Here is a 144,179-nt window from a genome sequence, read left to right as displayed (position 1 = left end):
TCCTCCGGGTCGTCCCCAAGGTCGGTGTCGACGCGCTACTGGAGCCGCATGTCAGGGGGGTACTACATTTATTTGGTAGTTTTGAGTAAAGTTACTTTTATTACTCATCTCTGCTGTCCTGTGCCTGACTCCCCTGCACCAGATACACCCAGACCTTTTACATATGGATACACTTAAGGAAAGTGATTCTGCCCTCTCGGTCTTCGCCTTTACCCAAGATGGGAATTTTGAGTTTCTTATGTATTGTTATGATTACATCTTTAGTTTTGTTTGGAGCTGATGAAAAGCACCCAGTTTGTACAAATGGTCCTCTATTCTATGCTAGTTATTTTGGAGCAGGTGTGTTTCTTGGAACATTGCTATATCAACATGGTTTCTTGCTAGGATATCAAGACAGCCGGACAGTTTAGAATTCTAATTCTAAGAGAGAATAGCTAGTGTTGCCATTGTGGTTTTATTATTTTTTATTATTAATAACGTAACTGTAGTCTTTAGTGTTAGTAAGCCCATGGATGTGAAACAAAAAGCAGGACCCACAGGGAAACCCACCGAAGGTCAAGATGAGCTTTGCCGGGTGGATAAATCCACAGCTTGTATAGCTCGGATCTCACCTCGTTGAAGGTCACCCTCTGTTTTAGCAGTTCGGCACTCATATCTGGGTAGATGCTTTTCTCCTCATAGATCACGCACCCGTGGGTCAATCTAATGAACAATATATTTTAAAATCCCCATCAAAACCTGTCAGTTGAAGCTAGAGATGTTTTTTTGCATGGACTGCGTCTCAATCCACCGCATCCGTCTATGTCGCTCTCCACATCCGGGGTTGGAAAATGACTGAAAGTGATAGTGCTTTTTGTCAGACGAGGAGATACCGAAAGTCTGTCTTCTTACGAAAGCGTGTGTAATGTCCAAACAGATTGACTTACTAACTAATATGACCACTCTATGGAAAGATGACTCTCACGAACACTTCATGTTCTCCGTTTTGGTCTACAACCCCCTGTAACGGCATTCATTAGAAGAAGGTGAAGACCAAGGTGCAGCGTGGTACATGATCATATTATTTATTCTGACTGAACACAACACAAAATAACAAAAAGAATAGCCGAAACAGTTCTGACAGGTGCAACAAACAGTAAACAGAAAATAACCACTCACAACAGTGGGAAAACAGACTACCTAAGTATGGTTCTCAATCAGAGACAACGAAAGACAGCTGTCTCTGATTGTGAACCATACCTGGCCAAAACATAGAAATACAAAACCTAGATATACAAACATAGAATGCCCACCCACATCACACCCTGACCAAACAAAAAAATAGAAACATACAAATGAATCTACGGTCAGGGCGTGACATCCCCACAAGTGCCAAGGGACCCATAAGAATTATTGGAATTATGGAGGTAGTTTTGCCAACACAAATAAGGGGTTAAATATGTGTCCAAAAAAACAAATATTTCCTGAGCCTTGTTCTTTATGATACTTTTTTTTACCGTCTTTTTAGCCATTTATGAATGTGTTATTCAATGCATTTCTATGGGCTATAGTAGTAAAGACCAAATTCTATATTTTATCAAAGGCTTAGACTTTTAGAGTTTAATGTGATGCAGTGTTGCAGTACTCGAGATGGGTCTGTTATACTCACAGACAATATTTTGACAGTTTTGGAAACTTTAGAGTGTTTTATATCCTTTTTTTCTTCTTTTTTAAATTTTTAATTTTACCCCCTTTTTCTCCCCAATTTCGTGGTATCCAATTGTTGTGGTAGCTACTATCTTGTCTCATCGCTACAACTCCCGTACGGGCTCGGGAGAGACGTTTTCCGCCATCTCATCAGGAGCATGCCCAGGCGTTGTAGGGAGGTCATACAGGCACGTGGAGGCCACACATTACTGAGCCCCATTTTGACTTGTTTTAAGGACATTACATCAAATTTGGATCAGCCTGTAGTGTGGTTTTCCACTTTAATTTTGAGTGTGACTCCAAATCCAGACCTCCATGGGTTAAATTTGATTTCCATTGATCATTTTTGTGTGATTTTGTTGTCAGCACATTCAACTATGTAAAGAAAAAAGTATTTAATAAGAATATTTCATTCATTCAGATCTAGAATGTGTTATTTTAGTGTTCCCTTTATTTTTTTGAGCAGTGTATGAACCAGACATGTGGAGGTCACCATTTGGAGGTCTTGGCTGATTTATTTGGATTTTCCCATGATGTCAAGCAAAGAGTCACTGAGTTTGAAAGTAGGCCTTGAAATACATCCACAGGTACACCTCCAATTGACTCAAATGATGGCAATTAGCCTATCAGAAGCTTCTAAAGCCATCATTTTCTGGAATTTTCCAAGCTGTTTAAAGGCACAGTCAACTTAATGTATGTAAACTTCTGACCCACTGGAATTGTGATACAGTGAATTATAAGTGAAATAATCTGTCTGTAAACAATTGTTGGAAAAATTACTTTTGTCATGCACAAGGTAGATGTCCTAACCGACTTGCCAAAACTATAGTGGTTGAAAAACAGGTTTTAATGACTCCAACCTAAGTATATGTAAACTTCCGACTTCAACTGTAAACTCCCAGTCATTTATTGGGTAAAACACCAATGTTTCGGCATCACATTCTTCAGGAAATATGAACACAGAAATAGTGGATATTTTGAACTCTTATTATGGTGGTGATTTGACAGAATTACAATCATAGTCCTGAATTGGACTCGCATTTTTCTGGTCTCGGTCTTGACTCATTCTCTGACCCCTTTTCTTTACTTTGTTCTTAGTCTTGAATCGGTCTCGCTTTAGGTGGTCTCAAACACAACGCTGATGTGATGTTGAATTTTTACAATCATTTGAAAATAAGTCAGTTTATTCATAGTTATTTTGCTAAAGAAATCCATGAGAAAGCCATACATATGACATTATGACTACATTTGTGTGTGTGTTTGTGTGTTTGCACATGCTTTGTGTGTGTGTGTGTGGGGGGGGGTATTAATGCATGTTATGCATACACACACATTAAGATTCACTGTTGGTTGGACATTTGATAGTATGCCAATCACAACTTCACAAAAATAACAACATATTCAAGAATATATACAGGACATAGCATGACATATACAATTGCAGGAATCATAGAGAGAACAATTGTTTTGGCAGAGAGTGGACGCCAATTTGCCATTCCCTGGGTGATGAGCAGGTTCATAATGCTTTGATAGCAGTATCATATTCATTGCACACAGATCACTCAGTCCATAGTTGTGCTGGAAGGAAGAAGAGTAAAGAAAAACAATAATGTTCCTGAGGTCTAAATTGTGTTTGCTGATAGCGCTATCGCCTCACTGGCTGTTGATGGATATTACTTTCCATGCCATTCCCTAGGCTGTCTTGGTGAATCACTACCTTTTGAAATGAGCGATTGTGTGATGCTCCTCTTAAACTAGTTCAGCATGGCCTCATTCATCATTCCCTGCTCTGCCAGTGGGGAGCCATGAAGTCCCTGAGTCTGCAAGTCACAATGGGGTTACATCAGGGGCGGATTGGCCATCTGGCAATTCTGGCAAATGCCAGATGGGCTGGACCACTTTATAGTTGGGTGAAAATAAAAATATTGTTTTTATATACAAATAAAACAATGAAAAAGATAACCTGGTCGGCAGTCCATGGGCCTGTTAATGTTATTATTATTTTCTTGCTCAATATCTCTGTTATACTAATCTATAATGAGCCTTTGGCTGATCAGTGGGCAGGGGCTGGCTGGCCTGGTATTCCGATAGGCTGAGCTAAGGTCACGCAAACTCACGTTCAAAGTCATGAGCAAAGAGACCTGCTCTGACTCTGTCATCAGTTAGACAGCCAAGGTCATGGATCGTAAAAATCGGACAGGATGCCTATGAACGTAGAATCAGCACATTCTACATTGTCACCTCAAAATGTCCTATTTGTTTTTTAACCAGGATTTGGTCAAGCAGTAAAGTGCATTATCTTCATGATTCCTGTAATGAAAGTGTCTGCCCTGCCGCTGTTCCTGTACCCTCACTGGGGACTGCTGCTGTGTTGAGCAAGCCACTCTCTTCTCCCCCAATGCACTTGAGTGAAAAATGTGTTCTGATCGTACAATAATTCACATTGCAGTTGCGGGAATAATACATCTTTAGAAGCTTCGTCCCCTTGTCCCTGTCACACAGCTTTCTGTAGGTATAATTGTTTTTTCTCAGCTCTCAATATTCAGCGCAATAGCAACTATTTTACGACCAAGATATGGAGTCTTCTCAGATCCTGAAATTGAGATCCGAACTGAATTGGATCTGGGAAATTCCCATCCGAGACAGACAGAACAGATTCATTTTTTTTTTTAAACGATACCCGATCTGATTTGGATCCGAAGTGTACCAGATAGAGGTGTACCAGAGAATCGGATCCAAATTGGGTCGTGTCTGTATCGGTCCCAAATGGATCCAGCAGATAAAAAATGCAAAAAAGGTTGACTTGTCTGGCAGTGAACGTTAATGTTTCACATACAATTTCAGGTGTACAGTGCCTTCAGAAAGTATTCACACCCCTTGACTTTTTCCACATTTTGTTTTGTTGCAGGCTGAATATAAATTTGATTACATTTAGTTTTTTTTGTCACTGGCCTACAATACCCCGTAATTTTACAGTTGAATTATGATAATTTAAATCTTTACAAATTAATAAAACATTTGTGCTGAAATGTCTTGCGTCAATAAGTATTCAACCCCTTTGTTATGGCAAGCCTAAATAAGTTCAGGGGTAAATATTTGCTTAACAAATCACATAATAAGTTTCATGGACTCACTCAGAGTGCAATAATAGTGGTTAACATGATTCTTTGTACCCCACACATACAATTATCTGTAAGGTCCCTCAGTGAATTTCAACCACAGATTCAACCACAAAGACTAGGGAGGTTTTCCAATGCCTCACAAAGAAGGGCACCTATTGGTAGATGGGTAAAAATGAACAAATGAGACACCGAATACATGGTGATAAATCAGACACCCTTTGAGCATGGTGAAGTTATGAATTACACTTTGGATGGTGTATCAATACACCCAGTCACTACAAATATTTCAGGCATCCTTCCAAACTGCTTTGGAATTTCACCATGAGGTGAAATAAAGAAGAAGAAAGAAGAAAACATTTAAAAATGTCAAAGCTTGTTTTCACTTTGTCATTATGGGGTATTGTATAGGGATGAGTGAGAGAAAAAAATCTATTTATCCCATTTTGAAATCAGGCTGTAAAACAATCAAATGTGGAATAGGTCAAGTCTTGATTTGTTGTCAACACTACAGCTTATCATTTTCATTAATTACATACAGCCTTATTCTAAAATTGATTAAATTGTTTTTGTCCATCATCAATCTACACAAAATACCTTCTAATGACAAAGTAAAGACAGGTTTTTAGATTTTTTTTGCAAATGCATTAAACTGAAATATCCCATTTACATCAGTATTCAGACCCTTTACTTAATACTTTGTTGAAGCACCTTTGGCAGCGATTACAGCCTCAAGTATTCTTGGGTATGACGCTACAAGTTTGGCACACCTGTATTTGGGGAGTTTCTCCCATTCTTCTCTGCAGATCCTCTCAAGCTCTGTCAGGTTGGAAGGTTGAACGTCGCTGCACAGCTATTTTCAGGTCTCTCCAGACATGTTTGATCGGGTTCAAGTCCGGGCTCTGACTGGGTCACTCAAGGACATTGTCCTGAAGCCACTCCTACGTTGTCTTGTATGTGTACTTAGGGTTGTTGTCCTGTTGGAAGGTAAACCTTCGCCCCAGTCTGAAGTCCAGGGATCTCTCTGTACTTTGCTCTGTTCGTCTTTCCCTCGATCCTGCCTACTCTCTCAGTCCCTGCCAGTGAGAAACAACCCCACAGCATAATGCTGCCACAACCATGCTTCACTGTAGGGATGGTGCCAGGTTTCCCCCAGACGTGACGCTTGGCATTCAGGCCAAAGAGTTCAATCTTGATTTCATCAGACCAGAGAATCTTGTTTCTCATAGTTAAGTCCTTTAGGTGCCTTTTGGCAAATTCCATGTGCCTTTTACTGAGGAGTGGTTTTCGTCTGGCCACTCTAGCATATTGGCCTGATTGGTGGAGTGCTGCAGAGATGGTTGTCCTTCTGGAAGGTTCTCCCATCTCCACAGAGGAACCCTGGAGCTCTGTCAGAGTGACCATTGGGTTCTTGGTCACCTCCCTGACGAAGGCCCTTCTCCCCCGATTGCTCAGTTTGGCCGAGCAGCCAACTTCTTCCATTTAAGAATGATGGAGGCCACTGTGTTCTTGGGGACCTTCAATGCTGCAGAAATGTTTTGGTACCCTTCCCCAGATTTGTGTTGAGACACAATCCTGTCTCAACGCTCTTTGGACAATTTCTTCGACCTCATGGCATGGTTTTTGCTCTGACATGCACTTTCAACTGTGTGGCCTCATATAAACAGGTGTGTTCCTTTCCAAATCAAGTCCAAGCAAATTAATTTACCCCAGGAGAACTTCAATCAAGTTGTAGAAACATCTCAAGGATGATCAATAGAAACAGGATTGTACCTGAGCTCAATTTCGAGTCTCATAGCAAATTATCTGAATACTTATGTAAATATCTGTTTTTTTATTCATTTGCAAACATTTCTAAAAACCTGTTTTCGCTTTGTCATTATGGGGTATTGTGTGTAGATTGATAAGGGAAGCAATTTATTTAATCTATTTTAGAATAAGGCTGCAATGGAACAAAATGTGGAAAACATTAAGAGGTCTGAATACTTTCTAAATACGCTGTATTTAGGCTATTTTTATCAGGATATTTTCTTCTTAAAATATCATTTAGGATCTGGAAGATTAGAGCATTCATCTGTCTCCTCCGGTTTCTAATCTTCTTCTTCATGGCATTTGGTATTGTCACGCCTTGGTCTTAGTATTTTGTGTTTTCTTTAATTATTTGTTCAGGCCAGGGTGTGACATGGGTTTATTGTGTTGTCGTATTGGGGTTTTTGTAGGCATTGGGATGGTGGCTGATTAGGGGTGTGTCTAGCATAGGCTTGGCTGCCTGAGGCGGTTCTCAATCAGAGTCAGGTGATTCTCGTTGTCTCTGATTGGGAACCATATTTAGGTAGCCTGGGTTTTACTGTGTATTTTGTGGGTGATTGTTCCTGTCTTTGTGTTTGCACCAGATAGGGCTGTTTCGGTTTTCACAGACTGGGAGGAAATAGACAGGTGGGCGGTCGACCCAGAGAGAGTGCCGGAGCCCGCCTGGGATTCGCTGGAGCAGTGCGAAGAGGGCTATAGGAGAATGGAGTCGAAGAGAAAGACACGGCGGCGCAGAAAGAAACCCGAAAAGCAGCCCCAAAAATGTATTGGGGGGGGGGGGCTCAGGGAGAGAGTGGCAGAGTCAGGAGTCAGACCTGAGCCAACTCTCCCTGTTAATCATGAGGGGCAGCGATCAAAGGACTTCTGGACTTGGGAAGAGATATTGGACGGAAAAGGACCCTGGGCACAGCCTGGTGAATATCGACGCCCCAAAGAAGAACTGGAGGCAGCGAGAGCGGAGAGGCGCTGGTATGAAGAGGCAGCACGGCAACGCGGATGGAAGCCTGAGAGTCACCTCCAAAAATGTATTGGGGGGGGCTCACAGGGAGTATGGCGATGCCAGGTAGGAGACCTGCGCAAACTCCCTGTGCTTACCGGGGGGCTAGAGAGACCGGGCAGGCACCGTGTTATGCTATGGAGCGCACGGTGTCTCCAGTGCGGGTGCATAGCCCGGTGCGGTACATACCAGCTCTTCGTATTGGCCGGGCTAGAGTGGGCATCGAGCCAGGTAAAGTTGGGCAGGCTTGGTGCTCAAGAGCTCCAGTGCGCCTGCACGGTCCGGTCTATCCAGAGCCACCTCCACACACCAGTCCTCCGTTGGCAGCTCCCCGCTCCAGGCTTCCTGTGCGCGTCCTCGATCCAGTACCACCAGTTCCAGCACCACGCACCAGGCCTTCAGTGCGCTGTCGGAGCCTCCCGCCTGTTCAGCGCAGCCAGCGTTTTCCTCCTCTCCTGCCGCCTGTTCAGCGCTTCCAGAGCCTTCCTCCTCTACAGTGCTGCCGGAGCCTCCTGCCTGTTCAACGCAGCCAGAGCTGCCAGTCTGCATGGAGCGGCCAGAGCTGTCAGTCTGCATGGAGCAGCCAGAGCTGCCAGGTTGCATGGAGCAGCCAGAGCTGCCAGTCTGCATAGAACTGCCAGTCTGCATAGAGCAGCCAGAGCTGCCAGTCTGCATGGAGCTGCCAGTCTGCATAGAGCAGCCAGAGCTGCCAGTCTGCATGGAGCAGCCAGAGCTGCCAGTCTACATGGAGCAGCCAGAGCTGTCAGCCTGCATGTAGCAGCCTGAGCTGTCAGTCTGCATGGAGCAGCCTGAGCTGTCAGTCTGCATGGAGCAGCCTGACCTGCCAGTCTGCATGGAGCAGCCTGAGCTGTCAGTCTGCATGGAGCAGCCAAAGCTGCCAGTCTGCATGGAGCAGCCAGAGCTGCCAGTTTGCATGGAGCAGCCAGAGCTGTCAGTCTGCATAGAGCTGCCAGTCTGCATGGAGCAGCCAAAGCTGTCAGTCTGCATGGAGCAGCGTGAACTGTCAATCTGCATAGAGATGCCAGTCAGCATGGAGCAGCCAAAGCTGCCAGTCTGCATGGAGCAGCCAGCGCTGCCAGTTTGCATGGAGCAGCCTGAGCTGTCAGTCTGCATTTAGCTGCCAGTCTGCATGGAGCAGCCAAAGCTGCCAGTCTGCATGGAGCAGCCAGAGCTGCCAGTCTGCATGGAGCAGCCAGAGCAGCTAGATCCGCCAGTCAGCCATGATCTTCCAGATCTGCCAGTCAACCAGATTCTTCCAGATCTGCCAGTCAGCCATGATCTTCCAGATCTGCCAGTCAACCAGACTCTTCCAGATCCGCCAGCCAGCCAGGATCTGCTGGAGCCAACTACCTGCCTGAGCTTCATCTCAGTACTGGGCTTCCTCTCAGTACTGGGCTTCCTCTCAGTACTGGGCTTCCCCTCAGTACTGGGCTTCCCCTCAGTCCCGGGCTTCCCCTCAGTCCCGGGCTGCCCCTCAGTCCCGAGCTTCCCCTCAGTCCCGAGCTTCCCCTCAGTCCCGAGCTTCCCCTCAGTCCCGAGCTGCCTGAGTCCCGAGCTGCCCCTCAGTCACGAGCTGCCCCTCAGTCCAGTGGGGTTCTGGGTGAGGACTACGAGGTCATGGTCGGCGGCGAGGGTGGACTATCCCAGGACGCAAGGGGGAGGAACTAAGACATTTATGGAGTGGGGTCCACGTCCCGAGCCGGAGCCGGAGCCACCACCATGGACAGACGCCCACCCGGACCCTCCCTATGGTTTTGAGGTGCGTCCGGGAGTCCGCACCTTGGGGGGGTTCTGTCACGCCTTGGTCTTAGTATTTTGTGTTTTCTTTAATTATTTGTTCAGGCCAGGGTGTGACATGGGTTTATTGTGTTGTCGTATTGGGGTTTTTGTAGGCATTGGGATGGTGGCTGATTAGGGGTGTGTCTAGCATAGGCTTGGCTGCCTGAGGCGGTTCTCAATCAGAGTCAGGTGATTCTCGTTGTCTCTGATTGGGAACCATATTTAGGTAGCCTGGGTTTTACTGTGTATTTTGTGGGTGATTGTTCCTGTCTTTGTGTTTGCACCAGATAGGGCTGTTTCGGTTTTCACATTACGTTTATTGTTTTTTTGTAAGTTTATTGTTTTCTTTATTATTTTAATAAACATGGATTGCAATAGCCACGCTGCATTTTGGTCCGATCCTTGCTACACCTCTTCGTCAGAGGAGGAGATAGAAGAAAGCCGTTACAGGTATCTAACATGTTGCATTACCTCCCCCAACTGAACTATGGTAATAATCCATTACACTTTATGAGACAACACAGGAAAAATCAAATAAAAATACCACTACCCCATTCCACTGCTTTAACCCTATCTGATTCTACCCCAGGCCAATGACCTGAGAGGACGGGACACTACCATTCAACTCTTCTGAAGTCAAATCTCCTACCCCCAAGTACTTCTCAGCAGCTGCCCCCACAACATCTATTTTCTGTGGTTTATGTTCCATCTCTGCGATACAGTGGATCACTTTTTCTATGAATGCTAAGCCAACCTTACTGAAACATATATCACTCAATGGCCTATCCCTCTGTTCTGGCAAAGATCTACTATTCACAGGGATCCTCTCAGAATCCCTGTACCACTCCGACCCTGGCCACCTCAACATGTCTCTCTTGCACCAGAAACCTCAGATCCCCAGACCGTTTCTAATCTGTCTAAATAAACCATTGAAAAAGGTGGAATTCCACCAAAAATATTCTTCACAGGCCCTTATCATCAATCAATATTTAGGCTATAAACTATTTGCATTTGATTGTATGTGTCACAAAAGTGTGTATAGGTGGCAGGGAAGTCAGGCGCAGGAGAATAAACTCGGTATATGGAGTAATTTAATAAAACAAAACATAACTCCAAAATCATAAAATACAAATGAAACAAATTGGGTACGAAGACCCGTCGCGCACCAAATACAAACAACACGAAACTGAAACAAGAAACAATCTCTGACAAAGACATGATGGGAAACAGAGGGTTAAATACACAACAGGTAATGAATGGGATTGAAACCAGGTGTGTAGAAAGACAAGACAAAACCAATGGAAAATGAAAAAATGTATTAATGATGGCTAGAAGACCGGTGACGTCGACCGCCGAGCACCAACCGAACAAGGAGAGGCATCAGTATGATAAACACAGTCTGTAAAATAAAGTGTTTTCATGCTGCCTTTTACAGTCTTCACATCTCTTAAAAGCACAAATATTCAGATTGAAGAACCGCTTTGGGTGTTTCAAAGTACTTCTATGCTGTTTTAAAACACTTTTTGTGTATCATAAGTTTACATAAAATAAAAACATCAACCACCAGATCTCTGGTTAGGTGCAGTACTTTTCATGGTTTCATTACACAATTGTGTTGTTTTGAGCCTTTCTATTTTTAGTAGTAGTCGAATTGTCAGCCCAAAATCCATCACAATTAGGTTGCGCATCAAAATATCTTGAATCATGCATTCCTGATTAGACGTGCTTGAGAAAACAATGTATTTGTTGAATTCCTCAGTAGTCTATTTATTATACTTCTAAATAAAGCACTATAAATTACTTTACTCGTGATTTTGGGTCCGACCAAATCATGGGCTGATGCCACCAACTGTAAACGTTAGTGGCGCCAGTGATACCAGGGGAAAACGTTAGCCAGGATCCCTGTAATGGTAATTAACACATATGGTAGGCTAGGTGTTGATTCAGAGGAAAACATGACAGGCACTAATTTGCAATATAGCCTAAGTCGTTAGCTTGGCTTTTATAATGTATAAGGTTAAGTAGACAGGTAGACAGGCAAACAGACAGAGAACAATAAAAAGCACAGAGTGACAGCAGAGAAGATGCTGTATGTGTGGGGATGGGGTGTGTGTGTATGCCTGGTGTTCAAATCAAATTTTATTGGTCACATACACATGGTTCGCAGATGTTAATGTGAGTGTAGCGAAATGCTTGTAGTGTAGCGAAATGCTTGTCGGCACCGTCGCGCGGCGTGATGTGGGCTGGTGTGGATAAAATGCCAGGGCTGAATTCTTGTCCCCGTCCGCCCCTTGGTTACAGAGAGAAAAGCCTGCAATCAGCTAAACCCATGGCTTGCATTCTCCTCCACTGAGGGAAATCTAGAATCTGATAGCAGTTCTCTCCCATCTATATACGCTATTGAAACTAAAGCCCAGCTGTATCAACTAGCCTGTTATTAATTACCATGTTATTGCCTTGGTGGCACAGCACCACCAAACATCCCTCTCACTTTGATGGTATGCCAGAGATAGGGAACCCCCTGATGAAAAACAAAGCTATTTTGAATGTGGGAATGAAGCTATGGTGGTTTAGACAGAGGAGAGTGTAATAATAAACTATCAATGAAACATTCCAATGCTCTGATGCAGGTACACCTCCTGGGCTATGAGTTCTTTATTCAATCACATCTTAGAGGGTTCCAAACCTCCATCACAATGCTCTGATGCAGGTACACCTCCTGGGCTATGAGTTCTTTATTCAATCACATCTTAGAGGGTTCCAAACCTCCATCACAATGCTCTGATGCAGGTACACCTCCTGGGCTATGAGTTCTTTATTCAATCACATCTTAGAGGGTTCCAAACCTCCATCACAATGCTCTGATGCAGGTACCAAACCTCCATCACAATGCTCTGATGCAGGTACACCTCCTGGGCTATGAGTTCTTTATTCAATCACATCTTAGGGGTTCTCCATCACAATGCTCTGATGCAGGTTCTTTAGTTCATTCAATCACATCTTAGAGGGTTCTATACCTCCATCACAATGCTCTGATGCAGGTACACCTCCTGGGCTATGAGTTCTTTATTCAATCACATCTTAGAGGGTTCCATACCTCCATCACAATGCTCTGATGCAGGTACACCTCCTGGGCTATGAGTTCTTTATTCAATCACATCTTAGAGGGTTCCAAACCTCCATCACAATGCTCTGATGCAGGTACACTTCCTGGGCTATGAGTTCTTTATTCAGTCACATCTTAGAGGGTTCTATACCTCCATCACAATGCTCTGATGCAGGTACACCTCCTGGGCTATGAGTTCTTTATTCAGTTACATCTTAGAGGGTTCCAAACCTCCATCACAATGCTATTTTCCTGGGCTTTGATTCTTTATTCAGTCATCTTAGAGGGTTTCAACATTGTTTCTATTTATTATTATCATCAGCCATCATCTTAAGTGTAACAAGCACAATAGCTACTGTATATAAGATTCATGATGCATTAAGCTCTTCGCTTTTTCAAGCTGCACAGCTAATCAGAACAAATAATTATCCATGTGAAGTAGCATCCATACATTTTCATTCAGGGCAGATGTTTTTGGAAAATGTGTCGACCAAAGCTCTTTTACCAGGCTAATAAAGAGTGCAGCCCACAAACACCTAAGTAGCATCCAACCTTTACTGCCATTTAGTCAGTTATTTAAATGTTGGGTATTTTTTCAGATGTTTAGACAATGATATGCCAACTTTGAAGCTTTGAAAAAAAAAAGTTTAGAATTTTTAGTTTAAGAGGTATATTTTTCACAGTTTTCCGTGCTGATAGTCTCTTGGCTTGTTAGTAGAAAAGTGAAGCTGGAGCTTTCTTTTCTCTGCAGGTGGTGAGGCTCCACTATGATTGTGTCTCTCTGGCAGAACTTTGATTCAGATGTCTCTGGGTTTTGTGGTAGGGGAGAAAATAATACAACTGAGAGATCAGTTTAATGCTGAAGTGGATTGCAATGCAAAACTGCCAAATCCATTATGAGTCACACAGCTGGTTTTCATGCAGAAGAAGTGAACATTTTTTTGTTTGCCTGCAGTGTGGGTCATGCCTGTCAGTTGTGCATCATTTGTTGTTTTATTCATGTACTGCAGTGTGTGACACAGCCTTTATGTGGTGCTTTATTACAAGACAGCTACACAAATGGTCTGATACGAACAATAAAGTGGTATTGAAATTAAATATGGAGAAATATAGGTAGCTTTGGGTAGATACAGATTGATTTGTGACTCCATGAGCCAACAAACTTCTACTTTTGTTACAGAGGATGAATAACCACCAATACATAAAACGTATGCACACATGACTAAATCGCTTTGGATGAAAGCATCTGCTAAATGGCATAGACATGTATTATTATATGCATGCATATTATCATGATGTGTGACTGAACCATCTGTACAACATGATCTTTTTATCTCTTTAATAGTAATCTCGAAGAATAAATCTGTCAACTCCTAAGGTTATTATTCCTTAGCAAACTCCATCTCCATTCTGTCTTAGTTGTCAAGGTCTCATCAATTTGTCTTGGTATCAAAACATTTCATATTTGCCTTGGTGACAAACTTCTGTCTGCCTGTAGTTTTTTCTCCAAATGAAGTAATGGAAATGCCATTGTTCTTGGTTGGCAGTGTACTGTAAGTGATTGAAGAGAGAGTGCACTGTATCAATGTGCAAATATATTTAATAGTCAAATGCACCTCTGTTCCAGTTCCATCTTTTCTCTTCTCTTTTCTAGTGGAGAGTAGCTTTTAAACGAGTGCAAAAGGATGATGTGACATCAACAGTGATCTTTTTTTGTCACCCCCCCCCCATTCCCAAAGTTCAATTGCTAATGAGCGTTAGCCTGTAAAAAGCGAAGCCATCGGAACATAGCAGAGAATAGGGAGCCTGACAGTTGACAGTGAGAGGGAGAGAGATAGAGAGATGAATGGAATGAAACATAACTGCAGTATGCTGAATAATTTAGCATGCAGTCCCCAGTACAGATCTGACTACTCCTTCATTTAGAAAGATTAACTGAGTCTACAAATCACTCTGGTGTCAATCTTTTGCACTTTTCTGTGAACTAAAACTATGAATAATTCTTCTTTCATATCTCCCACTGTAGTTACTCTTTTTATGGGTCCCCCTCTCTTCATCCCTATTCTTTTCATTTTTAAAGAGCGAGATGCATTTGTTATCTGTGCAGTCAGTACCTGTGGTTTAATGAATGTTATTTATGTGTGCTGCCCTTATCTTCCTTATTCAAGGCAGCAACTTTTGAAACAGATTGATTCAAAAAGCATAATTTGTACTGGCATCAGAACTACATGATGATAAAACATAGTGTGATACAGTGATACAGATAGGTGAGTCCTACTTTGTCAATGTTTAGGTCAACAGGAGACAACTCAGCCAACTCCTCTGTGGTAGTCAGAGACACTATACTCAAACAGGGTCTAACATCTAACATGTCACAAAAATAGCGTCCTAACATTTCATTAATCCAGAATCTTCAAAGAGGGAATGGGAATGCCACTGACAATGCCTCCATTTCTTTATTTATCATATTCACTTGCAGTATTCATTCCCTCCACTTGATTGAGACATTTCCCAAACTCTCCTGTTGCCTTAGTGATGAGCGTCATCCCTCTACCCTCAGTAACACACTGGTCTGCTTCACCGGTTTCATTAAATATTATTATCTTCCAAACTCTTAAATGCATTATTAAATTATTTTTAGATGTTGTATTGTTACATACAGCAGATAGGTGCAGTGAAATGTGTTGCTTTACAGCAGGGGTGTCCAACTCATTCCATTGACAGACTAGTGTGTGCTGGTTTTTGTTTTTTCCTTTCAATTAACCAGTTATTCCCAAACTGGGGTACGCACAATGCCGTCGGGGGTACACCAAATAAAAATGTGATTCACATTTTAATTTTTTTTTTTTTAATAAAAAAATAAAAAATCTTCACATTTTCAAATAGTACATTCATATTTTCCAACGGGGCTATACATTTGGGTGAGGTTTTTTTCTCGCCTGAGTAGCCTCGTTTCACTGCCAGAAATACAATTAAACCATCTAGTGTTCAGCAAAATAATAACACAATATCAAATACAGGTAGCCTAGTCAAATAATTAACATCCAATCACATTAATCGTTACTCTCTCGCGGGAAACCTTCACGCTTGCGCAGACATTTAGAAATGAAACAGGACAATTTGAAAAATAAAACACGGGAGTTTGAGCAAAAATAAAGATGACTTTCGTGTAGTAAGACATGTATAAAAGCAACAGATACAGTTGAAGTCGTAAGCTTACATACACTTAGGTTGGAGTCAATAAAACTCCCTTTCCAACCACTCCACAAATTCTTATTAACAAACTATAGTTTTGGCAAGTCGGTTAGGACATCTACTTTGTGCATGACACAAGTAATTTTTCCAGCAATTGTTTACAGACAGATTATTTACTTTTCAGAAGTTTACAGGCACTAAGTTGACTGTGCCTTTAAACAGCTTGGAAAATTCCAGAAAATTATGTCATGGCTTTAGAAGCTTCTGATAGGCTAATTGACATCATTTGAGTCCATTGGAGGTGGACCTGTGGATGTATTTCAAGGCCTACCTTCAAATTAGTGCCTCTTTGCTTGACATGGGAAATTCAAAAGAAATCAGCCAAGACCTCAGAAAAACAATTGTAGACCTCTAAAAGTCTGGTTCATCATTGGGAGCAATTTCCAAACGCCTGAAGGTACCACTTTCATCTGTACAAACAATAGTGCGCAAGTATAAACACCATGGGACCATGCAGCCGTCATACCACTCAGGAAGGAGACTCGTTCTGTCTCCTGGAGATGAACGTACTTTGGTGCGAAAAGTGCTAATCAATCCCAGAACAACAGCAAAGGACCTTGTGAAGATGCTGGAGGAAACAGGTTACAAAATGATCTATTTCCACAGTTAAACGAGTCCTACATCGACATAACCTGAAAGGCCGCTCAGCAAGGAAGAAGCCACTGCTCTAAAACCTCCATAAAAAAGCCAGACTACGGTTTGCAACTGCACATGGGGACAAAGATCGTACTTTTTGGAGAAATGTCCTCTGGTCTGATGAAACAAAATAGAACTGTTTGGCCATAATGACCATCGTTATGGAAGAAAGGGGGAGGCTTGCAAGCCGAAGAACACCATCCCAACCGTGAAGCCCGGGGGGGGCAGCATCATGTTGTGGGGGTGCTTTGCTGCAGGAGGGACTGATGCACTTCACAAAATGGATGGCATCATGAGGAGGAAAATTATGTGAATATATTGAAGCAACATCTCAAGAGATCACTCTGGAAGTTGAAGCTTGGTCGCAAATGGGTCTTCCAAATGGACAAGGACCCCAAGCATACTTCCAAAGTTGTGGCAAAATGGCTTAAGGACAACAAAGTCAAGGTATTGGAGTGGCCATCACAAAGCCCTGACCTCAATCCTATAGAAAATATGTGGCCCGAACTGAAAAAGTGTGTGCGAGCAAGGAGGCCTACAAAGGAGAAATGGGCCAAAAGTCACCCAATTTATTGTGGGAAGCTTGTGGAAGGATACCCGAAATGTTTGACCCAAGATAAACAATTTAAAGGCAATGCTACCAGGATTAAATGTCAGGAATTATGAAAAACTGAGTTTAAATGTATTTGACTAAGGTGTATGTAAACTTCCGACTTCAACTGTACCATTAATAAGAAGGTGCTAGAAGCATCTTATATGGTGAGCTACCGAGTGGCTGGCTAGGACAGGCAAGCCCCATACTATTGTGGAGAACTTAATTCTTCCTGCTGCCGCGGATATGGCTGGGACATTGCTTGGGGAAAAGGCCAAAAAAACAAACTAATTGGGTACACTGCAGCATTCGAGAGGCTCTTGCTGCCAAGGGAATGCCTGACAGCTTGAAAGACGTTTTGGACACTACAGTGAAAATGTGTATTTTCTGCACTATGCAATGATATGGGTAGCGGCCATGTAACACTTTTACAACATACAGTAGTGTGCTGGTTATCAAGGAGCAAAGTATTGACACATGTTTTTAAATTGAGAGATGAGCATAAAGTTTTCTTTACTGACCATCATTTTCAGTTGTTTGACCGCTTGCAGAATGACGAGTTTCTAACACGACTGGCCTACCTGATGTTTAAGATTACAGGGACTCTCCGCAACTATATTCAATGTGCATGACAAAATTTAGGCTATGATTAAGAAGTTGGATCTCTTTTCTGTCTGTATTAATAACGACAACACACAGGTCTTTCCATCATTGTTTGATTTTTTTGTGTGCAAATGAACTCCAGTTTATGGACAATGTCAAATAAGATGTAGCGAAGAACCTGAGTGAGCTGGGTACGGAATTACGCAAGTACTTTCCCGAAAGGGATGACACAAACAACTGGATTCGTTATCCTTTTCATGCCCTGCCTCCAGTCCACTTACCGAGCGAGCCTCTTCGAAAATGCAGTAAGCGATTCTGTGAAAATTGAATTTAATCAGAAGCCACTAACAGATTTCTGGATAGAGCTGCGCTCAGAGTTTCTTGCCTTGGTAAATCTCGCTGTTAAGACACTGATTCCCTTTTCTACCACGTACCTATGTGAGAGTGGATTCTGGGCCCTCACTAGCATGAAAAATAAATACAGGCACATACTGTGTGTGGAAAATTATTTAAGACTGAGACTCCAATACAATACAATGTGCATCCTTTCAAGCATACCCTTCTCATTAAACCTGTGTTGAGTTCTTCACAATTTTTGATGAACAAATATGGTTTTGTATGTAAGATGGCTAAATAAAGAGCAAAACTATTGATTATTATTATATTATTATTTGTGCCTTTGTCACTTCCCACGAGCCGGGTTGTGACAAAACTCACACTCATTCTTATGTTTAATAAATGTATCGTTGTCACGTCCTGACCATAGAAAGTCTTTATTTTCTATGGTGGAGTAGGTCAGGGCGTGACTGGGGGGTGTTCTAGTTTATTATTTCTATGTGTAGTCTAGTTTTTGTATTTCTATGTTGGCCTGGTATGGTTCCCAATTAGAGGCAGCTGTTTATCGTTGTCTCTGATTGGGGATCATATTTAGGTAGCCTTTTCCCACCTGTTGTTTGTGGTATCTTGTTTTGTATTGTTGATTTTGAGCCCTACAAGGCTGTACGTTCTCTTATTTGTTTTTGTTACTGGTTCTCATTCAAATAAATTATGATGAACCCAAATCACGCTGCGCCTTGTTCTACTCATTTCGACGAGCGTTACAGAAGATCCCACCACAAACGGACCAGGCAGCGTGGCCAGGAGAAGAAGAGATTCTGGACTTGGGAGGAGATAATGGCAGGAGACAAAAGCCTTCCATGGAAGCAGACGCAGGAGGATCCATCGTGACCACAACCATGACGGAAGCCCGAGAGGCAGCACCCCCCCAAAAAATTGGGGGTGCACATGGGTTGGTCGGCGAAGCGGAGGGGCGAATCTGAGAGCGAAGAGGAATATTGGGATAGACTGAGCGAGGAGTGTTGTGAGTTAGTTGAGGGGAGTGATGAGGTAGAGTGGATGGTTTGGTGTCTGGAGCAAGACAGTCGCCGTGAAGAGCGTGGGACCAATCAGGCACCATGTTTTGCGGAGATACGCAATGTGTCTCCAGTGCGCATCCACAGCCCGGTGCGTTCTGTGCCAGCTCCTCGCATTTACCGTGCGAAAGTGAGCATCCAGCCAGGAAGGGTTGTGCCGGCTCAGCGCTCCTGGTCTCCAGTACACCTCCTCGGTCCAGGATATCCTGTGCCGGCTCTACACACTGTGCTGCCAGTGCGCCTTCACAGCCCAATGTGTCCTGTGCCAGCGCCCCGCACTTGCCGGGCTAAAGTGAGCATGCAGCCAGGACACGTTGTGCCAGCTCTATGCTCCAGACCTCCAGTGCACCTCCACAGCCCAGTATATCCTGCGCCGGCCATACGTACTGTGTCTCCAGTGCGCCTCCACAGTCCAGAGCTTCCGGCGACAGTTCCCAGTCCAGAGCTTCCGGCGACAGTTCCCAGTCCAGAGCTTCCGGCAACGGTTCCCGGTCCGGAACCTCCAATGATGGTCCACGGTCCGGAACCTACAACGACGGTCCACAGTCCGGAACCTCCTGCGATGGTCCACGGTCCAGAACCTCCAGCTCCATGGCCGGAGCCTTCTCTTGCACCGATGCCCAGTCTAAGCATGGCGTCCAGTCCAGCTCCAAGGTCAGAGTCTTCTTCTGCGTTGGTGCCCAGTCCAGGCACAGTGTACAGTCCCACTCCATGGCGGGAGCCTTCCCCTGCGCCGATGCCCAGTCTAAGCACGGCGTCCAGTCCAGCTCAGCTGGAGGTTGAATGTTTGAAGGGGTATGGGACTATAGAAAGTTTGGAAACCACTGCCCTAGACAACCAGGTGAGGGGAGTGCCTTACTAATTAATTCATCAATCAAGTACAAGGGAAGAGCAAAAAACTGCAGACACTCGGCCCTCCGTGGAATGAGTTTGACACGTGTTTAACAGGGTCAGCCATAGTAGTAACAGTGCCCCTGGAGCAAATTAGGATTAAGTGCCTTGCTCAAGGGCACAGATGTTTCACTTTGTCAGCTCGGGTATTCGAACCAGCGACCTTTCGGTTACTAGCCCAACACTCAATGAATTATATAAGGTTAGAGTGTTGGGCCAGTAATAGTCATTCCAAAACTATGTTCTAAACTGCTAAAAGCTGTTCCATGGGATCGAAAATTAAGACACAACACTTGTTGATATTATTGCTTTAGATAAGTAAACTCAATTGTCAGTTTAATTCTTAATTTCTTTGAAAAACATAATTGTATTCACTGCAATTAGCCAAACACACGGGATCTTCTGGACACTCACAGTGATAGAAAAGCTCTGTCTGATTGAAGGAGACGGAATCCCAGTAAAAACACTTCCGCATGCTGCTGTACAGAAACACCAAAATCAAACTAATGAGCAATTAGCCCACCAATGAACTTATGTCAACATCTTTTTTTAGACCGCATCATAGACCGCATCACATAGATGGCCTTCACTTGCTCGGATGCTTTCTCCGGTGAGATTTAATTTTTACATTTATTTCACCTTTATTTAACCAGGTAAGCTAGTTGAGAACAAGTTCTCATTTACAACTGCGACCTGGCCAAGATAAAGCAAAGCAGTGCGACACAAACACAGAGTTACACATGGAATGAACAAGCGTACAGTCAATAACACAATAGAAAAAAAGAAAGTCTATATGCAGTGGGTGCAAATGGCGTGAGGAGGTAGGCAATAAATAGGCCATAGGAGCGAAGTTATTCACAATTTAGCAGATTAACACTGGAGTGATAAATGAGCAGATGATGATGTGCAAGTAGAGATACTGGTGTGCAAAAGAGCAGAAAAGTAAATAAAAACAATATGGGGATGAGGTGGGTAGATTGGGTGGGTGGGCTATTTACAGATGGACTATGTACAGCCGTAGCGATCGGTTAGCTGCTCAGATAGCTGATGTTTAAATTTAGTGATAGCTGATGTTTAAATCCAGCTTCAGCAATTTTTGCAATTTGTTCCAGTTACTGGCAGCAGAGAACTGGAAGGAAAGGTGGCCAAAGGAGGTGTTGGCTTTGGGGATGACCAGTGAGATATACCTGCTGGAGAGCTTGCTACGGGTGGGTGTTGTTATCTTGACCAGTGAGCTGAGATAAGGCGGAGCTTTACCTAGCATAGACTTATAGATGACCTGGAGCCAGTGGGTCTGGCTACGAATATGTAGCGAGGGCCAGCCGACTAGAGCATACAGGTCGCAGTGGTGGGTGGTACATTCAGCCTATTCAAATTGAAAGACAATCATAAAAACACAGAGAGATGAAGGATACATTATTATTAATATTTCTTTTTTTGTACATTTTTTGGGGAAGCCTGGCTTCCCTTGGCATCATTAAATACATGCCACTGCTGGCATTATACCTAAAGCGGACATTGCCATTGGCTGCACAGAGTCGCATACACAAAAATCCCATGCAGCCTTGATTTCAAGTTCGAACACTGAAATATGAAATGTAATCCGAAATTCGATTACGCTGATAGAAATCCTCATTATTTTGTTGAGAAATTTTCAACTTGAGTGTTATTATTTCTATATAGCCTACACTTTCTTGTTCTGATGCTCACCAGAACAAGAATAGACTGACGAGTTTCAGAAGAAAGTCTTTGTTTCTGGCCATTTTGAGCCTGTAATCGAACCCACAAATGCTGATGCTCCAGATACTCAACTAGTCTGAAGAAGGCCCGTTTTATTGCTTCTTTAATCAGAACAAGAGTTTTCAGCTGTGCTAACATAATTGCAAAAGGGTTTTTTAATGATCAATTAGCCTTTTAAAATTATAAACTTGGATTAGCTAACACAACGTGCCATTGGAAGACAGGACTGATGGTTGCTGATAATGGGCCTGTGTACGCCTATGTAGATATTCTATTTAAACAATGACCACAAGAGCAGTTACACCTCCGACACTGCCAAAACATCAGCTATCGCCGGTTAGCGCTTGATCTGATTGAATCTAGGCGCTAGTCATCCAATAATAATCAGTGCGATCTCTCTCTGACTCAATCACTGAACCCAAAGCAAACAGGGATGCTCTAGTTTGTGACAACCAATCACCCAATAATAAAACCGGCTTCATGGTCTTTATACAAAGTTGTGTCTTTGAGTAATGTAAAGACATTCATTCTGCACGACAACCTCATTTTTGTATCATCATTACCCTTTTGTTCTGTTAAGGCATTTGTTCACTGGCCTATGTAAATATTTGTCATCTCTTTGAGCTAACAACCATGAACACAGACAGCAATGAATGTGAGGAGGCACCAGATGCATCAGACAGAATAAAGTACAGTGCTATCTGCAATATTAATGGAGTCATTATGGAAATGAGGTTATTGCTTTCATCAGTTACAAAACCACACACAGATGCAGATGAATTGATCTTCCTCGTCATTTAGCCTGGCCTATTCTGTTTGTTCACAAATATCTCCCCAAATTACTGTTGACTGAATTGTAAATCTTTAACTCCAGTTCACTTATCAATGAATGACATTGTGGCGTTCCAATGCACATCTAATGATCAGCAGCGACCTTTCGCTGTGTATTTCTAACTGTCCCAGTCACGTCAGTTCCAAACAATCACATCACTGGAAATGTATTTGAGGATTACGGAATAGTAAAAAAAAATTAGAGTTGTCAACTTTTGGTGATAAAATTTATTATTGCGCACACAACTCAAACAATCAAAGAACAGTAGTTTCTATCATGCAGTCATTATAACCAACTGAAGCCTAATCTTGTACCGGGAACAATACACACTTTGGGTTCAGCATCATGGTCAGCGTCTTAAAGCGCTAGTGATGTCTGGTGGTCACTGCACAGTGGAGTTATATCTACGGTCAAGGATTCACACATACTTTATTACAATCATTATGTTATGGTTGAGAACATCAGGGAAAAAACAACAGGAATAGGAGGGGATCCCATTGGAAACTAGATTAAAACACCACTGTTTATGTAGTGTTACTGTGATGCTCTGTAAGGCTGCATTTAGACAGGCAGACTAATTCTGATATTTTTATCACTAATTGGTCTTTGGACCTATCAGCTCTCAAAAGACCAATTAGTGGGGGAAAAAATTGGCCTGCCCGTCTAAACGCAGCTTTAGATTCATGTAGAATAATTCACTTCAATCTCCCATCTCCTTGTCCATGGTACAGCAATATTGATACAGGAAATTTCTGAATTTCAATAACTGATCTTTAGACCAATGATGCCCCCTAGTGTTCGACAATATGAACAAGCACAAGTTAATTTAAGATTTAAAGACTGCTGCCACTAGAGGTCGCTGTAATCCCCTCATGAATGTACACCTGCTGGAGCAGAAACTATGGCCATGCTGTAGTTTGAAGAAACGGATCTTAACAGCATACTTAGCATGTTTAGTGGCAGTTGTTTTTGTTAAAATATAGTTGGTGTTGTTATTCAGAGATCACAGTCAATACTACTCACAAGAGGTCTTCTCAGGTCCAGAAAGTTGGACCCGGACCCAAACAAACCCAAGGACAATCAGACCCTGACAAGAACAGACCCGATCATAAAAATAAATATAAAAAGGGGGGACCCGGATGGACCCAAGAATAGTCAGACCTGAATACAAATGGACCGGACAACAACCAGACCTAGACACGACCCGTACCCTAATGGGTCCGGGTTTAGACCATACCCGATTGGACCGAGTGACAAAAAAAATATGCAAGTTGCTCTTTTGCTTAACAAATATGTTGGCATGGCCTTCTATAAGTCCACAAATGCACAATATTAGCATAAAATAAATATGCTATAGACCAGAGGTATTTAACTCTTACCCTATGAGGTCCAGATCCTGCTGGTTTCAGTTCTACCTGATAATTAATTGCACACACCTGGTGTCCCAGGTCTAAATCTGTCCCTGATTAGAGGGAACAATGAAAAACACAGTGGAACTGGCTTTGAGGTCCAGAGTTGAGTTTGAGAGCTATAGGTTATGTAGAACCGTGGTCGTGTCCATTTGGTTCCATTCGGGTCTATCAGCTGTAGTTACATAGACCCGAGACCCAATGACAATCAAACAGGACCCGACCCAGACCCGAGGGAAAAGTTTGAATTTTGGATCTGGACACGCTTGGGTCTTGGGTATTTGGGTTTGGGTGGACCTGTGAAGACCTCTACTTCTCACATCCCTTCTTCCTCCCACTGACTGTTCCTCTTCAGCCACTGTTTTCCACTGCAGAGCACTGGGGATGGACACATTACCAAGGGAACCAGCCTCAACAGCAGAGAGTGCACTGCCTAGAAGAAATCAACAGACTAGAAATAAGCTGCAGGTCAAAGGTGACATCATGAAGGAATGTCTGAGATGAAAAAAATGAATTGGTTTGAATAGCCCCACCTGTGGCTCTCTCTCTCCCTCATCAGTGTTACCCATCCTCATTAGGTAGTCTATAGTGATGAAACGTAGAGATGGTAACAAGTCTATTCATACAACACTTTAGATATTTGATCATTTATGTGTAATGTAAGCCATTGCTCAATAAGCAAATGAATGCAGGTCTGGGGAACATATCTTTTCCTCTTGTGTGCAGTAAAGTACTTCCATCATAATGCCCATATTTTCAACTTTCATTCATTTGTCAAGAAAGCATATACTACAAATAATGGAGATTTTTTCAAGAAAATAAACATATTGACGATGTATTACATTTTTATTTCAGAATTTTATACAATCTTTACCTGTATAAATCATCTCTTTATCTATAGAAAAAAATGCAATTGCTAGCGCAACCTGAAACCTGTAAATGCTACCTTTTTTTTAACAGGAAAAACAAACAATTTGTTCCACGTTCAGAGAATCAGTAGCATCTCTGTCTGCACTGTATTCCTCTCAGAGATTCACATCAAAAGATAAGAACAAAGGCAACTTCAGTCCAGAGTCAATCCCAACAATCCAGGTAGCTACACTGACTTCCTCCGTGTGTGAGGACTGCTCATCCCCAGGAAAAGGGCACCGCTGCTGGGGGAGGACTGGGCTGAGGTGCCCCTGGAGCTGCAAGAGGCTTCATCCACCCTGTAGGAGATAGAGTTGTAGAAGAGAGGGTTGCTGTGACAGCCTGAGTGCTCACAGCGGGATGGAAAGGGGCTGTCACAGGCACACAGCCTGAAGCACATACAGGAGCAAAGGGCGCTGATGCAGAACTCAGGGTGCTTAGCAGATTCCCTGACCCCAGGGGTCCCCCTGAGCTCCTCAGATGGACAGGGGATGAGGTTGGTACGACTGGTGCCTCCATCCATGGAAAGGGAGAAGTTGCAGCGGCTACTATGCCCATCCTCAGCTTCTTTCTGCTCCATCCCATCAACTCTGTCCCGTGCTGATGCTTCCACATCTGCCTCCTCCACCGCCTTCCCACCCCATGGCCTCTTAGGCACTGCTGCCTGCTCTTCTCGCTCCACCTCCAGGCTCCTGGTTCCCTCCTGTGTGCTGTAGGTGAGGAAGCGCAGCACCACCAGGTTCAGGAAAGCCCCGATCACAGCCAGCCCCACCAGGATGTACATGAAGCTGAAGGCCACATAGGGAATCCTCCTCTGGAGGGCCTCCTTCTTCTGCAGGGCCACAAAGTCCCCGAAGCCGATGGTGGTGAGCGTGATGAAGCAGTAGTAGTAGGCATGGAAGAAGGTCCAGCCCTCAAAGTGGGAGAAGGCTGCTGCCCCAACACAGAGGGTGCTCATGCAGGACAGGAGGCCCACCAGCACCATGTTCCCCATGGACACTTCAGTCCACCGTAATCCCATGCAGCACTTGAGCCTGCAGAGGAGGTAGCGGACTAACGTGTTGATCCTCTCCCCCATGCTCTGGAACATGACCAGCGTCAGTGGGATGCCCAGAACAGCATAGAACATGCAGAATGTCCTGCCAGAGTCTGTGCCTGGAGCAGCATGTCCATAACCTGCAGAATATCATAGTTATAGACACATGTCCATTCCAAAAACATATTGCTGTCAGAGTGCAGTATGACTGCAGTTATTCTGCAATTACTGTGTCCAACCATCACAGTCAACTGTAGTTACTGCACTTTTATTACAGCTTCAAATCTGCAAATCTTTTTTTTAAAGGGGTGTGTACATAGACACACAGACAAACACAGTAACTCTTTAAAACATTTGTTATAGATATATAGATATACAGTACCAGTCAAAGGTTTGGTCACAACGACTCATTCAAGAGTTTATTTTCTACATTGTAGAATAACAGTGATGACATCAAAACTATGACATATGGAATCATGTAGTAACCAAAAAAGTGTGAAACAAATCTAAATATATTTTAGATTTTAGATTCTTTAAAGTAGCCCTTTGCCTTGATGACAGCTTTACACACTCTTGGCATTCTCTTGAATTAGTTCCCACATATGCTGAGCACTTGTTGGCTGCTTTTCCTTCACTTTATTTAACTAGGCAAGTCAGTTAAGAACAAATTCTTATTTACAATGACGGCCTAGCAACAGTGGGTTAACTGCCTTGTTCAGGGCAGATTTTTAGCTTGTCAGCTCTGGGATTCGATCTAGCAACCTTTTAGTTACTTGCCCAATGCTCTAACCGCTAGGCTACCTGCCGCCAAATAGCCCTTACACAGCCTAGAGGTGTGTTGGGTCATTGTCCTGTTGAAAAACAATAGTCTCACTAAGTGCAAACCAGACGGGATGGCGTATCGCTGCAGAATGCTGTGGTAGCCATGCTGGTTAAGTGTGCCTTGAATTCTAAATAAATCACAGACTGTCACCAGCAAAGAAACCACACACCATCACACCATGCTTCACGGTGGGAACCACACATGCAGAGTGTCACGGCCGTTAAAAGATGAGGACCAAGGTGCAGCGTGGTGAGCGTACATTTTCTCTTTATTTGGAAAATTGACGCCAAACAAAACAATAAACACTACAAAAAAACAAACCGTGAAGATAAAGGCTATGTGCCCTAAACAAAGTCAACTTCCCAGCAAACACAGGTGGGAAAAAGGGCAGCCTAAGTATGGTTCTCAATCAGAGACAATGATAGACAGCTGTCCCTGATTGAGAACCCTACCCGGCCAAAACATAGAACTACACAACATAGAACATAGAATACCCACCCCAACTCACGCCCTGACCAAACCAAAATAGAGACATAAAAGGATCTAAGGTGAGGGCGTGACACAGAGATCATACGTTCACCTACTCTGCGTCTCACCAAGACATGGAAGTTGCAACCAAAAATCTCAAATTTGGACTCATCAGACCAAAGGAAAGATTTCCACCAGTCTAATGTCCATTGCTATTGTTTCTTGGCCCAAGCCAGTCTCTTCTTCATATTGGTGTCCTTTAGTAGTTGTTTCTTTGCAGCAATTCGACCATGAAGGCCTGATTCATGCGGTTCCCTCTGAACAGTTGATGTTGAGATGTGTCTGTTACTTGAACTATGTGAAGCATTTGTTTGGGCTGAAATCCGAGGTGCAGTTAACTCTAATGAATGTATCCTTTGCAGCAGAGGTAACTCTGGGTCTTCCTTTCTTGTGGCGGTCCTCGTGAGAGCCAGTTTCATCATAGCGCTTGATGGTTTTTGCGACTGCACTTAAAATAAACTTTCAAAGTTCTTGACATTTTCCGCATTGACTAACCTTCATGTCTTAAAGTTATGATGGACTGTCATTTCTCTTTGCTTATTTGACCTGTTCTTGCCATAATATAGACTTGGTCTTTTACCAAATAGGGCTATATTCTGTATACCAATCCACAACTGGTTGGCTCAAACACATTTTAAGAAGGAAAGAAATTACACAAATGAACTTTTAACAAGGCACACCTGTTAATGGAAGTGCATTCCAGGTGACTAACTTATGAAGCTGGTTGAGAGAATGCCAAGAGTGAGCAAAGCTGTCATCAAGGCAAAGGGTGGCTACTTAGAAGAATCTCAAATCTCAAATATATTTTGAATTGTTTAACACTCTTTTATTACTACATGATTCCATATGTGTTATTTCATAATTGTGACATATTTACTATTGTTCTACAGTGTAGATAATAGTAAAATAAAGAAAAACCCGGAAATGATTAGGTGTGTCCAAACTTTTGACTGGTGCTGTATATATAGGGGTCTATGTTATTTTACTCTCTAGAACAGTAGTATCTGTCATGCAACCCTTTATAACTTCCAATTTTGCTAATAATTCAAACCAAAGTGCAGCACCAGTCACTCAGCGCCCGTAAGGATAAACTCTAGGCTAGAGGAATTTTTTATTTTTACATGTAAAAACAGATTGTTGTGGTTAGTCATACCAGTATGCCTGGTTTAATTTACAGAGCAAAGAAACCCATAAAGCATCGATACATATCAAATTAACTTACCAATCGTTGTGATAACAGTGATGGCAAAGTAAAAAGATCCCGCAAATTTCCACTGTCTCCCCGCGCGATGTGGCTCCGACTGTAGAACCACTCTCTCGATCTCCCGGTAGTCGTCCTGAGTGAATCCGTACTTCTTCTTCAGCTCGTTGCGCTTTTGTTCCAGGATTTTTTTCTTCGAGCTCTCGGTCTCGGACTCGAGGGCGTCGAACACCGCGGCTCCCACAAGCAGGTAGGATATCATACACAGGATGAGAGAAAGGATCCGAATGTTCTGCACCTTCATCCTCACTCCAAGCGAACTCGAGTGGGCACTGAGAAGAGAGTGGGTGTGTTTTCCGAAGAGAGACCAGTGGACACGCCAATTCTGTTAGAACCAAGCGCGCATGAATTCATTCATCCATTCACATACCAATTAAGAGTGGCCTACATAGTTGATGGATATAACTCATCAGTGGCCTAGGCTTATAGTATTATGGTAGATTTTAAGGTAAATGTGCCGCTCTCTTTTTTTTTACACAGGCACTGCATACATTTTCCATAGGCTTTGGAGTTTGTGTTCTCATTTAGGCCCTATGAGTTCCGGTGTGTATAGTCTATTCTGAATGGCCCAAATTAAGACTGACTGGTGTTCATCCGAGACACGTAGGTTAGGCTACTGGAACGTTTTTTTACGAGGCTACCAAAGAGCATCCTCTAGCCTACATTGCTCTCACTCATCTTTAACCGACCCAACCTCTAATGTGAGAAGGCAGCTTTGTAGATCATTTGAAATTATACCATTATCTTTATTTTAACCTAAATTAGTTAAATAAACTGGGGGCCTTGACCAAAAGTCATACTGCGCTGTGATTGCATTGAGCAGTGATGCTGGGCCCTGTTTTGTAATTAATGAATGGTGGTCAGTGGGATGGCTTCAGTTGGTGATTGCTGTTAAGTTCTTTTGGTTCTTATTAAAGGGGGCACGGCACTGTGGAAACAGCTGGCCTTTTCATACTCTTCTCTCTTGATTACTTTGCTTTGTGAAGCGTAGCCTACATGTGTGAAGTATTCACAAAACGCTTGGCTAATGTATTACTCTGACTGATGAAGCATGAGCCTGTGGCAGATTTGACCTTTATAAAGCACACTTAGTCCCAGAGTGATCAATGGAGCCTTCATAATTAAAGCGGCAATCAGCAGTTGAAACAATAACAAAGCATCTTCCCCACCCCTGTTTCTTTAAAGATAAAAAAGCTGAGTTATAGGGCTGGAGAAATGCAACCTCTCTTAAATTCATAAACAGCTCCAAGGAAGGGCTGACCATGAATGATATCGAAAGTTTAGTTTGCTTTGTTTACAAACATTGGAGTGAAACAAGTTTATATTTTGGGTTCTGATCTTGTACGACAGTTGAACTAAGCTCATGAGGCATTTATAAGTTATATTCTTCAATAATAAATCGGTACCTTTAACTAATTCAACTTGAACTAATTTAAGTCCAAAAATGGATGAAGCAACTGCAGATTGCCCTTTTAACTATGTCAGAGAGAGAGAGAGAGAGAGAGAGAGAGAGAGAGAGAGAGAGAGAGAGTGTGTCAAGGTAGCTAACCATGTGTGTATTTAATGAGCCCCAAAGCATCAAGACTTAAATGTCACGATTGCTCTGAAATCCTCAAAGACTAGGACATGAGGTAAATTTACATGGGTCTGATTAGACACAGAGACCATGATACAGCATTTAATTGGTCACGCCCAACAACACACCAGAGGTCAGAAGAACATAAGGAAATTATTATTACTCTAAAACAAGTCTAACAGTGTTATTTTTGTTTTTGTGCATACCAGGTTACATTTAAATTTGTCCAGCATGGCTTTGTTTTCTCTACTGTAAAAAAGATGAGAACAATCATTACTATTTGAATGGATTTTGTCCAGTTAATCAGTTAATAACCAAAGTCTAAAGTCCTCTCCTGTCCATGTGGCATCTACATGCATAGTTATTATGGCAGATCACTTATAAAACTACAGCTTAAAGTAAGATACAAATGATACAATAGAAATACACTGAGTGTACAAAACATTAGGAACACTTTCCTTATATTGAATTGCACCCCCTTTTTTCCTCAGAACAGCCTCAATTCGATGGGGCATGGACTCTACAAGGTGTCGAAAGCGTTCCACAGGGATGCTGGTCCATGTTGACTCCAAAGCTTCCCACAGCTGTGTCAAGTTGGCTGGATGTCCTTTGAGTGGTGGACCATTCTTGATACACACGAGAAACAGTTGAGCGTGAAAAACCCAGGACTGTTGCAGTTCTTGATACACTCAAACGGGTGCGCCTGGCACATACTGCCATACCCTGTTCAATGGCACTTAAATATTTAGTCTTGCCCATTCGTCCTCTGAATGGCACACATATACACAATCTATGTCTCAATTGTCTCATGGCTTAAAAATTCTTCTTTGACCTGACCCCTCCCCTTCATCTACACTGATTTAAAATCAAATCAAATCAAATTTATTTATATAGCCCTTCGTACATCAGCTGATATCTGAAAGTGCTGTACAGAAACCCAGCCTAAAACCCCAAACAGCAGAGGGAACACCCCCCATGAAGCAATGCAGGTGTAGAAGCACGGTGGCTAGGAAAAACTCCCTAGAAAGGCCAAAACCTAGGAAGAAACCTAGAGAGGAACCAGGCTATGTGGGGTGGCCAGTCCTCTTCTGGCTGTGCCGGGTGGAGATTATAACAGAACATGGCCAAGATGTTCAAATGTTCAAAATGTGCAAAATTATTCAGCCCCCTTAAGTTAATACTTTGTAGCGCCACCTTTTGCTGCGATTACAGCTGTAAGTCGCTTGGGGTATGTCTCTATCAGTTTTGCACATCGAGAGACTGAATTTTTTTCCCATTCCTCCTTGCAAAACAGCTCGAGCTCAGTGAGGTTGGATGGAGAGCATTTGTGAACAGCAGTTTTCAGTTCTTTCCACAGATTCTCGATTGGATTCAGGTCTGGACTTTGACTTGGCCATTCTAACACCTGGATATGTTTATTTTTGAACCATGGCCTGACCACCATTGTAGATTTTGCTTTATATTTTGGATCATTGTCTTGTTGGAAGACAAATCTCCGTCCCAGTCTCAGGTCTTTTGTAGACTCCATCAGGTTTTCTTCCAGAATGGTCCTGTATTTGGCTCCATCCATCTTCCCATCAATTTTAACCATCTTCCCTGTCCCTGCTGAAGAAAAGCAGGCCCAAACCATGATGCTGCCACCACCATGTTTGACAGTGGGGATAGGGTGTTCAGGGTGATGAGCTGTGTTGCTTTTACGCCAAACATAGCGTTTTGCATTGTTGCCAAAAAGTTCAATTTTGGTTTCATCTGACCAGGTTTGGCTTGGCTTGGCAAACTTTAATCATCACTTTTTATGGATATCTTTAAGAAATGGCTTTCTTCTTGCCACTCTTCCATAAAGGCCAGATTTGTGCAATATACGACTGATTGTTGTCCTATGGACAGAGTCTCCCACCTCAGCTGTAGATCTCTGCAGTTCATCCAGAGGGATCATGGGCCTCTTGGCTGCATCTCTGATCAGTCTTCTCCTTGTATGAGCTGAAAGTTTAGAGGGACGGCCAGGTCTTGGTACATTTGCAGTGGTCTGATACTCCTTCCATTTCAATATTATCGCTTGCACAGTGCTCCTTGGGATGTTTAAAGCTTGGGAAATCTTTTTGTATCCAAATCCGGCTTTAAACTTCTTCACAGCAGTATCTCGGACCTGCCTGGTGTGTTCCTTGTTCTTCATGATGCTCTCTGCGCTTTTAACGGACCTCTGAGACTATCACAGTGCAGGTGCATTGATACGGAGACTTGATTACACACAGGTGGATTGTATTTATCATCATTAGTCATTTAGGTCACCATTGGATCATTCAGAGATCCTCACTGAACTTCTGGAGAGAGTTTGCTGCACTGAAAGTAAAGGGGCTGAATAATTTTGCACGCCCAATTTTTCAGTTTTTGATTTGTTAAAAAAGTTTGAAATATCCAATAAATGTCGTTCCACTTCATGATTGTGTCCCACTTGTTGTTGATTCTTCACAAAAAAATACAGTTTTATATCGTTATGTTTGAAGCCTGAAATGTGGCAAAAGGTCGCAAAGTTCAAGGGGGCCGAATACTTTCGCAAGGCACTGTATATCATATATATATAGATAGATCCATGGCATTATTATATGGTATGAAGAATACAATTGAACAAAGCTGAATAATATAGACAATTTATTTTCTCCAAACGATTTGAGGGAGTGTGCATATTCGTCTATTCTGTGTTCAGCGGTTAACAAAGAAATAGGTATTCCTATATGCTTAATTTAAAGTTATTTGTGTAACTTTAGTTGTTCAACAAACATTGAGCTATATGTCTTGATTTTTACAACATTGTAAGGCTGCATGATGCGACTCTGATGATTTGAAAAAAGTTGCTTGAAAGGCATGAGCTCTGCTTTGTTTTTTGTGCAGGCTGTACACACTAGAGGTCGACCAATTCATCGAAATGGCCGATTAATTAGGACCGATTTCAAGTTTTCATAACAATCGGTAATCTGTATTTTTGGACACCGATTATGGACGATTACATTGCACTCCACAAGGAGACTGCGTGGCAAGCTGACTACCTGTTACGCGAGTGCAGCAAGGAGCCAAAGTAAGTTGCTAGCTAGCATTAAACTTATCTTATAAAAAACAATCAATCTTAACATAATCACTAGTTAACTACACATGGTTGATGATATTACTAGTTTATATAGCTTGTCCTGCGTTGCATATAATCGATGCCGTGCCTGTTAATTTATCATCGAATCCCAGCCTACTTCGCCATACGGATGATGATTTAACATGCGGATTCGTGAAAGAAGCACTGTCGTTGCACCAATGTGTACCTAACCATAAACATCAATGCCTTTCTTAAAATCAATACACAGGTATATATTTTTAAACCTGCATATTTAGTTAATATGGCCTGCTAACATGAATTTCTTTTAACTAGGGAAATTGTGTCACTTCTCTTGCGTTCTGTGCAAGCAGAGTCAGGGTAAATGCCACAGTTTGGGCTGCCTGGCTTGTTGTGAACTGTGTGAAGAACATTTCTTCCTAACAAAGTGTTCATTCAGTATTGTTGTAATTGTCATTATTACAAATATATATGTAAAAATTGACCAATTAATTGGTATCAGCTTTTTTTGGTCCTCCAATAATCGGTATCAGTATGAGGTTGAAAAATCATAGTCGGTCGACCTCTAGTACATACTATATCGGTCACTCATTCAAGATTTCACAAGCACTTGATAATGCCTAGAATTTCACGACGGCATCCCCTTTGTCTGGCCGTAAAGCACCCTAAAAAAATCCATGCCTTTTGTGGCCAGTGGCCATTGTGCCCTTTTCTCTGAGTACTGCGCGCTCCTCACAGACACATCAGGGACGCAACTGCCGAGTCCTTATCCAATTCCTATTTGCATATTGAAGATATTATATAGATAACTGTCCACATATTACTTTTCGTCAGACAACAAGATGAGCAGGCCTAATGAACAGCAAAAGCACTAGCCTATGTCAATCTACTATCCCCCATAGTACAAAGGTCGACCTATTCTATTCTGTGCGAGAAATAAATATTCCACAGTTGTGGGATGCAATAGATCCCAAATTAATACAACCACTAGCATTAAAAAAACTTTTTTACACAATGTGGTTTACCCAACAGATGAGAGCGTTTAGCTTAAAATGTTGATGAACTACTAGGCTATTTCTTCACATTATAAGCACAGCAATGCACCCATGTTAATAAGCTATAAGCGCAAATGTTCCATTAGCGGGAAACACCATTTTTAAAAGTGACCGCAAATGCAATTATGCATATAATGCTTTTATTATAAAGGTGCATTTTTATGGTGAAAATGATCTTCCCCAAACTTGAAACTCACGTGCTGCTTATGCATGCCAGTTAGGCTCTACACCCCTTGTAAAGCAGATTCATGTGGTTCATTTTAAGAAGTTATTTGGCCACTTTAGTTGTGATACAAACCTTATTAAAACATATAGGTCTATGAGGTGTGCAACTATGATTCGAAAAAGTCGCAAAAAAAGGCATTGTTTCTTATGCTGGGCATCATTCACAAGTGATAATATATCATTCACAAGTGTCGGGCTAATATTGTCACCCATCAGACTATTGTTGATTAATCTTGTCTTTATATATACAAAATAATGTATGTGTGAAATTTGTTTTGATTTAGAATGGACCAAAATCATGAACCTGTATCGATACAGGGGCAGCGGGAAAAATACATGTCATCTATGCACTTATAAAAGTGAATGGAGGTCGCTTTTCTCCACGGTTTATTTTCATGCCAGCCAGGTAGGCTATACTCCTGTTTTTAAATATTAGCAATGTACTTAATATTAGGAAAGTTGAAAAATAAATATAGTAGGCCTAGCTTATAGAAGCTGATTCTCCTCTTTTTAATAGAGGCCATCACTCTGTTTTCTCTTGCAATTGCATAGCCTATTGAAATTTTGCACAGCATGAGCTCATGGGCTCTCATGAAGTGTTTGATTAGATTGATTAACATTTATGTCAGTGTGATTAGAGGGACAACAGAGTGCTGAGTACCAGGCAGTTAGCAAGTTTGGTAGGCTACTAATGACCATCAGCAGCATCAGAGCTTGGAGAAGCCTAATTACCGTGACTAAACAGTCACGTGGAATTTGACTGACTTCATGACTGGTGAATGCCAGTGTGGCGGTTTTACGGTCACCACAACAGCCCTAAGTGTGTCCCTTGAGAACCCATTTTAAAACCCCACCTGTTTTGTTCTCATTTGTAAGTTACTGATCTCTGTTTAGTAACAGTATTTTTGGTTTCTTATTGGGAAACGTAACAAGTATACAGAGAAATGTGTGTGATACACATTTTATGCTGAGTTATTCAGAATGAAGGGGGATCAGTAAGATTTCGGGGGTTTTGATGATGGTAAAAAGGACCCACTGACTTTTTCAGCTCTCTCATTGTGCTAATACCTAAGGCACTGGCTCTTTTCCCCAGAGGGATACACAGGTGTCACAGAAGGACACTGACTTGAACTTTACAGATAATGTGAGTATGCTTTGAGGCTTATTAACCAAAAGGGCAGAATGACAGACCTTTCATTCCTCTGGGACAGCACCTTAAGGGAAGCCTGATGACTGTGACCAAGTATTCAACTGGAAGGATCACAGCACAAAATAAATGAGTCTATCTGGTTTATTGGGAGAAATGATGAACAGACATGAAACAAAAAGTGAATACAATGTAGGCTATATTGTAAAGTACAGCATATTAATTTATAGTATCATTTTGAATATGCCCCATTACTTTCCTTGGTGACTGCAGATGGAATTTAGCTAGATTTATAACTCAACATACTATACAACACACAAGTTATGCAAATAAAACACAAATAAAAAAAATAATGTATTAACAGACAATTTACAACAAGGGACGAAAAGGTATCGTGCATGCAATTTCTGGACCACACATTTTGTATTGGTTCTCAAGTGCCCTATAACGTCAGCCCTTGAAATCCAGAGCTCCCACCCAGACCCTATACAAGCTCCCTGTGCAGATGTCCTGAATCATGACTACTAATTGATACTTAGAATTGGAGTGCCCTTCCTATGATGCTCTGAGAGGAAGGGTGGGAAAGGCTATGGCTGAAAATGGAGAACACTGTTCTACTGGATATTTTATCCTGGATTTGGCAACAACAAGGAACATCGATGTGATCAGTCAATGGGGTCCAGCATGTAGAGTAACCTCTTCATACACCCCACAAAGGAGTGATTTGTTATTTATTCTTATCGCTGGGCACTAAAAGCCCACCAGGTTGAGTTGTTCTCCTGTCTAGGCTCTAAAGATCTTATCACACCCCTATCTTAGACACATAGGCTGTTAGAACTGGTTAGAACCTGCTTTTATGTATTTTAATGATGTAAGGGAGTAGAGCTAAATACCCCTTATCTCTCATGTTGTCACGACTCCTACCGAAGGTGGCCCCCTTCCTGTTCGGGTGGCGCTCGGCGGTCGTCGTCACCGGCCTACTAGCTGCCACTGATCCTTTTCCCCCTTTCTGTTTATTGGTTTCACTTGTTTTGTGTTTAGGCTGATTAGTCGGGCTATGTTAACCAGTAGGCCCGCCTGCTCTTTGTGTGGGATTGTTTGTGTAACTAGTGTGCACGTTTGAGTTTAACGTGTTTCCCATTTCGTGGGGTTTTGCTGGACTGTTTAAGTCCCCGTGTTTGGGGCATTTGTTTTGTGTGCTCCCTGTGTTTCGTGGGGGTGGCTTATGTTCGCCGTTTGTGCATTAAATAGCACTACCCTGAACTCTCTGCTTTCTGCGCCTGACTTCGCACCCACTACACCCAGATCGTTACAGAATCCCGCACCTTGTCCTGGAGTCAGCAGGAGCAGCTGCCAACCCCCTTCCATCGATGTAGGAACGTGTCCTCCATCATACCATCATACCATCGGATAGGATCGGCGATGGATCAGATGATGGAGAGAATGGACCGATGGGAGAGGAGTGGTCTCCGCTCTTCACCTCCGGTTCCTCCGACGAGTCCACCTTCTCCACCTTCCGCATCCGGCTTTCGTGCCGTATTTAACCACCCTCCAGAGGGCCGAGCGGCAGGTGAGCGACTATTCCATCTTAGGCAGGAGAAGAGGAGCGCGCAGGATTTCGCGTTAGAGTACCGGACCTTGCCGCTGGGGCTGGGTGGAACGACAGGGCCCTGATAGACCATTACCGGTGTAGTCTCCGGGAGGACGTCCGCAGGGAGCTGGCGTGTCAGGACGTCGCTCTCTCCCTCGACAAACTAATAGACATGTCTATCCAGCTGGACAATCTGCTGGCTGCCTGCAGGCGTTCGGAGAGAGTCCTGTCTGTTCCACCACCTAGCACTCCCGCTCCCATTCCTATGGAGTTAGGGGAGGCCGTGCCGAGGGGTACCGGAAGAGGAGGCTCCTCCTACACCAGCTCTGGTCGGAGAGGACACACGGCCGACCGGTGCTGGGGGAGCCCGTCTGGGAGTCGAGAGGGCAGGCGGAACACTTCTCGGGCACCCCAGGTGAGTCAGCACCAAACTCACCCAGAACCCCCTGTTGGTCACATGTTTGTATTTATTTTGTTTCTTGACTTTTCTCCCTCTTCCCAGCATAAGGCTCTAGTCGATTCAGGCGCAGCTGGGAACTTTATGGATCGCGGACTCGCCATCAAGCTGGGTATTCAGCTAGTGCCAATAGATCCCACCTTCCCCGTGCACTCCCTAGATAGCCGGCGATTAGGGTCAGGGTTGGTCAGGGAGGCCACGGTTCCACTGGACATGGTAACGCAGGGGAATCATAAGGAGCGGATTAGTCTCTTCCTTATCGATTCACCTGCGTTTCCAGTGGTACTGGGGGTTCCCTGGCTGGCTAGTCACAATCCTAGGATTTCGTGGAGACAGGGGGTTCTCCAGGGGTGGTCAGAGGAGTGTTCAGTGCGGTGCATGGGAGTTTCCATCGGTGCCACGTCGGTGGAGAGTCCAGACCAGGTTTCCACTGTGCGCATTCCCCCTGAATATGCTGATTTGGCTATCGCTTTCTGTAAGAAGAGGGTGACTAAATTACCACCTCATCGACAGGGGGATTGTGCGATAAATCTCCAGGTAAACGCTGCGCTTCCCAAGAGTCACGTGTACCCATTGTCACAGGAGGAGACTTTGGCTATGGAGACATACGTCACGGAATCTCTGGGACAGGGGTACATTCGGCTCTCCATTTCACCCGTCTCCTCAAGTTTCTTTTTTGTGAAGAAAAGGGAGGGAGGTCTGCGTCCGTGCACTGATTATAGAGGTCTAAATGCCATTACGGTGGGGTTTAGTTATCCGCTACCTCTCATCGCTACGGTGGTAGAATAATTTCACGGAGCACGGTTTTTCACAAAACTGGACCTCAGGAGCGCGTATAATCGGGTGCGTATTCGGGATAGAGACAAGTGAAAAACCGCGTTTAGTACCACATCGGGTCATTATGAGTACCTCGTCATGCCGTATGGGTTTAAGAATGCTCCAGCCGTCTTTCAATCCTTTGTAGACGAGATTCTCAGGAACCTGCACGGGCAGGGCGTGGTGGTCTATATCGATGATATTCTGATCTATTCCGCCACCCGCACCGCGCACGTGTCTCTGGTGCGCAGGGTGCTTGGTAGACTGCTGGAGCATGACCTATAAGTCAAGGCTGAGAAGTGTGTGTTCTCCAAACGAGCCGTCTCCTTCCTGGGTTATCACATTTCCACCTCAGGGGTTGTGATAGAATGTGACCGCGTTAAGGCCATGCGTAATTGTCTGACTCCAACCACGGTGAAGGAAGTGCAGCGGTTCTTAGGGTTTGCCAATTTCTACCGGAGATTTATCCGGGGTTTTGGCCAAGGTAGCGGCCCCCATTACCTCACTGCTGAAGGGGGGGCCGGTGTGTTTGCGATGGTCGGCAGAGGCCTACAGAGCCTTCAATAGGTTGAAGGCGTTGTTCACAGATGCCCCCGTGTTGGCGCACCCGGACCCCTCTTTAGCATTCATAGTGGAGGTGGACGCATCCGAGGCTGGGGTGGGTGCCGTGCTATCACAACGCCACCGAAACTCCGCCCATGCGTTTTCTTTTCGAGGAAGCTCAGTCCGGTGGAGAATAACTATGATGTGGGAGACACTGGCTTGAGGGGGCTAGGCACCCTTTTCTCATCTGGACCGACCCGCAGAATCTGGAGTATATCCGGGCAGCTAGGAGACTGAATCCGCGTCAGGCAAAGTGGGCCATGTTCTTCACCCGATTCGGGTTCACCCTGTCTTATAGACCAGGCTCCCTTAACACGAAGGCCGACGCGCTGTCCCGTCTCTGCCCACCGATCCTACTCCCATCCTTCCAGCCTCTAGGCTGGTGGCACCAGTGGTATGGGAGGTGGACTCGGACATCGAGCGGGCGTTACGGGTGGAACCTGCGCCTCCTCAGTGTCCGACTGGTCGCAAGTACGTGCCGCTTGGTGTTCGTGATCAACTGATTTAGTGGGCTCACACACTACCCTCTTTGGGTCATCCTGGTGTGGCGAGGACAGTGCGGGGTCTCAGGGGGAAGTATTGGTGGTCCACGTTGGCTTGGGACATTAGGTTCTATTTCTCTCCCTGCTCAGTGTGCGCCCAGAGTAAGGCTCCTAGGCACCTTCCTAGAGGGAAGTTACAGCCCCTCCCTGTTCCACAACGGCCATGGTCTCACTTGTCAGTGGATTTCCTGACCGATCTTCCCCCGTCTCTCGGTCAGCCTGACCTCCAGTTATCACCCCGAGAGTAATGGGCAGGTGGAGAGAGTGAACCAGGAGGTGGGTAGGTTTCTGCGGTCGTATTGCCAGGACCGGCCAGCGGAGTGGTCTAGGTATGTCCCACGGGCGGAGTTGGCCCAGAACTCACTCTGTCACTCCTCTCCTCTATCACCATTCCAGTGTGTGTTGGGCTACCAGCCGGTCCTGGCACCATGTCGTCCGAGTCAGACCGAGGCCCCTGCGGTGGAGTAATGGGTGAGGCACTCCAAGGAGATCTGGAGAGTCGTCCAGGAATCCCTCAAACAAGCCGGTGGACGGCAGAAGAGGAGTGCTGACCGCCACCGCAGTGAGGCCCCCGTGTTTGTACAGGGGGACAGGGTCAGGCTCTCGACCCGAAACCTACCCCTCCACTTTCCCTGCCGGAAGCTGGGGCCGCAGTGTGTGGGGCCCTTCAAAGTCCTGAGGAGGATAAACGAGGTGTGTTATAGATTACAACTCCCTTCCTGTTATCGTATTAACCCCTCGTTTCATATGTCTGTCCTCAGGCCGGTGGTAACTGGTCCCCTGCAGGAAGGTAAGGTGCCGGAGGTCCCTCCGCCCCCTCTGGACATCGAGGGGTCCCTGGCGTACATGATACGTACCATTCTGGACTCGAGATGCGGGGTGAGGGGCCTGCAGTACCTTGCGGACTGGGAGGGGTACGGCCCGGAGGAGAGGTGCTGGGTACCGGTGGGGGACATCTTGGACCTGTCACTGTTGAGGGATTTCCATCACCTCCATCCGGATCTCCTTGCGCCTCGCCCTCCGGGTCGCCCTCGAGGCCAGTGTCGGCACGCTGCGGGAGCCGCGCGTCAGGGGGCTCCCGCACGACTCCTACCGAAGGTGGCTCCCCTTCCTGTTCGGGTGGCGCTTGGCGGTCGTTGTCACCGGCCTACTAGCTGCCACTGATCCTTTTCCCCCTTTCTGTTTATTGGTTTCACCTGTTTTGTGTTTAGGCTGATTAGTCGGGCTATGTTAACCAGTAGGCCCGCCTGCTCTTTGTGCGGGATTGTTTGTGTAACTAGTGTGCACGTTTGATTTCGTGGGGTTTTGCTGGACTGTTTAAGTCCCCGTGTTTGGGGCATTTGTTTTGTGTGCTCCCTGTGTTTCGTGGGGTGGCTTATGTTCGCCGTTTGTGCATTAAATAGCACTACCCTGAACTCTCTGCTTCCTGCGCCTGACTTCGCACCCACTACACCCAGATCGTTACACATGTAAGCTTGCCTGCCTCTTTGAGGGTTAAGCAGCTCTTTGTGTAGGTGGAGTATATGAAGACTTGTAATTAATCGAGATCCTCTCCGGTATATCCTGATCATTCCTGTCCGGTGTGTCCTGAAGGTTACTCTCCAGGTTCATCCTGAAATAGTGATCTTCCTTGCAATTGCTCGAATAAACATCTTATTGCTGATAAATGAGTTCTACCTGATTCCTCTAATTAATTTTCCTCAACACAATAATAACCAATCAACCAACCAATCAATTATATCATCAATGAAAATATAAATGTCCTGAATTAAGAAATTATTAGGATTTTGGAAACAATGCTGCCTTCTCTATTCTTTAATCTTCAAATCAAATTGTATTAGTCACATGCGCCAAATACTGTACAACACCTTACAGTGAAATGCTTACTTACGAGCCCCCAACCAACAATGCAGTTAAAAGAAATTACGGATAAGAATAAGAGATAAAACTAACAGGTCATTAAAGAGCAGCACTAAAACAACAATAGCGAGACTATATAGGGGGGTACAGAGTCAATGTAGGTAGGGTTGTTAAAGTGGCTATGCATAGATAATAACAGAGAGTAGTGGCAGCGTGGAGGGGGGGCAAATAGTCTGGGTAGCCATTTGATTAGATGTTCAGGAGTCTTATGGCTTGGGGGTAGAAACTGCTTAGAAGCCTCTTGGACCTAGACTTGGTGCTCCGGTACCGCTTGCCTTGTGGTAGCAGAGAGAACAGTCTATGACTAGGTTGGCTGTAGTCTTGGACAATTTTTCTCTTACCTCTAGTAAAGGGACATTTCCCCACAAAAAAAAACAAAAGAATGTCTGTGCGTGGCCTATAATGAATGTTGGATGAAGCCAAGCCAGATGGAGTCTGGCCTGCCTGCCTGCCTGCCTGCCGCCAGCCGCCAGCCAGCCAGCCACCACAGGAGGTTTCAGGCTCTGATATTGCCAACAGAAGGTTTTCTGTAGGTGAAATTAACCTGGCTCAGGTCTGAAGCTGGAAACCAAGAAAGGCCTTGCTGAATCACATGAGACTTATGTAAAGATGAAAGGGGCCATTTGATCTGGGGTGGCAGGTAGCCTAGTGGTTAGAGTGTAAAGATGCCACAATGTCAGATTCCTCAAACACAAAGTCAGATTCTACAGCCACAAAGTCAGATTTCACAAACACAAAGTCAGATTATACAGCCACAAAGTCAGATACCTTAGACACAAAGTCAGATACCTTAGCCACAAAGTAAGATTCCACAGCCACAAAGTCAAAATTGCCCACACAGAAAAGTAATATATGGCAATACATGTATATTACATATATGTATTATATGGGGTTATATGGTGGAAACATACATGTATCCACACATATAAGTACATATAGTGCATTCAGAAAGTATTCATACCCCTTGACTTATTCCACATTTTGTTGTGTTAACAGCCTGAATTCACTCATCTACAAGCAATGCCCCGTAATGACAAAGTGAAAACATGTTCTTTGGAAGTTTTGCTAATTTTTGTACTGAAAATGAAATACAGTAATATCTCATTTACGTAAGTATTCACACCCCTGAGTCAATACTTTATAGAAGCACCTTTTGGCAGCGTTTACAGCTATGAGTCTTTCTGGGATAGTCTCTAAGAGCTTTTCACACCTGGATTGTACAACATTTGCCCATTATTCTTTTCAAAATTCTTAAAACTCTGTAACATTAGTTATTGATCATTGCTAGACAACCATTTTCAGGTCCTTTTGCCATAATTTTTTTTTATGTAGATTTAGGTCAAAACTGTAACTCAGCCACTCAGGAACATTCACTGTCTTCTTGGTAAGCAACTCAGGTGTAGATTTGGCCTTATGTTTCAGGTTATTGTTCTGCTGAAAGGTGAATTCATCTACTAGTGATTGAAAGCAGACCATTCCGTTTCCTTTTTATCCTGAAAAACATCCCAGTCCTTAACGATTACAAGCATACCCATAACATGATGCAGCCACCACTATGCCTGAAAATTTGGAGAGTGCTACTCAGTAATGTGTTGTATTGGACATGCCCCAAACATAACCCTTTGTATTCAGGATGAAAATGTAATTACTTTGCCATATTTTGTTGCAGTATTACTTTAGTGCCTTGTTGCAAACAGGATGCAAGATTTGGAATATTTTCATTATATACAGGCTTCCTTCTTTTCAATTAGGTTAGTATTGCATGTAACTACAATGTTGAAGATCCATCCTCAGTTTTCTCCTATCACAGCCTGTGACTATTTTAAAGTCACCATTGGCCTCATGGTGAAAACCCTGAGTAGGTATCTTCCTCTCCAGCAACTGAGGAAGGAAGGAGTCGAACGAAGCCTGAATCTTTGTAGTGACTGTGTCACACCCTGATCTGTTTCACCTGTCTTTGTGCTTGTCTCCACCACCCTCAAGGTGTCATCCATCTTCCCCATTATCCCCTGTGTATTTATACCTGTGTTCTCCGTTTGTCTGTTGCCAGTTTGTTTTGTTCGTAAAACCTAACAGCGTTTTTCACCTTGTATTGTCTAAGTTCCTGTTTTTCTAGTTTTCCCAGCTTTCACCCTTTTGCCTGTCTTGACCCCAAGCCTGCCTGCCATCCTGTACCTTTTCTCCTGTTGTTGTAATAAACGTTGTTATTTCGACACAGTCTGCATCTGGGTCTTACCTTAAACGTGATAGTACGAACTGGCCATGACTGAACCAGCAGACGTGGATCAGATCCCCAACGCCCTCGCCTCCCAAGAGGCCATCATTGGAAGGCATGAGGAGTTGCTTCGTGGTCTGATGGAAGGGTTCCAGACCATGGCCGAACGTCATGACCAAGCATTGGACACATTGTGGGAGCAATTCCGTGGATTGTCTACTAGGCAGCCTACCCCGACAGTAACCTCCCAGCCCCTCAGTAACCCTGTTGGTAGCAGCGCCGTCACCCCGGTTTCCCGGGAACCACGCTTACCTTCCCTGGAGTGCTTTGATCGAGAGTCGGGCACCTGTCGGGCGTTTCTCAATCAGTGTTCCCTCGTCATGAAGCTGCAGCCTTTCTCCTTGTCCTTGGACTGCTCTAAGATAGCGTACCTCATCACCCTGATGTCCTTGAGGGCTACGGCCTTTTGAGAACAACAGTTGGTCTGGAGGGATTCGTGGCGGAGGTGAAAACGTTTTCGATGCTCCGTTTGCCGGGAGAGAGTCTGACTCCCCCAGACTCCCTCAGTGTGGCAGACTATGCTGTGGATTTCCGCACGCTAGCAGTGGAGGGTGCCTGGAACTCAACACGTTCCTGCATGGATTATCGGAGAAAGTAAAGGACGAGCTTGACTCACTCATCGCTTTAACCATCCAGATCGATGATTGAATACAGGAACGTAGGAGGGAGAAGAGGTCTGAGTGCGATCCCAATCACTCACTCAAGGATCCCACCTTGCATCTGATGATCTCCGGAAGTCCCCGGCGTCTAGGTCCCTGAGAGGATCTGAGCTTATCCGAGTTCCTCCAAGAGCCTCTGAAGACTGCCAATTAACCCCTTCACGAGCCGATGCAGCTCGGCAGGGCTAAGCTGTCTCCAGCCAAATGCATACGCCAACTTGACACCCAAAGTTGTCTGTATTTCGGTACTGACACTCATTATGTCCCTTCAAGAGACCAAGCTCATTCGTTGGAGGGAGTATTCTGGTGGGTCTTAAAGATATATTTTTTCTCTCCCCTTACTCGACCCCTCTCCATGCCATCCTGCTGTGGGGCGGCCAGTCCAGGTCTCTAAAAGGTACTCATCGACTCAGGGGCTGATGTGAGTCTTATGGACGTTACCTTGGCGTCCGAGCTAGGCATCTCCACTCAACCCCTCTCCATTCCCATGGATATTAGAGCGCTGTACAGGCGCTCTATAGGCAGGTCACCCACCACACCCATCAACCTGCTAGTGTCAGGGAACCAGAGCGAGACTAGACAGGGCTACTGGTGCCATTGTGGGCTGGAGCCTGTCCTGCCACACTCATTGCCTGCTGTCAGCTCTGCTTGCCCCGGGACATCTTCCTGGGGGCTTGGAAATTGCCCTGGACCTCCCTGCCAGCCCCACGGAGTACCAGGAGAGGTTCAGTAAGGCCTGGGCCACTTTGCTTCTGCAGCACTGACCGGTATCCAAGAAGGTCAAGCCTGATGCGCTATTGCTCTGTGGCCACACCCCCAGAAGCCGAGATCTTTCTCCTCCGCTCCAAGATCATTAGCCCCTCTGCTGTTCATCCTCTGTTGCTCCGTACCCTCCGTATTCTTCCTACCTTTCTTGAGTCTAGAATTAAAACCATGTCTAACAATCCTTTATACTTGTTTCCCCATTATCACCTGTGTATTTATACCTGTGTTCTCTGTTTGCCTGTTTGTCTGTCTAAGTTCCTGTTTTCTAGTTTGACCCTGCCTGCCGTCCTGTACCCTTGCCCCACTACTCTGGATTACCGACCTCTGCCTGACCTGACCCTGAGCCTGCCTGCCATCCTGTACCTTTGCCCCTGTTGTTGTAATAAACATTGTTACTGGGTCTTACCTTAAACGTGATAGACTGGGTGTATTGATACACCTCCAAAGTGTAATTAATGACTTCATCATGCTCAAAGGGATATTCAATATTTTTATTGTTGCAGCAATTCGACCATGGAGGCCTGATTCGCGCAGTCTTCTCTGAACAGTTGATGTTGAGATGTGTCTGTTACCATTTATTTGGGCTGCAATCTGAGGTCCAGTTAACTCTAATGAACTTATCCTCTGCAGCAGAGGTAACTCTAGGTCTTCCTTTCCGGTGGCGGTCCTCATGAGAGCCAGTTTCATCATAGCGCTTGATGGTTTTTGCGACTGCACTTGAAGAAACTTTCGAAGTTCTTGAAATTGTCCGCATTGACTGACCTTAACTTATTAAAGTAATGATGGACATTCTTGCCATAAAATGGACTTGGTCTTTTACCAAATAAAGCTATCTTCTGTATACCAACCCTACCTTGTCACAACACAACTGATTGGCTCAAACACATTAAGAAGGAAACAAATTACACAAATTAACTTTTAACATGGCACACCTGTTAATTGAAATGCATTCGAGGTGACTACCTCATGAAGCTGGTTGAGAGAATGCCAAGACTGTGCAAAGCTGTCATCAAGGCAAAGGGTGGCTACGTTGAAGAATCTCAATTATAAAATCTATTTGGTTTAACACTTTTTTGGTTACTACATGATTCCATATCTATTATTTTATAGTTTTGATGTCTTCACTATTATTTTACAATGTAGAAAATAGTACAAATAAAGAAAAACCCTTGAAGTAGGTGTGTTCCAAACTTTTGACTTGTACTTTATGTCACTTATATGCCGATAAAAAGGGGGTATAGTTTATAGGACTCCACTCGGAGGGGCAGGTCCCTAGTGGAAAGCCATATCCTCTGGCTGAGCCGATAGCGGGGAGCATGGGTCCGGTGGCGATCCGCCTGTCACCGATACCTGGATGTGGTCTTCAGAAGAGCAGCTCGGGCTCTCTTCCAGGTATGGCGACAGTGGCAGAGGGTATGCTGACTTCTTCCTCTTGCTCAGGGATGAGCTGGGGCTGATTTCCCTAGGAACACTTGAAGGGCGAGAAACCAGTGGCTAATCAGGGAATGGTGTGATGCTGGCTCCAGGTGGTGGGGTTGGTGGAGACGAGGCAACGAAGAGCTGTCTCCAGGTCCTGATTGGCTCGCTCCAACTGGCCGTTAGTTTTGGGGTGAAAACCAGAGGACAGCCTGGCTGACAACCCAATGAGAGTGCAGAACGTCTTCCAGAAGCAGGATGAGAACTGAGGACCATGACCAGAGACCATGTCGAACGAAAGTCCAAGGACCTGGAAGATGTGCTGCACCATGAGCTCAGCCGTCTCCTTGGCTGAGGAGTGGTGTTGCTATCTGATGGAGGAAGAACAGTAACAAAGTCCAGGTATATATGGGACCAGGGGCGGTGAGGAGCAAGGAGGGGTTGTAGAAGGCCAGCCGACGAATGCGGCAACATCAGGAACCATGGAAGGCCACCAAAAAAAAAGCGTTGTCGGATGAAAGCCAGGGTCTGACCGGAGCCTGGATGGCAGGTCCGTTTTGAGGAATGTGCCCATTCCAGGACCAGAAAATGGGCAGACTCCAGGACAAACATCTGGTTAGCCAGAGCCCCCCTTGCGCCTTACGGATCAGTCTCTCTACCCCAGAGTGCAGCCGGTAGACAGGAGGCAGGGAGGATGGTCTCAGGGTCAGACGGAGTAGCAGCGGGGATATACAAATGTGAGTGCATCAAGTTTCACATTCTTGGACCCCGGGCGGTAGGAGAGAGTGAAATTGAACTGGGTGAATACAAGGCCCAACAAGCCTGCCTAGAGTTGAGGCGCTTTGCGATGTGTAGATATTCCAGGTTCTTATGGTCAGTCCACACTAAGAATTGGTGTTCCACCCCCTCCAACCAGTGCCTCCTCTCCTCCAAAGCCATCTTGACGACGAGGTGTTCTCGATTCCCCACATCATAGTTCCCCTCAGCAGGGGTAAGACAATGGGAGTGAAAAGCTCAGGGGTGCAGCTATTGGTCCTGGGCAGAAAGCTGGGACAGGGCGACCCCCACTCCGACATGCGAGGCGTCGACCTCCACCACAAACTGATAGGACGGGTCTGGATGAATTAAGATGGGGCTGAAGTGAATCGATTTACACCAAGAAAGTCGTGAAGCGGGCACGACAAAACCTATTCCCCCTCAGGAGACTGAAAAGATTTGGCATGCGTCCTCAGATCCACTGCACCATCGAGAGCATCCTGACGGGTTGCATCACTGCCTGGTATGGCAACTGTTCGGCCTCCGCCCGCAAGGCAATACAGAGGGTAGCACATTCGGCCCAGTACATCACCGGGGCCAAGCTTCCTGCCATCCAGGACCTCTATACCAGGCTGTGTCAGAGGAAGGCCCTAAAAATTGTCAAAGACTCCAGCCACCCTAGGCATAGACTGTTCTCTCTGCTACCGCATGGCAAGCAGTTTCGGAGTGCCAAGTCTAGGTCCAAGAGGCTTCTAAAAAGCTTCTACCCCTAAGCCATAAGACTCCTGAACGTCTAATCAAATGGTTACCCAGACTATTTGCCCCCCCCACGCTGCTACTACTCTCTGTTATTATCTATGCATGGCCACTTTAACAACCCTATCTGCATGTAGATAATTATCTCAATTACCTCGACACCGGTGCCCCTGCACATTGACACATTGACTCTGTACCGGTACCCCCTGTATATTGCTCCGCTATTGTTATTTAGTGCTGCTCTTTAATTATTTGTTTTACTTATCTCTTACTTTTTTAAAACTTTTTTTAAGGTATTTTCTTAAAACTGTATCGTTGGTTAAGGGCTTGTAAGTAAGCATTTCACTGTAAGGTTGACACCTGTTGTATTCAGCGCATGTGACAAATACATTTTGATTTGATTTGATGTTTGAGGTTAGAGAACGCCCGGTCAACTACTGGAGACCACGTGAATGGAACCTTGGGAGAGGTGAGTGCTGAGAGGGGGGAGGCCAGTGTCGTGACTGTCATTAATCTGATGACTGTTATTTTATTTTATCAACTAACTATGTTTAATTGTTACTCACTTAAATGAATCATGTAACAATTAACGCATTAGGAATTTGGGACACCACGGGAAACAACGGGATCTCCCGACTTAAACTCTAAAGATATCTCTTACATCAATAACAGTCACTTATTAATCATTATTACCTCATATCAGTACGTTGCATACTCCTTGATATCTGCAACAACCCTAACCTTATTGATGAATCCTCTATACACAAAATGGCTTATTTATTTATTAACTAACAAACAGTATAGGTTATTGATTACTAACGTAATACAATTTATTTTACCAGGTAAGTTGACTGAGAACACATTCTCATTTACAGCAACGACCTAGGGAATAGTTACAGGGGAGAGGAGGGGGATGATTAAGTGACCATGATCGTATGAAGGACAGGTTGGGAATTTAGCCAGGATACCAGGGTTAACACCCCTACTCTTACGATAAGTGCCATGGGATCTTTAATGACCTCAGTGAGTCAGGACACCCATTTAACATCTCACCCAAAAGACAGCACCCTACACAGGGCAGTGTCCCCAATCACTGCCCTGGGGCATTTTTTAGACCAGAGGAAAGAGTGCCTCCTACTGTCCCTTCAACACCACTTCCAGCAGCATCTGGTCTCCCATCCAGGGAAAGACCAGAACAAACCCTGCTTAGCTTCAGAAGCAAGCCAGCAGTGGGATGCAGGGTGGTATGCTGCTGGCTTACAATGAAAACAGGTCCCTAGTGGACTAACAAAAGCATGACCGTTTGGTTATAAAAGATGGCGGGATGGAAATAGAGGGAGAGGGAGAGACAAAGAGAGTGAACTATCATTGTTACATTTGGAAGCTACGCTCATGGAAATATGAATACTTAGCACCCAAACCACCGCTCATTCGGATTAGAAATGCAATATATATTTACTTCTCTTGAACTTGATGGGTCCTATGGTGAAGTTGTCGAGGGTTGTAGACTCTGATTTGTTCACCAGAGTTCACAATGTTCTTTGTAGAGCTTCTCTGGTAGTGGAGTGGTTGTTAGACAGATACTTCAGATGTACCAATGGTTGTCTGAGAGGGATCTGTTCTTCCCCTCATGCCTTTGGTCAAATGTCCTAGACTACTTTAAATGCCAGCTGCAGACTGGTAAATGCTACAGTCTAGTGAGTTTCTTCTTCTTGTGTCGAGATTGAGAGTTTCAGAGTTTCACCATTTCAAACATATGGACTAACATCTCACGTTTTCTGGTCTGTAGAGTTTAAACCATTTGTCACGTTCAGCTCGCGCTCTACGTTCTCTGGTCTCATAGTGGTCTCAAGGTTGAGATTCAGGCTCCTGACCACTTTACATGCCAGCAGCAACCCGGTATGTTTTGGTCTCATTGTGGGGGTTATCTCCTCATCTAGTGTTGGTTTTCAGAAGTTCCAACCATTTCGTAACGTTCAGCTCACGCGTGTCTTTTTAAGCAGTCTGGCCAAAGGAGGCATTCCGTCATGCTTACACAAACACTTGGACATGGCTACTGACTGTGCATAGCTTATGTGAAAAACAATATTCTCATTACATTTCTATCTTTTCAAAAATACTCTCATACTTAATCATTTATTTTACACAATATTTAGATGTAAACTTGACAGATAGGAAGGAAACACATTCTAACTTACAGTATTTGTGTTATACAGTTTTTAATGACATCACAAAAGCATAAACAATGTGACAGGATTATTCTTTAGATCCCCAGGACCATTTTTAACATTCCTATCTTGTGAATATTGTTCCAAAGTCCATTATCTTGGAGAAAATGGTTTTGGCAGTAAAAATCTCTCTGTAACAAAGATATTGTAGTCTTCCCATAATAGAGAGCCAGAGGGAGTTTCTGTAAACTATTTATGACCAGCTGTTAAGTCATAAAACCGTCCCAACTCCCCCCTCTCCTCTCCTGTGGGAGAGAGGGGGGGGGTCTGGCTATCTGTCAGGCTTTGCCAGCTAGAAGAAAAAGAAATGCACACCTATTAAGATGAGGTGATGGCTAGCGGAGTAGAAAACTTGAAAATAAAAGAGAGCCGCACACTCTAGGAGCTCAGATGCAAAAATGTAATTACCAATGTTTCGACAGCCAAGCTGTCTTCATCAGGGTATAATCACAAACACTGCGGGATGACTCGTTTATATAGTGTCAAAAGACACAGGTGTCTGTAATCATGGCCAAGAGTGGCCTAATATCATTGGTTAATAATCAAATATTAAAATGTCATACAAAGAACAGCATACAAACAACAAATGGATAGCATACGATCATAGATTAATTTGACTACACGCTTACAAACAATTACAATGGCAAAGTCACAATAATCACAAGAATGGCTTCAGATCAAAGTCTACGTTGAGACCGAAGGGCGCAATGGTCTTTAAATTAAAGATCCAGGCAGCCTCTCGTTTTAACAATAAATTATCAAGGTCACCCCCTCTCCTAGGGAGGGTGACATGTTCGATGCCGATATAACGTAGGGACGAAATCGAGTGGCCTGCCTCCAAGAAGTGGGCCGCAACTGGATAAGTAAAGTTTTTACACCTAATGGTGCTACAATGCTCTGAGATACGTACTTTTAATTCACACTTTGTTTTACCTACATAATTTTTACCACAAGGACAAGTTATAAGATAAATAACTGCCTTAGTGGAGCACGTAACAACACCTTTGATTGGGATCGATTTCCCTGTTTGTGGGTGTTTGAAGGATCTACATTTATAAGTGCCATTGCATTGAGCACAGCCATTACATTTGCAAATAGATGTTGTTCAGGAATATCTTGGGGTGGTAAATCAGAGTTTACCAATTGGTCTCTGAGATTTCTGCCCCGCGAGAATACGACCAAGGGAAGGTCCAAAAACACATTACCGAGACTATCATCGGATTTTAGGATGTACCATTGTTTGTGAACAATTCCCTTAATTTGTTCAGAGCACTTTGAATAGCGGGTAATTAGAACGCAAGAATACGTCTTTTTGCGAGACTGACCTTGAAAAAGAAATCTGATTGTTGTTTGCAAATTCTTTTGATTCAACATAATTGGCTGTAGGGCAAACTATTTTTCAAGGGAAGTGGGTGACAACTATCAGCCCTCAACAAGCTGTTACGATCAGTAGGCTTCCTGTAAAGATCAGTGTATAGAACATTATCTTCACACAAGATCAGAAGATCAAGAAAACTGATTTGACGTGTATCAGATTGCATAGTTAATCTCAGATGCCCAGAACCGGAGTTAAGAAAAGCATGGAACGCCTGGAGCTGTTTTGCATCACCCCTCCATAGAACAAAAATATCATCTATATACCGTTTCCAAATAATGATGTGAGGCAAGAAAACATTTTTGAGAGGATTAAAAATATACTGTTTCTCCATGTAACCCACATACAAATTAGCATAGTTAGGAGCCATGGGGGATCCCATAGCAGTACCTTTCGTCTGAATAAAGAAATAATTTAGAAACATGAAATAGTTATGCGTGAGTACTATTTCAGCCAATGTTACAATGCATGCACTAGAAGATAGTTCATTAGGGTCATGCTGCAGAAGAAAATGTTCCATAGCTTCAATACCGCCCTCGTGTGGAATATTAGTGTATAATGACTCAACATCAAAAGTAACTAACAAGGTATTCTCAGGGAGAGGATCAAGAGATTCAATGATAGAGATCATACTGCTGGTGTCCTTTACAAAGGAGGGGAGCTGTTCTGCGAGTGGTCTAATAAAAAAGTAAACAAAAGTAGATAAAGGGGCCGTTACTGCATCAATGCCCGCTACAATAGGGCGCCCTGGAGGTTGTGTAACACATAAAGTATAGAAAGTGGCAATTTTAGGGTGTTGAATAGCCAAAAAAGCATGTTCTTTTTTGGTTATCGGACCAGAACTTAAATACCGTTGATCAGACAAGGGGGGATCGAAGTAAGCAGCATCCCTCCTGCGTTTGTCATGGAGAGGGGGAGCAGGACCTCTTTCTTCAGGGTTTCTCCAGAAGTAGACTTTACCATCGGCCTTGTCTTTTTTGCAGGCTTTGCCAGCTGATCTGGCACCTTTGATCCTCACCAAGGAGAGAGAGTCAAGACACCAGGGCGCTCTAAAAGTTAGCAAAACCAGGAAACATTGCAGCTGCATTCTGGATGTGGGTTGAGGCCAATCCACTATCGCTCTCAGCCTGACTGGATCCATTTGTATATGTCTTGCAGCGGGGACGTATCCTAGGAAGGAGATGGTGGAGAGATGGAATTCACAATTCTCTGCTGTAACGAAAAGCTGGTTCTCCAGGCTGAAGGACCTGTCAAACATGGAGGACGGGAAAGCTGAACGGGGAAAGACAAGTATGTTGTCGAGGTAGACAAACACGAACCGGTTCAAAATGTCCTGGAGCACATCTTTGACCAGGGCCTGGAACACAAAGGGAGCACTGGTCAGTCCGAATGGCATAACCAAGTACTCGTAGTGCCCGCTAGCAGTGTTAAAGGCTGTCTTCCACTCGTTTCCTTCCCGTATCCAAACCAGATGGTAGGCATTCCAAGGTCCAACTTTGAGAAGATGGTTGCTCCCTGAAGAGGTTTGAAAGCGAAGGAGATGAGTGGTAGAGAGTAACAATTTTTAATTAAGGCCTGGTAGTCGATACACGGGCACAGGGTTTTGTCCTTCTTCTCCACAAAGTAGAACCCTGCTCCACCTGAAAAGGCAGATGGGCGAACACTCCCTGCAGCGAGAAAGTCCTCAATGTACTCCTCCATAGCCTTGGTTTCCAGACCTGACAGGGAGTAAAGCTGCCCCTGGGGTGATGTAGTGCCCGGGAGAAGGTCTCTGGTGCAGTCTTAGGGTCAATGCAGAGGGAGAGACGTAGCGCGGGCCTTGTTGAAGACCTCCCAGAGGCCCAGGTACTCTGCGGGAATGGAGGAGAGATCCAAGGCTTATCCCAAGCCTGCAAGAAGACCTCCCGAGGCAGGCTGTGCCGACTTAAGACACTGCACATGGCAGAACACAGTCCAACCCACGATAGAACCAGTAGCCCAGTCGATCAGAGGATTGTGCTTCTGGCTGTGAATACCCCATAACCGGGGTGGTATGGAGAGGGGTACGAGTAATGGGAGATTGGAAAATCCCTGAAAAGGCTCACCAGAGTACCTACACGTGAGCCTGGTCTTTTTAATGGACAGGTAGAAATAAAATGTTGTGCAGTCCCGCAATACAGACAGCTCCTGGTGCTCAACCTGTATAAACATTCATCCGGAGACAATCTAGCCCTTCCCAGTAGCTTGGGTTCTGGAGGAGGCGAGTCGACCACCCTCTATGATTCCTGTGGGCACTCGGGTGACCTCGGATTCTCTCAGGAAGGTAGACATCAGGAACTTCTGGGATTCCTCGGAGGTGAGGTGGGAGCAGTGGACGAGTGAGTGTGACCGGGAACAGACCTCCTCTCCCTCCTACGTTCCTGTAGCCACCAATCAATCCATACGGTCAAGGCAATGAGGTCCATGGGAAGCTCCCGGGCTGCGAGCTCATGTAATCCATGAAGGAACATGTTGAAAAGGGCTTCTGGGTGTCAGGTACTCTCAGCAGCCAACGTGCGAAAATCCACTGCGTAGTCTGCCACACTACGGGAGTCTTGACGTAGTTGGAGCAGCTTACGAGCAGCCTCTCTCCCGGACAAAGAAGAATCTAACACTTTTCGTACCTCTGCCTCCAGACTGAGGCAAACGGTGGACTGTTGCTCCTACACCGCCATAGTCCAGGCATGTGCCCTCCCAGACATCATCATTATGAGGTACGCTATCTTTGAGTGGTACGAGGGGAATGAAGAAGGCTGCAGCTCGAAGATGAGGGAGCACTGGGAGAGAAATGCCCAGCAGGTTCCAGAATCCCCAGCGTAGCTCTCCGGAGGAGGTAAGCGAGGTTCTTGGGACACCGGGGTAGGCTGGGAAGAAGCGCTGCTTGTTTGGCGGGGTTGCTGAGAGTCTGGGGGATTACTGTTGTGGCTTGCTGCCTAGTAGGGAATCCGCGGAATTGCTCAAGCAATGTATTGAATGCATGGTCATGGAGTTCTGCCAGGGTATGGAGTCCCTCCATAAGGCTTTACAGTAACTCCTCGTCTTCCAATGATAGCTCCTTGGGAGGAGACAGCGTTGTGGAGCTGGTCGAGTCTGCTGGGCCAGTTCGTACTGGTAGTCTCAGAGTTTATTATAGTACAAGGGGCAGGCAAAAGGTAAGTCAAGCCAAGCAAAGAGTCATCGTTTTTTCTTAAGTACACAATCTGGATCCCTGCACATTGAAGATCTTGATCACTTTTCTAGCCTCTTTGGACTAAAACCTAATTATGACAAGTATACCATATTACGTATTGAATCATTAAAAAACAGTGTTTACACTACCTTGTAGTTTACCAATAAAATGGGCGGATGGTGAAGTAGACATACTTCCAAATCAAATCAGACTTTATTTGTCACGTGCAGAATACAACAAGTGTAGACCTTACCTTGAAATACTTACTTGCAAGCCCTTAACCAACAGTGCAGTTCAAGAAGGGTTAAGAAAATATTTACAAAATAAACTAAAGTAAAAAATAAGAAGAAGTATCACAATAAAATAACAATAACAAGGCTATATACAGGGGGTACCGGTACCGAGTCAGTGTGCGGGGTGCAGGTTAGTTAAGGTAATTTGTACATGTAGGTAGGGGTGAAGTGACTCTGCATAGATAATAAACAGCGAGTAGCAACAGTGCACAAAACAAATGGAGGGGGGTGTCAATGTAAATAGGTGGCCATTTGATTAATTGTTCAGCAGTCTTATGGCTTGGGGGTAGTAGCTGTTATGGAGCCTTTTGTTCCTAGACTTGGCGCCCCGGTACCATTTGCCGTGCGGTAGCAGAGAAAACAGTCTATGACTTGGGTGACTGGAGTCTCTGACAGTTTTATGGGCTTTCCTCTGTCACCGCCTATTATATAGGTCCTGGAAGGCAGGAAGCTTGGTCCCAGTGATGTACTGGGCTGTACGCACTACCCTCTGTAGCACCTTACGGTCAGATGCCGAGCATTTGCCATACCAGGCGGTGATGCAACCGGTCAGGAAGCTCTCGATGGTGCAGCTGTATAACTTTTTGAGGATCTGGGGACCCATGCCAAATCTTTTCAGTCTCCTGAGGGGGAAAAGGTTTTGTCGTGCTCTCTTTACGAATGTCTTGGTTGGTGTGTTTGGACCATGATAGTTCCTTGGTGATGTGGACACCAAGGAACTTGAAACTCTCAACCCGCTCCACTACAGCCCCGTCAATGTTAATGAGGGCTTGTTTGGCCCGCAGTTTCATGTAGTCCACGATCAGCTCCTTTGTCTTGCTCACATTGAGGGAGAGGTTGTTGTCCTGGCACCACACTGCCAGTTCTCTGACCTCCTTGTAGGCTGTCTCATCGTTGTTGGTGATCAGTGTTGTGTCGTCAGCAATCTTAATGATGGTGTTGGAGTCGTGTTTGGCCATGCAGTCGTGGGTGAACAGGAAGTACAGAAGGGGACTAAGTGCCCACCCCTGAGGGGCCAATGCTTGGTATTCACATCTCAAAAAAATATAAATGAACTTACCACAATCAATTTCAAAAGAAAGTTAGCAAAAATACATAAGATTCTGCTACCATGGAGAGGTAAAATCTTGTCTATTTATGGAAAAAACACATTGATTAACTTTTTGATCCTATTACAGTTGATTTACTTTCTAATGGCACTGCCTACTCAAGACGACTCGTTTAAAAAATATATATTTGGAATGCTAACCAGTAAAAATTAAATGTGTCTATTTATATAATCAATATGAGTTTGGGGGGCAAAAATTATTAAATATTAAAGCATTAAACCTATACACTAAAAGCTTCACTCATACATAAATTATACATAAACCCGAAATGGCTCTCCAGTAGATTATTAATAAAGGTTCATCCTTTGTTCAAAAATGGCATTTTTGCCATTATACAGATTACAACTTCTCATTTCCGACTAATTGAAAAAGAAATGTTGCTTAAAGTATGGCCCTTTCTTAAACAAGCCATACAAAGCTGGATACAATTTCAGTTTTATCCTCCAGAAAAGATAGAACAAATATTACAACAAATGTTATGGTTAAACTCAAATATACTTATTAATAAAAAAAACATTCTTTATGTATTAACAAAATGGTATTATATGTATTAATGATATTATGAATAGAAACGGAGGAGCAACTATTGAAAATATATGTGAATATCTGCTCAATCCAAACTTACAACCAACTGATTGCAGCATTACCACGAAATTGGAGGAGGCAAGTGGAAAAAAGGAGAAGGTAGGGATCTTGTTTTCCTGCCACATATTAAAGATACAAATTGGTTGTAAGGAATTGGCAAATATACCAGTTTCATTTGAGGACAAAAATGTTGACAGCTGCGCCATAGAGGTTGCAAAATAAATGGGAAGAGATTTTCGATGTACCGATTCCATGGCACATGGTTTATGAACTGGTACAAAAAAACAACACTTGATTCAATACATATAATTTTTCTATTTAAATTATTATATACAATTCTTGCCACCAACAGAATGCTATATATATGGGGCATACAACAAATTCAGCTCTGTAGATTTTACTGTGGAGACGGGATCAACAGATAATATATTCTGGTATTAACATATTAACATATTCCCCTATGTAGCTTGTTTCTAGTCACAGGTTCAGGAAAGGTTAAAAAATCACAACTTACGCTTAAAATTAACCTTACAAATAGCAATATTGGGCAATTTGGAAAGCCATAGTCAGTCAATGAATAATATAATAATACTGGTAGGAAATGTTTTCATCTTTAATCAAATCAAATTAAAATCAAATTTTATTGGTCACATACACATGGTTAACAGATGTTAATGCGAGTGTAGCGAAATGCTTGTGCTTCTAATCCGACAGTGCAGTAACATCTAAGAAGTAAACTAACAAATTCACAATGACTACCTTATACACACAATATAAGGGGATGGAATAAGAATTTGTACATATAAATATATGGATGCGTGATGGCCGTGCAGCATAGGCAAGATGCAATAGATGGTATAAAATACAGTATATACTTATGAGATGAGTAATGTAGGATGTGTAAACATTTTTAAAGTGTCATTATTTAAAGTGACTAGGGATACCATTATTAAATCCATTAATTAAAGTGGCCAGCGATTTGCGTCTGTATGTTGTCAGCAGCCTCTCTATGTTAGTGATTGCTGTTTAACAGTCTGATGGCATTGAGAAAGAAGCTGTTTTTCAGTCTCTCAGTCACAGCTTTGATGCACCTGTACTAACCTCGCCTTCTGGATGATAGCGGGGTGAATAGGCAGTGGCTCGGGTGGTTGTTGTCCTTGATGATCTTTTTGGTCTTCCTGTGACATCGAGTGCTCTACGTGTCCTGGAGGGCAGGCACTTTGCCCCCGGTGATACGTTGTGCAGACCACACTACCCTCTGGTTGAGGGCGGTGCAGTTGCCGTACCAGGCGGTTATACAGCCCGACAGGATGCTCTCGGTTGTGCATCTGTAGAAGTTTGTGAGGGTTATAGGTGACAAGCAACATTTCTTCAGCCTCCTGAGGTTGAGTAGGAACTGTTGTGCCTTCTTCACCATGCTGTCTGTGTGGTTGAACCATTTCAGTTTGTCCGTGATGTGTACGCCGAGGAACTTAAAACTTTCCACCTTCTCCTCTACTGTCCCGTCAATGTGGATAGGGGGGTGCTCCCTCTGCTATTTCCTGAAGTCCTCGATCATCTCCTTTGTTCTGTTGATGAGAGGTTATTTTCCTGACACCACACTCCGAGGGCCCTCACCTCCTCCCTGTAGGCTGTCTCGTCGTTGTTGGTAATCAAGCCTACCACTGTAGTGTTGTCTGCAAACTTGATGATTTAGTTTGGGTGAACAGGGAGTACAGGAGAGGGCTGAGAATGCACCCTTGTGGGGCCCCAGTGTTGAGGATCAGCGGGTGGGGATGTTGTTTCCTACCTTCACCACCTGGGGGCGGCCCGTCAGAAAGTCCAGGATCCAGTTGCACAGGGCGTGGTCGAGACCCAGGGTCTCAAGCTTAATGATGAGTTTGGAGGGTACTATGGTGTTGAATGCTGTAGTCAATGAACAGCATTCTTACATAGGGATTCCTCTTATCCAGATGGGATAGGACAGTGTGCAGTGTGATTGCAATTGCATCGTCTGTGGACCTATTGGGCCGGTAAGAAAATTGGAGTGGGTCTAGGCTATCAGGTAGGGTGGAGGTGATATGATCCTTGACTAGTCTCTCAAAGCACTTCATGATGACAGAAGTGAGTGCTACGGGGCGATAGTCATTTAGTTCAGTTACCTTAGCTTTCTTGGGAACAGGAACAATGGTGGCCATCTTGAAGCATGTGGGGACAGCAGACTGGGATAGGGATTGATTCAATATGTCCGTAAACACACCAGCCAGCTGGTAAGCGCATGCTCTGAGGACGCGGTTAGGGATGCCGTCTGGGCCGGCAGCCTTGAGAGGGTATAAATTGTCTAGGAGCGAGACTTCGATGTCCGCGACAGGGCTTGTTTTCTTTTTGTAATCTGTGATTGTCTGTAGACCCTGCCACATATGTCTCGTGTTTGAGCCATTGATTTGTGACTCTACTTTATCTCTATACTGACACTTTGCTTGTTTGATTGCCTTGCGGAGGGAACAGCTACACTTTTTGTATTCGGTCATGTTTCCAGTCGCCTTGCCATGGTTAAATGCGGTGGTTCGCGTTTTCAGTTTTGCAAGAGTGCTGCCATCAATCCACAGTTTCTGGTTAGGGAAGGTTTTAATAGTCACAGTAGGTGCAATATCTCCAATGCACTTCCTAATAAACTCACTCACTGAGTCAATGTATACATCGATGTTATTGTCTGAGGCTACCCGGAACATATCCCAGTCCACGTGATCGAAGCAATCTTGAAGCATGGAATCCGATTGGTCAGACCAGTGTTGGATAGACCTAAGCATGGTTTTTGTTTTAATAGTCACAGTGGGTGCAACATCTCCAATGCACTTCCTAATAAACTCACTCACCGAGTCAATGTATACGTCGATGTTATTGTCTGAGGCTACCTGGAACATATCCCAGTCCACGTGATCGAAGCAATCTTGAAGCATGGAATCTGATTGGTCAGACCAGCGTTGGATAGACCTAAGCAGGGTTTTTGTTTCTGCCTATAGGAGGGGAGCAACAAGATGGAGTCATGGTCAGATTTGCCGAAGGGAGGGCGGGGGAGGACCTTGTATGCATTGTGGAAGTTAGAGTAGCAGTGGTCCAATGTTTTTCCAGAGCGGGTGCAACAATAAATGTGCTGGTAGAATTTGGGTAACCTTGTTCTCAAATTAGCTTTGTTAAAATCCCCAACTACAATAAATGCGGCCTCAGGATCTATGGTTTCCAGTTTGCATAAAGTCCAGTGAAGTTCTTTGAGGACCGTCATGGTATCTGCTTGGGGGGGGATATACACGGCAGTGACTATAACCGAAGAGAATTACAACTACAAGTCCACTCCGAATACCTCTTCTCCGCCGGCAGTGTTTTGGATCAGCCTCTGGAATCAATTCAATTGCCCTGGGGGGTACGAACAAAGGATCCAATTCAGGAAAGTCGTAATGCTGGTGAGTTACCACAGCTCTGATATCCAAAACTTCTTTCCGTCTGTATGTAATAACACAAAAAAAAATCCTGGGCTAATAATGTAAGAAATAACACCAAAAATAAAATACTACAAAGTTGCTTAGGAGCTAGAAGCAGAGCTGCCATATCTGTCAGCGCCATCTTGCTTTGTGACAACAGTTTGGGGAAGGCCATTTCCTGTTTCAGTTTGACAATGCCCCGGTGCACAAAGCAAAGTCCATACAGACATGGTTTGTTGAGGTTGGTGTGGAATAACTTGACAGGCCTGCACAGAGCCCGGACCTCAACCTCATCGAAAAACCTTTTCGGGATGAATTGGAACGCCTACTGCGAGCCAGGCCTAATCACCTAACATCAGTGCCTGACCTCACTAATTCTCTAGTGTCTGAATGGAATCAAGTCCCCGAAGCAATGTTCCAAGATCTATTGGAAAGCCGTGCCAGAAGAGTGGGGTTGTTATAGCACCAACTCCATATTAATGCCCATGATTTTGGAATGAGATGGTTGACGAACAGGTGTCCACATTCTCATATATGACCATATATTACTCTTCCGTATAGGTGGCAAAAAACAAATTGGTCTTAATTTAAGTTTAGAGTTAGTCATAACGTTAGCAGTGTGGTTAAGTTTAGGGATAGGTTTAAGTTTCAAATCAAATGTATGAGTAACTTTCATGAAGAATAAAAGTTCATTTAAAAAAATGGTGTTTAGTTGTAGTGAAACATGTCAATTCTGGTCTTAATTTTGACAGTCCGTTGCAAAAGTGATTTACACTGAGTGTACGAAACATTAGGAACACCTTCCTAATATTGAGTTGCACCCCCTTTTGCCTTAAAATAGCCTACATTTGTCGGGGCATGGACTCTTCAAGGTGTCGAAAGCGTTCCACTCCAATGCTTCTCACAGTTGTGTCAAGTTGGCTGGATGTCCTTTGGGTGGTGGACCATTCTTGATACACACGGGAAACTGTTGAGTGTCTTGCCCATTCACCTTCATACACAATTAATGTCTCAATTGTCTCAAGGCTTAAAAATCCTTCTTTAACCTGTTTCCTTCCTTTCCTCTAAACCAGTGGTTCCCAAACTTTTTATATTCCGTACCCCTTCAAACATTCAACCTCCAGCTGCGTAACCCCTCTAGCACCAGGGTCAGCGCACTCTCAAATGTTTTTTCCCCACCATTGTAAGCCTGCCACGCACACACTATACAATACATTTATTGAACATAAGAATTAGTGTGAGTTTTTGTCACAACCCGACTCGCGGGAAGTGACAAAGGGCTCTTGTAGGACCAGGGCACAAATAATAATATAATAATCAATAATGTAGCTCTTTATTTAAACATCTTACGTATAAAACCTTATTTGTTCATCAAAAATTGTGAATATCTCACCGCAGGTTAATGAGAAGGGTGTGCTTGAAGGGATGCACATACCTCTGCAATGTTGAGTTGTATCGGAGAGAGTCTCAGTCTTAAATCATTTTCCACACACAGTCTGTGCCTGTATTTAGTTTTCATGCTAGTGAGGGCCGGGAATCCATTCTCACATAGGAACATGGTTGCAAAGGGTATCAGTGTCTTAACAGCGTGATTTGCCAAGGCAGGATACTCTGAGCGCAGCCCAATCCAGAAATCTGGCAATGGTTTCTGATTAAATTCAATTTTCACAGAAGCGCTTGTTGCAATTTTGATGAGGCTCTCTTGTTCAGATATCGGTAAGTGTACTGGAGGCAGGGCATGAAAGGGATAATGAATCCAGTTGTTTGTGTCATCCATTTCGGAAAGTACTTGTTTAATTGCGCACCCAACTCACTCAGGTGCTTCGCTATATCATATTTGACATTGTCCATAAGCTTGAGTTAATTTGCAGACAAACAATCATACACTACTGGAAAGACCTGTGTGTTGTCCTTGTTAATGCAGACAGAGAAGTGCTTCAACTTCTCGATCATAGCCTCAATTTTGTCCCACACATTGAATATAGTTATGGAGAGTCCCTGTAATCCTAGATTCAGATCACTCAGGCAAGGAAAAACATCACCCAGGTCGGTCAGTCGTGTGAGAAAATTGTCATCATGCAAGCGGTCAGACAAGTGAAAATTATGGTCAGTAAAGAACACTAAGCTTGGCTCTCAATTCAAAAAAACGTGTCAATTCTTTGCCCCTTGATAACCAGCTCACTTCTTTATGTATGTTGTGAAAGCGTTACATGGTCTCTGCCAATATCATTGCATAGTGCAGAAAATACACAAGAGTTCAGGGGCCTTGCTTTAACAAAGTAACCATTTTCACTGTAGTGTCCAAAACGTCTTTCAAGCTGTTAGGCATTCCCTTGGCAGCAAGAGCCTCTCGGATGCTGCAGTGTAACCAAGTGGCGTCGGGAGCAACTGCTTGCACGCTACATTACCACTCCACTATGTCTCTCTGTCATGACTTTTGCACCATCAGTACAGATACCAACATATACGAAATGCTTCAGTCTGGTTTTAGACCCCATCATAGCACTGAGACTGCACTTGTGAAGGTGGTAAATGACCTTTTAATGGCATCAGACCGAGGCTCTGTATCTGTCCTCGTGCTCCTAGACCTTAGTGCTGCTTTTGATACCATCGATCACCACATTCTTTTGGAGAGATTGGAAACCCAAATTTGTCTACACAGACAAGTTCTGGCCTGGTTTAGATCTTATCTGTCGGAAAGATATCAGTTTGTCTCTGTGAATGGTTTGTCCTCTGATAAATCAACTGTAAATTTCGGTGTTCCTCAAGGTTCTGTTTTAGGACCACTATTGTTTTCATGATATACTTTACCTCTTGGGGATGTTATTCGAAAACATAATGTTAACTTTCACTGCTATGCTGATGACACACAGATGTACATTTCAATGAAACATGGTGAAGCCCCAAAATTGCCCTCGCTAGAAGCATGTGTTTCAGACATAAGGAAGTGGATGGCTGCAAACGTTCTACTTTTAAACTCGGACAAAACAGAGATGCTTGTTCTAGGTCCCAAGAAACAAAGAGATCTTCTGTTGAATCTGACAATTAATCTTAATGGTTGTACAGTCGTCTCAAATAAAACTGTGAAGGACCTTGGAGTTACTCTGGACCCTGATCTCTCTTTTGAAGAACATATTAAGACTTTTCAAGGACAGCTTTTTTCCATCTACGTAACATTGCAAAAATCAGACATTTTCTGTGCAAAAATGATGCAGAAAAATGAATCCATACTTTTGTCACTTCTAGGTTAGACTACTGCAATGCTCTACTTTCCGGCTACCCGGATAAAGCAGTAAATAAACTTCAGTTAGTGCTAAATACGGCTGCTAGAATCCTGACTAGAACCAAAAAATGTGATCATATTACTCCAGTGCCAGCCTCCCTACACTGGCTTCCTGTCAAGGCAAGGGCTGATTTCAAGGTTTTACTGCTAACCTACAAAGCATTACATGGGCTTGCTCCTACCTATCTCTCTGATTTGGTCCTGCCGTACATACCTACACATACGCTACGGTCACAAGACGCAGGCCTCCTAATTGTCCAGAGAATTTCTAAGCAAATAGCTGGAGGCAGGGGCTTTCTCCTATAGAGCTCCATTTTTTATGGAATGGTCTGCCTACCAATGTGAGAGATGCAAACTCAGTCTCAACCTTTAAGTCTTTACTGAAGACTCATCTCTTCAGTGGGTCATATGATTGAGTGTAGTCTGGCCCAGGAGTGTGAAGGTGAACGGAAAGGCTCTGGAGCAACAAACCGCCCTTGCTGTCTCTGCCTGGCCGTTTCCCCTCTTTCCACTGGGATTCTCTGCCTCTAACCCTTTTACAGGGGCTGAGTCACTGGCTTACTAGGGCTCTTTCATACCGTCCCTAGGAGGGGTACGTCACTTGAATGGGTTGAGTCACTGATGTGATCTTCCTGTCTGGGTTGGCGCCCCCCCTTGGGTTGTGCCGTGGCGCAGATCTTTGTGGGCTATACTCGGCCTTGTCTCAGGATGGTAAGTTGGTGGTTGAAGATATCCCTCTAGTGGTGTGGGGGCTGTACTTTGGCAAAGTGGGTGGGGTTATATCCTTCCTGTTTGGCCCTGTCCGGGGGTGTCATCGGATGGGGCCACAGTGTCTCCTGACCCCTCCTGTCTCAGCTTCCAGTATTTATGCTGCAGTAGTTTATGTGTCGGTGGGCTAGGGTCAGTTTGTTTATCTGGAGTACTTCTCCTGTCCTATCCGGTGTCCTGTGTGAATTTAAGTATGCTGTCTCTAATTCTCTCTTTCAATCTTTCTTTCTCTCTCTCGGAGGACCTGAGCCCTAGGACCATGCCTCAGGACTACCGGGCATGATGACTCCTTGCTGTCCCCAGTCCACCTGGCCGTGCTGCTGCTCCAGTTTCAACTATTTCTGCCTGTGATTATTATTATTTGACCAAGCTGGTCATTTATGAACATTTGAACATCTTGGCCATGTTCTGTTATAATCTCCACCCGGCACAGCCAGAAGAGGACTGGCCACCCCACATAGCCTGGTTCCTCTCTAGGTTGGCTGGGTTTCTGTACGGCACTTTGAGATATCAGCTGATGTACGAAGGGCTATATAAATACATTTGATTTGATTTGATTTGATTTTGATGAGCAGCAGCAACTTTTGGCTCCATAAGGACCGCCAGTGGTATTCCCGTGAGAGAGTAACGGTTAATGTGATTGGATGTTAATTATTTGACTTGGTTACCTGTATTTGACATTGTGTTGTTATTTCACTGAACACTAGATTCATTTTAGGCGGTAAAACGAGGCTACTCAGACGAGAAAAAAAACTCACCCAAATGTATAGCCCCATTGGAAAATATAAATGGACTGTTTGATAATGTGAAGAAAAGTTCATTTGGCGTACCCCCGACAGCATTGTGTGTACCCCTGGGGGAACGCGTACCCCAGTTTGGGAATACCTGCTCTACACTGATTGAAGTGGATTTAATAGGTGACATCAATAAGGGATCATAGCTTTCACCTGGATTCACCTGGGCAGTTTATGTATGTCATGGAAAGAGCAGGTGTTCTCAGTGTATTTTGGTCTTTTAGTAGTAAATCTAGCTCTTTTTGCCACTAGCGGTTCAACACTACCATTGAAATTGTGATGAAGAAGCACCTTGAAAAGGTGCCTCTATGTCATCTCAAGAGAGGGGTTCGTATGAAATACACTACCTTCTAGATGTGCTAAGTGGTAACACCTCAATGCCTTATCACGGAGTTTGTAAACCCAGAGGTGCAACATCACAAGATTTCTGGGAATTTTTGTGAAACAGACCAGACCGGGGTTTGGGTTTGAGAAGTCAACGGGAGAAGTGAAAAATGCATCCCTAAATGTTCCTTTTCTCTAAATCTAAAGGCACAACCTAGATTTGAAGCGAATGTCTTAAGTAGTTGAACATGATATTACTCCAATCTCGTGAAAGTGGATAAACTGACACATTTTCATTTTACTAAAAAACAACTTCACAGTGCATTCGGAAAGTATTCAGACCCGTTGAATTTTTCCACATTTTGTTACGTTACAACCTTATTCTAAAATGGATTAAATAGATGTTTCCCTCATCAATCTACACACAATTTCCCATAATGACTAAACAAAAACAGGTTTATAGAATTTTTAGCTAATTTATTTTTAAAAATGTAAAAATGAAACCACATTCACTTACGTATTCAGACCCTTTACTCAAGACTTTGTTGAAACATCTTTGACAGCGATAACAGCCTCAAGTCTTCTTGGGTATGACGCTACAAGTTTGGCACACCTGTATTTGGGGAGTTTCTCCCATTCTTCTCTGCAGATCCGTTCAAGCTCTGTCAGGATTGAATGGGGAGCGTCGCTGCGCAGCTATTTTCAGGTCTCTCCAGAGATGTTCGATCGGGTTCAAGTCTGGGCTCTGGCTGGGCCACTCAAGGACATTCAGAGATTTGTCCCGAAGCCACTCCTGTGTTGTCCTGGCTGTGTGCTTAGTGTCGTTGTCCTGTTGGAAGGTGAACCTTCACCCCAGTCTGAGGTCCTGAGCAGTCTGGAGCAGGTTTTCATCAAGGATCTCTCTGTACTTTGCTCCGTTCATCTTTGCCTCGATCCTGACTAGTCTCCCAGTCCCAGGCTATGAACAAAATCCTCACAGCATGATGCTGCCACCAACATGCTTCACCGCAGGGATGGTGCCAAGTTTCCCCCAGAAGTGACACTTGGCATTCAGGCCAAATAGTTAAATCTTGGTTTCATCAGACCAGAGAATCTTGTTTCTCATGGTCAGTCCTTTAGGTGCCTTTTGGCAAACTCCAAGCAGGCTGTTATGTGCCTTTTACCGAGGAGTGGCTTCCGTCTGTCCACTCTACCATAAAGGCCTGATTAGTGGAGCGCTGCAGAGATGGTTGTCCTTCTGGAATGTTCTCCCATCTCCACAGAGGAACTCTGGAGTTCTGTCAGAGTGACAATGGGGTTCTTGGTCACCTCCCTGACCAAGGCCTTCTCCCCCGACTGCTAAGTTTGGCCGGGCGGCCAGCTCTAGGAAGAGTCTTGGCGGTTCCAAACTTCTTCCCTTTAAGAATGATGGAGGCTACTGTGTTCTTGGGGACCTTCAATGCTGCAGACATTTTTTGGTACCCTACTCCAGATCTGTGCCTTGGCACAATCCTGTCTCGGAGCTCTACGGACAATTCCTTCTACCTCATGCCTTGGTTTTTGCTCTGACAATCACTTTCAACTGTGGGACCTTATATGTCCAATCAATTGAATTTGCACAGGTGGACTTCAATCAAGTTGTAGAAACATCTTAAGGATGATCAATGGAAACAGGATGCATTTAAGCTCAATTTCAAATCTCATAGCCAATGTTCTGAATAGTTATGTAAATAAGTATTATTTTATTTTTTTAGAAATGTGTAAACATTTCTAAAAACCCAGTTCTCGCTTTGTCATTATGGGGAATTGTGTTTATTTTGATGAGGGGAAAAAGTATTTAATCCATTTTAGAATAAGGCTGTAACATAACAAAATGTGGAAAAGGTCAAGCGGTCTGAATACTTTCAGAATATACTGTATATCAAAGGAGTGCTTTGATTTGATGGCCTGTACTTGCGCAGTTCAGCTCAAGACAACCATTAGACTTGATGGCGTGTTCCTACGCATGAACTTAGCTAGCCGATTTCTATTGGAGAAGCAGTTTTAGCCTATCTTCATACTGTACTGTCTTTGGCCTTACCTGAGATAGAACAATGAGACAGATAGTTCAGCGGATTTATAAATGTAAAGCTTCCCGTTAGCGATGATGGTGATGAGAGGGAGCCCAGTGGCTGGCAAGTGGGAGAAGATAGAGTGTGATGGATTTTGGCCAACATTCTACACATTTTCTCATCAATGGAACAATTGATCTCCATACAGTTTTCTGTTTCCAAAACTAAATATTTCTAAGAAACAGAGGGGACTGCGTTTTTGTAGACTTTACCCTTTGCCAAAGTTTCTAAAAAATGGTGTGTTTAGAAGAGTGAAAGTGCGAATTGAGTTATTGCACAGCGCACTTCACAGAGTAGGTGTTCCCTAACGGAAATATGCAAATAAATGCTAGAACGCGCCAATAGGATCTCACTTGCTTGTGCTTGGCTCTGCCCACCTTCCTGCTTGTTTTGCCCACTATGATTAATTTGCTCCATTTGGAAAGACATGATCTGGTCAATCTTGGGTTAGTTATAAAAATCTTTGTCCTTACGATCCACCTAATTTTCTAAAGTTGCTATAGGAACAGCCAAACAACAGAAGTGATGGATTATTTCTATACATGCCATGACTTGTTCAACTACAAATATTTGTTTTTTGAGGATACCAGACAGACCTTTTTTTTTTTTTTTTACTATAACACATTTTGATTATGTAATAATTAATTTTAACAAAAAATTCCAAATGCAAGCTTCATAAGAAAATTATGAATTTCAAGCAATTGTTACACCAAAGACCAGTACTAGGACTATGCAAGTAATTGTTGATTGAAGCCCCATTGCTGGTGAGCTTGCAAAGTTAACAGTTAATATTCTTAATCACCAACATTTTTTGGGAGCTAGATATTTATTTATGGCAATCCTCTCTCCCTGCAATTTGACGAGTGCCCTGCACCTGATGCTATAGATGTACAGCAAATCTGCAATCTGTTCGCAAGTGCTTTCTGGTCAGAAATCTTTCGATACGCGCGTTTGCCTTTGCGCGCAAATGCTGTTGACTGGTCATTGGTCAACAATCAAGACAATCAACTTTTTGGTTCTGAAGCACAGATGAGATGTTTTTGAGACAAAGGTATAAAATAGAAATGGTAGGCTATATGTAGCTTATTAAAATATCTAAGAAAAACATTAATTTTCACACATGCGACCTGACAAAAGAACCACTACGCTAGCTCACCTGACCTGGGTTGATTGACAGTTTACTGGTCCAATCAGAGGGCCAAGTGTGCGTTTCACTAGCCAATCTGTTGCACGTTTTTTTGTAAGTCGATTCTGCAGCTAGTGTCTGGCTGCGTGGAGAGTAATCATGGAGACTGTTCCACAAAATGAGTGACAATGTTACAAAACCTAGCCAGATCATTGAAAGTAATCAGTCTTAAGTTAAAGTCGAGTCCCAAGTTTTGAGGCTCCAATTTCAAGTCAAGTCTCAAGTTATTTAATTTTCTATCAAGTTAAGTCTTCATGAATATGCATAGACATCTTTTTTTATTTAACTAGGCAAGTCAGTTAAGAACGAATTCTTACTTACAATGACGGCCTATCCCGGCCAAAAATCTCGAGACAACTCCTATATTAAGTGTTTTTTTCCTCAAAGTTACCTGGATAGACAGTATATCTGTACACGAATAACAACTAAGGTATTACAAAACTTCTATTTGACCTCCATACAAAAAGTCTTTCCTCTGCAAAACAAGGAAAAAACTTCACCTGCTGGAAGGAGACAGATTTTCCTGCGAGTTGGGCTTCTCTCTTCCTCTTTGTCCACACCTCTGCCATTCAGTGCTTTCAGAGTGTTCATTGTCATAATGACAACTACAAATAATACTTAAATGTAGGCTACATGTAGGCCTAATGAAAAATAATATAATAACTGATATTTAAAGGTAGCAATTAAACAACAAACACTGTTTAGTCTGCGCATCTATTACAACATGTCATTGTCTCCTTGCTCAAGTGGTTTACAAGTGATTTCCATTTTTGTAATGGTTGCCAATTCCTATGGGCATTTTTTTTCACTGTGCTCATCTTTCTGTCTGTCCTGTGCAACTATTTGCAATGCATCAGTGCAATAATGTGATCATAACTGGCCAAAAGTGATAACACCAATGCACTTTTTCTCCACAACATTACCAGACATGCATTTTTTATGCTTCTTTCCTTGAATAGGCTATTAGGCCTACATTTTTAGACAAGAAAAAGATTATCCCTCGGCGACAACAATGCAGTGCAATGAGGAATGTCTTATTGTTATCAAGTGAGGTCACCATTATTGTTCATTGGCTGTAAACTGTAGTGATGTAGGGTAATTTGAACAGGGGTGCAACTTTCTATTTATTTTTTGTCCTCCCCCTCCCCAGTTTTATCATTGTACTGTGATACAAAATGTGGCATCCGGGGGCCGAGGGGTTCGTGCTGATTGTATGGAGATTGTGCAGCAGTGTGTAAGAGGGAGGTTACTAGGTGTGAGAAGTGTGCAGAATGGCATGAGACAAAAGAATGTGTAGCATTGGGGAAAGAAGTGGTATGTGTTAATTGTAGGGGTGCTCATGGGGCTGGGGATCAGAAATGTCCCATAAGAGAGTGGCAGGTTGAGGTTTCCTGGGTTAGAGTAGTGCAGTAGTTGTCATATGTTGAGGCAGTGAAGAAAGTAGAGGAAGATGGGTCAAGGATCCTGAGAGGAATGGTGTGAGTATTAGGTCTGTACCAGTACAGAGATAAACCAGCAAGTGATATATGTTTCAGTAAGATTGGACTGTACTGCAGGGATGGAATGTAAGCCGCAAAAAAAACGAGATTGTGATGGCAGTTGCAGAGAGGTATTTGGGTGTGTGAAACTTTATGTCAGAAGAGTAGCAGGGTATGTTAAGTGGTGGTGTCCCATCCGTTCAAGTTGTTGGCCTGCGGTAGGACTAAATAGATGTAAATAGTGGAGTAGGGTGATGTTTATTTATTATTATGTATATATATTTTTTTTTTGTGAGTGTAGTGTTAAATGGTAGGGTATTTGTTTATTTATTTTTCAAGCAGAGTATAAGGGAGTTATACTCCAGTCTAGTAGGTGGCGGTAATGCAAAATGTATTGGATGCCAATAGCCGTTAAACCTCATCGAATAATATAATATAGCAACGGTGTGTTTTAGGACCATGCAGACCCCTCAGAGCCGTCGGGTAGGCTGTTTGGTGGTTTCAGCTGGCTGAATTACAGTGTACTCGGAATCATGAGCCCCACCGTCTGCACAGTTGAAACATGGACACGTATTTTACATTTCTTACAGTGGTTTGCGGACAAACGCGCTTAAAGTGTATCTTACATAACCAAGTTTCACATGCGTAGGTAGTTTCTTTAAAACAGGACAGACATACTTTTATTTTTCTCCATTCACCCTGCGGGTCAGACGCCGGCCACAAACACACCAGGAATTCTCTTCAGGTAGGCTACTCAACCTGAACATCCGTCTTCACCTTTGAGATGACTCCTTTGACGAGTGCTCTTACTCCTAGATGCAAAGCACGAAACTTGACTACACTTTTCCCAGCTCATCGGCAGCTTCACAATTTGACAACTCAAAATGGGTCTCCCACATATGCATGCTTACTAAACCAACGCATCCCAACACAAAACAATTATCATTCATACACGTATCCTCCATTCAAGTTTTAGGCAACTTCCTTTTTGATCCAGTTTTCGACAATACTTATTATCCATTCAGGACGTTCATCTAAACCAACTTTGCTCGACGCACTGCTTAATTCGAACTCATCATCCACTACCACCATCTCTCCCCCGGAAAATGTTGCTATTGCTGCGTTCAAAACAAACTGGCAACTCGGAAAGATACAGGTCAAATCATTACGTCAGCGACCTTCAGGTCGGAGCTCTAGAAAGAGGCCCGATTCAGTTTAGAACAAACTCGTATTTACAATGACTGCCAAAACCGGACGACGCTGAGCCAATTGTGCGCCGCCCTATGGGACTCTCAATCATGGCCGGATTGTCATACCGCCTGGATTCGAACCAGAGACTGCAGTTACGCCTCTTGCAATGAAATTCAGTGCCTTGGACCGCTGCTCCACTCCGTTCTCGAGTTGTATGACCGTTCAAATAGATGTTTCCCAGTCACCTCGTTTTATTTCGAGTTCCAAATTGTTTGTACTTATGTTTTTAAAGAGGATGAGTCGGTTAGTTGACACCTACTTGTACATTTTTAGTTATAAAACGAAGAAAATATATTGATGATGGGTGTACGGCTCCTTCAAGCGTGTGCTTGTTGTGACTGTCATGCTGATATTGGCTACCTAGAGGTAGCTACTTCCCACGCCATTGCTGGACAGTTGTCAACATATTTTGGTATTACTTGTCAAGCGGGAGCTAAGGGCACTTTGTCCTCGTTGTTGCCGTTCATGCCCTCCCCATTGAGTGGTAGACTGTATGTCTGTATCAATGTGTAGGCTGCTATCTTGAAATAAAGTAACGTGAGAGGAAAATGGCCACGTAACTACCATCGCCGACACGACCATGATACACAGTACGAAGCACTTCAAATCCGTAGGCACAACACCAGAGGTAATGGTCGTTTACTATCGACCAATAGTGAAGCCCAATCAGTCAAGCGAAACGGTCTTGAGTGGCAAGAAACATACCCAATTAGCGGATTCACTTTACATACACCCATTCTTTTCGACACACCCACTCCCCGGTCGCCATTGGGCTGCAGTTACCCATACTTGAACTAGCGCGAGTCAACCAACACTACATGAAAATGGAGGACTGAACGTGGACCGTGCAAGAACATAACGTCGAGGTTTACAAGTGGGTCGAATTGTACGTTATTTATCCAAACGATACTTGGTTAGCATTATTTGTAAATTACAAGCTATGTTTCAATAATGTTTATTTGAAAGTATTGGATAGCTAGCTAGGCGAAGCGCATGGTTGTGGCCTAGCTTGTTCGCGTACGTTACGCGTTTTGTAGTGACGTCAGTTACGGGTGATACAGCACGCTAATTAGTTAACTATATGTTCGTAAATTATTTAGCTTTAAACGAGACCTTGTTTGTGTGTGCATTAATAACGCATGTTGTCTTGTGGCACGAGTTAATGGTGAGGTCACTGTGGTGATAGTTAACTAATCCCAGCAAATGTCTACTAACGGTAACGTTAGGTTAATTTACCGTGTGACTGACTAGTTGCGCCATCCAACACGAGTCTCGTCGTTAGCTAGCATGGTAGCATGCCGTTTGATTTGCCCACCGCGACCTAGCTATAGTAGCTCGCTATCTATGGTGTCGGAGTTCTCAGTGCACGCAGACTCCTTGCGACGTTTTGGCGTTTCTTCCCTGTTGCAGCCACATTACGACGGTCAGGATTCTGTGCGGCCTGAAGAGCTATCCGGCATCTAGTTAGCACAGTCGGAATGAAATGACGTTAGGTATTTGTTTAAATAACAATTCCCTACGCTTTAGAATAACATTGTAGCTCACCGAACGTTAGCTAGTTAACAATGTTGCATTGACCACCCCTCCCCCACACGACAACTGGGGTGGGTCTGGGAGTGTTTCCCCTCTTTCTCACGTGGCTGTGTGCGGTGACCATAGTCGGGGAACAATCTGTGGTGAACCTCTCTTTCTCTCACCCCAACATCGTAGTTCTTAAATAGTTTGAGTCACTGCTTCTTCAAATCCAGACATTTCAAATTCCATCTTGTTTTATTTTTTTATGACGATGTTTCCAAATGGAATGGACGGTAGGAATGATCAAAAGGCCTGAAGTTACCACTGCCTTTTGTTTGCGCCCCATCTATTGGTGAGTTGTAATAATGTGGTGGGCCATTTTGCATTGCGTTTGCAAACCATCAATGTGGTGCTTTGGAGTAAAAGATACCGTTTCTATTCAGAGATGAGCAGTGAATATGAAAAAGATCAGACCAATTATTGAATTGTCAGTGAAAGTAAATGTCAATGTTTCCCTGCATGTGTGTTTGTCTGTCATTGAAACATGGATCAGGGTACACATTTAAAACTGAAGAACTTGTGTATTGGGCTACTTCCATAGAATCAAAAGCCATCCCCAGAGCTGTACTAATATAATCAAGTGGATTTTGACTTGACGTTTTTGGTGTGAAGTGTTTATTTGTTGTGGAAAGCGTTCAGTAGGATTTTACAATCTAGTTCACTGTGTCATTGTGCACATTATGGTGCAATGTTTCTTAATGTACCAATTCACAAAATAAAAATATGACCTACTTGTATTCCAAACAACCCCAACAAAAACGGCATTAATGGTGTCTCCATTTCTTGCTATATTTGTATATCCCCAATCCCCTTTTTTCATTGGGATATTATCATGCTGCATTGATTTATTTGAATCACTCTTGCTGTAGAAGGATAGTACCCAGGTTTTGCTCTTACCACAATTCTACAATTGCAACATAGTTGGTTCTATTTATTCTCAGACATGTTTTCAAGATTGTGGTGTTGTGGTGCCAGACTGCTCTTCGGAAAGTTGTACATGTATAGCAAGCTGCTTTGATCATGGGGAACATGTTCCACTTTGTTGATTTGAATAGGTAAAAAAAACAAATGTTACTTTTAGATACACTACTAGGAATGTTTTATTGAGCTGTGGATTGATACTTTAGCTAATTGTTTATCATGCTACAGAGTTATTGCTCAAAATGATTGAAATGCTACCGTTAGCTGTTTTCAGTTCAACTGCTCTGATTTTTAAGCAGGCCAGAATTATATTATTTTTGGGCAACATTTGTCACATACTGCATTCTGTTACTCAGGGGAAAGAGCATGCATGGTTTGTAACATGTAGGTCTACTTGTTGTGTTTTGTGTGATTTGATAGTGTAAACTACAATGTGGGATTTATGTTAGTTGGGATTGGGACACATTTTTTTTTTTTGTTACTCTGAATGAAGTTAGGTGGGGCTGATAATGATTACCTAGCCTCTTGAGTACTCCCAAAATCTTTTCTGACAAGTTGACTTTGTCTACCTTACATTGAACATAATTTGCAGTTGCAACTATTATTTTGCAACCCGTTTATTTAAATACATCTGATTTAAGTGAACTATCATGAGACTAAAGGAAGTCAATCTGATAATGGCAAATTGTCAGTGATGACATACTGTTTCAGCAGCGTCTTGAATTTTTAATCGGTGACCTATGATCTGAAGTCCTAGACATTGAACAAAGTTAGGAGTTGGCTGGGTGCCAATATGTTGTGATGTATTGTGCTTTTCAAGGCTGCATACTGTTGCAATTTCCAAACCCTCAAATACTTAACAGTTTTATTCTGACTTATCTACAGGTCCAAGATCCCACTACCAGGCCTGTGATGATTACTGATCAGAACCTGCTGTGTGCGGAATCTGAAATCATCAGATAAGCCCTCGGTCAGTGTCCCACCACTACAGATCAGCAGGTTGGCTATTTTTTTTCTGTGAAAGGACAAATGCCATGTACTCATTTGACTTTTGTAAACAGTATTTGTAGTGTAGATGTTTCAACAGACTTGTCCCAGTAGTGGTATTCTATTTTGTTTTTGTAAGAATTTGATGACATTGGAGTATTTTGCCTAATTAGTGAACTTCCTCAGATTTTCTGAGCTTCCAAAATTATTTCCAATAGTAGATATCTTTTGTTAGTGAGTTAAGATGTATCAATGAGCAGCAAAGTCCCAAAATATGGCTTTGTAAAACCTGTGCATTTATAAATATTGTTCTGTGGAGGGGTTTTAGAATATTCACAACTTTGTTACATGAAAAGGCTCCTGCTGTGGTTTGGTCATCTGGGGTGGGCAAACTACGGGCCATATCCTGCCCACCAGCCGATTTGAAATGTGTCTTGCGGGGGATTTGGTTTTTAAAAAATGTGGAAATTGTAATGAACCCATTTATAAAGTACTGCCCTTCTCTGACCCGCAAATCGATTTTGACGAACAAATTGATTTAAAAAAAATCGAAATGTCAAAATCCAGATGTGGCCCGAGCCAAAATGTATTGCCCACCCTGATATAGACTAACAACTGGAGCGTTATCATAACTACAGGCTGCTGTAGCTTGTTTGTGGAAAGGAAGACAATTGGTATGAGAGGACTGCACTCGCTGTCACAAACACATCTGGGATTTTTTTTTTGAAAGGGTTGTCTGTGGATATAAAGAAAGTAGTTGATCACGACAGTGCTGCTCCAACCCCCCTCCCCAAAACAACCACGCACTTCAGTTAAATGGAGTTGAAGAGTAGCTGTCTCACAGTTCGTCTCTTGTGCTCTTCTCTTAACTGTAGATATTCTGTTTGAAAGTAGTGAGTGACTCCATCTATGGAGGAGAATGTGAGTCCTGAGCTCTCTCTAGCTCCTGAGCCAGAGCAGAGCCAGGACCCTATGGATAGCAGCTCTCAAGGTACCTTGGACTAGCTTCTTTTCCCCTTTTCAGTGAGGGGGGGGCGTCATGATTGTCTCCCTTTAAAAGGCACTGCACTGCTGGATCCTCTGCAAATCATTTGTAGGTTGTTAATTAGGGTATAGGGTCAGGATTGCTAGAATCATGACCAGCACAAGGGATTTCACTTTCCCCTTATACACTTTGAATACCTAATTAGCTTTCTAGTCTTTTGATTGGCAAAATCTGCTACTTCACCTAAATGTATTGTCCCTTAATGTGTCATTTACATCAACAGCTATTCTTGAGGACTATAAAGCCGAGAAGGAGGACGGAGAAGATAAAGAAGACCAAGAGCATGGTAACAATGATACGGAGGAAAAGCTAGAGAACGCAGAGCAATCTGCTAAGACCACAAACGAGTTCAAGAAAACCTGGGGATTCCGACGGACCACCATAGCCAAGAGAGAAATGCCCGGAGACACTGCTGCTGAGAGCCAGGATGGCCATGCAGGGCCTGTACGTCGCAGTGGGAGGCAGGCAAAACGCACTGACAAGCTGGAGGAGTTCCTGCTCACCACCAAGAGAGCGCGCACAGTAGGGAGGAGGAGTGCACCTGGCAGCATAGAGGCTGGGGATCCTCCCTCCCAGACCCCTACAGATGCAGAGACTGCCTCCGAGGCCAGTTTTGACGGCAACGCAGAGGCCAAGTCTGTGGACGATAAGCCAGATTCTCCAGTGAGGAAGACGAGGAGCAGGAAGAAGACAACTCGGAAGGCTAAAGGCCGTGGCAGAAGCAGAGTTGGCTCTGTCAGTGATGATGGAAGCTCTGACAATGAGAAGTTTAGTGGCGATGCACTCAAAGAGCTCCAGGAGGAGGAGGAGAAGGGTAGTGGGGATACACCCAAAGAGCTCCAGGAGGAAGAGGAGGGTAGCGGAGATGCACCCAAAGAGCTCCAGGAAGAGGAGGGTAGCACAGATGTACCCAAAGAGCTCCAGGAAGAGGGGGGTAGCGGAGATGCACCCAAAGAGCTCCAGGAAGAGGGGGGTAGCGGAGATGCACCCAAAGAGCTCCAGGAAGAGGAGGGCAGCGGAGATTCATCCAAAGAGCTCCAGGAGGAGGGGAAGGGTAATGGAGATGCACCCAAAGAGCCACAGCCCGAGGAGAAGGAGCAGCAGGACAAGAAGACAACCAGCCCTGACAAGGAAGAGAATGATGACACAGTGCAGCCAGAGCAGGACTCTGTGAAGAAAGAAAAAGAGGAAGAGCAGGAGAAGGACAAAAAGGGGTGCGTGGAGAAGCCCATAGACGCCAGTGGCGAGCGTGCCTCCAGGTCCAGGAGTCCTGCTAAGGCAGCTAGTAGGGGAACCACCCCCAACAAGAGAGACACCAAGTCCAGAGGAGGGATAAAGACCCGCAATGACCAGGAGGAAGATGAATCCCCATCGTCATCCTCATCATCCAGTGACTCCGGTGATGATGAAGGATACGACCCTAATGCACTGTACTGCATCTGTCGACAGAAACACAACAAAAGGTATGCATTTGGATGTCTTTCAATTGGAAATCCAATGCCTCTAGTTCTTACAAATGCTCTGTCTGATCCTTCATGGATTACCTCCGTTGCCCACCTACAAGGGGATGGGCGGTTAGTGATTAGTTGGCCGGAGTGATGTGCTTGACTTGTATTCTATGCTTTAGCAGCGACTTTGTTCCACATTGTTAACCCACTTTCGGACTAGCTGTTTTTTTTTCATATCTGTCTCTGTGCTCTGCTAAGTGTTCTGTGTGCACCCAGGTTCATGATCTGCTGCGACCGCTGTGAGGAGTGGTTCCATGGAGACTGTGTGGGCATCACTGAGGCTCGTGGACGTCTGATGGAGAGGAACGGGGAGGACTACGTCTGCCCTAACTGCACCACCAAGAAGAGCCAGACGACCAAGCCCAATGGCAAACCCAAAGCAGCTGCCCCCGGGGCCCTCAAGGCCGAGCAGAGCCCCTCTGTGGCGGCTCCCTCAGCTGGGATGGAAGAAAAGGGTGACGACTTGGGGATCAAAGGGAGGATAGAGAAGACCACCAACCCCAGTGGGAAAAAGAAGATCAAGATCTTTCAGGCGGTAGGTTTCTGTTACTTTTCTCACAGCCCCGGTGGATGAAATCAACAAATGATCTATTCAGGCTTATAATGTCATGCCAATAATGACTTACTTAAAGATGTCTGAGAGCACCATATTAGGGATGGGCGTGAGTACTCGATTCAAGGTCTGTATTTGATTATTAATAGAGTACAAGCACTCAATGTATATGCACAGATGTAGAGAATGTCAAGTGTAGTGAAAACAATTCCTTTTCAGTTGTGTATCAGAACAACCAGAAATTGGAACAACCAATGGTGTACCGCAAACTGTATTTCCATCAGCTTTTTAAATAATTGCGTATGCGAACATACTTTCTTTGAAATGACCATCCCTACTCCATATGACAATTTGTATATTGTAATCCCTGACACTTTTGCCTGTACAAGAATCCGTCTGTGGCATTGTCTGTGTTGCACTGTGCACCTGTGTGTGACCTGTTTGAATTTCATCAGGCGGCAGAGGAGTCTAAGCTGCCCAAATGCATCGGGCCAGGCTGTGAGAAGACCGCCCTGAAGGACTCTGTCTACTGCGGCAGCGAGTGCATCCTGAGACACGCCGCCGCAGCCATGGCAGCCAAGTCAATTTCTGAACCCAAACAGAAAGATCAAGACAAGGCTAAGGGACAGAAAAAAACACCTGGTGCCAGGGCAACGACCAAGGTAAACAAAGGGTTCATAAGATAACAACGATGTTTATATTTTCACCTATTGTTCTGGAGAGTTGAGAAACCTTTCACTGATCTTATTGGAACTAGTGCACTGGTTATTAATACAACGAGTGGAGCATAAATTAAGTGCAATATGTATTCCAATGTTTTTGAAATAAGTTTTCTAAATCTGCCCCAAAAATGTGCACCAATTTCTTATGAAATTCTATATTTCTTTCTGTGAAATTGTGACTCTCATTACCAATGACTAACAAGGCCAGGCTAGATTTTTTTTTCTTTCTGAAATATCTTGAGTAATTATAGTGAAATGACAAAATGTCTGTTTACTTGCTAGATAATTTTTTCCTGAGTCATTGTTAATATTCAATGGAAGGTTGGCAATTGATTGCATCAGAAGGAACTACAAAACAGAATTCTGTTATGGGGAACAACTTGCCGAGGAGGGATGGGGTGACGTTGCCCCAGGATAAATTTTTCATGCCTTTTGACTTATTCTACATTCTGTTGCAGCCTGAATTTAAAAAACAAAAAATTAAAAAAATATTTTTAAAAACATCCAACCCATCTACACGCGATACCCCATAATGACAAAGTGAAAACATGTTTTTAGAAATTTTGGCAAATGTATTGAAAATTTAAATGGAGCGATCTAAGTATTCACACCCCTTTGCTATCACCATCAAAATTTAGCTCAGTTTAAAGACTTACACTAGTCCAAAAAGTTGCACCCCTTCCAAAATGGCCCGGGGGTTTCCCATCCCTGCCCGATATGCGTTTTACATTTTTTTATTTAGAGATCCAGACCCTAGGACAACTAGACCCATTTGATATAGACCTGGTCGGGTCTGATCCAAGTGAGGGAAGCAACAGAAAAGTCCATTTTAAGCTACTTTATTAGCCGGAGCTGATTCAGCTTGAGGTAGGAAGTGGTGACACGAGCAGGGTCCTTGCTGTGTGTGTGTAGACTACTGTGAGAGTGAGCAAGGGACACTGAGTGCAGGGAGGAGGGAGAGATGGCAACCACTAAGCCGACTTGAGCTATAGTAGACTAATAGCTGCCATATCTAGGTTATTTCATTCAATATGATTACGTAGTACCTGTCTTGACTGCATCAAACTGTGAGAAGCTAATCCATTCAGAATATTTAAGTAGCAGCCTACATGTTGGCTCTTGGTTGTTGTAGCCTATCCTTCAACTTGTAATTCCATCTTCCATTGATTTTAGGTATCTCATAACTTTTGCCACACAGGGAGGCTCTGACTAGCCTATTTTCATGACTTATGATTGGCCAACAACAAGCTACACTCTCCACTCTTGTGAAAAGCAAGACCCGCAGCATAAATTATACAATATCGCTCTCTACTGCAGTGGTCACGTTTGGATATGTATGGGTCCCTCCTGACAAGCCAGTTAAAGTTACACTGACTTGTGACATTTATTTAGAATTCTGGCTCCGGACCCCCTCGGGTATTTGGGTAGAGGTGGATCCGTGACGACCTCTAGCACAGGTGCATCCAATTTCCTTTGATCAACTTGATTGGAGTCCACCTGTGGCCAATTAAATTCTTTGGACATGATTTAGAAAAACACACCGGTCTATATAAGATCCCACAGTTGACTGCATGTCAGAGCAGAAGCCATACCATGAAGTCCAAGGAACTCTCCGAAGATCTCCAAGTTGGAATTGTGATGAGGCATATAGTATCTGGGGAAGGGTGTGAAACAATTTCTAGATTGTTGAACGTTTCCAAGAGTAGTGGTCTCCATCGTTAGGAAATGGGAAAAATCTGGAACTACCCAGAGTTGGCCGTCCGACCAAACTGTGCAACCAGGCAATAAGGACCTTGGGTTCTTGGTCACCTCCCTGACCAATGAACACTCTGACAGAAATAGAGAGTGCCTTGGCTGAGATGGGATAACCTGGCAGAAGGACAACAGTCTCTGGTGAAGTGCTGTAATCTGGGCTCTATAGGTTAGTGGCCAGACGGAAGCCACTCTTGAGAAATAGGCACATGACTGCATGCCTGGAGGTGGCAGAAAGGCTTGTAATTTAAGGCAAACGAGTCTGATGTGATGAGACATTTTACTCTGAATGCAAAGGGCTATATCTGGAGAGGAGCAGGCACAGCTCATCACCCGTCTAACACAATCTATACTGTGAAGTATGGTGGTGGCAGCTTAGTTACAGTTCATATAAGGAAATCGCTCAATTCATAAACTCATTAGGCCCAAATCTATGGATTACACATCACCTGGGAATACGGAAATGCATTGGTTGGTCACACAGTGCATTTGGAAAGTATTCAGACCCCTTGACTTTTTCCACATTTTGTTACTTTAGTCTTATTCTAAAATGGATAAAATATTTTTTCCCCCTCTATTTACACACACTACCCCCACAATGACGAAGCAGGTTTTTAGAAATTTTAGCAAATGTATTACAAATAAACTGATCACATTTACATTGGTATTCAGACCCTTTACTCAGTACTTTGTTGAAGAACCGTTGGCAGCGATTTCAGCCTTACAGCCTTGTGTCTTTGGTATGACGTTACAAGCTTGGTACACCTGTATTTTGGGAGTTTTTCCCATTCTCTGCAGATCCTCTCTAGCTCTGTCAGGTTGGATGGGGAGTGTCGCTGCACAGCTATTTTCATGTCTCTACAGAGATGCTCGATCGGGTTCAAGTCTGGGTCCCGGCTGGGCCACTCAAGGACATTCAGAGATGTGTCCTGAAGCCGCTCCTGCTCCGTTAATCTTTGCCTCGGTCCTGACTAGTGTCCCAGTCCCTGCTGCTGAAAAACAGGCCTTTCATCTTGCCACTCAACCATAAAGGCCCTGACCAAGACCCTTCTCCCCCGATTGCTCTGTTTGGCCGGACGGCCAGCTCTAGGAAGGGTCCAAATGATAGAGGCCGCGGTGTTCTTAGGAACCTTCGATGCTGCAGAAATATTTTGGTACCCTTCCTTAGATCTGTGCATCGACACAATCCTGTCTCCGAGCTTTACGGACAGTTCATTCGACCTAATGGCTTGGTTTTTGCTCTGACATGCACTGTCAACTGTGGAACCTTTATTTAGACAGGTGTGCCTTTCCAAATGATGTCCAATCATTTGAATTTACAGCAGGTGGACTCCAATCAAGTTGTAGAAACATCTCAAGGATAATCAATGGAAACAGGATGCACCTGAGCTCAATTGTGAGTCTCATAGCAAAGGGCCTGAATACTTATGTAATTAAGGTATTTTATTTTATTTTTTATAAATTTGCAAACATTTCCAAACATGTTTTTGCTTTGTCATTATGGGGTAGTGTGTGTATTGAGGAAACATTTAGTTAATCCAGCTTAGAATAAGGCTGTAATGTAACAATGTGGAAAGGTCTAGGAGTCAGAATACTTTGTTATGCACTGTGCATGAAAAAGGGCCGTGGATCAGAACCTGTCCGTATCTGGTGTGACCACCATTTTTATCATGCAGCCTGACACATCTCCTTTGCATAGAGTTGATCAGGCTGCTGATTGTGTTCTTTGGAATGTTTTCCCACTCTTCAATGGCTGTGCGAAGTTGCTGGTAATTGGCGGCAACTTGAACACGCTGTCGTACATGTCAATCCAGAGCGTCGCAAACATGCTCCATGTCTGGTGAGTATGCAGGCCATGGAAGAACTGGGACATTGAGCTTCCAGGAATTGTGTACAGATCCTTGGGGGCCGTGCATTATCGTGCTGAAGCGTGAGGTGATGGCATGACAATGGTCTCAGGATCTCGTCACGGTATCTCTGCTTTCAAATTGCCATCGATAAAATGTTGTTTGTTCGTTGTCTGTAGCTTATGCCTCCCCATAACATAAACCCACCGCCACCATGGGGCACTCTTTACGGAGTCTTCCATCTCGGTGAATTTGAAACTGGGATTCGTCCTTGAAGAGCACACTACTCCAGCGCACCGGTGAGCATTTGAACTCTGAATTCAGATCAAAACCTTGGTGAGGACGACGAGCACACAGATGCGCTTCCCTGAGATGATTTCTGACAGTTTTTGCAGAAATTCGTTGTTTGTGCAAACCTATAGTTACATCAGCTCTCCGGCTTGCTAGTCTCTGACCATCCCTCAGGTGAAGAAGCCGGATGTGGAGGTCCTGGGCTGGCATGGTTACACGTGGTCTACTGTTGTGAGGCCGGTTGGCTGTACTACCAAAGTCTAAAAACAATAACGTTGGAGGCGGCTTATGGTAGAGAAATTGCATTTAAATTCTCTGCCAACAGCTCTGGTGGACATTCCTGCAGTCAGCATGCCAATTGCACGCTCCCTCAATTTGAGACATCTGTGGCATTGTGTTGTGTGACAGAACTGCACATTTTAGCGTGGCCTTTTTTGTCCCCCAGTACAAGGTGCAACTATGTAACAACCATGCTGATATGCCACACCCGTCAGGTGGATGGAATATCTTGGCAAATGAGAAATGTTCACTAATAGGGATGTAAACAAATTTGTCTACAATTTGAGATTGTTTTTTTTTTTGCGAATGGGACATTTCTAGGATCTTTTGTTTCAGCTGATTGGACCAACAGTTTAGATATTTTTGTTCAGTATACATCCTGCATTACACAAATCAAGTTTTGCTATGGAACCTTTCCTGTGCCCTGTTACTGATTTTTGACTGAATGTCTCTTCATGCAGAAGAGTTCCACCACCGGAAGGAAGACCAGCAAGAAGTCCACAGAGGAGGAGTCGTCTGACAGTGAGGATGACAAGAAGGATGGTGATGAAGAGCAGAATGCAGAGCAGCAGCCACCACCACCCACCATGTCGTCCTGGTCCAGCGACCATAATTACAATGCAGTAACGCCAGAAAAGACTACACCCATAGCACCACCAACAGTGTTAAACAAAACGTGTATGTATCTCTTTGAAGGTCTTAATAATCCACTTTTAAACATTTTGTCGTCTCTCACTATAGGGGTTGTCAAGTGAGCCATCTGAATGTATTTGCATCGCTCTATTACGAGTTCTTAAACAAAACCACATTATTTTCCCATTGATAAATGTGGTTGCTGTTATGGCAACGTAATGCCTTCAATCAGTGGTGTCACGTTTATTTCATGGAGGGCCTAGCTTTAGTTCATCAATCAAGTCCAAGGGAGGAGCGAAAACCCGCAGACACTTGGGCCTCTTTGGAATGAGATTGACACACGTGCCTTAGATTAATGGCCCAGATCTTTGGGGAAAGCACTAATGAGAATGGGTCCCCAAATGTATTTGGAGTTTGAAAGTGTGTTTCATGGTTACTTAGTCAGGTATACAAAATTACTGAGTGGGTAAGTACACATTTCTATGAAAGGATACAAACGTGACTATTTTAGGATTTATTTCTAAAGCTGTGTGTAAAAAAACAAAAAAAAACCCACACAAAAAACAGTAACCATGAACAAAGCAATGATTGGGGATTATTTATGATAAAGGAATCAAAGGTTACTGTATGCAGTGCAAATGTGTGTTGGCACTCGTGTGGTGCGTGTGAGAATCTCCACGTGCTCCTCCAAACTGCTGTTCATCTAGAGGCAGTCCCTCTCGAGCAGGTAGGTCTCAGTGTTTTTTAAAGTTTTTAATCCTGGATTTATACAGGGAACTATACAGAAATACAGCTCACACTGTTGATGAATTGAGCTATAAGTATTCGGTGCAACCAAGGAAGTATTCACGATTAGCATTGTGAATGGTGTGCTGTTTCTTTATTGAATGTCATGCATCCAAACTCCCTCTGGGGCGCTGGCGATAAAATAAAAGGTGTTAAGACAGATTTTTTGGAAGCCTTGATTGATTATATGAGGGGTCTCGGATTACTTAGGATGTCCTGGCCAGTTTCTCTCGGACAGCATGTGACACAGATCTACACGCCATGAGGGGAAGTGAAAGTCTGAAGCGGACTGACTCGGACAGCTGGAACAGGAAATCTATTGTTTCTTCTACTGAGACAAGACCTGCTGAAGACACTGCCCAGAAGTCTTCAGCGCAGAAGTATTAGATGACCAGAAGAAGAGCGGAACACCAGAGTCGTCATCAACTAAACATAAAGAGCAGGGTGGCAGACCATTATTACCTAAGTTCTACCACACTTCTGTTTTACTGATATGAAACTACTGAGACTTTTAGGGACAATTTAGTATTTTTTGCTATGAACTCAGCTTTGTTTCAAAGCTTTAGCCAGGTTTCTAATTTTGAGGGAAGTAAATTAGACAGGTTATGGATAGTTTGGAATGCAAGTATTTTAAATGTGTGTATTTGCATTGGTAGTTCATGACTTCAGGAATCTGCTTAGCCATGTAATTACAGCTGCCTGTTCTTCAGATGTATGGGGAGAGATGCCATATGTTATTAACTCATGACCTGCTTGCATGTCTATACACTCAGATCTCCAATATATTATTTTGCGCACATACATTTTGATAGTTTGCCAAGTGTTTTTGTGAGCAAATCAGTCGCATTGAAATTCCTATTGTGGCCTGTTTGTCTAAAAGGGTCTTGTTTGAAATCTGTGTATACGAACATATTGGTGGTTTTAAAAGAATGCAAGTGATGATTGTACAGGTAAGAACAGGTTTAGTAGTTAGGGCTGGAGGTGAATGATGTGTGCCTTTGGCTCAACGAGCAATTGTGTAATTGGACATGGCAGTAGCATTTTCTGCTGATGGCACTCACAGGTATTTCCGTTTTTAATGTACAGACATTTCTCATACTTTGGTAATGAGAAACACTGACGTGGCAGAAAATATCTGCTTTAACAAAGCTATGACTAATATCGATGTCCAAATTTTTACATATCAATTCATACAAAAGCAATTGGTACTAGAATACTTGTCACGCACAACCAGTGCCCCTGGGGAAACAAATATTTTGTCTTTATTGAACGCTCAGATGTGTGTACAGCTGAAGGTAGATGGTATTGTTAGAACAACCCTAGCTCCTTGCTGGCCTCACAGCAATATGAATTTTCAGTGGTGAAAATATCAGATTTGGTGTGGGATGTATGAAGATATGTAGAAGGAGATGAACGTTCAGACATTCTTTGCCCAAACATGGTAAGTTGGACTATTGGTTGTTTTCTGGCCACTTGATGCAGTGGGTCAACTAGTGGGATCTTCAAAGGGAGAGTTGCATCCTAATGGTATCTAATTTTAGTTTTGTGTAAACCCCTGTACCCAGTGACTTTCCAGACAAGTGGTTTTTTAAGGGCTTAATATCTGATGGGTTGTTGATCGGGGTCTAGTGCTGTGGTTCAGGAACGGATGTCAAATGGTATGCATTCATATACTGTGTTGCTTTTTTTGTGCTAATTTAGTACACAGTCGGGCCTAGGAGCGTTTAGTACGTTGGTCCCTTATAACACTGAAGTGGTGTCTTGCCTACATTCTTCATGAAGAGGATCACCACCATTTGAACTAATGTTGAGAAGATTGGAATTGCAGCACCCCAAAAATGGGTCCTTTTTATCCAAATTAATTTGACATCAATTTTAGCCAGAGAATAAAATATTTCCAAATTCTGTTTTATATTTATTTAACCTATTTTATGTGCATGCTTATGGTTGGCTTTCTCTGTGTGTGGAAAGATGTATTTTAACCAGGTTTATTTTGTGTTTGTAGGGGTATTTATCATTAGATCCAAAAGGGGGAGGAGGTCCCATCTTCAATATTTTGTTCTTTGGATGCATTCTGGTGTTTTTTTCTGGCAGTCTGTCAATAAGTGAATCTAAGATCACATTACATATGCCATCATTGTAAATAATTATGTGTTCTTAACTGATTTGCTATTTAAATGTTTTAAATTTTTCTCCCTGAATTCAATTGATTTGTCATTTTTTCATGGTGGGTCATAAACTGTTTCTACTTGTGTTTAATGCTAGCTGTTTTACGCTCCACAGCTCCTGTAGAGAAGGAGAGTGAAGAGGACCAGAGTGAGAAGGAATCAACCCCTTCTGAGAAGAAGTCACCTGCTTCTACAGCGCCGCTCAAAGGAGGAAAGAAGTCCCCCGGCCCCAAATTATTAAAGACATACACCAGACGCAATAAACCAACAACTCCAGGCAGCAGTGCTAAGGCACCAAAGAAACAACCACCCCCCCCTCCTAACAAAACCAAATCCAAGAAACCACCTCCACCGCCTGCTGTCCTGACCCCTTCTGCCCCTGGTTCTTTAGATGCCCCACGACATCACGTCACAGGAGCCCTGAGGGTTGGCAAGTCCAGCTTTACCATCCCTAAGAAGCAGGTCCAGCCCCAGCAAAGGGACTCCTCAGGTCGTAGTCCGTCCAGAGTAGCATCCTCAGCCCCTTCTACACGACACCATGAGCCAGGCGCTTCTGCAACTTCCATGATGTGCCCGACAGCTCCGCCCAACAACCAGATGAGACAGAACATCCGCCGCTCGCTCACAGACATCCTCTACAAGAGGTGAGTATCCCAGAAGTCCTAGACCTAGACTGATCCACGTTTCGAGAGAATGGCTTACATTGTCTCTTGAACTTCATGCAAGGTCATTCATCTGATTTATGGTTTTAATGTAAAAAAAAAAAAAAGATTTAAGAGAATACTAAGTTGTTGTAGGCCAATGGAAAATACATTTGAAGTCAGAAGTTTACATACACTTAGGTTGGAGTCATTAATACTAATTTTTCAACCACTCCACAAATTTCTTGTTAACAAACTATAGTTTTGGCAAATCGGTTAGGACGTCTACTTTGTGCATGACACAAGTCATTTTTCCAGCAATTGTTTACAGACAGATTATTTCACTTATAACTGTCACAATTCCAGTGGGTCAGAAGTTTACATACACTAAGTTGACTGTGCCTTTAAACAGCTTGGAAAATTCCAGAAAATCATGTCATGGCTTTAGAAGCTTCTGATAGGCCTTGAAATACATCCACAGGTACACCACCAAATGACTCAAATTATAGCCTATCTTCAAACTCAGTGCCTCTTTGCTTGACATGGGAAAGTCAAAAGAAATCAGCCAAGACCTCAGAAAAACAATTGTAGACCGTCACAAGTCTGGTTCATCCTTGGGAGAAATTTCCAAATGCCTGAAGGTGCCACATTCATCTGTACAAACAATAGTATGCAAGTATAAACACCATGGGACCACGCAGCCGTCATACCGCTCAGGAAGGAGATGCCTTCTGTCTCCTAGAGATGAACGTACTTTGGTGCGAAAAGTGCAAATCAATTCCAGAACAACAGCAAAGGACCTTGTGAAGATGCTGGAGGAAACGGGTACAAAAGTATCTCTATCCACAGTAAAAAAAATAAAAATAAAAAAATCCTATATCGACATAACCTGAAAGGCCGCTCAGCAAGGAAGAAGCCACTGCTCCAAAACCGCCATAAAAATGCCAGACTACGGTTTGCAACTGCACACTTTTGGACAAAGATCGTACTTTTTGGAGAAATGTCCTCTGGTCTGATGAAACAAAAACAGAACTGTTTGGTCATAATGACCATCGTTATGTTTGGAGGGAAAAGGGGGAGGCTTGCAAGCCAAAGAACACTATCCCAACCGTGAAGCACGGGGGTGGCAGCATCATGTTGTGGCGGTGCTTTGCTGCAGGAGGGACTGGTGCACTTCACAAAATAGATGGCATCGTGAAAAAGCAGGAAAATGATGTGGCTATATTGAAGCAACATCTCAATACATCATTCAGGAAGTTAAAGCTTTGTCACAAATGGGTCTTCCAAATGGACAATGACCCGAAGCATACTTCCAAAGTTGTGGCAAAATGGCTTAACGACAACAAAGTCAAGGTATTGGGAGTGGCCATCACAAAGCCCTGACCTCAATCCTATTGTAAATTTGTGGGCAGAACTGAAAAGGCGTGTGTGAGCAAGGAGGCCTACAAACCTGACTCTGTTACACCAGCTCTGTCAGGAGGAATTGGCCAAAATTCACCCAACTTATTGTGGGAAGCTTGTGGAAGGCTACCCAAAACGTTTGACCCAAGTTAAACAATTTTAAAAGCTTTGCTACCAAATATTTATTGAGTGTATGTAAACTTCTGACCCACTGGGAATGTGATGCTGAAATAAATCACTCTACTATTATTCTGACATTTCACATTCTTAAAATTAAAGTGGTGATCCTAACTGACCTATGACAGGGAATTTTTACTAGGATTAAATGTCAGGAATTGTGAAACTTAGTTTAAATGTATTTGGCTAAGGTGTATGTAAACTTCTGACTTCAACTGTACATGTTCCCCACATCTTTACAACTACATTGTCTAGAATGTATAGCTCTAAAATGTGTGTGACCAATGCGATTTGATTTATTGTCCCACCAGGGTGAGTGACAGTGATGATTTGAACATGTCTGAGAACGACGTGGGAAAACTGGCGGTCAGCATTGAGAAGGAGATGTTCAACCTGTGCCTTTGCACAGACAGCAAGTACAAGAACAAGTACAGATCCCTCATGTTTAACCTGAAGGACCCCAAAAACAAGGTGAGTCCACAGGTGTCTGCAGAAGTGACTAACTAGTCAAGCGATAAGTTGTGTAGGCTAAACCAAATATGGTAAATGTTGGAAAGCCATGTACATGTAACTGCCAAAACAACATAAATACCAACATAAAGTGTCTTAATAGGGCGTTGGGCCACCATGAACCAGAACAGCTTCAATGTGCATAGATTCTACAAGCATCTGGAACTCTATTGGTGGGATGTGACACCATTATTTGTTCTACAGGAAATTCCTTTGTGTTTTGTTGTTGTTGGTGGAGAACGCAGTCTCAGGCGCCACTCTAGAGTCTCCTATAAGTGTTCAATTGGGTTGAGATCTGGTAAATGAGATGGCATATGGTTTACATCGTTTTCATGCTCATCAAACCATTGTGATCACTCGTGCCCTGTGGATGGGGGCATTGTCATCCTGTGGGGATGTAACCATGGTAGACAAAGTAACTGGGCCTGCCCAACATTTATACATGACCCTAAGCATGATGGGACATTTAATTGCTTAGGAATAGCTCAGGAACCGTAACTGTGGAAGCACCTGCTTTCAATATATCCCTCATTCACTCAATTGTTTCCTTTTATTTTGGCAGTAACCTGTACATTTGAATGAGTATTTCTATATTATAGTATTGCGTTGTTGGTATGTGGGTGAATTGATCGTGAGTCATGAATTCAATTTAAATATTACTGAAATGTTTTATATTCACAAGCCATATGTGCCAGGTGAGTAAACGGTATGTTGTGCTTGTCTCAGGGCTTGTTCTACCGCGTGGTCTGGGGAGAGGTCAGTCCCTTCAGGCTGGTGAGGCTGAGTGCAGATGAGCTACTCTCCAAAGAGATCTCAGAGTGGAGGAAGCCTGACACCACTGAGGTAAGAAGGAAACTCCTCTGTTGACCTATTAGAGAATATGATAATGAAACCAATAATTCTATAGACAGAGCAGTACTAGGAATGGCATTTATTGTGCAACTAAATATCACTACTAAAGAGACCCTATAATTAGCCTAATCTTCGCATATTGTATATTGTTAGACACTATACATGTTCAATAAGGCCTACATCCAAGTTGACCTCTGTTGTATCCCATAGGCTCCCAGTGCTAGATCCCAGACCGGTCAGTCCAAATCGGGCCGTAGGCTTGATTCTGGCCCCCTTGATGTGGACATGGAGGACGCTCCTCCAATGTCTGATGGAGACGTATGTAACTCTGGCACCTCTCAATCTCCTCGCATGGCTTTTTCTGCAGTAAGTGGTGGCTTTCTCACCCTTTCTTTCACTTCCGCTTGTCTTTCATCTTCATTTTCCTTGCATAAGACAATTAACCATGTTGTCCTGGGTGTTAACGTGTGGGTAACATATTGTGCTTTTACAGTTTAATTCTCTTGCCGACCTGTCCCATACCTCTTTAAACTGTCGCTTTGTCCTACCGAAGCTCACTGCCACCCGCCCCGTGCATCACTCAAATCATGTTTCACACCCACTGTGCATCAATGTAGTTATTGTTTTAGAGATGATCTAATGATTCATGTGCTCAGAATATTTCTTCCAATCAGGACCACATCATATTTGGCTATGGTTTGATGTGCTATTTGAGATTCCATTGTCAGTTTGTAGTGTTGACTGTCTCTGTTTTCATTTTACAATGTGTTCAGGAACTAGAGGAAGCTAGCTCCGCTCCCTCTTCTGGCTCTGTTCAGGTGGGGGTGAAAAGTGGCAGTTCCCTACCAGACATCTTCAGCATGATGCGGGACACCACAGCCGAACACAGGGCCCACCTCTTTGACCTCAACTGCAAAATCTGCACAGGTAAAAATAAATGATGCAAGAAACGGTGGCATAAAAACTTTACGCGTACCTGAATTCCCCTCGCATATGTCCCTCATATCTTCATTCTTATTACTCCATGCTTAACTTTAATTAGTGGATTTGAAGGTTTAGGAGGTTTAAGTAACATCTGTCTCCCCTCTTCCAGGCCAGAAGTCTGCAGACGATGAACCAGCCGCCAAGAAGGCCAAACTCTCCAAGAAGCCTGAAATGAGGCAAGAGGTGAGGCGCTTGTCCAGGTCCTCCTCAGGTGAAGGTGCCCCGGTCTCTTATTCCGGCAGTGAGACGCCAGTCCCTGAGCCCCTGCCCTACCAGGAGGACACAAGCATCCATTTTCCTCCGCCCCAGACCCCAGCCCCTATCACCGCACCAGCCGTCTCCTCTGTCAGCATCACCCGCAGAGATCCCCGCATGGCAAGACACAGCTCTGGAGTGACGGTCACCCACTCTGCCCCAGACGCATCCATGGTAGCATCCATCTCAACAGATACCTATTCAAGACCCATTCCAACAGAGTCCTATTCAAGACCTTTCCCAGCAGATACTTATTCAAGACCAGCCGTCTCAGTAGAGCCCGCTCCTGTTGCAGTGATGGAGGTGGTGCCCAAGGGGCCTCTGCCCATGCCCCCAGCTCCTCCACCTTCCATCCCCAGGCCCATCGTGCAGAAAGCTGCCTCGTCAGAGACTCCTCCAGAGGGCGAGACCGCCATCTTCCTCCATGGCCAGGAGATGATGTGGAAAGGATTAGTCAACATGCACACCGTGGCCAAGTTTGTCACTAAAGCATACCTAGTCTCAGGATCCTTTGAGCACCTGAAAGAGGTTGGTTATTCATTTGTTAGAAAAGATTACATCACTGCTAGTTGTAGTTTTTTTATGTGAGGACAACAACTGCTAAGATAACTGTTATATTTGATAATAGTGAAAGTCTCACTACATTTTGGCCTTCAGTGCCTTCAGAAAGTATGCACACCCCTTGACTTTTCAACATTTTGTTGTGTTACAGCCTCAATTTAAAATGTATTAAAATGTGATTGCGTGTCACTGGCCTACACACAATACCCCATAGTGTCATAGTGGAATTATGTTTTTAGACATTTTTACAAACTAATTAAAAATAAAGAGCTGAAATGTTTTGAGTAAATATTCAACCCCTTTGTTATTTGAAGTCTAAGTTCAGGAGTCACATAAATTGCATGGACTCACTCTGTATGCAATAATAGTGTTTAACTAGGTTTTTGAATGACTACCTCACACATTTAAACTTTATTTAACTAGGCAAATTCTTATTTACAATGATGGCCTAGGAACAGTGGGTTAACTGCCTTGTGACAGATTTTGAAGTAAAAACTGCAAGAAATGTGACAAAGAAATTCACTTTATTTCCTGAATACAACGCATTATGGTTGGGGCAGGTCCAACACATCACTGAGTACCACCCTTCATATTTTCAACCATCGCGGTGGCAGCATCATGTTATGGGTATGCTTGTCATTGTCAAGGACTAGGGAGAACAGAATAGAGCTAAGCACAGGCAAATCCTAGAGGAAAACCTGGTTCAATTTGCTTTCCAACAGACACTAGGTGACAAATTCACCTTTCAGCAGGACAGTAACTTTAAACACAAAGCCAAATATACATGGTTGCTTACCAAGATGTCATTGAATGTTCCTGAATGGCCTAGTTACAGTTTTGTCTTAAATCTATGGCAAGACTTGAAAATGTCTGTCTAGCAATGATCAACAACCAACTTGACAGCTTGATGAATTTTGCAAAGAAGCTCATAGACTTATTTTCATTAAATTAGCTACAATTTCTACACGTTTTCACTTTGGCATATGGGATATTGTGTGTAGATGAAAATAAAGATTTAATCCATTTTGAATTCAGGCTGTAATAACAAAATGTGGAATAAGTCTAGGGTTATGAATACTTTCCGAAGGCACTGTACTTGTTTGAATTGTTTGTGAATATATGGTAATATCATCTGAGTTTAACACAAAGGTGACATTGTTAATCCTGTACAGGATCTGCCTGACACCATCCACATTGGAGGCCGAATCTCTCCCAGCACTGTGTGGGACTATGTGGGAAAACTAAAGACATCTCTGTCCAAGGTAAAGCTTCCACCACAATCTAATAATGTGCAGTATTTATACACAACTTACTTCCTGGTTGTGGACCCTAAAGTTACACCCCTCTCTTTGTTTTTGCCTCATCTCCAGGACCTGTGTCTGATCCGGTTCCATCCAGCCACAGAGGAAGAGGAGGTTGCCTACGTCTCTCTCTTCTCTTATTTCAGCAGTAGGAAGCGTTTTGGAGTGGTTGCCAACAACAACCGCCGGATCAAAGACCTGTACCTCATCCCCCTGAGCTCCAAGGACCCCCTGCCCTCCAAACTGTTACCTTTTGATGGGCCAGGTAAGCATCTGCAGGGAGACGCACAGAGGCCTCTGATAACTCTAACACCCAAACACTGGATTGAATATGATGTGCCAAAGTCTCTCTACCTCAAGACAATTAAGTTAGACATAATTTCAGTCGATAATTTTGTCCAGAGTGGTCACTATGTTCAGGATTTTATTCATTTTCTTAGTTTTCCTCTGTGAAAGGAGAGCTTGTTTCATGAAATTGATTTATGATATACATTGTAGGGGGCGAGCATGTACTTCTGCTGTTGCCTTCCTCCATAAACATCCCTCTGTACTTGTTCTATGCCCCCAGTGTACTCTCTGTGTGTATATCACGTTGTATCACACGTCAGTCTTAAATAAAGGATGTTGTGCATCACAGGTTGGTGCGGCCTTAGACGTCAGTCTCAGCCTGTTGTTTTTAAGGCTCAGCTTTTATTCTGTAGATACTCGTGTGAAATGTTTGGGTAATGATGGTGTTTCTGAAAATGACGTCTGCCACAGTGTGTTACATTTAAATGACTCCTCACTGCAACTTGGTGTACTGTGTTAGTGGATCTGCCTGCATCTCCAGTACCCACACATCATAACTGAATGGGCAGCACCTGACCTACACCTAGTCCATCCCATACCACCAACAATGCCTGGAAAGCCATGGTAAGTTATTATGAGAGGTCCAGCTTGGAGAGCCTTGGACAGAGATGGTTCTACTCATGTTGGGGTTTTAAAGAAGATGAAGGACAAGAGAAGAATCTATGGATCTCAAACATTTACTGAATTGAAGAAACAAACACTTAGCCATCCATATAATTAGTTGTCAGCAGAGGTTGGATAAGTAGTGTCATAATTAAAAACGTTGCATATAAGTTCAGTGGAATGCACTGTACAACACATATTGTCCGTTTTTATATAGAATAGTAAAGAATATGGAGATGTCCACTAATATTGACATGTGACTTCATGAGAATGCATGCTAATGACAATCTAGCAAGATGAGAAGCTTCGTGAAAGTGGCAAATGTTGCGTTTTTGTGTACCTGCAAAGTGTGATGTTAGATCAACAACAGAAACATGGTCTAATGCAGAGCACCGACAGTCAGTTCTCAAAGTATCATGGGGAGTTTAAGACTGCTCAGCAGTGTGATGACTAAGCACTCTTATAAAGGTTGTCTGTAGCTTACAATTCTTGTTTGTATTCTTTTGACACATTAATATTTTTCATTTAATGGTTATACTTGAAGCTGATTATACATGTGGCGTTTGGTGCTCATGTTTTTTTCGTTAGAACAATTCGAAATGGAGAGTGAAGACCACAGCTTGTGGCTTTAAATCAACAGACCTTTTTGTGATCCGTTTTGGTTTGTTGTGATCTGTGTGATTCCCGGTCTGTGAAATCCTGTTGTCGTCCATAGCATCTGGCATTTGAAACAAGCTCTCATTTCAGTTTCACTTCAAACAAATTATCTCTGGAAATTTTAGTCATTTAGCAGACAAATCTATCGGAGATATACAGTATGTAAGTGGATAAACGATATGTTCTAGAATGCTTTTTATTCAATTTTCACTAATTGTTTTAACTTTGCCTTGTAGGACTTGAACCAGCGCGCCCTAACCTCCTTCTTGGGTTGGTGATTTGCCAGAAGGACAAGAAGCGTGCTGGAGCCTCTTTGGAGACTGAGGAGAAGCGTTCCAAGATCCAAATCAGAGACCTAGATGATACTGGCCTTCCAAAACCAACCACCACCATCAAAGCTGAAGTCAAAGCTGAGAAAGCCTTGAGGTACACCCAGGATCTTCCCTTTAGCACAACCCCCCCAGGTACACCTCCCCCTCTCAGCTCCTCAGAGACCTCCTCCACGTCCATGGCAGCCTTATCAGTGCTGTCCTTCCTGTCCTCTGTCAAAGCCCCTGCTACAGACAAAGAGTCACCTGCCTCAAGCTCTGCTGCATCATCTGCTGCCAATGCCACTCCCCTTCAGACCATCCTGAAGACTTTGTTTGGGAACAAGAGGCAAGACTCTGAGGCCTCCATGTCTCCCTCAGAGCATGGTGCTGTTGACATCTCAGCCGTGCCTGCTACTCTGCTAGATCCCATTGTTCAGCAATTTGGACAGATTTCTAAGGAGAAGCAGGTGGAGGAAGATGAGGATGACAGACCATACGACCCAGAGGAGGAATATGACCCAGGCATGGGCTATGGAGCACCACAGAAGTCAGTTAAAGAACCTGAGGTCATCAAGCAGCCAGAGGCTACAGATGTGGATGATGTGGCTTATGACCCAGAGGATGACACCATCTTTGAGGAGGTCAAGACTGAGGGCCCTGGTCAAGCCAAGGCCACCGGGGATCTGACCAAACAGCAGAAAATGGTGGAGGATCTCAACAAACAGATTGAGGAGCAGAAACAGCAGCTGGAGGAGCAGGAGGATTCCATCCACGAAAAAAAGTTGACTACAGGGACATCAGCTGCCTCGTTCTCAGTCACAGACGGTTTGATCTCACCATCCCTACTGGCCAACAGTCGGCTCCTGCAGCTGGGCAAAAAAGTTGAAGAGTTTGTGAAATCTTCTGCTGCTGCTCCTTTGATTAACCAGAGAAGGGACCCAAGGCAGAGTAGGGATCCCAGGAGGCTAACCTCAGACTCAATAGAAAAGGTGGAGATGCCTCCTGCCAAAGACACCACGCCACCACCACAGACTGATGTCCAAGAACCAGAAACACCACTTCCCCAAGAAGAGGTTATAATAGATTCTCTTCCCTTTCTGGAATCAGACGCAACAGAGGTTTCCATTCCCCTGTTAGGTGAGCATGTAGAACCTACTACGGAGGTCAATTACATGGAGGAACAAACTGTTGAATCTGAGGAAGTCGACCCAACCAAGAGTGACTTGGACAAATACAGTATTTGGCCAAATGCAGACAGCATTTTAAAAACAGGGGAGATTTCTAGTTTTGAGAAGAACCATCAAGAGCCTACCTCCTCTGGCTACTTCAACATGTCCACAAACAACAACTCCTTAGCTTCACCTACAATTAATGTACTGTCTCAGAATGTCACCCAGGATAGCTCCACCCTGGCGAACACACAATCCTCCCACATGTCACATATGGGAACATCAAGCTACATGGACTACGGCGCTCCTCCTGACATTCTCCCAACAACCACCTTCCCACCCCAGCTTGTACCACCACCAATGCAGGGTCCACCCCCAATGCTTGGGCCACCACCCATGTCAGTTCCCCCACCCATGCAGAGTATTCCTTCCTTGTCAGGCCCTCTACCTATGCAGAGACCTCCTCCACCCATTCAAGTTCCTCCACCCATGCAAGTGGAGAGCAACCAGTCTCCGTACTCCCAATATGGGCCGCCTCCTGCTGCTTATCCTCCCTATCAGAACCAATGGGGAGGCTCTCAGCAGCAGTATGAGGCCCCCCCTGGTCCTCCACCCCAGACCATGATGCCACCCAGGGGACCCCCTCCATTCCAGCCGATGGGCCCGAGAGCCCCACCTCCCCAGATGTTCAATGCCCCCATGGGCTCCATGCCTCCCCAGCACATGGGGCAGCAAGGCCCCCCTCCAGGCCAGTTCATGGAGAGCCATGGCCTGCCCAGGCCTAATTTTGACGGTCAAAACGGTTTAGCTCCACCAAGGATCAGTGGACTCCCTCCTCCATTCAACTTCCCTGGACCCAGAGCACCCCCTCCACCCTTCACAGGGCCTCCCCCAGGCCACTTTGACAACAGAGGACCTCCTCCATCCCACTTCCCTGGGCCCAGAGGTCCACCTTCTCATTTTGGGGATCATGGGTCCCAAGCCCACATGATTGACCCACCAAGAGGCCCTGTAGATCAGTACAACAATGTCAGTGTTGGGTCCTACCAGCAGGGCATGGACCATCACCAGGGTCAGACCCCTCCACACATGTACAAAGACAACCAGGCTCCCCCACAAGGCCCCTCTTACAGAGGACCTCCACACAACCAGTATGAGGGGCGGAGAGGCCCGCCTCCCAGTGGAGATATGGGTGGACAGCGCTTCCAGCCACCTAACCAGTTTCGGGGCTCTATAGCACCCTCCCCACCACCACACAGGGGGTCTTATGATGACCAGGGACCCCCTCAGGACCACCGTGGGGCCCCACCACAGCATTTTGGAGGACCTGACCAGTATCGCCTTGACAGTCCAGGGGACTTAAGACCAGTTCGCCACAGTGGGCCTCTGCTCCCGACCCCACCAGAGGGCCCCATACCTCTACCAAACCGCATGGGGGGTCACAGCCCAGAGTCCCACAGGGATGACCACTGGCGACGACACTCGCCTGATATGAGGAGAAGGAGCAGCTCAACCAGAGAGGGCTCAGAACCTTGCGGTGGAGACAGGCCCAGTCGGTTTGAGGGGGGCCACAGAGACCGGGAGCCAATCCCTGGCTCCTCTCAGTTGTCTGAGGAAAGGCAAAGGGACCTGTCTGAGGACCGCAGGAGGGAGCGGGACAGAGAGGGGCCCCATGGAGCCAGGCCATGGGACAGGGGCCAGGACAAGCCCTGGAGCCGGGAGAGAGAGTGGGACAGAGGCAGGGAGAGAGACAGGGGAGAGAGGGAACGAAGCCGGGAGAGGGAGCGCAGCAGAGGGAGGGAGGGAGAGCGACATGGGGAACCCGAGGGTGACAAACGCAGGGAACCCGAGGGTGACAAACGCAGGGAACCCGAGGGTGACAGACGCAGGGCGCCGGAGGGTGACAGACGCAGGGCGCCTGAAGGTGACAGACGCAGGGCGCCTGAAGGTGACAGACGCAGGGCGCCGGAGGGTGACAGACACAGGGCGCCGGAGGGTGACAGACACAGGGCGCCGGAGGGTGACAGACACAGGGCGCCGGAGGGTGACAGACACAGGGCGCCGGAGGGTGACAGACACAGGGCGCCGGAGGGTGACAGACACAGGGCGCCGGAGGGTGACAGACACAGGGCGCCGGAGGGGGACAGACACAGGGCGCCAGAAGGGGACAAGAGAAGGGACAGGGAGAGAGACCGAGACAGGGGCAGGGAGAAAGAGCCTGACAGGAGAGACTACGACCGAGACAGACCCAGGATCAGAGACCGGGAGAGAGACCGCGACAGGAGAAGGGACAGGTCCAGGAGCAGAGACCGGGACAGAGGGAAGGAAAGAGAGTCTGACAGGAGAGACAACGACAGAGCACGAGACCGAGAGAGGGATAAAGACCGGGACCGGCGCGACAGGAGCAAGAGCAAAGAAAAGAGAGAAGACAAAAAAGAAACAAACAAAACTGATGTCCCAAAGGAGAGCGATAAACCTGCAGAGGTTGAAACTGATAAAAACACATCATAATGTCTCACTTTTGAGGACAATTCACTGTAGTAAATCAATCACCCTGTAACTTTTACTTTCAGCACCATAACTAAATGTAAATAGACATTGGGAATGTGTTTCTACATGACAAATGATTTCATGGTACAATACTCTTGTAGTTCGAAAGGTCGGAACATTTTTTGCCACTTCATATTTTATGAATGTTATCACATTTGAAACTAATATTGAGGTAATTTAAGTTCATCTGACTATGATACCATGTCATTTACATACAAGTACCTTTCTCCTGTCAAAGTACCTTTTCTAAGAAACACATGAAAGTAACTGATTAACTCCCTGACCTTTAATGTAAATATGAATGTATTTGTGTATATACCGGTATGTTTTTAATCACATTTTTCTAAGTAGAGAAATTATAAGCCATATATCTGGAATGGATAATGTGAGAATTTAGGAAACATTGATTGCTATAGTCTGAAGTCATTGGACAGTATGTGCTATATGTTCAGCAGTTACCACTGAATGGATGTACCTATAGTATTGCTAATTACAGTTGACATTAATTTTGTTTAAACTTGGCCAATTAAACCTTCTTTATGGCAATCTTTGTCATTAATGGGTTCCGTCTTTCCATTACATCTGACTTTACATTTTTTTTTTAATGTTCAAAGACTGTAATAAACACCACATAGACTCTGTTTATCTATTTGTTTTATTAAAATCAAATGTATACAAATCATTAGGCACCCCTGGTGGTACATGGTTAGGCACTAAAGATATTTTAAGCAGTAGAATGTATTTTGAAATACCTTCTGAGGCAAGCATAGCCATTCAAAACTCCATATAACAAATTCCCCAAACTAAAAATATGCTATTACAAAATAAACCACTAACAATCATTGCGGGTTTGAAAACCGTAATCAATGGTATAACATGTGTTTTGAAAAATGTGGTTAACATCCCACTGATATTATGTGATCAGAAATCAGATATAATAAATTGATTCACTAACATTTGTTCATATAAATGGAAATTATTAGAATACATGGCATACATAATGTTCCTTTATTAGTGCATGACATGGTTGAATACTCTAATCAATCGTCACTATTACGTCAAACACTGAATATTTCCTTTTGGCATCTTCTCTTCATTTTCCTTTGCTGGGCTCAGCAGTACCTCTTCGGTAGGTTTCTTATTCAATTAACTATCCCGGATGTGCTAATATTGCCCTCTGAAAAGTCAGTGCATGGTTCGCTCTCTAAATGCTTACTTGCAGCTCCCTTATTCTCCCCATCACCATAATTTTCGTCTTTGCTGTCTGTTTCCCTCCAAATCTCCACTGTCCCTCTCTGGTTGCTCATCTGTACTCATGACCATTGGTGTTAGTCATTCCCTCTGAAACATCATTGATCTGCTCCCTTATTCTTCCTTTCATCATGATCAGCGTTAGTCGTTCCCTCTGAAACATTGATACGTTTGGGAAGTTCATGCTCTGTTGGCTTATCTGCAACTCTCTTTCTCCAATTATTAGTATTTCCCTCTGGATGGCCACTGCTAGTTTGATAATCTGATTGCTTCAGAGAATTGATGGTGGGGTGCTGACTAGTGTTGGGGGTAGTTATAGAGCTACCTCTATCAGAAGCTTCATAACTGGATTGCGCAGTATCGATTTGCTGATAACTGGCAGTGTTGTCGTCAATGTCATCCTGTTTCAGATCAATTGGGTTATCATCTGGGAATGTCTCTCCCCTGAATATACTCTGGATTTTCTTGGGGCACCACACAAACTCATGTTTGGGCTCATAGTGTGCGTAGGCATACTTAACTAAATTCCTGCGCTCTTGTTTATCAATGACAGCGAAGATAAAGTAGTTGAGGGCACTTTCCTTCACATTGTACAGCTTGTCTTTGACAAGAGTCTGCTCTAGGAAGAAGTGGACCAGTGGGGCCTGGTAGTGGGTGAACCCCAGAGTGCCCAGGCACTTCAGGATGCGGGTGATGCGCAGGTTGTTGTGTGTGTTTCTGCCATGAACAAAAACACAAGAACAACAAACATACAAGGGTACTACTGTTAACCTCAAAAGCACTTATTCTCAAAGGTTAATTTGAAAGCTGAAATCTTAGCTATTATGTATTGCAATCACTATAAAATAATAACAGTTAAATGACCAAAGGAAGACATTTCTAACCTTTCCAGGTTGTCAAATCTCTCACGCCAGTTATTCGCAAGTTTCACTTCCCCTGTTATGTCATTTGACAGCTCTATGCCATAGAAGTCCAGCATGAGCTTGTAGGATTCAACCAGCCTCTGCTTTGCTGTGCCATCTTCAAGGAAAGCCTGAGGAGGAAACGGATTGTCATTCAGAACGATTTTGAACACATTTTCATTTGTTTCTAAGACCCCAGTCAATAGATAATGTATGACATATGTAAATGCGGTATGCAGAGAACACTTTCCTTGCTCAAAGAAACTACTAGAAGTACCTCAATTTCCTTCTTGGTGAGTTCCTTGGCTTGATAATTCATTCCTGGTTCTTGAAGTGGGAACAACCTAAATAAAATGTTTGTGTATTAAACAAATATTTTAAACAATTTAACTTAGACATGTAAAGGAAACTGACCATTGGATGTATGAGTGAACTTCTTCCAGTTTTGAATATTTCCTGTGCCATTTATTGTGAAAGTCCTCAATGAAGACACCTAATCAGAGCAAAGTTTACAGTTAAACATGTCCATGTCTTGTCAAATTGAAACTGCGCTGAAAGAAACAGTAAATAGTTTACCATCAGGGGAGGAGGGTATTTGTCCACGGTAGAACTGTAAATTAGGCATTTCATCCTGGGGGGGGAAGTAATGCAAATTCAGAAATTAGGATATTTCAGAGAGCAGTATTAAAACAGTACAATAATCTCAGAGGAATTGGCCAGTAAAATTATGACTCAAATCATCCCGCTTTTCCATGTACTACATAAAGAGATGAGTACTTGCTTACTTGTTGTTGACCGCCAATGTACAAATTTGATTCTTGCCCCTGTGGAAACAAGAACAAAGGTCTAAAGACTATGTACAAACTATTGGCTGATTTATAGTCAGCAGCAGCAACATACTATGATTGAGGTGGATATATGTTATAGCATAAAGTGTGTAAGATTGTGTGAAGAGAATAATGACTTACTGGATAATCATGCCTGTACTTCTGCATGTCCCTTGCTGCACTTCTGAATCTGTTAAACTTGTTTGACTGAAAACACATTCACTCCATGAGTTCACAAAATGGCAGGTACTGGAAACTCCTGACCAATACTGATACGCCCACGTGTCTAAGATATATAAAGTAAAACAAACTTGGAGGGAAACTTTTACTAGCTGCAAAGGCCGGCTTGTATTCTATTTGGCTACTGATGGGCCTAGCAGACTTTATGAGTCATATCCATTTTATGTATCTGGAAGTTATTAGATCACATAGACAGATGTAATAAAAACATCATTAGACTTAAACCCTTGATAAAGCTTTGCATGGTGAACAGACTCACCACAAGTCCTCAACTGGCATTAAATAGTACCCGCAAAACCACAGTCTCAATGTCAACAGTGAATCCGGGATGCTGGCCTTCTAGGCAGAGTTGCAAAGACAAAGCCATATCTCAGACTGGCCAATAAAAAGAAAAGTTTAAGATGGGCAAAAAAACACAGACCCTGGACAGAGTAACTCTGCCTAGAAGGCCAGCATCCTGGAGTCGCTTCTTCACTGTTGACATTGAGACTGGTGACTTGCGGGTACTATTTAATGAAGCTGCCAGTTGAGGACTTGTGAGGCGTCTGTTTCTCAAACTAGACACTCTAATGTACTTGTCCTCTTGCTCAGTTGTGCACCAGGGCCTCCCACTCCTCTTTCTATTCTGGTTAGAGTCAGTTTGGGCTATTCTTTGAAGGTAGTAGTACACAGCGTTGTATGGGATCTTCAGTTTCTTGGCAATTTCTAGCATGGAATAGCCTTCCTTTCTCAGAACAAGAATAGACTGATGAGTTTCAGAAGAAAGTTATTTGTTTCTGGACACTTTTGAGCCTGTAATCGAACCCACAAATGCTGATGCTCCAGATACTCAACTAGTCTAAAGAAGGCCCATTTTATTGCTTATTTAATCAGAGCAACAGCTTTCAGCTGTGCTAACATAATTGCAAAAGGGTTTTCTAATGATCACTTAGCCTTACAAAATGATAAACTTGGATTAGCTAACACAACGTGCCATTGGAACACAGATGGTTGCGGATAATGGACCTCTGTACACCTATGTAGATATTCCATTAAAAATCTATCTGCCGTTTTTAGCTACAATAGTCATTTACAACATTAACAATGTCTACACTGTATTTCTGATCAATTTTATGTTATTTTAATGGACAAAAAAAAAATTATTTCAAAAACAAGGACATTTCTATGTGACCCCAAAATAATTGCACATTATTCTTGAAAACAAATATTCAAGCCCTGTCATGTTTATCATTGCTAGTCAGTCCTTTTTAAGTCTTGCCATTGATTTTGAAGACAATTTAATGCACAACTGTAACTAGGCCACTCAGGAACATTCAATGTCATCTTGGTAAGCATTTCCAGTATATTTGGCCTTGAGGTTTTAGGTTATTGTCCTGCTGAAAGATTAATTTGTCTCCCAGTTTCTGTTGGAAAGCAGACTGAACCAGGTTTTCCTCTAGAATTTTGTCTGTGGATAGCTCTATTCCGTTTCTTTTCATCCTAAAACTCCCTAGTCCTAGCCGATGACAAGCATACCCATAACATGATGCAGCCACCACCATGGTTGAAAATATGAAGAGTGGTACTCAGTGATGTGTTGTGTTGGATTTGCCCCAAACACAAAGCTTTGTATTCAGAACTTAAAGTTCATTTCTCTGGCACATTTTTTTTCTCAGTTTTACTTTAGTCCCTTATTGCAAACAGGATGCATATTTTGTAATATTTTTATGTACAAGCTTCCTTCTTTTCACTCTGTCATTTACTTTCATTTTTTGGAGTAACTACAATGTTGTTGATCCACCCTCAGTTTTCTCCTATCACAGCCATTAACTAACTGTTTTAAAGTCACCATTGGCCTCAGTGTGAGATCCCTGAGCAGTTTCCTTCCTCTCCGGAAACTGAGTTAGGAATGACGCCTGTGTCTTTGTAGTGGCTGGGTGTATTGATACACCATCCAAAGTGTAATTAATAACTTCACCATGCTCAAAGCAATATTCAATATTATTTTTTTTGTTTACACATCTACCAATATGTGCCCCTCTTTGAAAGGCACTGGAAAACCTCCCTGGTTGTTGTGATCCAATCTGTGTTTGAAACCCACTGCTCGACTGAGGGACATTACAGATAATTGTATGTGTGGGGTACAGAGATGAACTTGTCATTAAAAAAATCATGTTAAACACTATTATTGTACACATGAGTCCATGCAACTTATGTGACTTGTTAAGCAAATGTTGACTCCTGAACTTATTTAGGCTTGGTATATCAAAGGGATTAAATACTTATTGACACAAGACATTTCATTTTTTCATTTTTAATTAATTTATAAAAATGTCTAAAAACATAATTCCACTTTGACATTATGGGGGTATTGTGTGTAGGTCAGTGACACAAAATCTAAATGTAATCTATTTTAACTTCAGGCTGTAACCCAACAAAATGTGGAAAAAGTTAAGGGGTGTGAATACTTTCTGAAGGCACTGTATGAGCCATTGAAGCAAGCATTTTATGTAATATATATCTGAAAATTCTGAAAGATTGAGTTATAGATTGGGGAATTTTGTTTTAAATTGAAATGTTTTGGGGGGAAATTAAATATGCCAGTTGTATTTTATGGTGCCAATAAGAGACGTTTGATGATGAGCTACAGTATTCTGAAACTCATCTACTGAGGAGACCTCACCAAAAACATTATCAGGGCCCAAGGGCCTTCATACGTACATGTTTGGTCCTTCTTTCACTTGTTTCTTCGCTTGGATGATCCTCCCATGTCGAGTCGTACATGCAGGAGTATTCATCGGTGTCTTCAATATCAAATGACCTGAGAACCGGAACCTCCACTTTTCCACTGGGAATGGATTCAGGCTCCACTACTACACTTACTTGAGAGTCTTGACTCTCCACTTCATCTCTGGGGAGGGAATTCGGACTAGGATAACTTGGCATGATAAATCTCCAGATGCGTTCCAGCCAAGGCCAACAAGTTGGTATGAACGACTTCCAGCGCAGGCCCATGTAGGCGAGAACTGGAACCAGAAATAAAGTGCGTTTGTGCCTAAACCGTTCAATCCCGGGAAACATCCTAGACATGTGTCGTCTAAATTTAGTAGACAATTTCAGCGCTGCTCGCAGACCTGTTCCAAATATCATTAGAAGCCCACTAACTCCGGAGCGGCGCACAAGATAATGATGTAGGACTCCGCCGTAGCCTATACAAAATGTTCCAAGGTAACAAATAATCGTTTTATCACTAACTAAATGACGAGAGCCACCACGATATCTTGCGTTCGGATTCGAATAATATGTTCACATTTTCACTTTCGTTTCTTCCTGTCACTATGTTCTATACCCAACGTAAATCGAAACACTGGCGCAATATCGCGAGACTTCCGGGAACGCTTGCGAAACAGACCAAGCAGACCGGGATTTGAATGAGAAGTCAATGAGAGAATCGAAAAATTCTTCCTTAGTAGTTCATTTTCTCGAAATCTAAAGGCATAATCTAGATTTGAGTTCACGGGTCCGTATACTTTTTGTCCAATTAATATTTCCTATCAGATGACAAGATAAAAAACGAATAAAAAATGTAAGTGCTCGTTTATTTCATTTGAATCAGAAATCATAAACGGTTTTGTTTTTTGTTTTTATTGTCTAAAGGAAATATTAAAAAACGAGAAAATGAATAATTATTTGATTATTTATATGTTGTGTTTTTAAATTAACGGTTCTGGTTCGACCCCTGCACCATAGGTTTTGGTCAATGAATAGTCGTGGTTTCTTGACAACACAGAAAATGATGAATGAGTCTTTCTTCATGTTTTTGATCTGCATATGTAATCGAATAAACAATTAAACGTTATATATATATATATATATATATATATATATATATATATATATATATATATATTTTTGTTTAATGTATCATTCCAATGATTTGATGATTGACAGTCAACTGTAGTGGGTCATGTGACATGTCCTGAGTCTAATTTTTTTCTAACTTTTTTCATTGTTCCGCTCTAATGAGGGACTGATTTAGACCTGGGACACCAGGTGTGTGCAATCAATTATCAGGTAGAACAGAAAACCAGCAGGCCCCGGACCTCGTAGGATAAGACTTAAGTACCCCTGCTCTATAACATGCCACCGATCACTACAAGATTCAGTGCCTATGAGAATAGACGACATAACCACATGGGCAGTCAGCCTTAAACACATAGGCAGTCAGTCTGATGAAATTTGCCTGTCATGACCGATGGAAAACAGTTTTTAGTGTTACCTATATCAGGATATGGCCATTTGTGATCTGGCCATCCTATAACAAGTGTTCTGATTGGTGTTTATATATTGGAGAGTTGAGACCAAATCACGGACGCTGGACAGAGTGGATTTCAGTTGTAACAAAAGACAGTTTTAATGAGTCAAAGATATCTTGTCCCGCAGTTTTACGTGCACGGATCTAGTTCATATAACTCGGCATGGAGTCAGGTGAAAAAGAGGCCTTATACAAAGGTTACATTCACTTTTATACATAGAATAAAGTAGGTGGAGTCTTGTCGTTTTGGTCTTCTGACTGGTCACAAAGGGTTGGAGGCGGGCCTTGCTCTAGCCAGAGCGGGCCCCATTGGTGCATAGCAGAGTCTTGTTCTCTGAAATCTCTTTGAGCTGGACTGAGTGAGATGTGTGTTTATACAAGGAGACATTTGTGTATCAGGAAATCTGACACAGGAGAGCAGAGGGGGTCAGTTTTATGGCTGGGTGTATGTGTTCTTGCGATGGAATGTCTTTGTTTCCTGGGGTCGGGAGACAACAAAGCTGAGGGGATAGTGTTAGGGGGGTAGTTTTATTGCTGGCTGTGTGAGCTAGTTCCTGTTTTAACAGGGGTAGCTAAGATGACTTGAGTCAGGCGGTTTGGCTTGGCGCTGTATAATATATGAGCTATGTGTATGAATGTTTACATATATATACATATATGACACAAGGTATTATATTTTTTTAAAGATCTGTCAATTGACCTATAGCATATGATACGTCTTTTGAAACTCGCTGATGCACAACCATGGGTAAAGACCAAGGGCCTGTTTCCCAAAATCATATTTGGTTCGGTTCATCGTTAGAACCATATGATCCGATGGTTCTTACGATGAACTTTGCCTTAAGATGCTTTTGGAAAATCGAGCACTAGGCCTCGTTTCCCGGAGCCTTCGTATAGTGTTAAAATCATCGTTAGAACCATTTTACGATGGATCTTTAGTAGTCGAGGTGTTTCCCATAACCTTCGTTACTAACGTGGCTCTGGAACCCTTGTACATCTACGACTGATCCAGACCACTCATAGAGCAGCCAAAGTGCACCGTTAGGCTTATTTTCTGCCTTACCTCACAAGATATAATTCTAAAACCATGTATACGAGTCTTGTGTAAATAGGCATGGTCATAAAACGATACATGTTTTATTTGGGCAATATGTAGGATCAAATGTAATATTTTTAAAATGTAGTTGTAACATCCCAAGCTGAATCTTATCTGGTACAAATTGGGAACACTGGAAACGCCAAACCATTGCCAGATGTCAGCAGAACAACCAAAATACAGCATATGGCTGTTTTTCAGCAGATTGTTGCTCTGCGTTTACGCAGTGGGGAGTTTTCTCCAAGTCCCTGGGGATGGACACATCCTCAGATTTAAAAAAAACAAACAAAAAAACAAGTGTGCTGTAAAGGTTCAGTTAGGCTACTGTATATAGCTGTGGGCTAAAACCAAACTGAGACAGATATTTATTTAGTTATTAATTTATTTGTCCGAGACACTGCGCAACAGAAACAAAGGCTAAGTCTCAGATGACTGAGAAAACATGTTGCAGCAGATTTAGCTAATAGCTCATTTCCATGTGTAACCCCTAAAACAAGACACGGGGTGACATCTAGACATGGAATCATTATATACAAAACAGAAACACATCATACAGTTAAACAAAACAACAACAAAAACAGATACGGACGTTGTGATGCAGTGTGCAAATCAAATCAACATTACATGACAAATGGTTGGTTTGGAGATTATGGTGTTATTTTCGTTAATAAAACCGAGTCTGCGAAATATATAGGCCTAGACTGCGTTTAACGTGAAATTTTTCGAGGAAGTTTTCGAGGAAGTGAGGTTGTGTTTATACTGGATCACCCGCCCTTACCTACCGTCAACAAATCATGTCAATGGGGAGCTATATGGAGCCCCCGCATTGATACAAAATTTGGGCGGCGCACAGTGATGCGGAACAGAGCTCAATTTGGCCCCTGTGTGCCTCCAGAGGCTCCGCGATTGTATCACAACTTCCATACGACGCATCTGACCACATTTTCAGATCAAGCATAACATTACTTTTAGTGGTGTTTGATTATGACGCAGGCTGCATCGATTTCAACACCAGGGAACTGGACAGCTCCCCCAAAGGAATCGTGAAAAAGCAAACATTGCCCAAACAACGCTCTTAGCTGACACTCTTACAGGTTAACTCAACGTGCTTGCAAGGGAAACTATTAAAAAGTTCATGGTCTACGACCATGAAATGCTTAATGCGGTAATCAGCAGTATAGCAACAATAACAAAGTGGACTCCTCACCCTTGGTTTGGTAAAAAGTCGAGGGATGGGGCTGGAAAAATGCTACCATTCTCAAATTCATAGACAGAGCTATGGACGCCAGGACCATCCATGGTATAAAAATTGTTTTTGTGACTATATACGTTTGTTAGTTTTTTTCGTTTTCTACTGTTGGAGTAAAACAAGCTTATATTTTGGTTTCTGATGGGGTATGACAGTTGAACTAAGCTTATGATATATAAATTATATTATTCAAGAATCAATGGGTACATATCTTTAAATTATAAATCCCAAAAAATGTATGTAGCAACTACTGATTGCCCCTTGAAGTTACATCGCAACTGCGAAACTAGGCCCTGATTTATCCGTCGATCTCTCCTGGACTGTCACCTTCAGTGTTCTCCAGACAGTCCCGCGGAAAATAGCCAATTTGGTTTTCAAAGTGTGAGGCAATGACGTAGGCTACGCTATGGTTTAAATGGTTATTTGTCCAATTATATAGGCTATATGCAGTGGTTCGCCATATAAGATGGATAAAAGTAGCCTATGCCTACAAGTGGATATCGATCAACTTGAAACGCACTTTACTCTGCCTCTATCTGAGCTGCTATTTCACTGACGACCAGCAACTATTTTATAGAATTCCTACTATTGCCCCTATTCTGGGCACAGGCCTAGGCCTGTATGATCAAGTGCGTTGGATAAATTACTTCCCAACGATTTCACAAGTTATGATATTTTTTCAGTAGCCTATTGTGAGGGAAATGGTTCATAGAAATAGGCCTATAGGCTGCTGTGATTGGACAGTAGCCCACGATTTGATTACGCTACAAATGAATAGGCCTACGATAGCATATATTTTATAATCGAGGACGGGGTTTATGCAGTATTCCATGGCGTCCGTCTTGTATGGCAGTATTCCATGGCGTCCGTCTTGTAACCAGTATTGTCGGCCAATCTGTAGTCCTAGATACTGCTTCTGTCTCAAAGGCTACATAATCTCACTCATGCCAAATTGGAACATCGTCCATTTTAGCGGGGCTAGAAACTGTTGTCTACAAGGCTGTTGTCACCGGTAGTAGTGGAATACTGAGATTCGACGTGAAGATCCGTGTCTGGGTGTTAGCAGGCAATGCGGAGGCTGGAGGGACAACGAAAAGTCAACAGCCTAACATACAAGTCAACAGCCTAAATAACTCACGCTGTATTCGTAGGTAGTTCGAAAAATACCATGTTTCAACAGCAGAGCTAGAGAGCTTTGTATCATGTAGCCTTCCGTCTGGGCTCGGAAGAGCGGTCATGTTTCTCCTCCTCGGACAGTATGTGCTTGTATGTTCAGCAGTTAAGCACTGAATGGATGCATCTATAGTATTGCTAATTACAGTTGGCAGTCATTTTGTTTAAACTTGGTCAAATTATAGCTACTGTATGGCAATCTTTCTGTCATTTATGGATTATGTCTTTCCATTACATCTCAAACAAAAAAAATGTAATGTTCAGAGACTGTAATAAACACCACATAGACTCCGTTTATCTAAACTTTATTAAAATTACATTTCGAAGTCATATTTATGCAAATCATTAGGCTCCCCTGGTGGTACACATGGTTAGGCACTAAAGATATTTTAAACAGTAGAAAGTATTTTGATATACCTTTTCAGGCAAGCATTCAAAGCTGAACATTTACCCCCAAATCAAAATAACAAATTCCCCAAACTAAAAATATGCTATTACAAAATAAACCAATAACATAATCGTTGCAGGTTTGAAAAAAGTAATTAATAGTATAACATTTGTATTGTTTTGAAACATGTGGATAACAACCCACTGATATATTATACATGTGATCAGAAATCAGATGTAATAAATTGATTAACTTTAAATAGCTTCTACACCCAATCCATAACACTCCTGAACAGCTAATCAAATGGCTACCCAGACCACTGCCACTCTGCTTTCCTGTCTGTAGCTACCCCACTCTTAAGATCATTGGCATTAGTCTTTCCTTTCAAAACAATACCGCTTGGTTCACGATCTGCTCCCTTACCTGCAGCTCTCTTCTTTTTTCTTTCATCATGATCAGCTTTAGTCATTCCCTCTGAAATGTTGATACGTTCGGGAAGTTCATGCTCTGTTGGCTTATCTTTCTCTGATCATCAGTAATTCTCGTTGAATGATTGTCAGTAATTCTCTCTGAATGATCGTCTGTAATTCTCTCTGAATGTCCACTGCTAGGTCGACAATCTGATTGCTTCGGAGAATCAATGGTGGGGTGCTGACTAGTGTTGGGGGTCGTTATAGAGCTACCTCTATCAGAAGCTCCATAACTGGATTGAGCAGTATCGTTTTGCCTAATTGATAGATCCTCATGGGATGAATCAGCATTGGTGTTTTGATTCCTTCCACCAGTAGACTTTGTGCCCTGACTAGTCCCTTTGTTTCTCAGAGTGTACCTCGTCGACAGATCAGGCACGTTATCACGAGGTATGGATACATTTTTATTTATTTCACCTTTATTTCACCAAGTTCTCATTTACAATTGCGACCTGGCCAAGATAAAGCAAAGCAGTTCGACACATACAACAACACAGAGTTACACATGGAGTAAAACAAACATACAGTCAATAATACAGTAGAAAAATAAGTCTATATACAATGTGAGCAAATGAGGTGAGATAAGGGAGGTAAAGACAAAAAAAGGACATGGTGGCGAAGTAAATACAATATAGCAAGTAAACCACTGGAATGGTTGATTTTCAGTGGAAGAATGTGCAAAGTAGAGAGAAATAATGGGGTGCAAAATAAATAAATACAGCAGGGAAAGAGGTAGTTGTTTGGGCTAAATTATAGATGGGCTATGTACAGGTGCAGTAATCTGTGAGCTGGTGCTTAAAGCTAGTGAGGGAGATAAGTGTTTCCAGTTTCAGAGATTTTTGTAGTTCATTCCAGTCATTGGCAGCAGAGAACTGGAAGGAGAGGCGGCCAAAGGAAGAATTGGTTTTGGGGGTGACCAGAGAGATATACCTGCTGGAGCCTGTGCTACAGGTAGGTGCTGCTATGGTGACCAGTGAGCTGAGATAAGGGGGGACTTTGGGGACTTTACCTAGCAGGGTCTTGTAGATGACCTGGAGCCAGTGGGTTTGGCGACGAGTATGAAGCGAGGAGCCAGCCAACGAGAGCATACAGGTCGCAGTGGTGGGTAGTATATGGGGCTTTGGTGACAAAACGGATGGCACTGTGATAGGCTGCATCCAATTTATTGAGTAGGGTATTGGAGGCTATTTTGTAAATTACATCGCCGAAGTCGAGGATTGGTAGGATGGTCAGTTTTACAAGGGTATGTTTGGCAGCATGAGTGAATGATGCTTTGTTGCAAAATAGGAAGCCAATTCTAGATTTAACCTTGGATTGGAGATGTTTGATGTGAGTCTGGGAGGAGAGTTTACAGTCTAACCAGACACCTAGGTATTTGAAGTTGTCCACATATTCTAAGTCAGAGCTGTCCAGAGTAGTGATGTTGGACAGGTGGGCAGGTGCAGGCAGCGATCGGTTGAAGAGCATGCATTTAGTTTTACTTGCATTTAAGAGCAATTGGAGGCCACGGAAGGAGAGTTGTATGGCATTGAAGCTCGTCTGGAGGGTTGTTAACACAGTGTCCAAAGAAGGGCCAGAAGTATACAGAATGGTGTCGTCTGCGTAGAGGTGGATCAGAGACTCACCAGCAGTAAGAGCGACATCATTGATGTATACAGAGAAGAGAGTCGGTCCAAGAATTGAACCCTGTGGCACCCCCATAGAGACTGCCAGAGGCCCGGACAACAAACACTCCGATTTGACACACTGAACTCTATCAGAGAAGTAGTTGGTGAACCAGGCGAGGCAACCATTTGAGAAACCAAGGCTGTCGAGTCTGCCGATGAGGATGTGGTGATTGACAGAGTCGAAAGCCTTGGACAGGTCAATGAATACGGCTGCACAGTATTGTTTCTTATCGATGGCGGTTAAGATATTGTTTACGACCTTGAGCGTGGCTGAGGTGCACCCATGACCAGCTCTGAAACCAGATTGCATAGCGAAGAAAGTATGGTGGGATTCGAAATGGTCGGCAATCTGTTTGTTGACTTGGCTTTCGAAGACCTGAGAAAGGCAGGGTAGGATAGATATAGGTCTGTAGCAGTTTGGGTCAAGAGTGTCCTCCCCCTTTGAAGAGGGGGATGACAGCAGCTGGTTTCCAATCTTTGGGACCAATCTTAGCCACTGTAACAGTACTCTTCCTGTGTTGTGTTCAATCAATCATCGACACGAGCTCCAACTTGTAGCACCAGTCATGGAGCTTTATTCTGATAGAAACAGCACAAAATTGCACGTCATGCAATGCACAGCTCACCACCCAACTCTGCCCTCACGCAAGCTGGTTTGGTGCTTGTTCACTACATGTCTCAACCATGCATCGTTTGGCGACCCTAATCACATTACGTCACTAACCTCACCTGCCATTCCACTCCTATCCATTGGCTCATTCTTGTTAACATTGTGAGAGACAGACTGATAACTGGCAGTGTTGTCGTCAATGTCATCGTGTTTCAGATCAATTGGGTTATTATCATCTGGGAATGTCTCTCCCCCGAATATACTCTAGATTGTCTTGGGGCACCACACAAACTCATGTTTGGGCTCATAGTGTGCGTAGGCATACTTAACTAAATTCCTGCGCTCTTGCTTATCAATGACAGCGAAGATGAAGTAGTTGAGGGCACTTTCCTTCACATTGTAAGCTTGTCTTTGACAAGAGTCTGCTCTAGGATGAAGCGGACCAGTGGGGCCTGGTAGTGGGTGAACCCCAGAGTGCCCAGGCACTTCAGGATGCGGGTGATGCGCAGGTTGTTGTGTGTGTTTCTCCCATGAACAAACATACAAGGGTACTACTGTTAACCTCAAAAGCACTTATTCTCAAAGGTTAATTTGAAAGCTGAAATCTTAGCTATTATGTATTGCAATCACTATAAAATAATAACAGTTAAATGACCAAAGGAAGACATTTCTAACCTTTCCAGGTTGTCAAATCTCTCACGCCAGTTATTCGCAAGTTTCACTTCCCCTGTTATGTCATTTGACAGCTCTATGCCATAGAAGTCCAGCATGAGCTTGTAGGATTCAACCAGCCTCTGCTTTGCTGTGCCATCTTCAAGGAAAGCCTGAGGAGGAAACGGATTGTCATTCAGAACGATTATGAACACATTTTCATTTGTTTCTAAGACCCCAGTCAATAGATAATGTATGACATATGTAAATGCAGTATGCAGAGAACACTTTCCTTGCTCAAAGAAACTACTAGAAGTACCTCAATTTCCTTCTTGGTGAGTTCCTTGGGTTGATAATTCATTCCTGGTTCTTGAAGTGGGAACAACCTAAATAAAATGTTTGTGTATTAAACAAATATTTTAAACAATTTAACTTAGACATGTAAAGGAAACTGACCATTGGATGTATGAGTGAACTTCTTCCAGTTTTGAATATTTCCTGTGCCATTTATTGTGAAAGTCCTCAATGAAGACACCTAATCAGAGCAAAGTTTACAGTTAAACATGTCCATGTCTTGTCAAATTGAAACTGCGCTGAAAGAAACAGTAAATAGTTTACCATCAGGGGAGGAGGGTATTTGTCCACGGTAGAACTGTAAATTAGGTATTTCATCCTGGGGGGGGGGGGAAGTAATGCAAATTCAGAAATGAGGATATTTCAGAGAGCTGTATTAAAACAGTACAATAATCTCAGAGGAATTGGTCAGTAAAATTATGACTCAAATCATCCCGCTTTTCCATGTACTACATAAAGAGATGAGTACTTGCTTACTTGTTGTTGCCCGCCAAAGTACAAATTTGATTCTTGCCCCTGTGGAAACAAGAACAAAGGTCTAAAGACTATGTACAAACTATTGACTGATTGATAGTCAGCAGCAGCAACATACTATGATTGAGGTGGATATATGTTATAGCATAAAGTGTGTAAGATTGTGTGACGAGAATAATAACTTACTGGATAATGATGCCTGTACATTTGCATATCTCTTGCTGCACTTCTGAACCTGTGAAACTTGTTTGACTGAAAACACATTCACTCCATGAGTTCACAAAATGGCAAATATGTCACGACTTCCACCGAAGTCGGTTCCTCTCCTTGTTTGGCGGCGTTCGGCGGTTGGCATCACCGGTCTTCTAGCCATCGTCGATCCACTTTTCATTTTCCATTTGTTTTGTCTTGTTTTCCTACACACCTGGTTTTCATTTCCCTCATTAATTGTTGTGTATTTAACTCTCTGTTCCCCCCATGTCTTGTGTGGAATTGTTTGTTGTAAGTGCTTGTGCACATGTTTACTGGTACGCGACGGGTTTTGTACCCATGTTTGTCATTTCTTCATGCCGTTGGTTTTGCTATTAAACTGCTCCGGCTATTACCTAGTTCTGCTCTCCTCTCTGACTTCCCTGCCACCAGTTACGCACCCCTTACAAAATACTGGAAACACAATATTGATACGCCCACGTGTCTGAGCTATATAAAGTAAAACAAACTTGGAGGGAAACTTTTACTACCTGCTTATTAATCATATCCATTTTAGACAGACGTAATAAAAACAAGAATTATTAAACCCTTGACTAAAGCTTTATATGGTGAGCGATAGCCTTACATTACTCAATACAACTACTCATCAATTTGAGACCCAATGTTGTACAAATGCAATAATGTTTAAATAAATATTTAGAAATGAGGTCCCAAAAACCAGTCTCTCAATGTATCAGTACATAAAGTATAAGAACAAAGCATTTACTTGTTGCGACCAACCGGTGTACTGGTGTATCCGCTCCTGAGGCAATACAACAGTGAGCATGTGGTACAAAGGACAATAGTGATTCATAGGCCTGACATTTCTCTGCAGATGTTGGCATATACAGTGCCTTCAGAAAGTATTCATACCCCTTGACTAATTCCACATTTTGTCGTGTTACAGCCTGAATTCAAAATGGATTACATTTTTTAAAAATCCACCTCTCTACACACAACGACAAAGTGACGACAAAGTAAAAATATGTTTTTAGAAATGTTTGCAAATGTTTTGAAAATGAAATACAGACATATCTAAGTATTCAAATCCCTGAGTCAATTCATGTTAGAATCACCATTGGCAGCAATTACAGCTGTGTCTTTCTGGGTAAGTAAGAGCTTTGCACACCTGGATTGAACAATATTTGCACAATATTCTTTAAAAATTATTCAAGCGCTGTCATGTTGATCATTGCTTAACAGACATTTTCAAGTCTTGCCATAGATTTTCAAGATTATTTAAATCTAAACTGTAACTAGTCCACTCAGCAACATTCAATGTCTCAGGAAAATTAAATGTCGTCTTGGTAAGCAACTCCAGTGTATATTTGGCCATGTATTTTAGGTTATTGTCCTGCTGAAAGATGAATTTGTCTCCCAGTGTCTGTTGGAAAGCAGACTGAACCATGTTTTCCAGCAGGATTTTGCCTGTGCTGAGCTCTATTCCGTTTCTCATTCTAAAACTCCCTAGTCCTAGCCGATGTCAAGCATACCCATAACATGATGCAACCACCACCATGCTTGAAAATATGAAGAGTGATGTGTTGTGTTGGATTTATAAAAAAAGCTTTGTAATCAGAACTTAAAGTAAATTTCATCCCTGCTAGCTAGCTGCTAAAGAGTGGCTATAGTGGCTAACGCCCCTGCCATGAAGCTAGCACCAGTTAGCCGCGGGCCAGGCGCATCTCCCGGCTAGTAAACAGAATTACTACAGCTAAAATACCTATTTCGGCATCTGGCCCGGACCCTTTGTTGACACAGCACCCCGCTGTACCACCACGACTGGTCCGCCGACGTAACTCCATCCGCTGTACCCTCCACCGGCCTTTGCCGGATGACGGCGCAGACGCTTCTACTTACCCCGGCCTGCTAACTTAAAACGCTATGTCTCCAGCGTAGTAACGACTACCCCGCGGCTTCCCTGTTCCATCTATTGCTGTTCACTGGACCCTATGATCACTTGGCTACATAGCTGAACTCAAATCCTTCTGTTCACCTGATTTAGAATTTCTCACAATCAAATGTAGACCGCATTATCTACCAAGAGAATTCTCTTCGATTATAATCACAGCCGTATATATCCCCCCCCAAGCAGACACATCGATGGCTCTGAACGAACTTTATTTAACTCTCTGCAAACTGGAAACGATTTATCCAGAGGCTGCATTCATTGTAGCTGGGGATTTTAACAAGGCTAATCTGAAAACAAGACTCCCTAAATTTTATCAGCATATCGATTGCGCAACCAGGGGTGGAAAGACCTTGGATCATTGTTACTCTAACTTCCGCGACGCATATAAGGCCCTGCCCCGCCCCCCTTTCGGAAAAGCTGACCACGACTCCATTTTGTTGATCCCTGCCTACAGACAGAAACTAAAACAAGAAGCTCCCACGCTGAGGTCTGTTCAACGCTGGTCTGACCAAGCTGACTCCACACTCCAAGACTGCTTCCATCACGTGGACTGGGAGATGTTTCGTATTGCGTCAGACAACAACATTGACGAATACGCTGATTCAGTGTGCAAGTTCATTAGAACGTGCGTTGAAGATGTCGTTCCCATAGCAACGATTAAAACATTCCCTAACCAGAAACCGTGGATTGATGGCAGCATTCGTGTGAAACTGAAAGCGCGAACCACTGCTTTTAATCAGGGCAAGGTGTCTGGTGACATGACTGAATACAAACAGTGCAGCTATTCCCTCCGCAAGGCTATTAAACAAGCTAAGCGTCAGTACAGAGACAAAGTAGAATCTCAATTCAACGGCTCAGACACAAGAGGCATGTGGCAGGGTCTACAGTCAATCACGGACTACAGGACGAAATCCAGCCCAGTCACGGACCAGGATGTCTTGCTCCCAGGCAGACTAAATAACTTTTTTGCCCGCTTTGAGGACAATACAGTGCCACTGACACGGCCTGCAATGAAAACATGCGGTCTCTCCTTCACTGCAGCCGAGGTGAGTAAGACATTTAAACGTGTTAACCCTCGCAAGGCTGCAGGCCCAGACGGCATCCCCAGCCGCGCCCTCAGAGCATGCGCAGACCAGCTGGCCGGTGTGTTTACGGACATATTCAATCAATCCCTATACCAGTCTGCTGTTCCCACATGCTTCAAGAGGGCCACCATTGTTCCTGTTCCCAAGAAAGCTAAGGTAACTGAGCTAAACGACTACCGCCCGTAGCACTCACATCCGTCATCATGAAGTGCTTTGAGAGACTAGTCAAGGACCATATCACCTCCACCCTACCTGACACCCTAGACCCACTCCAATTTGCTTACCGCCCAAATAGGTCCACAGACGATGCAATCTCAACCACACTGCACACTGCCCTAACCCATCTGGACAAGAGGAATACCTATGTGAGAATGCTGTTCATCGACTACAGCTCGGCATTCAACACCATAGTACCCTCCAAGCTCGTCATCAAGCTCGAGACCCTGGGTCTCGACCCCGCCCTGTGCAACTGGGTACTGGACTTCCTGACGGGCCGCCCCCAGGTGGTGAGGGTAGGCAACAACATCTCCTCCCCGCTGATCCTCAACACTGGGGCCCCACAAGGGTGCGTTCTGAGCCCTCTCCTGTACTCCCTGTTCACCCACGACTGTGTGGCCATGCACGCCTCTAACTCAATCATCAAGTTTGCGGACGACACAACAGTGGTAGGCTTGATTACCAACAACGACGAGACAGCCTACAGGGAGGAGGTGAGGGCCCTCGGAGTGTGGTGTCAGGAAAATAACCTCACACTCAACGTCAACAAAACTAAGGAGATGATTGTGGACTTCAGGAAACAGCAGAGGGAACACCCCCCTATCCACATCGATGGAACAGTAGTGGAGAGGGTAGCAAGTTTTAAGTTCCTCGGCATACACATCACAGACAAACTGAATTGGTCCACTCACACAGACAGCATCGTGAAGAAGGCGCAGCAGCGCCTCTTCAACCTCAGGAGGCTGAAGAAATTTGGCTTGTCACCAAAAGCACTCACAAACTTCTACAGATGCACAATCGAGAGCATCCTGGCGGGCTGTATCACCGCCTGGTACGGCAACTGCTCCGCCCCTCAACCGTAAGGCTCTCCAGAGGGTAGTGAGGTCTGCACAACGCATCACCGGGGCAAACTACCTGCCCTCCAGGACACCTACACCACCCGATGTTACAGGAAGGCCATAAAGATCATCAAGGACATCAACCACCCGAGCCACTGCCTGTTCACCCCGCTATCATCCAGAAGGCGAGGTCAGTACAGGTGCATCAAAGCTGGGACCGAGAGACTGAAAAACAGCTTCTATCTCAAGGCCATCAGACTGTTAAACAGCCACCACTAACATTGAGTGGCTGCTGCCAACACACTGACACTGACACTGACTCAACTCCAGCCACTTTAATAATGGGAATTGATGGGAAATGATGTAAATATATCACTAGCCACTTTAAACAATGCTACCTTATATAATGTTTACATACCCTACATTATTCATCTCATATGCATACGTATATACTGTACTCTATATCATCGACTGCATCCTTATGTAATACATGTATCACTAGCCACTTTAACTATGCCACTTTGTTTACATACTCATCTCATATGTATATACTGTACTCGATATCAGCTACTGTATCTTGCCTATGCTGCTCTGTACCATCACTCATTCATATATCCTTATGTACATATTCTTTATCCCCTTACACTGTGTATAAGACAGTAGTTTTGGAATTGTTAGTTAGATTACTTGTTGGTTATTACTGCATTGTCGGAACTAGAAGCACAAGCATTTCGCTACACTCGCATTAACATCTGCTAACCATGTGTATGTGACAAATAAAATTTGATTTGATTTGATAACTGCTGGACTGTTCATTAATCACTCAATTTTGTTTATTGTTTGTTTATCTGTCAGCCCCAGCCTTGAACTCAGGCCCTGTGTGTAGTTAACCAACCCTCTCTTCCCATATTCATTGCCAATTTACCTGTTGTTGTCTTAGCTGATAATCTGTTGTTGTCTTACCCGTTGTTGTCTTAGCTAGCTCTCCCAATCAACACCTGTGATTGCTTTATGCCTCGCTTTATGTCTCTCTCAAATGTCAATATGCCTTGTACACTGCTTAGGATAGTTATAGTTGAGTTACTGTTTTAGTTTACTGCGGAGCCCCTAGTCCCACTCAACATGCCTCAGATACCTCCTTTGTCCCACCTCCCACACATGCGGGACCTCACCCAGCATAACTAGCCTGTCCAGAGATGCAACCTCTCTTATCACTCGGGCCCTGGGTTTACCTCCACTGTACCCACACCCCACCATACCCCTGTCTGTACATTATGCCCTGAATCTATTCTACCACACCCAGAAATCTGCTCCTGTCCCCAACGCACTAGACGACCAGTTTTGATAGCCTTTAGCCGTGCCCTCATCCTACTCCTCCTCTGTTCCTTGGGTGATGTGGAGGTTAACCCAGGCCATTCTGTGTACATCTGGCCCTTCTTTGGACACTGTATCCCCAGGCACTCTCATTTGTTGACTTCTGTAACCGAAAAAGCCTTGGTTTCATGCAAGTTAACATCAGAAGCCTCCTCCCTAAGTTTGTTTTACTCACTGCTTTAGCACACTCTGCCAACCCTGATGTCCTTGCCGTGTCTGAATCCTGGCTTAGGAAGGCCACCAAAAATTCTGAGATTTCCATACCCAACTACAACATTTTCCATCAAGATAGAACTGACAAAGGGGGAGGAGTTAGCCTGCAGCATTCTGTCATACTTTCCAGGTCTGTGCCCAAACAGTTCTAATTTAAAAAATGAATCTCTCCAGAAATAAGTTTCTAGATGTTGCAGCCTGTTATAGACCCCCCTCAGCTCCCAGCTGTGCCCTGGACACTTTATGTGAATTGATTGCCCCCCATCTATCTTCAGAGTACGTTCTGTTAGGTGACCTAAACTAGGATATGCTTAACACCCCGGCAGTCCTACAATCTAAGCTAGATGCCCTCAATCTCACACAAATTATCAAAGAACCCACCAGGTACAACCCTAAATCCGTAAACATGGGCACCCTCATAGATATTATCCTGACCAACTCGCCATACAAATACACCTCTGTTGTTTTCAATCAGGATCTCAGCAATCACTGCCTCACTGCCCGCATCCGCAATGGGTCCGGGGTCAAATGACCACCCCTCATCACTGTCAAACGCTCCCTAAAACACTTCTGCGAGCAGACCTTTCTAATCGACCTGGCCCAGGTATCCTGGAAGGATATTGACCTCATCCCATAAGTCGAGGATGCCTGGTCATTCTTTAAATGTAATTTCCTCACCATCTTAAATAAGCATGCCCCTTTAAAAAAATGTAGGCCTCCCGGGCACTGCACTGTAGTGCTAGCTGTGCCACCAGAGACTCTGGGTTTGCGCCCAGGCTCTGTTGCAACCGGCCGCGACCGGGAGGTCTGTGGGGCGAGGCCCAATTGGCCTAGCGTCCTCCGGGTTAGGGAGGGTTTGGCCGGTAGGGATATCCTTGTCTCATCACGCACCAGCGACTCCTGTGGCGTGCCGGGCGCAGTGCACGCTAACCAAGGTCGCACGGTGCACGGAGTTTCCTCTACACATTGGTGCGGTTGGATGCACGCTGTGTTAAGAAGCAGTGCGGCTTGGTTGGGTTGTGTTTCGGAGGACGCATGACTTTCGACCTTCGTCTCTCCTGAGCCCGTACGGGAGTTGTAGCGGTGAGACAAGATAGTAGCTACTAACAATTGGATACCACGAAATTGGGGAGAAATTTTTTTTTTTACTTTTTTTTTTTTAATGTAGAACTAAGAACAGATATAACCCTTGGTTCACTCCAGACATGACTGCCCTCGACCAGCACAAAATCATACTGTGGCAGACTGCAATAGCATCAAATAGTCCCTGCGATATGCAACTTTACAAGGAAGTCAGGAACCAATACACGCAGTCAGTCAGGAAAGCAGAGGCTAGCTTTTTCAAACAGAAATCTGCATTTTGTAGCTCTGACTCCCAAAAGTTTTGGGACACTGTAAAGTCAATGGAGAATAAGAGCACCTCCTCCCAGCTGCCCACTGCACTGAGGCTAGGAAACACTGTCACCACCAATAAATCCACGATAATCAAGAATTTCAATAAGCATTTCTCCTTCACCCAAATCCAGATAGCAGATGTTCTGAAAGAGCTGCAAAACCTGGATTCATACAAATCAGCTGGGCTGGACAATCTGGACCCTCTCTTTCTAAAAATTATCCGCCGCCATTGTTGCAACCCCTATTACCAGTCTGTTCAACCTCTTTTTTGTATCGTCCAAGATCTCTAAATATTGGAAAGCTGCCGCTGTCATCCCCTTCTTGTTATAGACCTATATCCATCCTGCCCTGCCTTTCTAAAGTCTTCGAAAGCCAAGTTAATAAACAGATCACTGACCATTTCGAATCCCACGTACCTTCTCCGCTGTGCAATCTGGTTTTCGAGCTGGTCACGGGCACACCTCAGCCACGCTCAAGGTACTGAATGATATCATAACCGCCATCGATAAAAGACAGTACCGTGCAGCCGTTTTCATCGACCTGGCCAAGGTTTTTGACTCTGTCATTCACCGTATTCTTATCCGCGGACTCAACAGCCTTGGTTTCTCAAATATCTGCCTCGCCTGGTTCACCAACTACTTCTCAGACAGAGTTCAGTGTGTCAAATCGGAGGGCCTGTTGTCCGGACCTCTGGAAATCTCTATGGGGATAGCACAGGTTTCAATTCTCGGGCCGACTCTTTTCTCTGTATATATCAACAATGTCGCTCTTGCTGCGGGTGATTCCCTGATCCACCTCTACGCAGACGATACCATTCTGTGTACATCTGGCCCTTCTTAGGACACTGTTAACTAACCTCCAAACGATCTTCAATGTCATACAACACTCCTTCCGTGGCCTCCAACTGCTCTTAAATGCTAGTAAAACCAAATGTATGCTTTTCAACCGTTCGCTGCCCGCACCCGCCCGCCCGACTAGTCTCACTTCTCTGGAAGGTTCTGACTTAGGTATTTGTAATGGTCTACATATTCTAAGTGTCTGGCTAGACTGTAAACTCTCCTTCCAGACTCATATTAAACATTGCCAATCCAAAATTAAATTTAGAATTGTCTTCCTGTTTCGCAACAAAGCCTCCTTCACTCACACTCACATCCCCATATTGTTTTGATTTACTTTCTGCTCTTTTGCACACCAGTATTTCTACTTGCACTTCACCATCTGCTCATCTATCACTCCAGTGTTAATTTGCTAAATTGTAATCACTTCGCTACTATGGCCTATTTATTGCCTTACCTCCTCACACCATTTGCACACACTGTATATAGATGTTATTTTTTTCTATTGTGTTATTGACTGTACGCTTGCTTAATCCATGTGTAACTCTGTGTTGTTTGTGTCGCACTGCTTTGCTTTATCTTGGCCAGGTCGCAGTTGTAAATGAGAACATGTTCTCATCTAGCTTACCTGGTTAAATAAAGGTGACATATTTAAAAAAAAGTTCACCTGGGAGAAGAAGGGGAAGGAAATGACGAAGAGGCAGGAAACTCAATGGGGATAAATGGGCCAGAAATGGTGGAAGAGGAGGAACAGGAAGCGCAGAGCGAGGGTCTGGAAAATCTAATGCGATTTTTCCTCCTATGTTAACACAGTAAAGGGGAAGGTTTGATACTCCTCAGCTGGAAGGCACCACACTACAGAACGCCAAACAGAATGTCAAGGTAATAGATGGTGTACCTGCAAATCCTGCTAATGTACTCACCTTTCCCCATGTTTCTCATGGGAAAAAAATCTGTTATACCAGGTCACGAAGTCCAATAGCTACACAGTGGAGCAGCTGTTGGTTCCAACCCCGTTTCCCGTTTCGGCGGACAGTGCTGAAACTGGCCCATAGCCACATGATGGGAGGACATTTATGGAGAGAAGAAAAACAGGAATGGGTGTTACAATGCTTCTTCTGGCCGGGGGTGTATGCGGATGTGATACGGTATTTCCAAGGGTGTCCTGACTGTCAGAGAACCTCACCCCTTCCTGATTTACGAAATCCCTTAATCCCGTTGCAAGTGATAGACAAACCATTCGATAGAATTGCTATGGATTTAATTGGACCATTACCACGGTTTGCAAAATGTTTTCAACATATACTGGTTGTAGTGGATTATGCCACCAGGTATCCTGAGGCTATTCCCCTGCAAAGTGCCTTCACCAAGAGCATCGCGAGAGAGCTGCTACAGATGCTCTCCAGGGTAGGTTTACCCTGAGAGATCCTGACAGATCAAGGCAATTGGTGGCTATTTGAAGAATCTCAAATATAAAATATATTTTGATATGTCTAACTCTTTTTTTGGTCACTACATGATTCCATATGTGTTATTTCATAGTTTTGATGTCTTCACTATTATTCTACAATGTGGAAAATAGTAAATCAACAAAAAACACTTCAATTAGTAGGTGTTCAAAAAAGTGTATATACAGTGCCTTGCGAAAGTATTCAGCCCCCTTGAACTTTGCGACCTTTTGCCACATTTCAGGCTTCAAACATAAAGATATAAAACTGTATTTTTTTGTGAAGAATCAACAACAAGTGGGACACAATCATGAAGTGGAACGACATTTATTGGATATTTCAAACTTTTTTAACAAATCAAAAACGGAAAAATTGGGCGTGCAAAATTATTCAGCCCCTTTACTTTCAGTGCAGCAAACTCTCTCCAGAAGTTCAGTGAGGATCTCTGAATGATCCAATGTTGACCTAAATGACTAATGATGATAAATACAATCCACCTGTGTGTAATCAAGTCTCCGTATCAATGCACCTGCACTGTGATAGTCTCAGAGGTCCGTTAAAAGCGCAGAGAGCATCATGAAAACAAGGAACACACCAGGCAGGTCCGAGATACTGTTGTGAAGAAGTTTAAAGCCGGATTTGGATACAAAAAGATTTCCCAAGCTTTAAACATCCCAAGGAGCACTGTGCAAGCGATAATATTGAAATGGAAGGAGTATCAGACCACTGCAAATCTACCAAGACCTGGCCGTCCCTCTAAACTTTCAGCTCATACAAGGAGAAGACTGATCAGAGATGCAGCCAAGAGGCCCATGATCACTCTGGATGAACTGCAGAGATCTACAGCTGAGGTGGGAGACTCTGTCCATAGGACAACAATCAGTCATATATTGCACAAATCTAGCCTTTATGGAAGAGTGGCAAGAAGAAAGCCATTTCTTAAAGATATCCATAAAAAGTGTTGTTTAAAGTTTGCCACAAGCCACCTGGGAGACACACCAAACATGTGGAAGAAGGTGCTCTGGTCAGATAAAACCAAAATTGAACTTTTTGGCAACAATGCAAAACGTTATGTTTGGCGTAAAAGCAACACAGCTCATCACCCTGAACACACCATCCCCACTGTCAAACATGGTGGTGGCAGCATCATGGTTTGGGCCTGCTTTTCTTCAGCAGGGACAGGGAAGATGGTTAAAATTGATGGGAAGATGGATGGAGCCAAATACAGGACCATTCTGGAAGAAAACCTGATGGAGTCTGCAAAAGACCTGAGACTGGGACGGAGATTTGTCTTCCAACAAGACAATGATCCAAAACATAAAGCAAAATCTACAATGGAATGGTTCAAAAATAAACATATCCAGGTGTTAGAATGGCCAAGTCAAAGTCCAGACCTGAATCCAATCGAGAATCTGTGGAAAGAACTGAAAACTGCTGTTCACAAATGCTCTCCATCCAACCTCACTGAGCTCGAGCTGTTTTGCAAGGAGGAATGGGAAAAAATTTCAGTCTCTCGATGTGCAAAACTGATAGAGACATACCCCAAGCGACTTGCAGCTGTAATCGCAGCAAAAGGTGGCGCTACAACGTATTAACTTAAGGGGGCTGAATAATTTTGCACGCCCAATTTTTCAGTTTTTGATTTGTTAAAAAAGTTTGAAATATCCAATAAATGTCGTTCCACTTCATGATTGTGTCCCACTTGTTGTTGATTCTTCACAAAAAAATACAGTTTTATATCTTTATGTTTGAAGCCTGAAATGTGGCAAAAGGTCGCAAAGTTCAAGGGGGCCGAATACTTTCGCAAGGCACTGTACATTACCAGTCAAAAATTTGGATACTCCAACTCAGGACTGTTTTGCTAGCACAGACTGGAATATGTTCTGGGATTCATCCAATGCCATTAAGGAGTATACCACCTCAGTCACCGGCTTAATCAATAAGTGCTTCGAGACGACGTCCCCACAATGACCGCAGGTACATTTCCCAACCAGAAGCCATGGATTACAGGCAACATCCGCACCGAGCTAAAGGCTAGAGCTGCCACTTTCAAGGAGCGGGACACTAATCCAGATGCTTATAAGAAATCACGCCATGGCCTCAGATGAACCATCAAACAGGCAAAGTGTCAATACAAGACTAAGACTGAATCTTACTACACCGGCTCTGATGCTCGTCAGATGTGGCAGGGCTTGAAAACTATTACGAACTACAAAGGGAAACCCAGCCATGAGCTGCCCAGTGACGCGAGCCTACCAGACGAGCTAAATGCCTTTTATGCTAACTTCGAGACAAGCAACACTGAAGCATGCATGAGAGCACCAGCTATTCCGGGCGACTGTGATCACACTCTCCGTAGCCAATGTGAGCAAGACCTTTAACCTCTCTGGGGTTGGCGGGGCGCTTGCGTCCCACATGGCCAATAGCCAGGGAAAATGCAGAGCGACAAATTTCTATAAAAATCTAACTTTCATTAAATTACACATGCAAGATAGCAAATTAACGCTACACTCGTTGTGAATCCAGCCAACATGTCAGATTTCAAAAAGGCTTTTCGGCGAAAGCATAAGATGCTATTATTTGATGATAGCACAACAGTAAACAATGAGAGTAGTATTTTTCAACTCTGCAGGCGCGACACAAAACGCAGAAATAAAATATAAATCATGCCTTACCTTTGACAAGCTTCTTTTGTTGGCACTCCTATATGTCCCATAAACATCACAAATGGTCCTTTTTGTTCGATTAATTCCGTTGATATATATCCAAAATGTCAATTTATTTGGCGAGTTTGATCCAGAAAAACACCACTTCCAATTTACGCAACGTCGCTACAAAACATCTCAAAAGTTACCTGTAAACTTTGCCAAAATATTTCAAACTACTTTTGTAATACAACTTTAGGTATTTCTAAACGTATATAATCGATCAAATTGAAGACGGGATGATCTGTGTTCAATACAGGAGCAAAACAAACTGATGCTACTTTTCTGGTTACGCGCCTCTATCAAAAGGTACACAAGTGACGTTCGTTCTGAGCTATGGTACTTCTTCATTACACAAAGGAAAAACCTCAACCATTTTCTACAAACTGGTGACATCCAGTGGAAACGGTAGAAACTGCAGTAAAGTTGATTAGAATTCTGGATTCCCCATGAAAACATTGAAAAGACAGTGACTTAAAAAAAAATCTGAATGGTTTGTCCTCAGGGGTTTCGCCTGCTAAATAAGTTATGTTATACTCACAGATTCAAACAGTTTTAGAAACTTCAGAGTGTTTTCTATCCAATACTAATAATACTATGCATATATTAGGATCTGGGACAGAGTAGGAGGCAGTTCAGTTTGGGCACACTATTTATCCAAAAGTGAAAATGCTGCCCCCTACCCCAAACAGGTTAAGCAGGTCAACATTCACAAGGTTGTGGGGCCAGACTGATTACCAGGATGTGTACTCAAAGCATGTGTGGACCAACTGGCAAGTGTCTTCACTGACATTTTCAACCTCTCCCTGGCAGAGTGTGTAATACCTACATGTTTCAAACAGACCATAGTCCCTGTGGTCAAGAAAGCAAAGGTAACCTGCCTAAATGATTACCGCCCCATAGCACTCACATCAGTAGCCATGAAGTGCTTTGAAAGGCTAGTCATGGCTCACATCAACACCATCATGCCAGAAACCCTAGACCCACTCCAATTCGCATACCGCCACAACAGATCCACAGATGACGTACTCCCTGTTCACCCACGACTGCGTGGCCAAGCACGTCATCAAAACCATCATTAAGTTTGTTGACGACACAACAGTGGTAGGCCTAGTCACTGACAACGATGAGACAGCCTATAGGGAGGAAGTCAGAGACATCTCTCTGTGTGAGCAAGACTAAGGAGCTGATCGTGGACTATAGGAAAAGGAGGGCCGAACAGGCCCCCATTAACATCGATGGGACTGTAGTGGAGTGGGTCAAGAGTTTCAAGTTCCTTGGTGTCCACATCACCAACAAACTATCATGGTCCAAACACACCAAGACAACTGTGAAGAGGGCACGACAACACCTTTTCACCCTTAGGAGACTGAAAAGTTTGGGCATGGGCCTCCAGATCCTCAAAAGGTCATGACGATGTTGTCTTCTATTGTTATTTCCCCAGTGGCCTGGCTGCGTTGGCCTGGGCTTTATGATGGTGGTGGTCTCTGGGTGCTGGTCTAGGTGGAGTGGCAGAGGCAGAGGCTGGAGGAGTGCCTATGAGTGTTGAGGTGGTGTCCAGGCTATGCCCGGGGGCTGGAGAGGGCTGAGCAGATAGCAGCTGAACTGCTCTGCTCTGCTCTGCCCTCCCCTCCCAGACAGACACTGGCAGGAGGCAGCCTTAGCAATGACAACGGACCCAGGAACAGGTGAGGAACGGATGAGGGAAGACGACACCCAGAGAGATGTCCGGACCTGGTACAGTATTTGTACTTATTATGGATCCCCATTAGCTGCTGCCAAGGTAGCAGCTACTCTTCCTGGGGTCCAGCAAAATGAAGGCAGTTGTAATGTTTTTAAAATTGTATAACATATTCACAAAAGATTCCCCAACACGTTAAGTGTGTACCCTCAGGCCCCTCTCCCCACTCTACTACCACATATCTACAACACATATCTATTGTGTGTATGCATGTGTCTGTGCCTATGTTTGTGTTGCTTCACAGTCCCTGCTGTTCCATAAGGGTTATTTTTTATCTGTTTTTTAATACAATTTCTGTGCTTGCATCAGTTACTTGATGTGGAATAGAGTTCAATGTAGTCATGGTTCTATGTACTGTGAAGTACTGTGCGCCTCCCATAGTCTGTTCTGGACTTGGGGACTGTGAAGAGGCGTCTGGTGGCATGTCTTGTACTGCCCTGTACTACAACAAGCAGGTTTAACATCCCCTCCCCAAACACACCTACATACATACTTTACTTATTTAAACAAAGCACTGTGGGAAATTAAATGTGTAGGCCTATTTGATCCGACCCCCGTTTGAAGTTGACTATCACTCTGCAACTACCATAAAACAGTCATATTTTCTTCCTTCCCATCCTGACCGATATTTACATTTTAGAAATTTAGCAGACACTCTTATCCAGAGCGACTTACAGGAGCAATTAAGGTTAAGTGCCTTGCTCAAGATTTTCCAACTTGTTGGCTTGGAGATTCAAACCAGCGACCTTTTGGTTACTGGCCTAATGCTCTAACCGGTGACGTAAGATAACTGCTTTTTAATATTCTCTCTCATCTTCTCTAACATAGTGAAGGTTGGTCAGATAAATCATTGATGTGACTGAGGGGGGAGTAGAGATTATTTACCTTGTCTGAAATATTTCCCCTGAGGACCAAGAAGGTATGGCAACAGATAAGAGAGATATCTTCCACTGTTCTGTTCTCACCAAAACATTCTCTTCCGCACACTCTCTATCACAGATCCTAGCCTGAGTCCCAGTCTGTTTGTGCCATCATGCCAACTCCCTGTCACTCATGGTGTAGCCAAATGTTTGGCTTGACAATGACAGCAATGGAATTGGCAGGAGCAGGAGCATAAATCTATGACCATGCTACACACCTATGCTTATTCCTGTAGCCAACTCACACTGCACCACAAAAACACACACACTAACTCCACTACCTGTATGTTCCCCTCCGTCTAGGAGCAGTAACTGTGTGGGTTTCTCAGCCCTCATCTCGCCGGAACCTGTCCATCACTCATGGATCCTTGACCTCCCATTGGACAACAGCCTGCTGTTCAAGTTCCTGCTCTTCCTCTACCTGCTGGTGGCACTGTTTATTCAGTACATCAACATTAAAAGGACCTTGTGGTGGTACCCTTACAGTAATCTTGCCGCTTCTACGTCTCTGGTGGGTTGTAGTACACACACACACACACACAGTATATTAATATCTACAGGACCATGTGGTGGGAACTCAATAGTCATCCAGTGGCCTCAACGTCTCTGGTTAGTAGTAATATAGACACACACACGTCCACGCAATTACAGACACACACACACAGCCATCTGCTGCCTCTACCTCTCTGGTGAGCTAACGCATGCACACAGAGCCCTGCCCTCATTTCTCTCTCTCTCCCTCAGGGTTGCTGAAGACACAGCCCTGGTTAAGATCATCCATGAGTCTGTCAGAGCCCAGATTAGGAAGAACTTTGCCAAGACCGAATGGAGGGTTGGTTACAATTACTGCACTCTCCTACGATCAACTATTATAACTTAATTTTATGAGCTTTAAGGTGCAAAATGGCATTGTACAACAAGGGACCCTTTACAAGGGGTTTATAATTAGCTTAGTAATGGTTAATGAATCATTTGTAAATGCATACGTCTCTGATGGGAATGTGTTTGGTCCTGCAGCAAGCGTTTAATGCCATAGCGTTGGTCCATCACTGCCCAGCCCCTGTAGAAGACACCTGCTGCTGGCTGAGGAGGAACACAAAGATCAGTGGCTCACAGCAGCACCCATTAGGATGACATGTAGTGGAACAGCAAAACAAGTGTCTCACTTACTAAAACTATGATAGTTCTCACTTACTAAAACTATGATAGTTAGTAATGTCAAGACGTTGCCCTCTTTGGGTATAGCGAGCACCATCCCCTTCTCTCTGCACCATCCCCCTCTTTCTCTCGCTTCTACACCCAGGCTGCTGTTAGGCAGGTCATAAATCCTGGAGGAGCTTCTTCCTCATGGCCAGACAGTATAGAGAGTGAGTTTTCATAGAGAGAACAAAGGAACTTCTTCCACCTCGCAGAACTTGAGAACTGAACAAAATTCATGTTCTGGAGAATGTATAAACTGTCGGCGAAGCAGCCAGCTGGTCTGTTTGGTACAATTTTGTGAAACTCATGAGAGAGAATACAGCCACATTACCATAACCCTGTTTATACAAGAGTCTCAGTTGTGAGGCATGCATCTAATTGTTGTATAAAATGAATGAGTAAAAATGAAACTATTTGTGAAATTATGTAATGTGATTTTAACTTGTTATGGCTGCAATCCCAATACCGGGATCGATATGACAACTACCAGTGAAAATAGAGGGCGCCAAATTCAAACCACAGAAATCTCATAATTACATTCCTAAAACATACATGTGTCTTATATCATTTTAAAGCTATTCTCGTTGCTAATTCCACCAAAGTGTCCGATTTCAAATAGGCTTTTCAGCGAAAGCACTACAAACGATTATGTTAGGTCTCCACCAAACCACAACAAGCAGACATTTTCCAGCGAAATATAGCATTCACAAAAAACAGAAATAAAGATAAAATTAATCACTAACCTTGAATTATCTTCATCAGATGACACTCATAGGACTTCATATTACACAATACATGCATGTTTTGTTTGATAAAGTTCATATTTATATAAAAAAATCAGAGTTTACATTGGCTATTTAGATTCACTAGTTCCAAAAACATCAAGTGATTTTGCATTGCCACATCGTTTCAACAGAAATACTCATCATAAATGGAGATGATAATACAAGTTAAACACATGGAATTATAGATATACCTCTCCTTAATGCAACCGCTGTGACAGATTTCAAAAATAGTTTACGGAAAAGCAACACATGCAATAATCTGAGACGGCGCACAGAACAGAAGCCAAATTAGCCGCCATGTTGGAGTCAACAGAAACCAGAAAATACATAATAAATGTTTCCTTACCTTTGATGAACTTCATCAGAATGCAGTCCTAGGAATCCCAGGTCCACAATAAATGCTTGATTTGTTCGAAAATGTCAGTTATTTATGTCCAATTAGCTACTTTGGTTAGCGCGTTTGGTAAACAATTCCAAAGTCACAAACCACGTCCACTATAACGTGACACAATGCCCAAAAGTTCTGTAAAAGTCAGTAGAAACATGTCAAACATTGTACTGAATCAATCCTTAGAATGTTGTTTACATATATCTTGAATAACGTTCCAATCGGAGAATTAGAATGACTTCAAATGAGCGGTGGAACGCAGGTGCTTCCGCTGTGAACACGCATAGTGAATGCATGGTCAACTCGTGGCAGTGGTGACTATTTCCTGTGTCATTCGACCCCCCTTCACATTAGAATCATCAGACAAAGTTCTATTGACTGTTGACATCTAGTGGAAGGCGTAGGAATTGAAAACTCATCCATATCTCGCTGTAATTTCAATGAGAGCTTGGTTGAAGATCTGCCACCCCCAGAAGAAGAAAAAAAAACAGGAAGTGGAATTTCTCAGGTTTTTGCCTGCTATATGAGTTCTGTTATACTCACAGACATAATTCAAAACATTTTAGAAACATCAGTGTTTTCTATCCAACTAGGCTACCCTGGGCAGCAGGGTAGCCTAGTGGTTAGAGCGTTGGACTAGTAACTGAAAGGTTGCAAGTTCTAATCCCCGAGCTGACAAGGTAAAAATCTGTCATTCTGCCCCTGAACAGGCAGTTAACCCAGTGTTCCTAGGCCGTCATTGAAAATAATAACTCATAACTGACTTGCCTAGTAAAGTCAAATGTTATTTTTTTATTTTTTTTAATTAATAATAATATGCATATATTAGCAACTGAGACTGAGGAGCTGGCCATTTACAATGGGTACCTTTTCATCCAAGCTACTCAATACTGCCACTGCAGCCATAAACGTTAAACTGTTTAATGAAGGAAACTCCAATTCCCTTTGGAGTTTATCTAAATCATAGGCCCGCACCATGAGCACAGACATTGATCTGGCGTCATGGGACAGCCCCTTTCTGCTCTTCCGAATATTACACCCACCTTGGGAATTTATCTTCAGACCATGCTTCTCCCAATTACGAGAGGGCTAAGGTTTGAGTTGAGACCAAGCTTACTTCAATTACAAGAGGGCTAAGGTTTGAGCCCATTGCTGAATTCTTAACCATACCATGTGGTTAAACTCTGAGACTATCGAACCGACAGAATAAGAACAAATCTTTGATTCTAATTACTAATCTGCAGCTAGGAATTCGGTATCTTTGAACGTGAACACAGACAACAGCCAAAACATCTATTCTATAACAACATTGCTAGAGAGAGAGAGGGCGGACAAACTCTCCAACAGAAACAAACTTTCCAACAGAGATCACAATGACACACATCCTCTATAATTTCCTTGTAACTATATCTACTGTTTGTTTGTGCATTTCTGTGATTGTTTAATTAGTTAATAAATAAATGATTTAAGACAATTGATGTATGGATGACTCATAGTGAAGACTGGGTTCGTGCAGAACAATTTACGACGTTTGGAATGAGACTAACGTGAGGTAAAGAATAATTCATTAATTAGAAGATTGATCAGATATTAAAATATCTGAAAGTTATATTAGGAAAATTATAATTTTGTAATCTGAATATTTTCCTTGGTCCCCCGACTTCCTAGGTAATTACAGTTACATGATTAAGTTAGTTTAATCACGTAATAATAATTACATAGAATTTTTGATAAAAATAAGTCTTCAATTTAATGATGCCAAAGACACGACAGTAAAGATCCTTGATATGCAAGATCACAGTGTGTCTAGTCCTGAACTCTCCCCGTCTCTCTGTTTCAGAGTCTCTAGTTGAGGGGAGCTGCTCCCAGAGTTTGGACCGGCAGGGCATGACTGTACCAACCGTTGCTATCCAACTTGCTGCATATGATCCCCCGGCACCTGGAGTGTAGCCAACCAGTCCAGAGAAACTCTCCAGTCTGGCCCGGAACACAGAGTTGTTGTTCCAGCGCCCTGCCACCAGATGGGGCAGGCATGTTAAGAACTCAGGATGGGGAGGAGGGAAGAGGGACTCAATGATAACATTGCCAATGGATAAGGTCACCTGACCTAGATTGGGTTGAGAGTAGAGGATGAGCTGAGAGAGGAGAGGAGAAGAGAGGAAAGGAGAGCTGAATGAGCGATGTCATACATACCCAGCGTATGTCTGGGTGATATTTTTTGGGGAGTGGGACAGAGCTTGGACAGTGTATTTACTGTGTATTTACTCACACTACTCAAAAATGTCTCTGCTTTTTAAAATATCTGTATTTCTGTACATGTTTTTTTATAGTCATTATCCTTCCCCCTTAACAACATATAGAGGATTGATCCCCTGATGTTACCTGCATGATCAGAGGACAGGCAGACTAGATTAGATTAGACAGGTCCTCATGCATGTTGACTGGCACAGGTGTTTTTATAACATGAGGAGTCTACTGCAGAACTATGTGTGTGTGGTACCACCCATTGTGGAAAGTTTCTATACAGCAGATATTGTAGCTAATACCTAGCGAGAGATGGACTTACATGCAGAGCCGTTCCTTGAAAAACGAATAGTCTCAGTTAACCCACACAGGTCTCAGTTAACTCAGTTTTACTCCTTGATTAAACCACATTCTAACCTGAAAGGGCAATATGATTCTGTTGATAAATTCTATTTTCAGGGAGAGTTTCAGCCTGGCTTTGAACTGGTCAAAAGTTAATCCATTTAAGTTATTAAGACCATGGCGGATGTAATGAGCTCAGACCTCTTGCTTAAGAGCAGGAAATAGATGTGTGCGAATACAAAGCTAAATGTACGTATGTATTCACAGTGTAAATACAACCAACTAACATTGCCCTTTGGATCAGCCTTCCATGGATCTTTTCTTCATTCTTATTGGGGTTGACTTTTCAAGTCATTGCATGTGTACTGTGGTGGTTAATTTCCTTACTATCAAATGAGGAGAGACAAACTTATCACACAAATCAGAGTTATACTTAAACTAAATCTTTAATCACTTATTAATAAGTGAACAGGTCAATACAACGCACACATATAAAGTGAATCGATTGAGTGCTCTACGATAATGATGGCTGGTCGACCATTCACGCTCAGATGATTCGTTGAGAGCACCGAGACAAAAGTACAAAGGTCTTTTATAGACAAAATACATCTCTTTCGACCTACATGACGAACAACAGATATATAGAATGGGTCACAAGGTTAAGATTTGTATGAAAGATACCTATAATACATAGCAGACAGTATCTGCTGTGTCAACAGTTTTCATTGTGTAGAGACCAGTGTCTGGCCCTCCGACTCCAAACTGGGACCATCTCTCCCTGGTACGGTATAGAACAGAAACATTAACTCATGCTCTGGAATGCTCTTTCGGTTTTATCACCCAAAAGACATCATAAATCTCCTGTCAGTGTTATCTCCTAGAGGCCCATCCTCAGTAGAACACACACACAATAGTTAAGAATACTCTATTCTGTTGCATAAAACAACCACTTGAGGCAATAAAAGTATTATAACATAATCTTGCAATTTTCCACGATAGTACAGAGGGAACTTAGTCCAAATGTCTCGTCTCACTTCATCACTTCACATCACTCACTTTATACTTTTCATAACCTATGGCACATAGAAAAGTGGGATGTTATGTTTTTCACTCGACTACTCTTTTTTTTCTCTTTTTTTTAAAGGTTTTTGCACCACCCTATTTTTATTATTATTCCATTTAAATGTCCATCATTTTAATGTACGAGAAATAGCTTGACCTGGCAAACTTTGGGGTCTAATATGTTGAGATAAGTGGCCGATGAAAAGTCTGGCATGGATGTATACCCTAACCTGTGATCTGTGGAAGAGGCGATATTTAGTGAGAAATCTTCAGCTGTAACCCATTCGGCTGAGGTTTTCAGCCCTCCATCAAAATATTACAAGTCATATGAGCAAAAAATAACAACTTTTGGGGTCAAAGATGTTGAGAAAAGCGCCACTGCAGAGTCTGACATGAAATAACATGCCTAAACCTAACCTGTGAAAAATATCCTACCCAATTCAGTAGTGGTCTTCATTGAGGTGCACAGCTATAGCTGAAGTCTGAAGTTTACATACACCTTAGCCAAATACATTTAAATTCAGTTTTTCACAGTTTTTCACCTGACAGTTAATCCTATAGTAAAAAGTCCATGTCTTAGGTCAGTTAGGAGCACCACTTTATTTTAAGAATGTGAAATGTCAGAATAATTAGTAGAGAGAATGATTTATTTCAGCTTTTATTTATTTCATCACATTCCCAGTGGGTCAGAAGTTTACTTACACTCAATTAGTATTTGGTAGTGTAACCGATGTGAAATGGCTAGCTAGTTAGCGGGATGCCCGCTAATAGAGTTTCAATCGGTGACGTCACTCACTCTCAGACGTTGAAGTAGTTGTTCCCCTTGCTCTGCAAGGGCTGCAGCTTTTGTGGAGCGATGGGTAACTATGTTTTCTGGGAGACAGTTGTTGATGTGTGCAGAGGGTCCCTGGTTCGAGCCCAGGTAAGGGAGAGGAGAGGGACTGTAGCTATACTCTTACAGTAGCATTGTCTTTAAATTGTTTAACTTGGGTCAAACGTTTCGGGTAGCCTTCCACAACCTTCCCACAATAATGAGGTCAGGGCTTTGTGATGGCCGCTCCAATACCTTGACTTTGTTGTCCTTAAGCCATTTTGCCACAACTTTGGAAGTATGCTTGGGGTCATTGTCCATTTGGAAGACCCATTTGCGACCAAGCTTTAACATCAACTGATGTCTTGAGATGTTGCTTCAATATATCCAAATAATTTCACTTCCTCATGATGCCATGTATTTTGTGAAGTGCACCAGTCCCTCCTGCAGCAAAGCACCCCCACAACATGATGCTGCCACCCCCGTGCTTCGTGGTTGGGATGGTGTTCTTCAGCTTGCAAGCCCCCCCCTTTTCCCTCCAAACATAACGTTGGTCATTATTGCCAAACAGTTCTATTTTTGTTTCATTAGACCAGAGGACATTTCTCCAAAAAAGTATGATCTTTGTCCCCATGTGCAGTTGCAAACCGTAGTCTGGCTTTTTATGTCGGTTTTGGAGCAGTGGCTTTTTCCTTGCTGAGCGGCCTTTCAGGTTATGTCAATATAGGACTTGTTTTACTGTGGCTATAGATACTTTTGTACCCGTTTCCTCCAGCATCTTCACAAGGTCCTTTGCTGTTGTTCTGGGATTGATTTGCACTTTCGCACCAAAGTACGTTCATCTCTACGAGACAGAACGAGTCTCCTTCCTGAGCGGTATGACGGTTGCGTGGTCCCATGGTGTTTATACTTGCATACTATTGTTTGTACAGATGAATGTATGTCACGTTCTGACCTTAGTTCCTTTGTTATGTATTTGTTTTAGTATGGTCAGGGCATGAGTTGAGTGGGTTATCTATGTTCGTTTTTCTATAATTTGGGATTTCTATGTTCGGCCTAGTATGGTTCTCAATCAGAGGCAGCTGTCAATCGTTGTCCCTGATTGAGAAGCATACTTAGGTAGCCTGGTTTCACTTTTGAGTTGTGGGTGTTTGTCTTCGGTGTCAGTGTTTGTTACCACACGGGACTGTTTTGTTTATTCACGTTTATTGTTTTGTTCCAGTGTTCTGTTGTGTTTGATTAAACATTATGGACACTTACCACGCTGCACATTGGTCCTCCGATCCTTCTGGCTACTCCTCCTCAGAAGAGGAGGACAAGATCCGTTACAACGTGGTACCTTCAGGCGTTTTAGAAATTGCTCCCAAGGATGAACCAGACATGTGGAGGTTTACAATTGTTTTTCTGAGGTCTTGGCTGATTTCTTTTGATTTTCCCATGACGTTTGAAGGTATACCTTGAAATACATCCACAGGTATACCTCCAATTGACTCAAATTATGTCAATTAGCCTATCAGAAGCTTCTAAAGCCATGACATACTTTTGGGGAATTATCCAAGCTGTTTAAAGGCAGTCAACTTAATGCATGTAAACCTCCGACCCATTGGAATTGTGATTAGTAAAAAAAAAATGTTGGAAAAATTACTTGTGTCATGCACAAAGTAAATGTCTTAACCGACTTGCCAAAACTATATTTTGTTAACAAGAAATGTGTGGAGTGGTTGAAAAACAAGTTTTAATGACTCCAACCTAAGTGTATGTAAACTTCCAACTTCAACTGTGCATGTTTCTGTTCATCATGACTGGGAAAGGCATAGAAGATCCTACATCCATCTTATTAGATCAGAACAGTATGGATCAACAGTGATTCATATTTCTGGTTTACACCCCAAAATATGTTTTGGTTTCTTCCTAGGTTTCAGCCTTTCTAGGGAGTTTTTCCTAGCCACCGTGCTCCTACATATGCATTGCTTTGCTTGCATATGCATTGCTTGCTGTTTGGGGTTTTAGTCTGGGTTTCTGTATAGCACTTTGTGACATCGGCTGATGTAAAAAGGGCTTTATAAATACATTGAATTGATTATAAATAAATTTGATTAGGGAGTCACATGATGACATGATAACCTATGAATAAACCTGCTATTCAACATGTTTGACTTACAGTATTCTTGGCTTGGAGTTTTGCATTGGCATTCTGGCTGCTGTGGTAATGGCAGTAATACTGGAGGAGGTCCTTGGTAAGGATATAGTGTTAATATGTTGTCAGGCCTTATCTATTCAGATTCGCCAATGTCCCCCATTCTGAGAATATTGAGACACCAACGAAAAGTGAGGTTGAACCTCACAAGGCAATCGGTCTATGAAGGAACAATATATTTTTCTCATGCTATTTTGTTATCAAGGATTCAACAGTCTTAGTCAAGGGTTTAATAAAATTGCTTTTATTTAATCGGTTACTTTTTCATACAGTATATTAACTGTTCTCACATACACATTACGCACGCACACACACATACTTGTTTATATGGTTTATGAGGTCAATCAGTTTATAACATGGTTTTTGGGGACCCACCTTTCCCATGGTCCTATCAATGTAATGTGATTTTATATGTAGAAGACATCTCTGACTTCAGATTTGTTGATAGGATCATATTGAAATAACATGCCTGTAAACACATACACACACCAGTGGAGACTGCTGAGGGAAGGACAGCTCATAATAATGGCTGGAACAGAGCGACTGGAAAGCCATCAAACAAATGGAAACCAGGTGTTAGATGTACTTGATACCATTCTACTGATTCCGCTCGTCATTACCACGAGCCTGTCCTCCCCAATGAAGGTGCCACCAACACTTGATTTGATATCATTCTCCTAACTCCTACTCTTGAGGAGTGCTGGATGGAGGCCAACTTCAACCTGAAAAACACATATTGTCCACATACCTTCTCAGGTTGTACAATGCATTTAACACATTTGTCTGGAATAAAATATTTACACAACCGTTGTGTCAAATGCTTTGTATATCAGTTGTACAACCTGAGCATGTACACGGACATCAAGGGAAGAAAAGACATTAAGTATTCAAGCTGTAATTTCAATACGCTGGAGATTTGTAAAGTCATGTATTGGTTGGTGGTGAGATATGACTTACTTATCTTTTAGCTCCTAGTGGAGCATAGGGCCTCACTAGCATTTAGGGTTCAGCCAACAAGGTCATGGAGACATGTGATGCATGCTGCCCTACCACCACTGCGGACAGTCAGGTCCAATTATTGGCACCCTTGATAAAGATGTGCTCAACAGCATCATGAACTTTACCTAGCACCAGGACATTTTAGCCAAAAACCTAGTTGCCTCTGCCAGGAGGCTGACACCTGGCCGCAAGTGGATCTTCCAGCAAGAAAATAACCCCAAGCCCACATCAATATCCACAAAGAAATTGTTAATTGACCACAAAATCAATATGTTGCAAAGGCCATCTCAGTCTCCAGACTTGAACCCCATTGAAAACCTGTGGTTTGAAGTGAAGAGGGCAGTCCATAAGCACAAACGAAGGGCATCAAGGATCTGTAAAGATTCTGTATGGAGGAATGGTCTAAGATCCCTCCCAATTTGTTCTCCAAAGGCTCAGTTCCGTTAGCGTCGCAAAGTGAGGTATTGAAAAAGGGTGCCTGGTTAAACAAAATATTTTTCTCTAAGCAATTGTATTAATATAAAATAATATAATTTCCCCCATACTTTGGAGCATAAGTATACTACTTGTATTATTTATTTTATACAGTATGTTTTGCTCATCATTCATTTTGAACCTGACTGCAAGTCCAGCTCCAGTAGGGTTACATTTGTTATGTGCCTGGGGTGTGGATGAACTCTATAGAGATTGTTGAGCTTGGATGAGGCAATCATAGCAGATAAGCACCGTCTTTTCTGGTTGCAGAAAACCCTTATCAGGTCGCTCTTCCTCTTGCAAGAATTCTGTACCTGGTGAGATGGTTTGGGGTAGAAAGCAAAATCATAACATTTTGCAAAAAAGGTTGTGGAATGAGAACAGCTCAACAAGCCCAGGGGCATCCAAAAGAAATGTTGTAGTATTTTGTCCATTATTACACCATAAACCCCCAACAATGAACATGCCTTAATTTGGAGAAAAAAAATAAATTTGTGAATGCTATTCCTTTCTATATGACCAAAAAGGGTCACATTTTTACTTCAAAGACCCTGTTTATCATGAACAATGTCTGGATTAACAAAACATGAACAGATAGAACATTGTGGGAAGAAAAACTGCAAAACAAAGTAAGTTCACATAGAAAGAAAAACACATTTATTATAGGAAATATTTGGTTTAAAAGTATGCCATTTGGGCAAATCATTAACACGTTACGTAGACTTGATTACTAAAATATCTGCGAAGCTAAGTGGCATTCACAAGAGGTGAATGGCCATACCTCTCCTCACTCTCCCTGCACCATGCAGTTATCTAGGTAACACACAGTACGTGGCACCGCTCAGTGAACCACATGATATCCTGTCCTTTTATTGATATGATCTAAATACACTGATCTAATCATCCCCAGCTTACAATTGGCTCATTCATCCTCATTCATCCCCCCTCCTCTCCCCTGTAACTATTCCCCAGGTTGTTGCTGTACATGAGAATGTGTTCTCAGTCAACTTACCTGGTAAAATAAGGGTTAAATAAAAATAAATAAATATAAAGTCACAAATATAGGCTATATTCTATTTGAACACACTACATTGCCAATAGTATATGGACATTGTCATACTGGAACAGGAAAGGGCCTTCCCCAAACTGTTGCCACAAAGTTGGAAGCTCAGAATCATCTAGAATGTTTGTATGCTGTAGCGTTAAGATTTCCCTTCACTGGAACTAGGGGGCCTAGCCCAAACCATGAAAAACAGCCCCAGACCACTATTCCTCCTCCACCAAACTTTACAGTTGGCACTATGCATTCGGGCCAGTAGCGTATTCCTGGCATCCGCCAAACCCAGATTTGTCCGTTGGACTGCCAGATGGTGAAGCGTAATTCATCACTCCAGAGAAAGCGTTTCCAATGCACCAGAGTTTGGAACTTGGTAGTGTTGCAACCGAGGACAGATGATTTTTACATGCTACGCACTTCAGCTGTCTCGTTCTGTGGGCTTGTGTGGCCTACCACTTCGCGGCTGAGCTGTTGGTGCTCCTAGACTTTCCCACTGCATAATAACTGCACTTACAGTGGCCGGGGCAGCTCTAACAGGGTAAAAATTTGACAAACTGACTTGGTGCTACATTGAAAGTCACTGAGCTCTTCAGTAAGGCCATTCTACTGTCAATGTTTGTCTATGGAGATTGCATGGCGGTGTGCTAGATTTTATACACCTGTCAGCAACGGGTGTGGCTGAAATAGCGGAATCCGAATAGTTATGAATATATAGTGTATGTTCCTTTTTATTATATTTTTATCATGCATATCAGAGTTCAATTGTCTTCTGCCATGTGAATGAATTAAATGAATTTGTACTGAAAAATAAGGACAAAGCACTCGTCATGTCTAATAGATATGTCACGGTGTAATTTTAGCCATGAATTTGCCACAAGCCACAGCATCCTGATAAGTTTTGTAGATTGCTTGTCATCCGCACTCCGTATGTGGCTGACAAGGCTCCTTTGCTATCACAATATGACAGGGTAAACAACATTAGCAGAATGGCCTTTATCTTCTCCCAATGTATTTACAGCTATCGTACACACAGAAGGAAGGGATAGAAGGAAGAGGCTCAAGAATATACAATCGGCTTGTGAAATTGCCCAGTGTGAAGGCTACTTACTATAAGGCAATGTTGTGCTTTGAATTTGAAGTGGAGATCTAATTGTATTGTGTGAGATTTTGCCACCATTTCAGATTGGTGAAATTGTACTTAACATGCATCTTTCTCTCCACAGCCCTCCTCTCCACAGCCCTCCTCTCCTTGTGCATCCTCTCTCCTTGGCTCCTGAATTAGAGAGAGAAATATGAATAGATACATGCGTAATTGATCAGATACATTATGAAACATATTTACAAAAACATTTGAGGTTTTAATAATTATTAACTCTAACACACACTGAGGAAATAGTCTTAACTTACGATGATGCTGATATTGCCATCTCCTTAAAGCCAAGGCCTTGTGATAGACTAGCATCCTGTGCAGGGGGTGTACTTGTACATCAAGATGCCTCACACTACAGAAACCGGAAATAGGCTCCTGCTCCTATGAGTCGTTCCAGCTCGCACAAGCCAAGGCTTGTGCAAGGCTACTTTACTTTAAAGCCAAGGTAACGTATGACCTGCCCTGTGGGTGCTAAGTGATCATCATCCAACCCTGCCTATAATAAGTAGGCCTAGTTAACTTACCATGACTACTCTTATACCTGTAGCTATGTTGTAGAGTAATTATATAGCTTGCCTACCTGCAACAGGACATTAGACACTATTCAACCATGTGGAGTCAAGCCCAGCACTTACAAACCCTCCTTTGTATTAGTCCTCATACTGTTAGCTGGGACAGAAGCCTGCACACCCCGTGGAGTTCCAGGAACAGGGTTGGTGACCAATGCCCTACATGCCATGCCCGGAAAGCCTGATCCCAACTAACCCTTGTATAGGCAGCCCTACTATACCTAATAGCACTGATAGTCTCTTGTTATTGTGGTGTTGGCCATTAGACCACATGAATGCAGTGTTGATCTGGGTCTGGACTCAGAGCCCAGGGTCTTGGTCCATTGGTATTAATCCCTGAAACACAAATAAACCCATAGCCCCTAGAAACTTGTTGTGTACATCTAGAAGTATTGGATATGTGTAAGCAATATGCTGGTAGCTCCATCTTGACCTCTAATAGGCCAGGTGGATTAAGGAAATGTCCTGTTGTGGTGTGTTGTCTTTGTATTTTATATATATATATATTTTACAGAAGCTAGTTAGTAAGTTCTCAAAACGAGCTTGCTGGAGCTCTGATCTTGACACTGCTTATATCTGCAATATACACTGCTCAAAAAAAATAAAGGGAACACTTAAACAACACAATGTAACTCCAAGTCAATCACACTTCTGTGAAATCAAACTGTCCACTTAGGAAGCAACACTGATTGACAATAAATGTCACATGCTGTTGTGCAAATGGAATAGACAACAGGTGGAAATTATAGGCAATTAGCAAGACACCCCCAATAAAGGAGTGGTTCTGCAGGTGGGGACCACAGACCACTTCTCAGTTCCTATGCTTCCTGGCTGATGTTTTGGTCACTTTTGAATGCTGGCGGTGCTTTCACTCTAATGGTAGCATGAGACGGAGTCTACAACCCACACAAGTGGCTCAGGTAGTGCAGCTCATCCAGGATGGCACATCAATGCGAGCTGTGGCAAGAAGGTTTGCTGTGTCTGTCAGCGTAGTGTCCAGAGCATGGAGGCGCTACCAGGAGACAGGCCAGTACATCAGGAGACGTGGAGGAGGCCGTAGGAGGGCAACAACCCAGCAGCAGGACCGCTACCTCTGCCTTTGTGCAAGGAGGAGCAGGAGGAGCACTGCCAGAGCCCTGCAAAATGACCTCCAGCAGGCCACAAATGTGCATGTGTCTGCTCAAACGGTCAGAAACAGACTCCATGAGGGTGGTATGAGGGCCCGACGTCCACAGGTGGGGGTTGTGCTTACAGCCCAACACCGTGCAGGACGTTTTTCATTTGCCAGAGAACACCAAGATTGGCAAATTCGCCACTGGCGCCCTGTGCTCTTCACAGATGAAAGCAGGTTCACACTGAGCACATGTGACAGACGTGACAGTCTGGAGACGCCGTGGAGAACGTTCTGCTGCCTGCAACATCA

General features: G+C 43.4%; 3 protein-coding genes and 1 pseudogene across 17 annotated transcripts; 1 reads left to right on the top strand and 3 right to left on the bottom strand.

Moving 5' to 3' along the window:
- Positions 1-24,714: 24,714 nt before the first annotated feature.
- On the bottom strand, positions 24,715-29,042 carry LOC112255466 (potassium channel subfamily K member 15). Its single transcript, XM_024428446.2, has 2 exons — positions 28,406-29,042; positions 24,715-25,972 (listed from the first exon to the last, which is right to left on the bottom strand). Exons 1-2 carry the CDS (start codon positions 28,686-28,688, stop codon positions 24,984-24,986), a joined length of 1,272 nt encoding a protein of 423 aa, XP_024284214.1. The 5' UTR covers positions 28,689-29,042; the 3' UTR covers positions 24,715-24,983.
- Positions 29,043-70,742: 41,700 nt separating this feature from the next.
- LOC112254393 (death-inducer obliterator 1) lies at positions 70,743-99,540 on the top strand. Of its 15 annotated transcripts, none has more exons than XM_024426948.2 (17): positions 72,249-72,386; positions 73,325-73,379; positions 74,894-75,007; positions 75,871-75,986; positions 76,264-77,503; positions 77,765-78,083; positions 78,557-78,763; positions 83,454-83,670; positions 86,677-87,223; positions 89,110-89,269; positions 90,035-90,151; positions 90,371-90,526; positions 90,934-91,087; positions 91,254-91,927; positions 93,133-93,222; positions 93,331-93,526; positions 95,106-99,540. In XM_024426948.2, the coding sequence occupies exons 4-17, from the start codon at positions 75,905-75,907 to the stop codon at positions 98,858-98,860; spliced, it is 7,914 nt and encodes a 2,637-aa protein (XP_024282716.2). In that variant the 5' UTR covers positions 72,249-72,386; positions 73,325-73,379; positions 74,894-75,007; positions 75,871-75,904; the 3' UTR covers positions 98,861-99,540. The 15 variants fall into 15 exon arrangements, with proteins under 15 accessions (XP_042180253.1, XP_024282714.2, XP_042180256.1 ...); XM_024426947.2 differs by having other exon boundaries at positions 72,249-72,398; XM_042324319.1 differs by lacking the exons at positions 72,249-72,386; positions 73,325-73,379 and adding an exon at positions 70,743-71,006 and having other exon boundaries at positions 74,894-74,978.
- LOC112254394 (opioid growth factor receptor-like protein 1) lies at positions 99,537-105,459 on the bottom strand. Its single transcript, XM_024426952.2, has 8 exons — positions 104,820-105,459; positions 102,021-102,086; positions 101,838-101,876; positions 101,629-101,683; positions 101,467-101,545; positions 101,330-101,396; positions 101,035-101,183; positions 99,537-100,867 (listed from the first exon to the last, which is right to left on the bottom strand). Exons 1-8 carry the CDS (start codon positions 105,246-105,248, stop codon positions 100,249-100,251), a joined length of 1,503 nt encoding a protein of 500 aa, XP_024282720.1. The 5' UTR covers positions 105,249-105,459; the 3' UTR covers positions 99,537-100,248.
- Positions 105,460-113,002: 7,543 nt separating this feature from the next.
- On the bottom strand, positions 113,003-134,239 carry LOC112255253 (annotated as a pseudogene).
- Positions 134,240-144,179: the final 9,940 nt, after the last annotated feature.

Source organism: Oncorhynchus tshawytscha, linkage group LG07, assembly GCF_018296145.1.
Source record: "Oncorhynchus tshawytscha isolate Ot180627B linkage group LG07, Otsh_v2.0, whole genome shotgun sequence".
Classification (NCBI taxonomy): domain Eukaryota; kingdom Metazoa; phylum Chordata; class Actinopteri; order Salmoniformes; family Salmonidae; genus Oncorhynchus; species Oncorhynchus tshawytscha.
Note: the sequence above shows the minus strand (reverse complement) of the source record. Positions and strands in the feature narration are given on the sequence as shown.

Excerpts from the sequence above, each read along its gene's own strand:
- LOC112255466 (XM_024428446.2), bottom strand. The coding sequence starts at position 28,688 with ATGAAGGTGCAGAACATTCGGATCCTTTCTCTCATCCTGTGTATGATA. Across the intron at positions 25,973-28,405 it reads CACTGTTATCACAACGATTG|GTTATGGACATGCTGCTCCA; the intron begins GTAAGTTAATTT and ends GATATTCTGCAG.
- LOC112254393 (XM_042324319.1), top strand. The coding sequence starts at position 75,905 with ATGGAGGAGAATGTGAGTCCTGAGCTCTCTCTAGCTCCTGAGCCAGAG. Across the intron at positions 83,671-86,676 it reads AACAGTGTTAAACAAAACGT|CTGTTTTACGCTCCACAGCT; the intron begins GTATGTATCTCT and ends GTTTAATGCTAG. Across the intron at positions 89,270-90,034 it reads TGAAGGACCCCAAAAACAAG|GGCTTGTTCTACCGCGTGGT; the intron begins GTGAGTCCACAG and ends TGCTTGTCTCAG.
- LOC112254394 (XM_024426952.2), bottom strand. The coding sequence starts at position 105,248 with ATGATATTTGGAACAGGTCTGCGAGCAGCGCTGAAATTGTCTACTAAA. Across the intron at positions 101,684-101,837 it reads ACATTGGCGGTCAACAACAA|GATGAAATGCCTAATTTACA; the intron begins GTAAGCAAGTAC and ends TTCCCCCCCCAG. Across the intron at positions 101,184-101,329 it reads TCACCAAGAAGGAAATTGAG|GCTTTCCTTGAAGATGGCAC; the intron begins GTACTTCTAGTA and ends TTTCCTCCTCAG.